Source organism: Enhydra lutris, unplaced genomic scaffold (genome assembly GCF_002288905.1).
Source record: "Enhydra lutris kenyoni isolate GAN:26980312 unplaced genomic scaffold, ASM228890v2 scaffoldscaffold26, whole genome shotgun sequence".
NCBI lineage: Eukaryota > Metazoa > Chordata > Mammalia > Carnivora > Mustelidae > Enhydra > Enhydra lutris.
This window is the reverse complement of record NW_019154110.1, coordinates 10,195,232-10,339,410: the sequence shown is the minus strand read 5'-3', so window position 1 is coordinate 10,339,410 and position 144,179 is coordinate 10,195,232. Positions and strand designations below refer to the sequence as shown.

Genomic DNA, 144,179 nt, shown 5'->3' with positions numbered 1-144,179 from the left:
CCTTGGGCAAGTTTCTTAATCCCTCATGTCTAACGTGTGGTTGATAATACCTACCTGTGACTTAGTGTGATGAAAAAGAAGTGGGATAACACACCTGGCACCTCCTTTCTTTTTTCCTTCCCATCAAACCTTTGATATTTTCATGCAACTCCAGGCAGGTATGAACAGCGTTCGATTTTCCATTACCACACAATTCATGCTATGCTAAAGTCTCACAGAGGGACAGTAAGACCTTAAGGACAAAGAGCAAATGTTAAAACAGGCAAATGTGCCTTTTTCAAGGACGTTTCTTTGGAATTCTCATCACTGTGCATCGTCACTGCCCTAGGGCTGAATTAAGGGCAGAAAACTTCAGACACAGATATTAAATGACCTAGTTATCATGGGTATGTTGTAATATTCCCTTATATAATGCCTACCTCAAGAAGCTTGAAGTCAGGTTACAAAACTGTACATGCACTATTGTAACTATATAAATAAAACTAAAAAATCATGTATAGAGAAAAGACCAGAAAGAAAAGTTGCTAACTGTTGTTTTGGTAAGGTTGTAAAATTATGGGTGATGCTTTCTCTCCTTTTTTTTGGTAATGTGGCATTTCCTTATTAATGGAAAAATAATATTTTATGAGAATGATGAAAACTAAAAAAAGAAGCTTGGAATATTCTACATGTAATACAATTAGTTAATCCTTATGATAGCCATATAAGGTGGTATCTTACATTTTACAAAATAACACAAGCCTTCAGCAAATTCTGTAGTAGATAAAATTGTGTGTGTGTGTGTGTGTTTAAAGATTCTATTTATTTGACAGAGAAAGAGCAAGAGAGCACAAGCAGGGGGAGCGGCAGAGGGAGAAGCAGTCTCCCCACAGAGCAGAAAGCCTGATGCAGAACTCGATCCCAGTACCCTGGGATCATGACCTGAACTGAAGGCAGACTCAAAACCGACTGAGCCACCCAGGTCCCCCCAAGAAAATGTGTGTTCTGGGTCATCCATCCTCTTAGTTCTTAATCTTAATCTTCTTAATCTTCTCCTTATTTATAGTGTTGTTTGTTTTTTTTTTTCCCCAGATACCTGGTGTCCACTGCTCTTCTCCAACATGTCAAAGGACAATAAAGATTTACTTCTTTAGGGGATTTGCATTTTTATAGTAATCAGTAGTATATACTCTGGAATTAGGAGCATTAGCAAGCAGGTGTTCGAAACATCTGTGAGCCTTGGGACCTGATGACATCCGGAAATCAGACTTCTGCAAACTTCTGTAGATCAGGGGAGCCTTGATCACAGCTGTTCCCCGGTGCTGACAGATACATGAAAGCTGTTGCCAATTTGTTAACCAGAGGCAATGATACGAATGGAAGATGCAACTGTTCTAAGGGACTCATAAAGGTCTGATTAGCCTAATCTAAGGTATTGCCCAGGCAATTAGGGAGAACATTTTTGGAAAAGCAGACTTCAGAAGCCAAGCAGAGTAGAAGTTTCTACCCTCTACTTACTGCATCTAATCAGATCAGCTCTCATTCTGCGCCCAAGCTCCACCGCTGTCAGGCACTGCTTATTCATTCAGATGTAGTTAGGATCAACCACCCCTTCGCTGGGCATAGACAAGTCCTACTTTTGTAGCAGATGGCCTCTAAGATGTATCTACATATAACATAGTTTTATAAAAATATCTGTGTACAGTCTAGTAATGTGCTGTCCAGTAAGGCAGTCACTAGCCTCATGTGGCTATTTAAATTTATTAAAATTAATTAAATAAAAAATCCAGTGTCTCAGATGCACTAGAGCCACATTTCAAGTGCTCAGACGCCACATGAGGCTAGTGGCTACTGTGTGGGACAGTGCAGATACAGAACATTTCTATCACCCCAAGTTCTACCGGACAGTCTAGAAGGTAACACTTTCAAATTGCATTTTTGTAGAGGCATAGGGTCAGCCTGCACTTAAAGGTGTAAAGCACATCTTGCCCACAGGCATATATGTAATCACTAAATGGTCTTACTGACTTTAGCACTTCTTTCTACTTTCCATCTCTAGATCTTTGCACATACATCACACTCAACACAAACTCTATTTTAGCCTGCCTTCCTCCCTCCTTTTCACTGATAAGGATAATGATTCTTAGGGTAGACTTAGTTCCTATAATGTGTGAAAATGCCCAACTCCTTGTTACTAACCAGAGCTATACTGGAAACCTGCCTTGTGTAACAAACAAGCTTGAATCCGAAGGGGAATGTATCTATTTGTGTTGCTGAGTCATTGAATTGACTGAAGGAAGGTCTGTGGGGGGAGAAACGAAGCTGCATACGATCGTTTCTATTAGAGATTTTGCTATTTCGGTGTTCACATGTCAAAATAAGTCACTAGACAAATTGATGGTGGAGCAATTTAGTGCTGGAGAAATGCCTTTCCCAGCAAGATTTGAACTAGTGTTTTTTCTTGAATCGGATTCTCTTTTGTTCCCTTGCTGAAAGATTAATTTTGCCGAATTTTAAAGCTTCAACTCTCCTCTTTAATGAAAGCAAAAATAAATCTCTCCAGTCCAGGCCTTTTTAGCTCCCATACGATTATCACTAAAATGCCTTCATGTTATATTTTTGTCTGGGAAACAGAACTTTTAGACATTCCTGCACCCACGGGATGACTCTGAATCCCGTCAGAGATCAGGAAGAGCATGAAAAAGCCTCGAAGCTTTTGGTTGAAGATACTGGGGAGATGTAAAGCCTTTCCACCCGCTCCCACCGCGTCCCACCCCCTCCCCCCAAACCTAGGACTACTGTTTAGACTGTTCAGCAGTTCGATGCCAACGATTTACAACGGTGAGGAGCGGGGAGCCGGGGCTGGTGAGTAAAGGGGCTGGGCGTGGTCAGGACTCCTAGGTGTCTGACTCATTGCAGAGGAAGTCCTGTATACCTCCCCTCACCTGCCAGGGCAGGTCGTGCTGAAAAATTCCGTTCGCATCTACTCATGTTACAGATGGGCAAACCTAAATTTGAAAAGCCCCTCACAGTGACACAGCAAATAAGCCCTCCACGAATCCATGGGTTCAGCCTGGGCTTCGGACACGCTGCAGCTCTACCTGGGAGGCACGGTTTGTGGATCCAGTGTTTTGAAAGTCCGAGGGCACCTGCGGGGTAGCGTGGTGGGTCGGCGGTCTCGGGGCCGGCAGAAGATGGCCATATCTGTAGCTACTTTGGAGTCTCAGACGAACTAGCCTCCCAGAGGTACTAGAAACTGCCTGTACTCTGCCCAAGCAAATTCACCCAACAGTTGCCATGAGGTTTTATTTTCCCTTTACTCTTTGGTCCCAACTCCTGGGCTCTCCCGTGCTGGATATAAGGTGGGGGTGGGGTGAGAGGCGGTGATTAGTCACTTACTGCAGTCTTCACACCTTTTATATTTGTACTGTCGCCTTGCCTTTAACCCTCTCGCGTCCAGAAAGTACCCCAGTACGTCACCCCTGCGCCTCAGCCCCAACGCTGAAGTGGCGACGAGAGGGGTCGTATATTGTGAAACACATGAGGAGACTCCAAGGGCGCCCGCCCGCGGGGCGCCCAGAAGAGTAGGGGGCGCGCCCGGCGGCTACGCTCGGCGGTGAACGGAGCAGTGCGCACGCGCTACGCCCGCCGCTCCGCGCGTCCCCCGCCAGCTACCCCCCACCCCCAGCGCTCCTCTTGCGCGGAAGCCCCTCCCCCGCCCCGAGCGGCCCGCCCCCCGCTCGGGAGAGGGCGGTGGGGCGCAGGGAGCGTGCGCGCGGCCCGCCCCGGGCGCGGGCGGGGGGAGAAGGAGGGGCACGCGCGGCGGGCAGCCCGCAGAAGCCGGGAGCAGCGCAGGAGGACGGAGTGCCTGCCGCCGCGGGGCCGAGCCGGTAGGGGGGCCGCGGGCCGCGGCGAGGACCTGGGTGGGGGGCGGAGCGGGCGGGACTTGGCTCTGACGCGACTCTGGGGGGGGGACCCTGGCGGGACCCGGAGGCCGGGGCCCCGCGCGACCCTCGTCTCTGGAAACTTTATGCCGGCCCCCACACCTGCTCTCGGGAGGTTCTCGCATCCTCTGGGCGGCCGGGAGGGGCGAGGCCCGGGGCACTCCGCCGCGCCCCCTCCTCGCCGCCCGACCCCCCGCCTCGCCGGCTGTGGGTGCGCGCCCCCGACTGCGCCCTGGTGCGACCGACGTTCCGGCCCCGCGTACCGGCCCTCGGGCTCCTTGGCCGGCGTCCTTTGGGCTCCCCTCCCCTCCCCTCCTCCTTCTTCCTGACCCTCTGCACTCCGGCCGCGCCACGGTCTCTCCACCTCCTCGCCGGCCGTCCTCATCCACTCGCTCCGAGCCTCTCGAGCTGTCGGCGGCCCTTTGCATCTTTCATAGATTTCTGGTGCATTGATAGAAGCAACTTGACTTTCAGCAATGCCAAGTATTCAACTTGAGTGTTTCTCTGCGGTGGTAGATTGGGGTGCACAGTGCTAACGTGTCTCTCTATTTCTCCTAAGTACCCTCGCTTCAAAGCGAGTTGAGTTGTGTGTGAGAGGAGTCGCCTGCTGGAGCTGCCTTAGTGGATTGTATAACTATATTTTATTTAGGTGGATGTTGCCATTGGTACCAGCCAGTGTTATGGTAACTGGGCGTCCCAGAGGCAAGGGAAGGAGGAGTGACTTACAGTTGCAGTTTTACTGTCTAGGGATTAAAAAAGAAACAAACAAACTACCTTGTACTTTTCATCCAGCAGGACCTCAAGGCATTTGGCAAGTGTTAACTAGCCGTTCTTTGTAGTTTTATAGGAGAGTTAGCCAGAGAGCATTGCCGTCCCGTTTTACAGATGTAAAAACAGGGGCAAAGAACCAGGTCCTGATTCCTTACATTTACAGAAGTAAAATGGAATGTTGGAACATCTTCCCTGAGGTGGTACAGATCAGATAAAAGTCAAAGAGGCTGGGGCCAGGTGTCAGCAGCCCTGTGCTTGAGACTGTCAGCTCTGTCACAAAGTTAAGTGATTCTGGACAAGTCACAGCTGCTCCCTCCATGTTTCCTGTTGTTTAAAATGAGGGGAACAAAGGTGCTGTCTTCTTTGCAAAGTTGTGTGTGTGTGTCTGGAAGCTCCACTCCCTTGAGCTGCATTTGGTGATTGTTAGTTGTTGTGGACCCATAAAGGCACCCATTCTTGGGCTCCCTTTAGAAATGCAGAGAATGAGGTGCCTCCGGAATGAATAACTGTCTCTTCTTTCCTAGGGACACCTGAGAATTCACGTCAGGGACAGGCTGAGGCAGGGACCCTGACCCTGGGTGGGGGAAGAGGGTTGTTGGGTGGAGGTAGGAAGGCGCCCTGCACAGGCGGCTTGACACATGGGCCCTATTCCTGCCTCCAGCTCTGACTCATCTTCTGACGCTTGGGGGAGGAGAAGGTAGTTGCTTGATATTTTTGGCTTTCCCCCATAAAACAGGAGACGGTTTCCTTCATTCCAAGTCGTTTTAACGTCAGTGTCAAACGTGTCTATGCTGAGTTCTCATCTGAAATCTTTCATATTGGTTGAATGCAGGTATGATTTCTGTAATATTCCCTAATAGAACAGCATAAATGTGTATTCATATAAAATATACTGGTCAGGTGTATAAATCCAGGAAGTCCCTTAAAACTTTAGCATGAAAACCTTAACTTTTTTTTTTTTTTTTTAAAACCTTAACATTTTAAAATGATGGTCTTTAGAGAGGAATGTGTGTTTGGGGAATTCCTTTGTATTTGGGATTTGGGTGGATTGAAAATGCTCATTAATAATTCTCTGTAAAACTTAGAACTTTACAGATAATGTTAAAGCCTTCCTTTTATTTTCTTTTCCAAAAGTAACTGCTGTGTGTATCTTTATCGATTCCTGTGTATCCTCTTAGACTTTTTTAAGCATTTTTATAATGTCTGCACAAAGTGATTTTTTAATTGAAATGAATTATAAAATTAACCAGTCCTGTTCGTAGAGATTTGGCTTCTGTCTAGAACAGGTAGCATGCGTTTTAAGTACAGCTGGTTGTAAAGGTTCATTACCTCTGTTGCAGAGTAGTATTTCTCAAGATGATGGGCAAATGACCCCTTCTTAAACAGCCTCAGAGCACTTCAATCATTAAGATCTAGGCGTTACTCTCGGTTAAAAAAACTTTTCCATTAAAAAAAATATCTAGGACTACTAGTGTCTTCATCTTATAAGGAAGCATAAGTGGGAGCAGAAGGCAGGGAGACTTGCTAAAGCAACAGCACCTGGGTATAAACTTACAGGGTGAGCATTTAAGGTAGTAGCTTTATTTATGAAAGCTGCTCTGAGAAACAGGGAAGTGTTAATGTGGGCGCAGTTCAAATCAGTACTTTTAGGAGACACGTGAGTTCAAACAGAATTCACATCAAGAGTTTATGTATTAGAGGACTTTTGCCATGCTGAAGGCCCAGTGTTGAATATTGGCGGGGAAGGCAGATAAGGTCCCTGAAAACTGATGAAACTGATAAGCTAATAGTGACATTTAGAGAGGAAGTGTTCTTTCCCCACATTGGCCAGAACTGTAATGGTTCTGAATTCCTGGACGTCAACATTTTACTTACTTAACTTCTTTATTGTGAATTGTAACACACAGGAAAGCGTATAAAACAAATGGATAAATTAATGATTTAAGAATGCACAGCTGTAATCTAGAAGGTCAAGAAGCACCTTCCTAACATACTTTCCCAAGGACAGCCTCTCCTCTCACCCCAGAAGTAACCTAGCTTCGTTTTTGTGGAAATCGCTTCTTTTCTTATCCCTGGTTTTCCCCCTAAATATTAATATCTAAACAAGTTTCATTTTGTCTGTTTTCACCTTTATGCACATGGAATCAAAGTAGGTATCCTTTTAAATACTTTTTTTGGGGGGGGGGTCAACAACGTATAAGTGTATGTGTATACATGTGTGTATATAGGAATGTATATACATACACACAGTTTTTTAAAATTCTTGCAGCACGGTATCTTTTAAAGATTCATTCATGTTGTTATCTGTGACTGTAATTAGTTCGTTCTTGTATGAACGTAGCACAAATTACCCATCATCTGCTGATGGATAGCTGGGTCGTTTCTGGTCTGGGGCAGTTAAGAACAGGGCCTACAGGTGTGTTTATCTACAGCTTTACTAGCTGATGCCTCATTTCCAGAGTGGTTGGTACCAATTTACATTCCTCCCATGGTGTCAGCCTTGAATTTATAATCCACTGTATTTGTTGTTGAACCACAGTATGTTTGGATATCACAGTATGTTTGGATAACCACAGTGTGAATGAATGAAGTGGTCTGATCCCTGGGCCTTTATGTACCAGTGTATTTATATATACTTACAGGTTTAATTGTATGGGTTGGACCAACATACTACCCAAAGGGCAGAGATGGTTTTCCACTCTATTGGGTTGACAAATACCCAAGAAAAATTCTTCCTTTTTTTTTTTTTTTTCAAACAGATGTGTAGTTATAGGAAAATTTAAATATGCAAAGTGAAGAATAAAAGTGTCTAGTTACTTAGAAATCTTATTTTTTTTAAAGGATTTTTTTGAGGGGGGAAAAAGAGGGTTTTTTTTTTCAAAGCTTTTTTTTTTTTTTTTCTCTTTTTTAGTAATCTTTACCCGCAGCGTCAGGCATGAACTCACGCCAGCATCAAGAGCTGCGCAGTCTTCCAGCCACAGGCCCCTACCTAAAGCCTCTTAAAGGTTTTGGGTGAATCCTACTTCTGGGGCCGCTCGATGCCTTGATGTGGTGATTTGTGTTGTGCTGGTGAATGCCTGCCGTGTGCCCAGCCCTGAATGTGTAGGCCGGCAGTGCAAGTTTGAGTGTGTGGTGTGTACAGGAACCCAGGCCAGTTCTTGTTAGAGGACCCTCGGAGGACCCTCCGAGAACACCTGTGTGCATGTGCGGGTCCTTGAGGAGGCGCTGAGCACAGACCAAGAAGGCTCCTCTTCCTCTGGCTTTTCCAAAGGAACCACAGCTTCTTCGCTATGGGAATAAAGTACTCTTTTACAATCTTTAAAACATACTTTCCCCCCAATTTTCCTTAGTGTACCATAGTAGAGGGAGTTAAAACTGGGTTTGAAACAGAATTTCTGCTTTTGAGGAGGCAGTTGCCAGGTTAACTTTAATTGCCTGTGTGTGGTGTTGTAGCTGGATTTAAAAGCTAGGTGTGTATGGAGTGTGTGCGGGGAGAGACAGGTGGGAGGAGGGGAGAGAGGGAAGGGAGATAGGAGAGGCAGAGGTGGCGAGGTTATGTCAGGACAGGTATTGGCTGAGTACCTACAGTGCCTGGTATTATTTGCTAACAGTTTGCTTCTATCCTTGTGGTAGAATGTTCTGCAGTTCTGTAGGTTTAGAAAATACCCTCAGGGCTATCCGTTTTCTTAGTTGGAGGGGTAAAGGAAGAATAATCCAAAGAATGTGAGATTTGTAGTTCTTTTTTAATTTCTTCTGTAAGGCATCCTAGAAAATGGTTATATGCTCTGTTTTCCGGCTTTCCATAAATCATGAGTACTTTCTCACTTATATATTAAAGTTTTCTTCAGATTCTCTAAAATAGTCATAACTTTAAAACCTACTTATATATAAATTAAAAGTTTAAAGAAAGGATCAAAAGGAGCATCAGAGCCTCTTAATCTGAGTGATTGCAGGGAGAAGTCGTATTTGTGTTCTCTGGTATCCCTTGTGGTGGGCAGTAGTAGTTGGTGGAAGAGCTCCGTATTCCACCTGTTACCAGGAAGGGGGCAAAGTGTGGGTGCTGAGGTTGTGGCCATACCGGCCACACAATGTCACATACGCCCACGGCCCTCCCACCTTGCCACTTGCTGTCCTCGCTCTTAGCACTGACCCAGTTTTAGCCACCTCTACTATGGCACTGACAGTTTGGCCAGCTTTTCCCCCTGTCTTCTCGGTCTCTGTGGACAAAGAGGCCCTTTTGAAATTCACATGCAACTGCTGGTCCTAACTTCTGTCTTTGTCCCAGAATAGTTTCAGTATCAAAAGCCTAGGGCAGCGGGTCTTCTTGACTCTTTAGTTCTTTGAGTGTGTGGGTAACACAGAGGACTCTCCAGGTTGAGCATGCTGCTTCTGTTGAACTGGTAAACATTTCTGTGGCAGATAAGAGCACGTGAAGCACCAGCCTTCCTCCACTGAAGAGAGACACCCATGAGGTGAGCTTGCTTGAAGTTTTGAGGAAGTACTACTGGTAAAAATAAAATCCAGGAGAGGACTGTCAGCATTGCAAGTTACACACAAATTTGAAATCAAAATTTATAATTAAGAATTTCACTCATTTAGCTCTTGTGCTGCTCTGGTGTCCTTGCCAAGTTCTCTTACCAAATCAGCTGTAAGTCTGGCTCCCATGCGAGGAGCAGGTGCAGGCCAGAGCCTGGAGGGGGCATTTGTGTTGACAGCCATTTGTTGTAGTTAATTTTCTTCTATTCCAAATAATTTTTGTTTTTAGAAATTTCAGTCATATACTGGGGCACTGCCTGGGTGATTTAGTCGGTTAAGTGTCCATCTCTTGATTTCGGCTCAGGTCATGATCACAGGGTTGTGATAGTGAGCCCCGTGCTGGGCTCCATGCTAGGCATGGAGCCTGCTTGAGATTCTCTCTCCCTCCCCCTCTTCCCCTGCTCGTGCTCTTTCTCCCTCCCTCTCTCTTTCTGTCTCTCAAAAATAATAATAAATGAATAAATAAATAAATTGCAGTCATATAGGAAATTATAAAGAACAGGGGCGCCTGGGTGGCTCAGTGGGTTAAGCCTCTGTCTTCGGCTCAGGTCATGATCCCAGGGTCCTGGGGTCGAGCCCTGCATCGGGCTCTCTGCTTGATAGAGAGCCTGCTTCTCCCTCTCCCTCTGCCTGTGCTCTCTCTGTCAAATAAATAAATAAAATCTTTAAGAAAAAGAAAGTTACAAAGAACAAATTTTTATCATTACCACCCCAAACTGGTCATACTTTCTCTCTTTTATTTAAAAAAAGCAGGGTGAGTATTATAAAGTTGAATCTTCCTTGGGCCCCTCCCCTTCCTTCCTTACTGAGACAACCATGCCTCATGAATTTGATAGGTTTCTCTCCAGCCCACTTGATTTATTTAAATATCTGTTTATTGTGCATTTTTGATGAATGTCAGGACACAAATCTTCAATAGCCTTTAATTTGCACTGTCATATAAATATGTTGTATTTAGGGGATGGAACTCTTCCAGGGTTAGAGGTCGTACATCATTTCACATGATTCTTGCTAAAAACAGAAGTATTTAATGTTTTACAGAGTTTCAACTACCTGGTTTAAACTTTCAGATAAAGATGATCCAAAATGTAAATTAAGTGAAACTTGTTTTCATATTGGATTATGTCTTTTTTTTTTTTTTTTTTAAGATTTTATTTATTTGACAGAGAGATCACAAGTAGGCAAAGGGGCAGGCAGAGAGGGGGAAGCAGGCTCCTCGCCAAGCAGAGAGCCCGATGCGGGGCTCAATCCCAGGACCCTGAGACCATGACCTGACCCAAACGCAGAGGCTTAACCCGCTGAGCCACCCAGGCATTCCTGGATTATGTCTTTTTGTTTGTTTGTTTGCTTTTTTTTTTTTTTTTTTTTTAAATGGAGCCCAGTATGGGGCTTGAACTCACAATCCTGAGATCAAGACTTAAGCTGAGATCAAGAGTCGGATGCCTAACTGACGAGCCATGCAGGTGCCCCAGTACTGGATTATGTCTTAAGTCTAAGAAACTACTGTATTATTTTGTTTAAAAATAATTTTTAAAAATGTACATTTGTGGAGTTTCTTATTTCACTTATTCTCCTACAAATTACAGTAAATAATATTTATCTTTTCCACAGTAGCTTAATCTTATTTTTTAAAGTAGGCCCCATGCCCAGCATGGGACTGGAACTCAGGACCCTGAGATCAAGACCTGAGCTGAAATCAGGAGTCGGACACTTAACTATCTTAGCTGTCCAGGTGCCCCTTAATATTATTTTAAATTCCTTTTGCAGAGATGCTTGCTAGAAATATAAATTCTTGGGCCTTTATCCCCGGAAATCCTGATTATTAGGTCCGAGGTGGGGCCTAGGAATGTGCATCTTAACCAGCAGCTCGTGTGATTCTCATGCAGCGGTTATTAGGTCCACACCTAGGTCCATTGAAAATATTCCTTTGCCATAGGATGATGGCTTTGGAACATAATTTCAACCATATGTTTTCTGTAAAGGGCCAGGTAGTAAATATTTTAGGCTCCGGGGCCAAACAGTTTCTGCGGCGACTACTTAACTCACCTTCACAGCAAGAAAGTAGCCATCGTTAATGTGTAACCAGTGAATGCAGCTGTGTGTTACAATAGAGCTTCGTTCAGGAACACTGTCATTTTAATTCCATACAGTTTTTATATGCCATGAAGTGTACTGTTCTTGTGATTTAATTTTTAGCCATTCCAAGCTCATGGGCTATATGAAAACACGTGGCGGGCTAGACATGTGTGCCTGCCGTGGTTTGCCAGCCCCTGATGTGTACCAGGGTAGAGTGAGGTTTGCTGGCCACGACCACATTTTCTCACAGCATGTGAGTAACAGTGATACAATCTGTATAAATTATGCTAATATAGTAACATAAAGAATTGTCATAAAGAATTATGTGTATTGTCTTATTGTATTAGACTATTTTTTCAGGAGACAGTGAAAGACAAGGGAATAACTTCAGGAATCTCTGCCTTTGCACTGCCATTTAGTTAAAAACTTGATTCCTCCCTTTGCTTTGGGGGGCCCAGGCACCCAGTTGGCCTCAGAGCGTGGTAGGGCTGCTGTCCCAGCAGGGAAAGGGCACGGAGCTTCGTCAGGGTCCCTCTTTCTAGTTAATTCAGGAGACTCACCTGGTTATCTTACTCTGCTCAGAAACTTTCATGGGTAATTAGATGTTTTTGATTTATAAAGACAAATGGGAAAATAATTTATCAATACTTTATAAATGAAGTTACTTTGCTATGAAATCACCAAAAATGTGGAATTGGGTCATGGGTATGATACAGAAATCCTTGTAGGAGAAGGTTGAGGCTCACTGGGGTTTATGGGTGTGGACGCGCGCAGTCAGACAGTAGAGTAAGTGATTGAAGGTTGTCAGCTAATCACTGTTGAGCTCTTAGTCCTCTGAACTTTATAAATTCCTTTTTGTCTTCCTTAAAGTCATAATGAACTTTTAAGAGATCTCATTTATTAAAAAAATCTGCATTTTCTGAGATTTCATAGTCTTGCCTCTCAGAGGGTGGTAGTGACTTTGGCAGTTTTGAGGCACATTTTTTATCTATTTTGGGTTTAATTGTTGTGTGTGGTTTTTAAAGTACTCCGCCTCTTGATGTTCTGACCTATATAAATCAAAGTTCACTGCTTAACCAAGAATCTATGATTCATATTTAATTTTTACCACTCCTTGAAGATTTTGAAGTATTTACATAGGCTCTGGCACAAATTGGCTTTTAGTTGTCACCAAACAAATTCAAATGTGATTGTGGGATTTTGCCAGCATTTTCTTGGTTTAGGCTTATCAGATTTTTCATTCCCTAAGACCATCTCATACCACATAGCAGTTTAGGAGTTTTTAGATTCCTATCCCCATTATAGATAAAGCACAATGAGATTGACCTTGTGTGCCTTAATTTCTTTTCTTTGCAATTTTTGTTTTCTTCCTCAATGAAATGGGGACATTTTGGTAGTTTTTCGATGAGTTGACCTGTCGTGGTCAGATTGTATGATTAATCAACAAATGCACAACTCATGGAAAAGGGGTTCTGGTTCCAGTGGGGTTCCTACTTTTTTTTCTATGTAGAGACTGGGAAGGCCTCTTCACCTCTGTTACCTCTGATTGCTCATCCTGGGACCATGACAGCAGAGCAGTACTGATCCACGCGAGGCTGAGTGTGCTCGTGGAGCTTCAGCAAAATAGGCACTTGAGTTTTTGTTTTTTTTTTTTTGTTTTTTTCTAGCAAGTCCAGTGGGACAGAACAAGGCTAATTGATAGCGATGCTTCTCCACTTTCCTGTGTATAAAGATCACCTGCAGTGTTGTTCACTGTGGAATCCTATTCCATAGGTCTGGGATGGGGCCCGAGATGATGCATTTCTTTCAAGCTCCGGGTTGATGCTGCTGCGTCTTGGATCACACTGGGAGTAGTGAGGGGTTATAGAAAACGGTTTGTGTTCTCTATTTGGAATCTGAAAGTCAGAAAGCTCTTGAATGTCAAGAATGACAGTATGTCTTTTTTTGTTTTTTTAAAGATTTTATTTATTTGACAGAGATCACAAGCAGGCAGAGAGGCAGACAGAGAGAGAGGATGGGAAGCAGGCTCCCTGCTGGGCAGAGAGCCCGATGCGGGGCTCCATCCCAGGACCCTGGGATCATGACCCGTGCCGAAGGCAGAGGCTTTAACCTACTGAGCAACCCAGGCGCCCTGACAGTATGACTTTTTAAAAAAAAAATTTTGGGGGGCGGGGGCGCCTGGGTGGCTCAGTAGGTTAAAGCCTCTGCCTTCAGCTCGGGTCATGATCCCAGGGTCCTGGGATCGAGCCCCGCATCGGGCTCTGCTCTGCAGGGAGCCTGCTTCCCATCCTCTCTCTCTGCCTGCCTCTCTGCCTGCTTGTGATCTCTGTCAAATAAATAAATAAAATATTTGAAAAAAAAATTTTAAAAAAAATTTTTTTTAAGATTTTATTTATTTGACACAGAGAGAGAGATCACAAGTAGGCAAAGAGGCATGCAGAGAGAGAGGGGAAAGCAGGCTCCCCACTGAGCTGAGAGCCTGATGCAGGGCTCAATCCCTGGATGCTGAGATCATGACTTGAGCTGAAGGGAGAGGCCTAACTCACTGAGCCACCAAGGTGCCCCATTTTTAAAAATTTTTTATTTATTTATTTTAAAAAAGATTTTATATATTTATTTATATTTATTTAATAGAGATCACAAGGAGGCAGAGAGTCAGGAAGAGAGAGAGAGAGAGAGGAGAGAGCAGGCTCCCTGCGGAGCAGAGAGCCCAGTGTGGGACTGCATCCCAGGACCCTGAGATCATGACCTGAGCCAAAGGCAGAGGCTTAACCCACTGAGCCACCCAGGTGCCCTTAAAATTTTTTAATAAAGATTTTATTTATTTGAGACATTTATTATTTAAAAATTTTTTAATAAAGATTTTATTTATTTATTTATTTATTTATTTGCAGAGGGGGCATGTCAGAGGAAGAGAGAGAAATAGACTCCCCGCAGGGAGCCCGACAAGGGGCTCAATCCCAGGACCCTGAGATCATGACCTGAGCTGAAGACAGACAGTTAATTGACTGAGCCTCCCATAAATGGCACCCATAAATGGCAGTATGTTTTAAATGGACTGGAGAAAAAGCATGATAGTATCATCTATGAGACTCCTCCCTGAGAAATAGACAGCTCTGTTTTTCAGCCCCATTGACTGTTTTACTTTGCTTCTAGCCTGTGCTTTCTCTGAATTGCTAAGGTACCCACTGTTTGCACCACTCATTTGAGTCACTTAATGTTAGTCGATCTCCCATTGTTATTTGTTATTCAGCTGTTGTATAGTGTATCTTGTTATCAATTTAGGGTGATAAAATGCTAACACAGGGTGATGGTTTATGTTCTACCTTTAGAGCCCTGTTCTAGCTATTACTGCATAGCACACCATTCCAAACTCAGTGGTGTAAAAATAACCATTTTTATTTTGCTCACAGATTCCTGTAGAGGTCAGGAATTTGGACCTAATGTAGGGGGGACAACTTGTCTTTGCTCCACAATGTCTGGGGCCAGTGGTGGGACAGTCAAAGACTGTAGGTGACTTGATGGCTGGGAGCTAGAATCATCTATTTGTCTTTACTCACATATTTTGTTGTTGATCCTGGCTACCCACTGGGGCCTCAGCTGGGCTGCTCTCTGGAGCACCTGCATCTGACCTCACCCCATGGTAACTCTGTTGAACTTCCTCACAGCATAGCAGCCGGGCTCTAAGAGCAAGTCCCAAGACAGCAAGGTAGAAGTGTGTGACATGTTTATAATCTAGCCTCAGAAGCATTATTTCTGCTGTACTCTTTGGTGGAGTTGGTCACATTGTAAGGTCAAGTGGGATGGGAGATATTGTGGTCATTTGTGGCGAAGACCTTTTCCCACAATCCCCACATCACTTAGAGTAGTGTTGAACACATGGCATGAACTCAGTGAAGACTGTTGTGTGAATGAGTGGCCAGTAGTTTTAGTACCTAGGTGGGTGAGGACCCAATTCAAAAATACAGTTCCAGATATGAACAGATTACCCCCTGATACCCAAATAAATATGTGCTTTCACCTTTTAGAGTTATTAACAGTCTCTTCTCAGTATTCTACTCATTCTATTTCCAACATGGGAATCTCTGAACTTATTATATGGAAGTAAACTTGTTGAAGTCTGTGCTTCTATATATGTCACCATAGGGCCGGCCATACTTTGTTCCTTGCTCTCATCAGGTGGACTGCCCGTGTCATTCTTTGGACTGTGAGGTGTTCTTCATCCCACAGCTCGTTAGTCTTAAAATGACTGTCTTTGTTAGGCTCAGCTTATGGGATGGTGATGCACATGAGGACACTGAGGACCAGTCCGGTCACAACTACACAGGCAGTTGCTGTACAGCATGTTGTGTGTCACCATGTGGAATATCTATGGCCAAACCAGAATGGTGACTCTGTCCTTAGCTTTATTTGTATTATGTGTGTTTATCCTCATCCCAGGACCTCTTCATATCAGTTCACTTATGTGGTGGGAAAAGCAACAACAACCCCTCCTACAGAAGTAAGATGTTGAGGTGTTTTAGCCAAATTTTAAAGCTTTCCAGAAAAGCAAGAACAATTTGCATCTTTTCATTTTAATACAAATATAACTCAACATTTGTTTGAATTTTTTTTTTTTAAGATTTTATTTGTTCAGAGAGAGAGGGCATAAGCAGGGGGAGCTGCAGGTAGAGGTAGAAGGTGAAGCAGACTCCCTGCTGAGCAAGGAGCCCTATATGGGACTCGATCCCAGGACCCTGGGATCCCAACCCGAGCTGAAGGCAGATGCCCAACTGACTGAGCCACCCAGGTGTCCCTATAAGTTTTACTTTTAAGAGTTTTAATTTTTTCCCCAATGGAACATATTTCTGATTTAATAATGAAAATTAATGAGAAAAGTATCATTTATTTATGGCAATGTAGGCTAACATGGTTCTATTTTAAAAAGGGTGACTTTATCTAGTTCTTTTTTTTTTTTTTAAGATTATTTATTTATTTATTTATTTGACAGAGAGAGATCACAAGTAGACAGAGAGGCAGGCAGAGAGAGAGAGAGAGAGAGGGAAGCAGGCTCCCTGCTGAGCAGAGAGCCCGATGCGGGACCCGATCCCAGGACCCTGAGATCATGACCTGAGCCGAAGGCAGCGGCTTAACCCACTGAGCCACCCAGGCGCCCGACTTTATCTAGTTCTTAAAAAAAAAACCTTATTTAATGGGAAGAGAAAATGTGATTATATAGGCTTTTCAGGTATTAAAAAAATAACAGTGTAGGCCTCAAGTATATACTGTGTCCTTCTGAAATTGCTACAGCTAAAAATAATTTAGGTCATTTTACACGGTCATGTCTAGCATCGTTATGGCCATTTTCTGCATATTCAGTGTGAGAAGAGAGAAAGCAGTAGGTAGAATTTCAGTTCTTTCTTTTTTTTTTTTTTTTAAGATTTTATTTATTTATTTGACAGAGATCACAAGTAGATGTAGAGGCAGGCAGAGAGAGGGAGGGAGAGAGAGGGAAGCAGGCTCCCTGCTGAGCAGAGAGCCCGACGTGGGACTCAATCCCAGGGACCTGAGATCATGACCTGAGCCGAAGGCAGCGGCTTAACCCACTGAGCCACCCAGGCGCCCTAGAATTTCAGTTTCTAACTGTCTATTCTAGTGGTCATTTGCTATGATTAAAAAAAAAAAGAGAAAACTAGCCTCCATGGCACTGGGATGGATGCTCTGAGTGCATCGTGACACCAGCTAGCAGTTCCAAGGCTGCTCCCGTACAGATGCCAGTGCTAACTCAAAGCCGGTGTCCACATCCCAGGGCTTCTGCAGTGCAGGGAGCAGTCATGTGTTACCAGCTTCTGCATCGAGATTACGGGCCACCTGGACGGACACTAATCCTGCATTTTTCCTTAGCACTTTCATCATCTGCAAGATGTTTCTTAGAACTTGGGGGAAAAAAGTACCTCTCTGGGGTTGGTTTAGGCCAGCTCCTCCTTTTTGTCTTGCAGCCCACCCCATCCCGTCTCCATTCTCCTGGCCAGGAAAGTGTTTTTCCCTCCAAGTAGTAAATGCAGCTGCCAGAGCAGCTTGGAAGGACTGAGTTGACCACCATGGACAGCGACATGAACTTTCCTTGGCGCTGCCTCTGGTCATCTCGGAGACACGTGTGCTGCCCTGGGAGTGGCAAGTTCACTCAGAGAGTACTTTGCTGTCTTGGAGCCCTCAAACATGCCTCAGTCTTTTACTCCGCTAATACAGTCCCCTCTTCTGTCCTCTAGTACACATTGACTAAGACGATTTTGATGTACCTGGGATGTCATACACATGTATTCTTTCCTTCTTTATGATCAGAATCTCCTGGTCCTGGCACTGGAGCACACTAGGGCTTCTTGTGCCTACCGTGGAACCACCCCTTGCTGAGGTCCCTCTGCTCTTAGGGGGGCCTGTTTCCTGGATGGTATACAGGTCTGTGGCAATATTTCCCTATTCTGGGCGACAGGAGAAACTGAGTAGCTGAGCCCATTTGGGCTTTTCTTTAAGCAGCATTCAGCCCCATGTTTCTTGGCAGATCGAAGAGCCCTTTCCCGCACTGAAGGTGCTGGCTGCTGGTGTCACAGTGCCGCAAGGCAGGCAGTGAGGACACAGCCAGTCCCCACAGTCATGCTGAAAGGCAGCGTGTGGGCTTGAGCTAGGAGCCCAGACACCTTGGGTCTTTTTCTGGTTCTGTCACAGATCTTCTCTGAGTGGAAATCATCTCACTCTTTCTGAACCTTATAGTTTCTGATCTGTAAAAAGGGTCAGGAGTGTTTGTCAGAGGAGCATCGCTAATATCTGTGCCCTCTGCGTGCTCTCTGGCAGACGCTGTAGTTCGAAGCTGCGGAGCCAGCTCCGACAATTTGCAGCAGGATTGTTGGCACGAGACTGACTAGCAGCAGCAGGGAGGGAGCATCATGTCTGTCTCACTTGGATTCTGCCCTGAGGACTCACAGTCTGTTTTCTCTGCAGTACCAAGTACCTTATCACTGCCCAACAGAGGAGAGTTAGCGGAGTAAGTTAGGCTTCCGGGCCATCCATTAGTCACCCCTGATGAAGACACTTCGGCTTCAAAGACCAGTGAGTCTGGGACCTTCACCTCAGGAGGGCAAGTGGCCTCCCAAACAGAACGATAGTTTGGGAGACCACAAGGCTGACTTACTATTAGTTAGACAGTGACTCAATAACCTGGTTGGAAATTTCTTTTTTTTTTTTTTTAAGATTTTATTTATTTGACAGAGATCACAAGTAGGCAGAGAGGCAGGCAGAGAGAGGGAGGGAAGCAGGCTCCCTGCTGAGCAGAGAGCCCGATGCGGGGCTCGATCCCAGGACCCTGAGATCATGACCTGAGCTAAAGGCAGAGGCTTTAACCCACTGAGCCACCCAGGCACCCCTATCAGTGACTTTGCTTTTAAAATCACTAGGATTGTGCCAGGGAAAGACTTGGAAGTGGCATGAGACACTGCTCTGCGGCAGGACGGGATGTTCTCCTCTATAAGTTCTGCCCATTTCCGCTTCCATCTAACACACACATCTGCACACATCTCCTTAGGTGACCACTTCCTCTTCCTCTTCCTGGTGTGATTTCACCTAGATACTGCGGTGTGCCGCTGTCCAGTGCAGGTCCCCAGAGAAGGCTCTAGCCTTGGGTGAGGCAGCACCCCTCAGACAAGGGCCGACTCTGGGGAGGACTCGTGACTTGTCAGGGCCAGCATTCTGAGTGCCTCAGTCTTGAAGCAGGGAACTGGTGGCTCACCCTAGCGTCGACCTCTACAGTGGTTCTCAAAGTGTGTCCTCTGGCAGCATCACCTCAGAAATGCCAGTTCTTGAGCCCTGCTCTGAAACTCTTAGGGTGTGGTTCAGAAATTTGTTTTAACAAGACTCTGATGCATGCTAAAGTTTGAGAACCACTGCATTATGAAGCTATTACTGTTTCATTTATTTTTTTATTGAGGTGTAGTTGATGTATAACATGTTTCAGGTATACAACATAATGATCTGATACTTACATTAACACGAAATGATCATCACAATAAGTCCAGTAATATTCATCACTATATAATTACCAATGTTTTTTGTAATGAGAACTTCTAATATATTTTCTTAGCAGCTTTCAGATATGCAGTACAGTAATATTAACTTGTACATTACATCCCTGTGATTTATTTTACGACTGTAAGTTTGTGTCTTTTAACCTCGTTCGCCCTTTTAGTGCCCGCTCCACCACCTCCGGCAACTGCCAGTTTGTTCTCTGTATTGGTGAGCTCATTTTCATTTTCTTTTTAGATTCCACACATAACTGATAGAATATTTTTGTCTTTTTCTCTCTGACTTATTTCACTTAGAAAAATGCCCTCAAGATCTGTTCATGTTATCTCTATGTAAGATTTTCTTTATGACTGAATAACATTCCATTGTGTTTATATGCACATTTTCTTATCTGTTCCATCTATCAGTGGCCCTTAGGTGTTTCCATGTTTTGGCAGTGAACATGGGGGTGCATTTTTTTTTTTCAAGTTAGTGTTTTTGTTTTCTTCAGATAAGTACAGGGCTGTGGATTGCTGGATCATATGGTGGTAGGGTTTTGTTTTGTTTTCAGTAATCTCTACCCTCAGTGTGGGACTTGAACTCATGACTCCAAGATCAAAAGTTACATGTACTACCAACTGAGCCAGCCAGGCACCCCTGGTAGTTCTATTTTTAATTCCTTGAGCAACCTCCATATTCTTTTCAGCAGCGGCTGCACCAGTTTCCATTGCTGCCAGCAGTGCAGGGGGGTTTCTTTTTCTCCACAGTCTTGCCAACAGTTGTTGTTATTTCTTGTCTTTTTGTAACAGTTGTTGTAACAGGTATACAGTGATATCTCACTGTGGTGTAATGCACTGATTTAAAGATGTTGAACTGGGGCGCCTGGGTGGCTCAGTGGTTAAAGCCTCTGCCTTCGGCTAGGGTCGTAATCTTGGGGTCCTGGGATCGAGTCCCGCATCGGGCTCTCTGCTCAGCTGGGAGCCTGCCTCCTCCTCCTCCTCTCTCTCTCTGCCTGCCTCTCTGCCTACTTGTGATCTGTCTGTCAAATAAATAAAAAAAAAATCTTTAAAAAAAAAAAAGAAAAAAAATTCTTTAAAGATGTTGAACCATTCTTGCATCCCTGGAACAAATCCCACTTGATTGTAATGTATGCATCTTTTGATGTATTGTCGAATTTGCTAATGTTTTGTTGAGGATTTTTGCATAATGTTCATCAGGGATACTGACCTGTAATTTTCTCGTGTCCTTGTCTGGTTTTAGTATCAACAGAATCCTGACCTTGTGAAATGAGTTTGGAAGTGTTCCCTCCTTTTTTATGTTCTTGAAGACTTTAGAAAGGTAGTATTAATTCTTCTTTAAATGTCTGGTAGAATTCACCAGTGAAGCTGAGTAGTCCTGGATTTTTGTTTGTTGGAAAGTTTTTGATTTCTGATGCAGTGTTCTTACTAGTTGTTGGTCTATTCTATTTCTTCATGATTCATTCTTGGCAGATTGTATGTTTCTAGGAATTTGTCCATTTCTTTTGTCACATTTGTTGGTATATAATTGTTTATAGTAGTCTCTTATCCTTGGTATTTCTTTGTGGTATTGGTCATGACTTCTCTTCTTGCATTTCTGCTTTTACTAATTTGAGTCCTTTTTTTTCCCTTGGTAAGCCTAGCCAAAGGTTGTCAATTTTATCTTCTCAGAGAACCAACTCCTAGTTTCATTGATCTTTCCTAGTGTGTTTTTAGTCTCTATTTTATTTATTTTTACTTTGACCTTTGTTATCTCCTTCCTTCTAACTTTGCTTCATTTGTTTGTCTTTTTCTATTTCCTTAAGGTTTAAAGTTAAATCCTTTGAGAGGCTTTTTTTTTTTTTTTTTTGTAAGATTTTATTTATTTATTTGACAGAGACACAGTGGGAGAGGGAACACAAGCAGGGGGAGTGGGAGAGGGAGAAGCAGGCTTCCCGCCAAGCAGGGAGCCCGATGTGGGGCTCGATCCCAGGACGCTGGAATCATGACCTGAGCCAAAGGCAGATGCTTAACGACTCAGCCACCCAGGCGCCCCTTGAGAGCTTTCTTGATTCTTGTTGTAGACATTTATGATTGTAGCTTTCCTTCTCAGAACCACTCTTGCTGCATCCCGTGAGTTTTGGTAACTCTATTTCCATTTTCCTTTGTCTCGAGGTAGTTTTTGATTTCTTCTCTGAGCCACTGGTTGTTCAGGAGCATATTGTTTAACCTCCACATACTTGTTAATTTTCCAGTTTTCTTCCTGTAATTGATTTCTGGTTTCATACCACTATGGTTGGAAAAGATGCTAGGTATCTAACTTCAGGTATCACCTCAGTCTTCTTAAATTTATTAAGACTTGTTTTGTGGCCTTATAATCTGTCCTGGAGAATGTTCCATGTACCCTTGAGAATATGTATTCTCTTGCTTCTAGATGGAATGTTTTGTATATGTTAAGTCCATCTGGTCTAAGGTGTTGTTTAAGACCAATGTTTCCTTATTGATTTTCTGACTTGGATGATCTATTGCTGGTGTTAAAGTCCCCTATTATTACTGTATCGCTATTTCTTCCTTTAGGTCTGTTAATATTGCTTTATATATTTAGGTGCCCTGATGCTGGGTGCATAATTTTTTTAAAAAGTTTTATTTGTTTATTAAAAGATTTTATTTACATATTTGACACAGAGTACAAGCAGGACGAGCGTCAGGGAGAGGGAGAAGCAGGCTCCCTGCTGGGTAAGGATCCCCCCCCCTCCCCTGCGATGCAGGGCTCCATCCCAAGACCCTGGGATCATGACCTGAGCCGAAGGCAGCAGCTTGACGTACTGATCCACCTAGGCGCCGTGTAAAAATATTTTTAAGTAATCTCTATACCAGCATGGGGCTTGAACTCACTACCCTGAGATCAAGAGTTATTCTGCCGACTGAGCCAGCCAGGCACCTGTTTGGCTCATAATTATTTGCAAATGTTATATCCTCTTGTTAAATTGAGCCATTTATCGTTATGTCATGCCTGCCTTGTCTCTTATTACAGTCTTCATTTTAAAGTCTTTTTTGTCTGATGTAAATATAGTTACTCCAGCTTTCTTCTGGTTTCCATTTACATGTAATATCTTTCTCTGTCCCGTCACTTTCGGTCTGCGTGTGTCCTTACATCTGAAGTGAGTCTCTTGTAGGCAACATATAGATGGGTCTTCTTTCATTCAGCCATTTTATTGTTAGTTTGAAGCATTTAGTCCATTTACATTTAAGGTAATTAGTGATAGGTACATACTTATTGCCATTTTTTCATTGTTTTCTGGCAGTTTTGTAATTCCTCTTGCTTCTCTTGCTCTGTGATTTGATTTTGTGGTACACTTAGATTCCTTTATCTTCTGTGTACCTACTGTAGGCTTTTGCTTTGTGGTTACCATGAGGTTTACATGTAACAAGTTATAAGAATCTATTTTAAGTTGATAACCTAAGTTTGAATATATTCTAAAGCTCTACAGTTTTACATACATCCCTGATTTTGTTTCTGATGTCCCATTTTTTTAAGATTTTATTTATTTGAGAGGGAGTAAGTAGAGTGGGGGCAGGGGAGGGAGGGCAGAAGGGGAGGGAGAATCAGGCTCCCCACTGAGCAGGGAACCAGATGCAGGGCTTGATCCCAGGACCCCAGGATCGTAACCTGAAGCAAAAGCAGACACTTAACTGAGCGAGCCATCCAGGCACCCTATTAAGTTACTTTTTAGAGAGTGCATGTGTGAGTGTGGTCAGGGGGAGAGGAGAAGCATACTCCCTAATGAGTGTGGAGTCCATCTCAGAGCTTGATCTCAAAACCTTGAGACCATGACCTGAGCTGAGACCAAGAGTCAGGTGCTTAATGGATTAAGCCACGCAGGCGCCCTTTTGATATCCTATTTTACATCTTTTTGTCTTGTATATCCCTTGACTAGTTATTGTAGTTATAGTTATTTTTATTACTTCTGCCTTTTAAGATTTTAGTTGTCAGGGGCACCTGGGTGGCTCAGTCATTAAACATCTGCCTTCTGCTCGGGTCATGATCCCACGATCCTGGGATTGAGCCCCACATCAGGCTCCGGGCTCAGCAGGGAGCCTGCCTCTCCCTCTCCTATTCCCCCTGTTTATGTTCCCTCTCTTGCTGTGTCTTTCTCTGTCAAATAAATAAAATCTTAAAAAAAAAAAAAAGATTTTATTTGTCAGAGCACGAGCAGGGGTAAGGGCAGGGGGAGAGGGAGAAGCAGACTCCCTGCTGAGCAAGGAGCCCAATGCAGGACTCTATCCCAGGACCCTGGGATCCTGACCTGAGCTGAAGACACCCCCTTAATTGAGCCACCAGGCATCCCTATAGTAGCTTTATAAGTGATTAATCTATCACCTTTTTATATTATTCTAAATTTTACTATATTTACTTTCACCAGTGAGATTATCCTTTTGTGTGTTTTCCTGTTACTAATTATCACCCTTTCTTTTCAGCTTCAAGAAATGCCTTTAACATTTTTTGCAAGGCCAGTTTAGTGCTGATGAACTCCTGTAGTTTAAAACTCTTTCTCCTTCATTTCTGTATGATGGCTTTGCTGGGTAGAGTTGTTCAAAGTGTTTTCTTTCACTGCCTTGAATATGTTGTGCCACTCCCTGTGGGCCTGCAGAGTCACTCCTCAAAAATCCGATAGTCTTATGGGGGGGAGGGAGGATTCCCTTGTATGTAACAAGTTATTTTTCTCTTGCTGCTTTCAAGAGTCTCTCTTTGTCTTTTAACATTTTAACAGTTTATGATGTGTTTTAGTGTGGGTCCCTTCAGGTTCATCTTATTTGGAACTCTCTGAGCTTCCCTGGGTGTCTGTTTCCTTTGCCAGCCAGGTTAGGGAAGCTTTCAGCCATTCTTTCTCCAAATAAGTTTTGTGCTCCTTTCTCTTCTCCTCCTGGGACCTCTTTAATGTGAATGTTGGTCCTTTTGATGTCCTGTAAGTACCTTAAGCTGTCTTCACTTTATTCTTTTGTTGTTCTGTTGTTCTTTTATTGTGTCAGGTAGTTCTGTTGAAACCCTCTAGTTGATTTTTCAGTTCAGTTAGTGTGTTCTTTAGCTCTCTGATTTCTTTGGTACTTTCTTATATTTTCTATCTGTTGAAGCTCTCACTGTATTCACCCTTCTCCCAAGTTCAGTGAGCATCTTTATGACCATTATTTTGAACTCCTCAGGTAAATCACTTATTTCCGTTTAAGAACTTCTGAGATTTTATCTTGCTCTTTCATTTGGAACACATTTTTCTGTTTCTTCATCTTCCTCTACTTGGTGTTGGTTTTTGTGCATTAGACAAAACAGCCACCTCTCCCAGTCTTGAAGGAGTGGCCTCAGGTAGAAGATGAACCTTATTTTTCAGTACTGCCTTTGTTTTGGTTTTCTCTAGAAACTTTGTGACTGTCCAAGCAGCCTATTTTTAATGGCTTCCAGTTGTTTCACATGTGACAAGGCCTGTCAGTGAGGATCTCACTTAGCAGCTTTTAACATATGCACATAAACAGTCCTGTGGGGCTGCAAGTGTGAGTCTCATTGGCCAGCAGAGCCTGGTCATCTAGAGGTGTCTCCTGGGCAGCAGTCGTAAAAATCAGGATACCAGATGGGTGCACAATTTCCTTTCCAGGAGATACTGGAGACTTGGAGTGGGACAGAGGGAAAGCACAAAGATGGTATCCCCTGGCTTTGGTCCCTGGAGTGAACCTAAGTGGGCCCCCAGACGTGTGCCAAGGCAGAAGCGTGCCCCTGACGCTAAAGCTCCAGGACAAGCAGTAGTCTTTTTCACAGAAAAGGTCTGTTTCAGTTGGCTGGCTGTGCAGTGCCCTTGGGGTGGTAGCCAGTGAGAACAGTCTCTTCATTCGTTAGTCTCATGTGCCCTGGGACACCAGCCTTGCTGACCCCCAGGGCTTGCAGTCAGTGGGTGGGCCCTGGGTGGCAGCCACCAAAACCAGGGCACAGACACATGGGGAAGCTCCACTCTGGGAAATACTGGCTTTCTGGAGAGGACTGCAGTGGATGCTTACATCCCTGTGTGTTTAGTTCGAAGCCTACCCCTCAGGCCCCATACTAGAACTATTTTTAAAGCTTTTAATAAATGTTAAATATGAACATGTCCTAGGATCCAGCCCTTCCACTCCTAGGTATTTAACCAAGAGAAAGGAAGGTGTGTGTCCACACAGATACTATACATGAATGCTTTCCGTCGTGTTATGCATCAGCTTTCCAGTAATGGCCTTAAACTACAAGCAGCCCGATTTCCATCAGGAAGTGAATAACCCGCGGTGGATGTGGGCCAGGGAGTAGTACTCAGCAACGAAAAGGAGCCGACTGGTGGCTGTGTGCAGCAGCACAGGGCAGTGTCGGAATAATTATGCTCAGTGAGAGCCGGGCCAAAACCAAGTTCCTATGTTAGGATTCCGATGTAGAAAGTCTAGGAAATGTAAAAATATGACAGAACATCAATGGTTGCTTGGCAGTGGGGCTAGAAGGTGAGGGAGGGATGAATTAAAGGAGCATGAAGAAATCCGGAGGTGGGGAGGGATAGATTTATCATGTCGAGTCACTGTGTGTCGAGCGCATGCGCAGAATTCACCACTCATCAAGACGGACGTCTGGTCAGGTGGTGTATGAGCTCCTACGTCAGTCACGTCTCACCAGGCCTGTAAAAAATCTGCGTGTTTGAGTGTGATGGTTACCCGGGAGAAGCGGAGGGGTGGGTAGGGGAGGAACACATTTTCGGAACGCTTACATAAACGAAAAGCTAAGAGATCCCGTGTGGAAGGAGGATGCACTCCCTGAGTGCCGTCCGCCGCCGCTCTGGTAGTTGGCGCCCGTGGAGCTCCCCCTGTGTCTGGCCGCTGAGCCTCCTGAGCCATCTGCCCTGCTGCACGGCCGTCCACCCTGCTGGGTGGACTGAGGGCACCTGGAAGACACTCTAGCTTGTTCTGCATCCTTCTCGGGCTCTGTGAGCAGTGTCTTACTGCATTTCCTTTGAAAAATGGGTCTTTCCTACGGCCAGAACTGTACTTAGAGTTGTTACACCATGAGTTAACACCAAGATGAGACTCAGGTTGATACTGCTTACTGGCACATTCTTTAGTTAGCCTGCTTTCCACTTGCTAGTTTTATTCCAGTCAAACGCAGTTCAGTAATAAAACCCAGGAGGAATGCTTTAGAATTTCCTGATTGGCCACATTGTTGCCTCCTTGTCTTTCTGCAGATCTGATTTGTAGCCACTGTGATCAGCACTCCCAATTAGGACTTTCCAGATCCTGACCCAGGACTGCGGAGTAACCAGATTCCTCACAAGTGAGTTGGCTCCAGCACCACCTTTGTCTGTGGCACTGAGGGTGTTCTTGTCCAACTGCAGTCATTTCGGGGGCCCCTACGGCACCCTGGGCGGGAAGGACCACATTGCCCAGCAGGCCCAGACTGTGCAACAGTGTGAGGAAGTGATTGGTCTAAAATCTCAGGAAACCAGTATTTTCTGTTTTGTTACTGGTGTCCTATATAGACATTATTAAAGATAGATCTTCAAATATTAAATTGAATTTTAATTCCAACATGCATCTGAAGCTAATGGAATTTGTCCTGAACTGAGAATTGCATGAGGAAGGTAATGGTTTCGTTTAACCACACCCAGGTTAACTAAAATGCACATGAACTTAGACTAATGTATTTTTAAAGATTTTATTATTTATTAATAAAGTAAATTAGATTTATTAGATTTTATTAGCGAGAGCATGTGTGTATGAGTGGAGGGAGGGGCAGAGGGAGAAGCAGGCTTCTTGCTAAACAGGAGACCCTGGGATCATGACTTGAACTGAAAGCAGATGCTTGACTGACTGCGCCACCCAGGTGCCCCGAGACTAATATATTTTTTAAAAAATTAATCTCTGGGGACGCCTGGGTGGCTCAGTTGGTTAAGCCTCTGCCTTCGGCTCAGGTCATGATCCCACAGTCCTGGGATCGAGTCCCGCATCGGGCTCCTTGCTCAGTGGGGAGCCTGCTTCTCTCTCTGCCTCTGCCTGCCGCTCTGCCTGTGTTCTCCCTCTCTCTCTGACAAATAAATAAAGTCTTTAAAAAAAATTAATCTCTGCAGCCATTGTGGGGTTCAAACTCACAACCCTGAGATCAAGACTCACATGCTCTACTGATTGAGCCAGCCAGGTGCCCAGTAGACTAATGTAAGATCATGACCTTCAAAGTACCTGGGATTATTGCCATGGAAATGCCACAGCACATTACTATTTATCAATTGACTGATTTATGAATGATGTATTGCAGGGCATGAGAGTATGGGGCCAGTGGAGGGGGCAGTGTGTAGAGGTAGAATCTTTTTTTTTTTAAGATTTTATTTATTTAAAAAAAAAAAGATTTTATTTATTTATTTGACAGAGATCACAAGTAGGCAGAGAGGCAGGCAGAGAGAGAGAGGAGGAAGCAGGCTCCCCACTGAGCGGAGAGCCCGATGTGGGGCTCGATCCCAGGACCCTGGGACCACGACCTGAGCCGAAGGCAGAGGCTTTAACCCACTGAGCCACCCAGGCGCCCCTAGAGGTAGAATCTTAAGCAGGCTCCACACCAAGCACAGAGCTTGAAGCAGAGCTCAGTCTTAGGATCCTGAGATCACAATCTGAGCCAAAACCAAGAGTCAGGTGCTCAACTGAGCCCTTTAGGCACCCCTTAGCTAATTTTTTTTTTTTAAATAATAAAGGGCTGGGCACCTGGGTGGCTCAGGACATGATCTCAGGGTCCTGGGATCAAGCCCCACATCGGGCTCCCTGCTCAGGAGGGAGTCTGCTTCCTCCTCTCTCTCTGCCTGCTTGTGATCTCTCTCAAATAAATAAAATCTTAAAAAAATAAAGGGCTAAGGTGACCATATTTCTTGGCTTTTCTGTAACTCATTCTGAATTCATTATCTTTTCAGTTTATAAAGGCAGCTCCTTGAATATGTTACCTAATCTGGTATCATTTTTATACCTTTGTAAGATCTCTATGTCTAGAATTAGGTTTAGGAAAACGTAGTGATCATAGCTATTGAAGTAGCCAACAGGTATATGAAAGAACATGGCTCTAGAAGCGATCAGCTTTTCTGATTTCTTCCTAAATACCAAGGAGCACCACTCCCCCTTCAATAAGAGCAAGGCCCTGCAACATTGTTGTTCAGGAACCAGTTGGGCATGTTTCTGAGTTTAGAATTATCTCTAAAATAGGATGACTATTTCCATTTACACCCCTGCTTTTTTTAATAGGGAACTAAGTTTTAACATTGATTTTATATGTTGAAGTCTCAGGTTACTCTTCTTGTTAATCAATAGAAAATGATTTCGTTTACATCCTTGAAAGAACTCTATTATAGAAATGAAGCATTTCTAATCCTTTTACTTTCCCCTTCCACAAAACTAGAGAGGGCCGTGATGAGTCCAGAATCGGGAGCATTAAAAGTACTGACAGATCCCTGTGTTTTTCAGGAAGGAGAAGGTGATTCGGATTCCTTGGTGGAGGAAAACTCAACCCTCTGGTCTTGCTTCCAACGATGCAAGTGTGATCGCTGGCATCTTCATGAGCTCCAGAGGTCACAGCACACTTCCACGGACTCTCATGGCCCCTCGGATGATTTCTGAGGGCGACGTAGGAGGCATCGCTCAAATTACCTCCTCTCTCTTCCTGGGCAGAGGCAGTGTGGCCTCCAACCGGCACCTCCTTCAGGCTCGTGGCATCACCTGCATCGTTAATGCTACCATCGAGATCCCCAACTTCAACTGGCCCCAGTTTGAGTATGTTAAAGTGCCTCTGGCCGACATGCCTCATGCCCCCATTGGACTGTACTTTGACACGGTGGCCGACAAGATCCACAGCGTGAGCAGGAAGCACGGGGCCACGCTGGTGCACTGTGCCGCAGGGGTGAGCCGCTCGGCCACTCTCTGCATTGCTTACCTGATGAAATGCCACAGTGTGTGCCTGCTGGAGGCCTACAACTGGGTGAAGGCCCGCAGGCCTGTCATCAGGCCCAACGTAGGTTTCTGGAGGCAGCTGATAGACTACGAGCGCCAGCTCTTTGGGAAGTCGACAGTTAAAATGGTACAGACGCCTTATGGCATAGTTCCAGACGTTTATGAGAAAGAGTCCCGACACCTGATGCCTTACTGGGGGCTATAATGCCACCAAAGCCTGCATCAGCAGCCCCTTGAGCAGTACCAGCATCTGCTACACACCATCTGTTCCCCTTTTCACCTTCTTTTCAAATGATTGACTTTTGGTTCTCCCTGAAGTGTTTTTTACACTGGGTGTTCGTTTATTTTAAAAGATAGGGCGGGAGGGGAGGAACATAAGGGGAATGCATACATTGCTAGTAACATTTTTAAAACCAACATTTTGGAATAGTGTTTATGAAAATCTTTAACTGGCTTTTAATCATTTTTAACAATTTGAACAGTTGAATAAACTGTTTGGTTCTGCTGTATTCAGAATCCCATGCCTTTAGGCATCATGGCAGGTGCGGGAGGAGCTCAGTGCAAAAATCACTTTGGGTCCTGATTAACCCTCTAGAGACCAGCTTTGCCCAAGGCTGCCGACCAAACAAATGCTTAGGGAGGATTGATACCAGCTTCAGTCTCTACTGGATTAGCCCTACTCTTTCCTTTCCTATTATTTAGTGACTCTGTTAAGTTAAAAAGCTAAACCTTTATTCTCTAGTTGTTAAGTAATTATAATGAAATCTGCTGCAAACACCCTCTTGGAATCATTGTGCCCCAGGACTATATTAGCATTATTTTTAATAAATATATCTGCATAACATATTAGAATTTTTACTAAGAATGTCAGGGTGTGTATGTGTATGTGTGTGTTGATGCTGGAAGAAAGTTGCTCTCCACTACGTGAAAATACGGTTCCTGTGACAACTATGAATGCTACTTAAACTAGATCTCCCAGCTGAACTGTGTCAATGTTTGACCTCCCTGCAGATTATTAATACCCTTCACAGTGCCAGAACAGTGGCAAAACAGCATAGAGTGTACACTCTGATAAAACGTACCATTTTCAGTTGTCTCTCGGTAACTGGAATGCACCAAAGCCATGAGTCCTCCATCAAAGACCTTGCTGAACAAAAGCTGTGCCTCTGCTGGGCTATTAACGAACACAAAATGCCCTAAGCCAAACCTCACGTGCTAAGCAAATAACAATGGCTTCCTTTGTTGTAATTTAAAAATGACACCCAGTTCACTGCTCCTAATAACTATGACAACATACCTCGTCAGGGACTTGGTGGCCCTTTACTTGGTTTGCCCCTATTCCACGCTCCTGACAAACTCCTGGGAGCCAGCCAGCTGCCCACGCTTGGTCACGATGCTGCTTTTACTTCAGTAGCCGGGTAGGTGGCAGCTTGCTTATTCGTGGAATAATTTTCTAGATTTTTGGCCGATTTTGGCAAGAAGCCATAAATGTAATGCCTGTGGTTACATGTTTACATATATATTCTGGATCTTACGTGGTCTGTGGCAATGGTTTCCATCCAAATTCTACCTTGTTTTATACCATTTACTTTTATAAACATGCACCATTGTCTAAGAAAATTCAAATGAAGTTAATAGTTCGATGGGAAAATCAGAGGAACCCAAAAATGCTACATCAGCACACGGTCAAACATCAGTCAAAAGAACAAAACAGTCCATGGCTGTGGAGGCCGTGGCTTCCCTAGCATGAAGGCAAACTGTAAGGCTTGTAGTCTGTGGACGAGAGTCCAAAAATAACCGCTGTACTAGAAGAAGGGAACACTTGGTGACAGATGTTCTTGGTAGGAAAATTTCCTGCAGAAATCTGGCCAACACCATGACTGGGACGTTAACTAAGCATTCTTAGTACTTAAGAAGCCTAACACCTTTGTAATCTGAATGTCAGAGCTTATTAGCTGCTCCCAAAGGGCGGCGTGTGACCTAGAGGGTGATGGGGGATTTCTGTAGCGATCCCCAGCGCCAAGCCAGCATTGCAAATTTCTCTATTGTAAAGGTCCTATAATCTTCCCAAAGCTTGAGATCACACGAGTCATCAAATAAGAGAAGGCATCCTTAACCAACAAAAATATGTACGTGCATACAAAACATTCAAATAATTTAAAAGATGAAGCCCATAGTGCTAACTAGGAGCCACAGAAAAAATAAAGCAGGGCCAGTAGCACACCCTGTGCCTCCACCTCCAGTGTGTCCAGACAAAAATTAAATTACACACAGCCCTAGAATGGTGAAAAGCAAAATACAATACCAAAGAGAAGAGCGCTGACTAATCGCCACTCAAGCGGTGGGGCTGGAGCCGCCTGCACCATTCGCACTGCGGAAGGAAGTAACCTTGGTTACTGTTTCCAAGGACACTGGACTCTTGGCTAATCAGAGGCGAGGTGAAGCGGAACGCAAGGTGGAGCCATGGGAATAAAGCTGTGCACACAGCGCCTACTATCCCACGCTCCCCACGTCCTTACTGGCGGCACGCGAGCGCGCGCCGGCCGCCGCTAAACCAGCTGCTCCGAGCCGGGACAGCTTCCACGGCCAAGGCTTCCTGGTGACGTCGGCTGTCTCCTCCTGCACCGCCCGTGGGGCGGCTACGCCCCTCATACTTGGTAAGGCCAGCAGCAATGACTCTGACATTATGGAATCTAGGAATGGAACCATTCTAGTCAGCAGGGGAACATACTTTTTAAAATGTCGTTGACACAGGCCACTGCGATGACAGTCCATATGGCATTCCCCCAAACTGTCTCAGCAATGCAAAGTCTAGGTGAGGCACTGCAAGCAGTCTGCCAGCCTGGCCTCTTACGGAGGGAAAGACAGGTTAGTGGCCTGCTTGAATCCTGGTGCCATGAGGAGACCGGGTGCTGCTCAGGCTGATGCGGAGCACAGAGGCCTCAGGGAAGCCTGAGGAAGCGGCCCCCTCCTGTGGTTACTGCCACTCTTCGAGCCCCGTGGAGGACAACGGCCTTGAGGGTAGTAACTTAGACAGCTGTGAGAGCTGGAGATGAATGTGGAGAAAAAGAGAAAAGCAGATCTACCTCCTCACTTGTCTGCACTCGGGCTCAGCAAGGGAAAGCAGAAGCATCAATAGGAGCTGTTCAACGAGGACATTCTGTACCTCTCTTGGAGGAGATGGAGGCTAAAAAGGGTAAGATGGAACAGAACAGAATCCCTTCTAAAGTTTTGTCCTGAGAAGGAAAAACAATCTAGTGATGTAAAGCAGCAATTTTGTAGACAAAACTAACTTGTCCAGTTTATAAATAAAATTAACTGAGGTCAGAGAGCCTACAATGTGAAATACAAAACTCAGAATCTCTTCATAAAGCACATATATCACGATTCAGAGGAAGATATGTCCTAGCTTGGCCTGTTCTTCCCAGGACTTCACAATCCTTAACGATTTGGCTTTTTTTCTCTCCCTGTTGATTTTATCCATTCAGTTTAAGTGGCAAAGAAAATTCCCCACACCAGATAGCGAGCATGAGCCTCTTCCTTCTAGAATTCCATCTATTTTAGAACCCTTTTCTTCCACTGCTTCTATGTCCTGTACCTCCGCTGTAAACAGCCATCTCACTGCCTGCTTCAGTAGGCCACGAGCTCCAGCTTCTAACCGAACTAATTTTCAGGTCCCTCACATAGATACTGCCAAGTCCCAGGCAGCAATGGTCCCTGTGCCATTGTTTCTGGAAATCTGGACAAAGGCCACTGCAAGGAGGTTTCATCCAGCTGCCTTTCCAAATCTCGTCTGAACAAAAGTACCATGTTCACAGTCTTTGAGGTAAACCAAAGTTTTCTGTGGAGGCTCTTAAGGGGAAGGCTATTCATCCGACAGACGAGAATTTGGGCCTCTGTCAAAACGAACATTCAGTCCACTGCAAAGTGCCCCGGCATGTTTGGAGGAAACGCCGTCTTGAAAGTTTAGAGTGTTCAAATGAACAAAAGCAGAAACTGGTTCGGTTGTGAGAGTAAAGTTGGTGAATCCACCCTCACCTACCTGCCCTTGTCCCATGGAGACGAGCAATTTTTCTATAAAAAGAACAGCTGCATCACAATTTCCCCTTTTTATTCATCTCAGTTATCAACAAACTAAATGTGGGTAAGTGCCTTCTACCACACAGGGCAACAGTGTTCTAGATGTAAGCAAGCACTGGCTCAACACATGCTCGCCAATTCTAGTCCTATAACTGACTTTTCTTCAAACATCAGTTCTTCACAGTTTCAATACTGCAGCAGCAAGTTATTCCTCAGAGAAAGAAAACTGTGGTCCGTGTCTTCAAACATCTTACCAGAACTAAAGGTAAGTTAGCAAACTTCTGGTACCACGTGCAGTCTGGGCAAGGTGATTTTACCTCAAACCCCCAAGACTGGCCGCGGGACCCCGGGGGACAAAGGTTGTCTGTAGGAAGGACTGGGAACCCGGCAGCTCCTCTGTCCCCGCTAGGGCTTGGGGAATCTTCGTACAGCTTCACGGAGGAGCACTGCACAGTACCTGCCTTCTGCTTCTGACTCCCCATCACCTCATGGAGTGTGATGGGAAAAAAAACAAAACCCAGTGGGTCCTTTGTTGAGGAACTTTTCAGAGAAGATCAGGCAGGATGAGGCCAGGAGGTTTTGGTTCAACACAGTTGATCCAGAAGTTGGCACAGCTGGCGTGATACTGGTGTCCTCCATATGCCAGCTTGAAACTGTCGGTTTCTGAGTTGAATGCCTGCCAAAAATAAGCAGAGATGTGGGGCGAGTCAGGCTGTGTCCCCATCTAAGTGCGGCTCAGCGACCTGCACGAACACCGCTCCAGGCCACAGGCTGAGGCCGCGTGGCACATACAGAGCCTGAGCAGGGAGCTACAGGAATTCAAGTGAGAAAGTTCTTTGCTGCTAATTAAAGGTCTAAAAAAATCTTTACCACTAAACCCAGTTTCAGCACAAGAAGGCCAAATCTTTCACAGACAAGGCAGACAAAGGCTGGAAGGGGGGAGGTGTTCATTATATGGGAACTAAAATAGCCAAGGCTGTGGCTGATTTTTATCCCTCACTGTGCCGAAGGAAGCCTTCCCCTAGGCTGGCCTTTAACTATACTTGCGATCCCCACGTTTCTGGGACTGATTACAGTCCTCTCATGGAAAAAACAAAAGACCGAAAACTCTCATGGACTAAGGCCACTGGGACCTGATAACTGAATCAACATAATTAAAAAGTCAACCAGGTACAGGGTTTGTAAAAAAGAGATATTAAAGCACATAAGAATTATTCCCAGACGACTAATGCTTACAGGTAAGTCCCACTCAGCCAGTCCTAACCTCGACTCCTTGGGGGTTTTTCTAAAGTGCTACAAATAAAACTCTGAATCCCTATTTGTTTTTGTCTGATTAACTGCCAAATCCTGCTGCTCTTTGATCTCATTCTCTGTGTCACAACTTCCAGTCTTCCAGAAACTGCTCAATCTGTTACCTTGTTCATCACAGGGAAAAATGCCTGCAACACCAGAAGCCAATTATGAGCTACAAGCGTGCAAACAAGACACAAGCAGACCCACACAGACGCACTAGTTGGTTAAATCAAACATTATGGGAACAGACATGACTCGGGAAAGGATTCACGATCAGAACAGTTCAGGATGACAGTGGAATCATCGGATTTGCTTTCCACACTCAAAATTGAGATGGAGATGCTAAGATAATGTGTGACTGGTTCATACTTTTTTAGGATGTTCTTCTGCAGGCTTCTCTTCTTTCTGAAATAATGTTGAAACCATAAGGTCAACAAAATTCCCAGAGCAGGGCCTCATGCCTCCAAACAAAGCCTTCTAGGTTTAACCTCCTCTCTTCCCCACCTGGCTGTGCTCGGGGCACCGCAGGCACAGCGCAGACAGCATTGCATTGCCGGGAAGGGAAGACCTCCCCCCCTTCACACAACCTCTCCCCCCACTGCCCTTTTGTAGAACCAATGTCCTTCTGTGGTCAGATTTCAGGGCTTCATCAAAATGCCCGCCTGGGGTCACAGCCCCGGCAGGGGAGGGGGCCAGATGGGAAGGGGTCCCCAGAGGTCATGTGAGGGAAACGCTTTGCCAGCTGTAGGGGAAGGCATGTCACTTACCCGGCTTCTGGAGTCCACGTTTAAAAGACACACCCCGCACGCAAGTTCCTGAGCATTTTTAATCCCAGGCCGTAGCATACAAGAGGAGAAATCCAATGAATTTTCATCGGGCTGTGAGGACAGGACAAACGAGTAAGGAAACAGCAATTCCAAATGCTGCTGGCTTCACTCCCAATCACTCATCCCCAACAGGTCTTGCATCAAATTAAGTCAATTTTGATACCAACAATACAATTATCCCATTTCCCGAACATTTACTGGGTACCTGCTCTGTTCTAGGTGTTAGGGATGCTAGCATGAGCGAAAAACAGTTCCTGTCCTCTGAGAACTCACAGTCTAGGGTGGGGGCCGGGTGGGTACCAGGCAACACAGTGCCACAATAGCCACACTAAGGCACATGGGCTGGGGGGTCACTTCCTCCAACCCAAGGGAAAAAGAGCCCGATGGCAGAGGATGCTTCCTAGCTCTCAGAAACACCCTGGCTGAGTTTCAAGAGGTATAGGCTAGGTGAAGGGGATGGGAGGGGGGAGGTAAGAGGGGCGACAGTATTTATTCAGTGTAGATAGAACAAGCAGCACAGGCAAAGGCCTCTAAGGAGGAGATTGGCTATGAGAAGAAATCTAGGGGGTGGGAGCCAAGCTTATGAAAGGAGGTGGGAGATCGAACTCCAGCATGAAGGCCTTGGAAGGAAGACAAGAGACTTTACCTTGGGAAGCCACTAAGGGGTCCAACTGGACCATGACAGGATCAGGTCTGTATCATGGACAGATCCCTCTGATTGCAGTGTTTTGTTTTGTTTTTTTTTTTTAAAGATTTTATTTATTTATTTGACAGAGGGAGAGAGAGATCACAAGCAGGCAGAGAAGCAGGCAGAGAGAGAGGGGGAAGCAGGCTCCCCGCCGAGCAGAGAACCCGACGCGGGGCCCGATCCCAGGACCCTGGGATCATGACCCGAGCCGAAGGCAGAGGCCTAACCCGCTGAGCCACCCAGGTGCCCCTGATTGCAGTGTTAAGCAATGCACTGTGGATGGCAATCCTCAAGGTATGGGCCTCAGTTATGCACTGTTTTAAGTGATCCAGGAGACAGCTAGTGAAGCAAGTTAGAACTGGGGAAGCGACAGTGGGGGACAGAGACATATGGTCACGTGAAAAAGCCTGGGTGATGTGTGAGATGTGCAAGAGGGGGACAGGCCCCAGGCAGCCAACAGGATTTACAATAAGGCACATGAGAGGAGACCCACATTTGGGGCTGGGGATAGGAGTTCAGTTTGGTGGGGCATCTGGCTGGCTTAGCTGGTTAAGCACCTGCCTTTGGCTCAGATCATGATCTCAGGGTCCTGGAATCAAGTCCCACAATGGGCTCCTTACTCAGCAGGGAGCCTGCTTCTCCCTCTCCCTCTGCCTGCCTCTCTCCCTGCTTGTGCTGTCAAATGAATACATAAAATCTTAAAAAAAACAAAAGTTCAGTTTTGCATATGCTGACTTAGAACTGCCTGTGCGGCAGCCAAGTTCTGATGTTACATAGGCAGTAAGACACACACATAGTTCTAGCACTCAAGACTGTGAGATTTAGAAGTTACCAGCTAGAGAGAGTAAATATAAAGACAGCTATTATCAGTCAAGCCCTTACTTGCTACATACCACACTAAGCTCTTCACATGCATTATCTAATTTCTTCCTTACAACAAATCTATGAAGTATGGTGTATAGCCCAATGCTTAATAGGGCAGGTCCCAACTTTGGAAAGCTATTAATTTTTCTCTTTCCTTCCTTCCTTCAAATATATATTTTTTTGTGGGCAGCAAAGTAAGATTTATTGAGGGACAGCAAAGTGATAGTACAAAGCTCCCGGGGAGGAAGGGGACCCAAAGGAGTTACCCCTTTTCTGTAAAAAATTTTATTTACTTAAGTAATATCTACACCCAACAGGGGGCTTGAACTCATAACCCCAAAATCAAGAGTCACATGCTCTACCTACTGAGCCAGCCAGGTGGTCCTGGAATGCTCTTCACTTTCCTTCCTTCCTCTCTTTCTCTCTCTCTCTTTCTATTTTTAAAGTAGGTTCCATGCTGCCCAGTGCGGGGCTCGAACTCACAACCCTCAGACAAAGATCTGAGTGGAAATCAAGAGTTGGTCACTTATCTGAATGAGCCACCCGGGCGCCCCAAAGTTCTTCATTTCTTAAAAGTTAAAATACATATCTAATATATGAACTTTTATGCAATCCCACTCCTTGATATTTATCCAAGAGAAATGAAAACATGTGAACCAAGTCTTGCACAAAAAGTGTTCACAGTAACTCTATTCACGTTAGCCAAACTGTAAATAGCATGTTTCTATAAGTAAAAAAATGGATTAAAAATCCATGGTATATCAACACAATGGAATAGTACTTGCTGATAAAAGGGATCAAATTGATAAACACAACAATGCAAATGAATTTTTAAAACATGCTAAGAAGCCAGACACAAGAACACATATATACTATGTAATTCTATATAAAGTTCTAGAACAGGCAACTCTATGGTGATAGAAGTCTTTGGAAAATAGATCAGTGGTTATTTCTGGAATCAGATCATGGCAAGAGAGAACTTTAAAAGGTGATGAAAACACTGCGTATATGGAGGGGGTGTGGGCTTACATGGCTAAATGCATTTGTCGAAACCAATTCGACTATGTATTTAAGATCTGTGCATTTCACTAAGTTATCCTTCAATTTAAAAAAAAATTGAATTATAAAACCAAAACAAAACAAGCAAAAAGAAAAAAAAAGTTTCGGAAGAGTTGTACTTTTTTTTTTTTTTTTAAAGATTTTATTTATTTATTTGACAGAGATCACAAGGAGGCAGAGAGGCAGACAGAGAGAGAGGAAGGGAAGCAGGCTCCCCACTGAGCAGAGAGCCCGATGCGGGGCTCGATCCTAGGACTCTGGGATCATGACCTGAGCTGAAGGCAGAGACTTTAACCCACTGAACCACCCAGGCGCCCTGAAAAGCTGTATTCTTAATGTGAAGAAGTTTTAGATATGCCTAAACCAATTTATTTTGATTTTCTGTGCCCCGGCAGAGATTTCTCAACTTGGCACTACTGACATTTTAAGCTGGATCATTCTTTATTGTGGGGCCTATCTTCTGCACTGGAGGGTGCTAAACAGGATCCCTGGCCAATTTGGGGGCAAAATTGCCCCCCTCTTCCACCATTAAGAATGGTGGATCTTATGCATGATCTTATTATATAAAGACTGTGAAGCACACAGTTTACCAAAAATATAGCAGACAATCATCTCTACTACAAATTCCAGAGTCACTTGATTCTCACAGTGCTTTCTCCGAAAGTGTTTGCCCACCTCTTGGGCCCACAGTGAGCCTATGCTTGTGCTCCCCAGAACACGGGCGCTGTGAGTGCTGGCTGGTGTTTCTCCGTGAAGGACTGAGACTGTGGTGGGACAGCAGACATGTCTCAAATGTCTCTCATATCTGTCAAATATGTGAAGGACTCTGCTGAATCGGGTAATGGTTCTCAAATACTGGAGAACACTGCCTCAGCTTCTCATCTGTTCACAACACAGCATCTGTGGACTCCCACGGTATAAATACTCCCACTGTGGCGGATTTCAGGGTACCGAGGTGATGTCACTGAATGTGCTGCTGGCAGGAGAGGCCTGCGACACCACCTTATAGCGCTTCTACATATGGATGTCACAGACCAGGGTGCCCAACCTCCTGTTCTACTTTCAGCTCTCAGGAAATCCCTCAGTCCTAAGTGAACTGGGGTCAGTGGCTGTCCAAGAGTGGACATAAAGAACCTCAAAAGCTAAGAACCAAGTGGGTGGGAGCAAACAGTGAGGCTGGGAGTTGATGACAACCCAGTAAAAGGATCAAACAACTGTCCCATCCTGAGAACCCAAAACAAGAACTGTGGAAGTGTGAGCAAGTTAGAGGGTTGTGAATTTGGGCTCAGAAAGAGGCCGAAATTTAAGATGGCGCAGGTACTACAGTTTGAGATGCTCATGTGAGGGGGTGGCCGAAGTACCATGGAGACAAGGGTCCCTGAGTCCAGTGGTCAAGGATCTGGGAGCCTGGCATGTTGGTTGGTCTAGCGGATACTGGGGTGACTCAGGATGATGGCAAAATAATAGTTACATATTTTGCCGTTAGTTTAAGCAGAACCACTGGGAAGTTAGTGTACTGTTTTTGTATCCGAAAAACTATTATTCTTCCCAAGGGGAAAAAGATGGCTTCTCCCTAGAAAAATGTATAGATTATATATGATGTTTCCTCATCTCTCCCACCTTTTTTAAAGATTTATTTATTTATTTGACACAGAGAGAGAGAGAGAGAGAGAGAGAGAGAGATAGAGATCACAGCAGGCAGAGAGGCAGGCAGAGAGAGAGAAGGGGAAGCAGGCTCCCCGCTGAACAGAGAGCCCAATGCGGGGCTCGATTCCAAGACCCTGAGATCATGACCTGAGCCAAAGGCAGTTGCTTAACCCACCGAGCCACCCAGGCGCCCATCCCTCCTGCTTTTAAAAAAGATTTTATTTATTTATTTGAGAGAGAGTGCGCATGCAGGAGCAGGGAGGAGGGGCAGAGGCAAAGGGAGAAGCAGACTCCCTGCTGAGCAGGGAGCCTGATGTCCCAGGACTCCGGGATTGTGACCTGAGCCGAAGGCAGATGCTCAACCAACTGAGCCACCCAGGCGGCCCTCTCATCCCTTTCTAATTTGAAATCATAAACTATGTATTAGCTTCACAAACCTTTCTCAAACTAACCTGAGCTGAATCCATTCCAATCACACCTAGGGCAAGAAGGATAGACAGTTCTCAAAGAAAAGGGGAGGCAGACATTTCACAGATGTGCATGAGGACTCTGACCTTGAAGTGAACCTACATGGCGTTAGCTAAGCTAGATAATAACTTTTTTTGTTGTTTATTTATTACACACACGGACAGCAAGAGTGCACAAGCAGGTGGAAAGGGAAAGGGAGAAGCAGGTTCCCTGCTGAGCAGGGAGCCCAATGCAGAACTTGATCCCAGGACCCTGGGATCAGGACCTGAGATGAAGGCAGACTGACTGAACCACCCAGGAGCCCCAGTAATTTCTTTTTTCTAGTGTAATCATGGCCAACTCTGGTCAAATCTAGAAGCAGGTTGTGGGTGCCTGGGTGGCTCAGTGCGTTAAGCTTCTGCCTTCAGCTCAGGTCATGATCCCAGGGTCCTGGGATTGAGTACCGCATCAGGCTCTCTGCTCAGTGGGGAGTCTGCTATTCCCCCATCTCTCTCTGCCTGCCTCTCTGCCTACCTGTGATCTCTCTCTGTCAAATAAATAAATAAAATAAAAAAAAATTCAGAAGCAGGTTGTACTATTATTTGTTTGCTGTCCAGTTCTGTCATCTATAAAGTGATTAATGATTTCACTTGTCCTACCTTCCTTTCTCAGTGGCTGCTGGGACCCTCAGAGATATATAAGAAGTTCTCTGAAGTGCTCTAAATGATTATTAAAATTATTTATTTTGACAAAATCTAACAAGCTTTTTTAAGAGGTTAAAAATACAGTAGCCCTTCTGTAATCCACATTATAGATACTTACCATGTTACTACACAAGGGCTATTTGAGAAATAATTAGAATCTGGGAAAACCCAATCTTGAAATCAATCCAATTAAGAAAAGCCCTTTAATATCTGCTTACCAAAGGCATAAAGAAAGCGAATGAAAAGGTCATATTGCAATCTCCTGTGAGAAATCATAAGGCTCTTCATAAATTACCCTGTGGTCAAATTAATCTTTCAAATGATAACATTAACCTTTATAAGTACACAACTATAAGCAGGGGGGTTGTTGTACTAGCAGCAGTGTGACACGGATCCGTGGCCGTAATTGTTTAAGAAGGTATGCCCTCTGCAGGCCATTTTTTTTTTTTTTTTTTAGATTTTTATTTATTTATTTGACAGAGACCACAAGTAGGCAGAGAGGCAGGCAGGGGGCGGGGGGAAGCAGGCTCCCCGCCGGGCAGAGAGCCCGATGCGGGGCTCGATCCCAGGACCCTGGGATCATGACCTGAGCTGAAGGCAGAGGCTTTAACCCACTGAGCCACCCAGGCGCCCCTGCAGGCCATTTTAAATTGAAACATCATCTACATTTGCTGGCAAGTGTTTCATGTATTTAGTAAAGATTTTAAAAAGTAGTTACAGTATAAATGACCTACATACAGTAAGTCCCAAAATGAGACTGTGATATATAATCCTGAGTCTTTAGTCAATAATAAACAGCTAAAATGGTGTCCAAGAAAATCATTATCAAAGGAGAATTTGGTAGTAATTAGTGTTCTTTCCAAATATCCTCATTATAATTCTTCTGGACAAATGGCAGGATGGGCATTTCCTAGTCCCTGAAATAATGCACAGCCATACAGCAAGCAGAGGGAACAGACTGTGATCGTAAGCCACACGTGTCACCTCTGGGAGGAAGTCTTTAAGACCGATATGCTGCTTGTCATGTTCCCTTGATCCCCTCACAGTAATCAGCTATGTGGTGGAGACTTTGTCACCCTAGGTCCCTGAACGAGAAGGACCTTCCACAAGGACCCCTCCAACTTGAGATGGACATGTGGCAGAAGCAACACAGCTCTGTGGTTTTACATGACTAAGACAGTGGGGGGAGCTGTTCCCATAGAATAAACCCGGCCTAGTTTGGCTAATATAAAAAAAAATGATCTAAACACAGTTCACAAGTAATTCTAGACTTTTGGCTTGGATTATAATGTAACCATTTTGATTCTCAGTTTCACTGTTTTGTCTAATTTTTCCTACTGCTGCCCTAATAAAGGAGCAAAAATTTAGTTGTTTAAAACCTAAGCTGGGATGCTGGGTGGCCCAGTTGGTTACACAACTGCCTTCGGCTTGGGTCATGATCCTGGGGTCCTGGGATCGAGTCCCACATCAGGCTCCATCTGCTCTGTGGGAAGCCTGCTTCTTCCTCTCCCTCCTACTCCCCCTACTTGTGCATGCGCACTCTCTGTCAAACAAATAAAAATCTTTAAAAAAGAAACAAAACAACATAAGTGTATTCTCTTATAGTTCCGGAGGTCAGAATTCTAAAGTAAGCCAGCAACACAGCATTCTTTCTGGAAATTCTAGGGGAGAATCTGTTCCTTTGTCTAGTTTCTAGAGACCACCTGTATATTCCTTGAATCATGGTCCCACCTTCTATCTTCAAAGCCAACAGCACAGAATCTGCTGATCTTTCTCTTTGGTTCAACTGTCATATTGGCTTTTCTCATGCTCACTCTACGCCTGATTAAATTCCCATTTAAAGACCCTTAATCACATCTGTCAAGTCCCTTCTACCACATAAGGTAATAAATTCACAGGTTCCGGGGATTAGGACATGGTCATCTTTGGGGCTGTGTGTGTGCCTTATTCCATCTACCCTCTCCCCTAACGTCAACTGAGGATAGCCATGCAGAAACATAATGAAGATTCGATCTCTAAAACAATGTGTGAAGGGGTGCTTGGGTGGCTCAGTGGGCTAAGCCTCTGCCTTCGGCTCAGGTCATGATCTCAGGATCCTGGGATCGAGCCCCACATTGGGCTCTTTGCTCAGCAGGGAGCCTGCTTCCTCCTCTCTCTCTGCCTGCCTCTCTGCCTACTTGTGATCTCTGTCAAATAAATAAATAAAATCTTTAAAAAACAACGTGTGTACCACCAAGATGACAAAATGCTACCACTATTAAAAATAATAGTTGCCATATAAAAAAATAATAGTTGGCAACTTCCGTTGCCACAGAAATGGGAAGTAAGAACTCGGAAATAAACTGCGTATGCCACACTGAAAGGAAGCCCACAAGAACCTGCTCTCTACCCAGGGTGACAGTGGAATCAAAGCCTGTGGGATTTTCAGCTGACTGGAGCTTAGCTGAATAACGGCCGGTCTCTTTCCGTAGATTTTATATGGCAACATGGATCCATTTTGATTTCCAGGGCTGAGTCTTTCTTTGTTCCAAACCTACTGCACTTCAACTTTAAGGTAACAATTCACTCAGCTCACTGGAAAGCAGGGATTTTTACCTCCTGTGAAACACCCAGCGCCTTCGGTTTGTGCTCGGAGACGCGCACGCTCCCACCACAAGAGGGAGCTCTAATCCGTGCACAACGAGCGCACCGAAGCTTGACGGGAGAACTTCAGCTTCAGTAAATGCCAGGGAGCCGCAGTGGTCGTGTGCTTTGCTTTCCTCAGCCCAAGCACCACTACTGTGATGGAGCCCTAACACGCTAGGCCCTTTTCCCTCAAGAAAGGTAGTGCAGCTGCTTCTTTATGGGAAGAGTTTCATGATGTCTTCGTGGAAGAAACAATTTTTTTTTTTTTTTTAAAGCATCCTGGAAGCCGGCATGGACACAGTAAGAAGAATGGACTTTTGACACTCATGATCTCAGGGTTGTGAGATCGAGCCCCGTGTGGGGGCTCCGCACTCAGGGCAGAGTCTGCTTCCTCCTCCTCCCTCTTCCTTTGCCCCACACCCTCCACTGGTGCTCTTTCTCTCAAATAAGTAAATATTTTTAAAAAAAACATTTACTTGAGAGAGAGAGAAAGAGAAAGCGCACACAAACAGTGGGGAGGAAGTAAGAGTCTCAAACAGACTGCACTGAGCACGGAGTCTGATGTGGGGCTTGATCTTATGACCCTGAGATCATGACCTGAGTCCAACCTAGAGTTGGATGCTTAACCCACTAAGATGCCCAGGCTCCCCCTGCAAATAAATCTTAAAAATAAAATAAAATAAAATAAAATAAAGCTAGGATGTTCATTCAAGTCCCTGATTTGTCAGTTTCAGGCAAGGTTCATCTCTGAGCCTTAATTTCTTCAGCTGCAAATGGGGATGATATTACTGACCTTACAGGACTGTACAAGGGTTAAATGAGAATGAATGTAAAGCATACAGCATGATGCCTGACAGGTTCTAGGTACAAAATAAACTATTATATTACTGGAATCAAATAGGACTATGGCAATTTGGTTCATTAAGGAACTTTAAATTCTACCTAAAATGAAGCAACTGTGAAGAGTTAAAAGCTTCCTATACAACCTCAGTCCTGCTTCTCTCTAGTAATGATCTCTCTGCGTTGTCTCCCAGCCAGAGTCCTGGGAGTTGGCAGAGTTTTGTTCCAACTAAACTATACAGATGTTGGTTTGGGTCATTTACATTCGCATATCTATTTTTAGAGTAAAAGTTCCTTTGCGACAAGTCCTAAGCTCATCCTTCCTCTGGAGAATGCATACTATTCTTTATGCAGTTTTACAGACCAAAGACCTACTAGTCACCAAAAGGAAATGACATGGTATAATCAGGAATAATAGCCAAGCAGAGGAGGACTGTTTTTCTCTCACACCTAACTTGGTGAAAAAGGCACAACTGGGAAAGCATGAGTAATTAGAGGAAATGAAGACTCAGTTGAGTTCATGTACAATCCGCATGCATTCCTGGGTTCTCTAGCTGCAGACTAATTAATCCCTATACAGTTAGCCCGTGTCTAAAAAAAAAGGTAACATTACTCACTAGACATGGATGGTGGATATGGAGGTTCCTCATGGGAGCTTGATGAAAGGACATGAATGACTGGCAACTCTTCCCATTACCTCACTTTTTGCCACACTGACGGATTTAGAATCATCACATGTGAACAGGGCAACATTTCCCAGGTTAGATGGGTAACCAGACCCAACAAGTGTTCTTTGAGATCACAACAGCAAATTCTATAGCTTTTTTTTTAAGTAATCTCTACACCCAACGTAAAGCTCCAATCTACAACCCCAAGATTAACAGTCACGTGCTCAGGGTGCCTGGGTGGTCCAGTGGGTTGGGCATCTGACTCTTAGTTTTGGCTCAGGTCTCAGGGTTCAGGGATCAAGCCCCACATTGGGCTCCATGCTCAGCAGGGAGTTTTTTTGAAGATTCTGTCCCTTTGTCCCTCCCCATGACTCACATGTGTACATGCTTTCTCAAATAAATAAATAAATCTTTAAAAAAAAGAAAAAATGAAAAAAAAAAAAAAAGAGAGAGAGAGAGAGAGACGCATACTCTACCAACTGAGCCAGCCAGGTGCCCCTCTATGGCTTCTCTAAAAAGGTCTGAACAAAATTAATCCTTGGTATAAAAAAAATCAGAATAGGGATTACAATCTCTGAATAGGATGATGACAAAGAATGAGCACAAGGAAACCTTTTAGAATGATGGGATATCCTGTATCTTTACAGGGGCATTAGTTATTTGGGACATGCACTTGTGTAAGTTCCTCAATGGTTTAAGTAACACAACTTATTGAATGCTATAACAGATTTTTGTATTTACTAGAGGAAGGCAGGCAGGAAAGCCTGAAGAAGCTGTCCAGAAGGCAAGCCTTTCTCACAAGCAGCAGCTGTAGCACTGGGGGAGTCTAGAAGTCTGAAAAGATGTACAAGGATGAAAGTGGCTTCCACCTCACCCAGTGACAGTGGCGACCTCAAGAAGTCACTACGTGATAGCAACCCACGCCAGGGTTTGCCTCGAATATCCCTGGCGCCAAACTGAAAGGATGAATATGTAAGGAGCTTGGTTAAGGCACTTGGTCTTCCGTGATAATTTTTCTGCAAAGAGCTCAGGACAAGGACAGATGCTTTGTATCACAGCCATCTTTTTCTACCAACTCCAGGAGAGAAGAGATGAGTAGCTGATTTGAAGTGTGTGCGTGTGTGTGGGGGAGGTTAATAAAGATTTTAAGGGAGAGAGAGGATCTTAAGCAAGCTCCATGCCCAGCACGAAGCCCGACGCAGGGCTTCATCTCATGACCCAGAGATCATGACCTGAGCAGAAACCAAGAGCCAGACTCTCAAATGACTGGGCCACCCAGGTGCCCCTGATTGGAGGGTTTGTATAGAAATCTAGTTTTCAAAACATTAAATGAGAAACTGACTGCCATCAAAACAAAGAATGTTATAATCTAAATGGAAAGGGTGAGGTTCTTTTTTTTTTTTTTTTTTTTTTTTAAAGATTTTATTTAAGAGGGAGAGTGAGAAAGAAAGAAAGAGAAAATGAGCAGGGAGAAGGGAGAGGAAGTTGACTCTCTGCTGAGCAGAGAGCCTGATGAGGGGCTCACTCCCAGGACCCTGGGATCATGACCTGAGCCAAAGGCAGTGGCTTAACTGAGCCACCCAGGTGTCCCACAAACTAGTCCTGGGCTACAAATGGGGGAAAATGTACAGGAAAGAACTTGACTTTTTCTATCAAGTTGCTGCTAGGACAGACGCCTGGTGTTTCACCTCATTAACTCAGATGCTAAGTAACAACCGTCTTTCCCCAGAAAGGCTTTTGCACATCTCTGGTTTTCCCCATCCAGTTTGCCCATTTCAAGGAGGCAACAGAGTATAGTGGCTGAAAAGCAGACTTTTGATTTTGAGACTGAAACCAGGTGATATCTTGGTGCCTCAGTTTTTCACCTGTGAAGGGGAGAGAATAACAGTATCTACCCTTGAAAGTTCTGTATTAAGTACATTAAAAAGTTAAGAGTTAAGAACAGGGTACAGTACATGGTCAGCGCTCAGTAAAAGTAGGCTGATGATGAAGAAGATATTCCTGCTTCATCTGGTTCACATAAGCATAATGTTAGGAAGCAAAAGATGGCGAATTAGGACAGACCCAAATGCATACTGATCTCTAGATTGTTAATGTTTGGTCTTAGACATCTTGTTGCTATAAAACATGCCATAAATGAGTTTTGATGTAAGACTTCTTTAAGACCGGTGAGAGAGGCTCAGATGAAGCAGAGGTAACATTACAATGAACTCCAGGATAAACAACCAGTAACATGTCCTTTCCTTCCCATAGCCAACCCTGAATATGTCATCAGCCAACTCACTTGGTTTGTAGCTGGTGCTTAGAAACATTAGAAAACCCAGGGTTTCATCACCCAAACACAAACCTCGTGCTGTTGTAGCTTATTTCCTTCCAGCCCTGGAGTGACAGTTCTGTGTTATTTCAAACTTGGGGCTCCTTTTTTATTTTTTATTTTTATTTAAAAAAAAATTTTTTAAAGATTTTATTTATTTATTTATTTGACAGAGATTACAAGTAGGCAGAGAGGCAGGCAGAGAGAGAGGAGGAAGCAGGCTCCCTGCTGAGCAGAGAGCCTGATGTGGGGCTCGATCCCAGGACTCTGAGATCATGACCTGAGCCAAAGGCAGAGGCTTTAACCCGTTGAGCCACCCAGGCGCCCCTGGGGCTCTTTTTTCAGAGCAGAGCATCATAATATGAAGATTCACACAATTGACTTGACAGATCCTCTAGACTTTTACAAAGAACAACTTGTGCATTTAACTCACTACTTCTTTTTTTTTTAGGATTTTATTTATTTATTTGACAGAGAAAGACACAGTGAGAGAGGGAACAGAACCGTTGCCTTGGGAAGTTTTCCTGTAAGTGAAACTGCTGAGCCAAACTACTCGGAATGTAAGTCCTTCCATTCACTTGCCTTTTACTGGGTGTTTATGCAGTGTCTGGCACCGTGCTTAGATAGAGAACAGAAAACAAACAAAATGTGGTCTTGGTCCTTGTCCTCAAGGAGTTCACAGACGGAGGGGAAAGTATATTGGTGATACCAATTTATAGTTCCTAATAAATTCCCTAAGGAAGAGTTCCCATTTTACCACACCGACCCCATTAAGATTCCAAGAGGCAAACCGAACAAAATCTGGGTTTATTAGTAGGTAGAAAATGAAATCTTGCTTGGGTCTGAATTAATGTTTTACTCATTAGCAGTGCCTCCCTTTCATGAATCACTTTATGGTGTTGCTCAGATTTTACCGGGATGCTGTTGTAGTTCACATCTACTCGCAGGTTTTCTTTACAGAGCAAAGACATGAGCCAACCATCCATGTGCCCTGCTGGGCTACTTCCCAGTTCCTGTTCAGTCTGTTTTCCCACACTCAGATTGACTTTCACTAACTTGTACTTGGAGCTACGCCATTTGGCCTATACTGAGAGATTTCAGAAGAAACGACTCAGTGAAACCTACTGCTTTATTTGCTGAAAGGTGGTTGAAAATAACATAGGTTATATTAGTTTCCTCTTTACAAAAGCCCACAAAAGAAATGTTTTCTGGTATCAGTACCAGAAAAATTATGCGTCTCCCAACAGTGGATTTATTTTTATATTATGACCACAGTGAATCACGGAACTCATCATGTCTTCTTTATGTCAATTCCTAGGGTAAAGTCAACTAACTACAGCTCACCACTAGCGAATGCAAACACTTTAAAAGCACACACTTTTGTATACTTAACTTCATTCCTGGCTTTATCTTATCTCCCTTTCTTTTTTCCCTGTTTCATTTTTCTTATCCACTTATTTAGAAAATTGAAACCAGTTATTAACATTATGAGGTATAAAAATGTGTATCTAGTTTGAAAAAAACTGGAAGGTTCAAAAGGGTATAAAACAGAAAGTACGAAGTCCCACCAAACACTGCATTAGAACACAAAGAAAGAAACAACACGGTCTGGCTTTTAAGGAGCAAACAACCTAGCCAGCAAAAACCAAGCAAACACACAATTATCAACAGGCGTGTTAAGTGCTCAGAAAGAGAGAATGTGCTGTGGACACATACAGGAAGGGCACCGAATTCAGACTGAAGGGCTCTGTGGGATACTTCTGGGAGAAGCGATACAGAGTCCAGAGGGAAAAGCAGTCTAACACAGAAAGAGGCAAAGGTAGCCCAAGGGATGGGAAAGGCGTTAAATACTGAGCTGAGGAGTTAACACTTGATCCTGAAGACTATGGAGAGCCCACTGCAGGATTTTAAATGGGATTTAAATGACATAACCAGACTTGAATTTCAGAAAGAACAGGCTTCAAGGGTGTGCAGAACAGATTGATTGGGGTAACAAATGAACCAGCAACTCTAGCTATGTGGTCAGAAGTGATAAGGGCTGGAGTGATTTAATACATTTAAAAAAATATGTAAGAATGCTACGATTTTTTTTTGCCAAACTCAATAGATTTAACCTCTTGAATTCAGATTTCTATAAGTATTTCATATCACCAAATAAACATAATTTATCTCTTCCTTTCAAATATTTATACTTTATTTCTTATTATACTGGCCAGAACTGTATTTTTTTAAAAAATAATTACTTAAACTGTATGATTTTAGGTTATAAATTGAAAAATAGTCCAAGGGAACAAAATAGAGATTTTGGAAATGATTTAAACTCTTTAAGAACTTAATATTACAAATCAGAAGCAAAATAACAATGGTGAGAAGATCTGCTGTTGAAGGCATGTTGTTGGGAGAGCTGGTATCCACCTGCCTATCAGCACAGCTTAGGAAGGACTGCTTCCTACCCCATGACTGCGGGCCCGCTCAGATGGGTCACACACTTACATGTGGCCGGGGGGGAGGGGGGAAGAAAAGAAGAAAATGGAATAGCATATTTATTCCAGCTGTGGAAGGAAGATAAATTTCTGACTATTGTGAAATAAAGGATATTATCAGAGACAAACTGAATAGGCATGAATATATAAAAATAAAATAGTTTTGCCCAATGAAATGGAAAATGAAGGGAAAATAGAAGATGACAAAAATAACAGATATAAACTTGCCAGTCTACATCTGTGTGTATATATAAATCTATTACAAATATGAAATATGTAAAGTCAATAACATATTTCACCGAATAGATGGTCAAATAGTCAAAACAGATATATGATCAATTTACACATAAAGAAAATAGAGTAAATTATCATTAGGAATACTGCACAGCCTCTACAAAATGAACGAAATATAAAAACACCTACGGGGGGGGGGCACCTGGCTGGCTCAGTCAGTAGAGTGTGACTCTTGATCTCAGGGTTTTGAGTTCAAGCCCCACAACGGGTGTAGAGATTACTTAAAAATAAAGTCTTTAAAAACAAAAAAGAACATCTTTAGGGACTCACTATGCACTTGCTAAATGAAGTAGCAGACAAACAAAGCTGGAACATAGTATAAAGAAAAGTATACTTCTATGTTGTTGGAAGCACTGCCCACTAGCCCAAACTCTCTAAAAAGCCATACAATAATATATATACGAACACAAGCGCGTGTGCAAACACAGATTCCGACCTTTTAAGTTCACTTGGAGGAACTATATCCCTGGAAGGGTAAATAATCATTTGCTTAATGATATTCAGAATGGAAACATTCATAACAGGAAGAAGTGGAAATAATCCAAGGGCCTACAAAAGTAAAAAGACTAAATGAACCACAGGACGGCAGCGAGATGTGTTGCCCAGCATTTTAAAAGCACACACATGGGGCCATAGGGAACTAGAGGAGCAAGGAGAGGAACACACAGCGACACTCTGCAAAATGAGGGTCTGTGTATGTGACAGGTGTGGATGGAGGGATGCTGGCAGGGCTCCCGGCTGGCTCCGGCAGGAGAGCGTGCGACTCTTGATCTCGGGGGTGTAAGTCTGAGCCCCATGTTGGGTGGAGAGGTTATTTATTAAATAAATAAAATTTGAAAAAAGGAAGCAGCCCCAGGATGTTGCCAGAGCGAATGTTTTCCTATGCTCTGGATTTATGTGGGCACTGCCAGCCCAGGGGCTGTCGAGGAGCCAAGCTGGGGCCTTCGGCTAACTGTACACGGATCTCCTTCCTTGAATGTCCCACAATCCAGGAGGCGCCTCACCTTCACCCTGCAGAAGGTGCCGCCACAGGGGCGTACACGTCACTTTACTGCTGAGGTTTCTGGCAAGGAAAGCAAGTGCTGAGCACCGAGCGGCCTTACCGTGAGCGTGGCCAGGGACATGAAGCCAATGAGGTTATTCCATACTTTATCGATGTCCTTCAGCAGCTGCTGGAGTTTCTCACTGCACACTGCGGTGGCCTTTATGCCCAGCTCCACGCGCTTGGTCACCCTGTACACCTCAACGACACCTGGAGGGTGAGAGCACAGGGTGAGAGCGGGGAGTGCAGAGATGATGGGGAGTGCAGAGATGATGGATAGCACAGGGTCGCACTACCACCTGCTGGTGTCTTTGTGGGAAATGCGGACTGTATCTGCACAGAAGTGAACGGACTACTCCTTGGGACCAGTCTACACAGTGTTGCAGTGTAACTTCCTGGTAAGAGCACGGACCACAGCTACAATACCTGGGTTCAAATCCCAGCTCTGCCACTTCCTAGCTGTGTCACTCTGGGCAAGTCACATAACCTCTCTGGACCTCACTTTCTTCATCTGTAAAATGGGGATAAAACCACTTCCCCAAGGAGGAATGCATGGGTTAATACTGTAAAAGGCTTAGAGCAGTGCCTGCAGAAAAAGAGACACGATGCAAGTATTAGCTCATTTTTCCTGGCTTCTTTATAAGTTCATCTGTTTAAGTTTGGGAAATTCCATTAAACTGGGATTAAACATTCAATGTTTCCCATTTAAAATGGGAACATCAAAAGCCTAAAAGAATCTGATTGTCAATATCATCACAAAGTAATTAAGAAATATCTCACTTCTCTGAATGCCCAATGATTTACAAACTCTGTGGCTTCATTCATCTTTTATATCTACTTAGCAGAACAGCGCATGCGCTTCTCCTGTGGTCTCTGAATTGTGGCTGAATTCTTCCAGCCAGGATGAAAGGTGCCAAGCATCTTCACTTTCTAAGGACAGCCACCAGACAGATCCCCAACTTTCCTCCGAGCCTCTGAAGAGAGGACTGGAGGAATTCCAGGTGGTCCTCAGATTAGGGCATCATCAGTGGGGGTACAGAGCTCTGCTTTTCCTCTTCCTTCCCCAGAAGAAGGGCAGGAAGGTGACAGGGTGGGGTGGGGGCACAGTTCTGAGAAAGGGAGGCCAGGGAAGACCTTACTCAGAAGGTGACACCTGAGCAGAGATCTGAAAACAACTAGGGTCCAAGACCAGTGGCTCTGGACACGGGCCAAGTGTAAACTTCAGGAGGAGAGCAATACTGAACTGGACAGAGGCTGGGGTCCCAAGCTGGACTGAGACATTTAATAGCTGAAGACAGGCAGAAAGGTAAGGAATCTGTGATGTCATTAACGGGGCAGAGAGGAAGAACTGCAGAGCATGGTCAAGGTAAGGCATTAATTGGGGGCCCAAGAATTTCACTGCGATCAAGAGTTGGATGCTTTACCGATGGAGCCCCTTAGGCACCCCCGCAAGGGTTTCAGGCTAATGCCTCATCTGGGTCAGATTCTTTGATAAACCAGTAACACAGACCCAATTTTACACTGGGATGTGTGTAAGGACTGAGAAACTTTGCCATAGGTACCTTAAATTGAACAGTTGTTTCTGTGACTCAAGCATCTTACCTAGAAAGTCATATGTAGCTTGAAAGATCTACATTAAAACACTTAACATAAGGGAAAACTGAAGTTCAAGATTCTGAATAAGTAAAACACAAAAGAACATACCTAATAAATACTCCATGCCTTGAGCTGACTGGATTACTTCTGTGCACACACAACTACTACTGATTCCATTTAAAGTATCATTTGCCTTCTTAATGACCTATAAGAAACAAAATCACACCACCTCATATAATGGAGAATAGTCACCACAAATCAATTTTCTGTTAGTAGAAAACCCAACAGAGAAGCCAGTGGGCTGAAAAAGCATGATGGGCTGATAGATGTATATGACTCCACAGACCCAAATCTGAGAACTTAATTTTAACCTTAAAGAAACAATTCTCCGTTTCTTTGGAAAAGAGAGAGGTTCTTAAGTTTAAATGCTATTTTAATTTAGGCAGCATTAATGATATCATTTTGCTATTTTTTTAAACACAGTGACAGGTGAGGGCACAAGTGACAAATGAGCCAGTGTTTGCTATCGTAAACGTGAAAGAAGCCTCCCCTAGGATGTGTGACTTTCCATAGAGCTTCCCTTTGCATAAGGCCATCGAGGGAGGGTTCTCCTCAGGTTTTCCTCTGTCCTTTCAAATGAACCACAGAAAGAAGGCAAAATGGCACAAGACAGCACTTACATGCATGTGAGCACCATAAAAATGACATACTCACATCTAGGGCACTCCCCAGACATCTCTGCCATTCATATGCGTATCTCTCATTCTCCTGTGAAATTTTAACAAGAACTGGTTAAACCGGGAAGCCTGGAATCCTCTGTGATTTCTGTCCATTTAAAGAGCACTGGAAGACTTTCCTTTTTATTAAAACCACTCTACTTCAAGCACAGTTTATCTTTTTTTTTTTTTTAAAGATTTTATTTATTTATTTGACAGAGATCACAAGTAGGCAGAAAGGCAGGCAGAGAGAGAGAGGAAGGGAAGCAGGCTCCCTGCTGAGCAGAGAGCCCGATGCGGGGCTCGATCCCAGGATCCTGGGATCATGACCCGAGCCGAAGGCAGCGGCTTTAACCCACTGAGCCACCCAGGCGCCCCCACAGTTTATCTTTTGAAACCACTAATGACTATTCAAAATTACTGATATGTGTAACTTCTGAGCCCCGGACTTGCGAATCTGAGAGGTATGTTTTGTAGCAGCTTCCCTCTATAAATGTTGCCTCATTTGTTCTAGTAATAGTGGAAACTGCTTCAAAGGTGCTAACCACACAGATGTTTTGTACAAGAGCAAACAGTAACCCACCGGCAGCCCCACCGCTAGACCGCTATGCACCGGGATGAACGACAAGGAGGGGAAGGGCGGAGAGTTAAGAGCATTGGCTATAGGAGAAAGACAGCGTGGGACTAAGAGGCAGCCAACAAAGATCCAGAAAGTTCCCCCCCTCCTCTATTTTGATGTTTTAACATTCGCTAAGTCCAAAATGATAAATTCCAAGTGCCCAAAGAAAAGTTCCTTCAAACACTTCCCTCCTTGTGAAGTCTCATGAATCATTTCAATTTTAGGGTCGCTGAAAACTTTCAGCAGATGTTGCACCTGCGAAGTATTTTTATCCAGGGCTAATGCTGCCATTCTCTCCCTCTAATTAAATATTTTATGTCTGGTTCCTTGTGACCTTCTGCCCTCACTTCCCCACAAGCATTTTTTCTTGAGGCCCTCAGTGCCTGGCTGGTCTTAGACTTGCCCCCTGGAGGAAACTCCCCGACTCACCTCCACCTCTCCTGTCAGATCTTTGTACTTGTCACGGATGACAGGCAGGGCCGGCTTCTCACTCAGAGTGTTGGAGCGGTCTCTGAAAGGCTGCTCCAGAGCCGGAGAGGGAGAAGAACGGCTTATTTCTTTATCGCCAAGGCTCAAACTCCTTTTGTGTGATCCTGGAAAAGTGGACAGCACAGTCAAAGGTTCTCAATACTCAGCTTAATTCAAGCCAAAGCTTTTCCTTGCTACGAGACCCTTTTCTTTAGATGCTTATGTCACAAAGCATTCAGAAACACAGTCCTTGTTCATTCTTCTCTGGCAAGCTATACAGGTGTATCTCGGAGACAGTGTGTGTTTGGCTCCAGACCATGTCAATAAAGCAAGTATTGCAATAAAGAGAGTCAAATGAATTTTTTTCGGTTTCCCAGTGCATGTAACAGTGATGTTTACCCTACATTGCCATCTGGTAAGTGTGTAATAAATAGCATTTTAAAGATTAGTGCATAAGAATTGGGTTCTTTTCCAGTCAATAGTCATGGGTTTGCACCGAGCTCCTCCCTACTCCCAATCCAACAGAAATCAATGATATCTTCAGTCAGGATGGGCTTAAGTAGAAGGGGCATGCTTAAATGCCTTCGGAGGGCAGGCAGGTCAAGTAAATGACTGAAGTAGGTCAGCCAGAGACAAGAGGTGGTGGGCCTGTGACACTGGGCCAGCACGTCCCCTCTGTCAGAGTGCTGCTCAGTGCTACTCAGCGCACCGGATCATCAGATGGGGAGATACAGGCCTAGTAGTGCCAGATATGACAACTTTTCAAGAAAAGCTAGAAATCCAGATTGTGAAATCTCACGATTCTTATCTACTGGCAACTGTTCCACCCATTAAAAAACATTCTGTGTGGACCAATCAAAACAGGTCTGCAGACCAGATGCAGATCCATGGCTACCACGTTGCAGTCTCTGCACTAAAAAATACAGTCCACAGCCAGGAAGTAAGAGCGGAGCTAACTTGCCCACTAGTGGATCAAATCCATTTCCCTGGCTTTTTTTTTTTTTTTTTTTTTTAAGATTTTTATTTATTTATTGGACAGACAGAGATCACAAGTAGGCAGAGAGAGAGGGAGAAGCAGACTCCCTGCCGAGCAGAGAGCCTGATGTGGGGCTCGATCCTAGGACCCTGGAATCATGACCTGAGCTGAAGGCAGAGGCCCAAGCGACTGAGTCACCCAGGTTCCCCTGCTCTGGCTCTTTGAACACAGCTCCCCTCTAGCCAACACACTAATGAACAAGAGACTCTGTGCTATGTTTGTTGTTAGCTCCAAAAGCAATTATCTGAGGGACACTGGCTTGACTTCAGTCTTGTTGCAAACCTTTTTTATAGCTATCTATAATCGACACTGACTTCAGAGGCTGCAAAATCTACTTTCTCCTAAACCAGAGACCAACTTTTTATTCGTATGAAAGAACATTTATCGCCTTAGTGTAAGAAAACACCACAGTACAATGATGGCCACTGAAAGCTACTCACCTTGAACTGAGAGGTCAAAGGTTGCCAGCTCACTTTTGATCATTTCTTCACTAGATTTCATTTTGCTCTGTGAATTGGCCACCAAAAAGTCAAATTTGCTGATTTTGGGCTTTTCACTTTGAAACTCTCCAAAGTCATCTGAACACTCTTTGGGGGTGTCGTGTGAAGTGCTGCTGGAAGCTGGGCTTGGGCAGGTGGCTTCTTGGCTCCGTTCCGCTGTTGGCAAGTCCTGTCTTGTGAAATCTTTATAGTCCCCGCTTTCATACTCCTTTTGGTCACTGGCCTGAGGAATGACATCTTTAAAACTGGCAAAAGCTGGGAAAGTGGTCTCTGGAAGAGCATCTTCACTTGCGAAGGTTGTTACTTTGGAAAGAGAGGTCATGGTGAGGTTTTCGGAACTGCCAAATGATGTCTCTTTCTTTTGAAGAACTGAGGCAGCTGAGGAGGACCCGCTTCCTGCTGAGAGGACAAATGGAGAGAGTTTTCTGCCCTGAGACGCATCATCCCTGTCTGACCAGTCATAGCTCGTAAGTGCGCTCACTGCAAAATTGCTACTGTAGGTTCCAAAAGCAGCATATTTTAAGTCCTCTATATCTGAAAGGGAAATAAGACCCCACAATTAGAGGCAAGCTCATGATTTAGGTAAAATCCCCTAAACTCTGCAGAAGTAAAATGTCTAGCATATTTGATTAGTTTTATGTTATGTTGGAGTTAACTAAATTTAGAGCTTGTACTAAAATTAAAGGAATTGGGCTGTAAGATCTGATCTTTAAAAACCCACATTAGCTTTGAGCTGGCATTTATATTTAGTTACAAAGAGGTTTTTTTTGTTTTGTTTTGTTTTGCATGTAAAGATTACTATAAAAAGACAGGAGTATCATCTACCAATGTATGACATGGTTCGGGTCACTTAATAAACTGTTCACTTATAAACTTTAAAATGTACTTACAATACTCCCTGCCTAAAACCGGGCCCTTTCATCTTGACTTGGTTGGGAAATGTTCCTTTAACACATGGACGTTATGAAATGTACATGACAAACTACTTGAAAACTGACAATTTCTCAAAAGTAAAGTAAGGCAAAAATAATGTTACCTAACTTTTAACCAGTTCCTAGGAGTCTCTGTCTCAGGCAAGATCAAAGGTAAGATTTTAATGAAGCAGTTACTTACCTAATTGTTATTGTCAATATGGACGGCACACTGCTGTGATGGAGTATGAGGGGGAAAAAATTAATCTAATCTACTTCAGCCTCTAAAAAAATAGAATCAAAGGTCTGGGTCCTGGGTGGGTGTCTATTTCTCCTTCAACTATGTATCAGCCCCTCATTAAAAAAAAAGAAGAAAAAAGAAACAAGGAAAAGAAAGAAATGCTGGGGCAGAAGACTCATTTTACAAGCATTCTTAATATACGTTTAAAAATAATTTAACATGTAGAGAGAGAATGTAAGGTTTTAAGTAGGCTCCATTGCCCAGTGTGGAGCCCAGTGTGGGGCTGGAGCTCACGACCTTGAGATCAAGACCTGTGCTGAGATCAGTTGCCCGACCCTTAACCGACCAAGGCACCCTGGTGGCCCAAGAATGTAGGTTTTTGATTTAGACAGATCGCGGTTCAACTCAATGGTGCCACCTACTGCTTGTGTGACACAACGCAAGTTACTTGACAGTTCTTACAACCTTGGTTTGCTTCTCTGTAAGCTGAGAAGGCCATGGCCTGGGAAGGGCTATGGTGTGGCGCTGGAGGTAACACGTGCAAAGGACCCGGCTCAGCGCCTGGTGAGCAACCCATGAGGGCCGGACTGGCACAGCATCGTTGCCGCCAGCCTCCATCGGACATTTAGTTGCTGCTTTAGGGCCTAAAATGGAATTATTTCGTAGTACAGATGAAATGTCAACTCCTCATTGTAATGGTCCTAACTAGGGGAAGTTTCTTGCTCGCTTTCAAAGACCAAAAGCCGCAGAGGCTGAAAACCGCTGGTGTGCGGAGCCCCCTAGCCAGCATGCCGGCCGTTCAGTCTGGCCAAGTGTCATCTTAGTCTCGGTGGCCCGGCCGCACAGCCAGGTGCAAGGCTTCCTCTCTCTCACAATGGTAGACATGGCTGACAAGGCAAACGCTCCACAGTTCTGGGACCCAGGTTTCCCTAAGTCGATAGGTGACCCACACTAGATCACTGTGTCTTTTGGTTAAGGGATTCCTGACATTTTCACAGCTCTTCGAAGGGTATACTCCAAACCTGTCTCGCTTTCTCCTTTAACTCTACTAGCAAAAGGGCACTAAATTAGTAACAGGAGTGGAAAATCCTGGATTACACAAAAGGCAAACCAGCAAAAAGTAGATAACTTCCACAGAAACATGTATGTTAAACCTCTGTGGTGTAAATGGTACTCTTCAAATTTGGCTTGTCAAACAGGAGGGGGCAAAATATTCAGATGAGAAATGTACAGTTTAGAATGATTAAAACAAGGCTTCAGGCAAAATGCTTTTTTGGTGTCTGGCTGCAGTGCTTTGTCCCTCCCAGCACCCCCCCCCAAAGAATGAAAGGGATCAGGAGGTGCCCTGACTCAGAGAGGGGAACTGCCCTGAGGCAGGTGCCGTTAGGACAGTCGTCTTCAAGGGGTACATGCAAAAAAAAGTCTCACAACATGGGTATTTGTTATTGTTAGATGCTACTAGAAAGCTTTTTTGGGGAAATTGTATTATGAACTACTCCAAGAATCTCATTTACTACAAGGATAGCAATTTTAGCAATCTTCCTAAAGACCAAAGGCAAATTTAATGAAAACTTAAGCTCTAGTTCAAAAACCACAACCCAGTTGTTATGGTAATAAAAAGACCCTTTTGTGCAATTCTGCAGTAAGAAAAAAAACAGGGGTTAAAAAAAAACCAAACCAACCAGAAATGATTGTATTATAATCAGGTAAAAAGCATTATAAGCAATAAGGGATGACCTTAGCTAAAAAGCTTTTAAATATTCTTATAATACTACAGATCTTCAACAAACCTTGTTTTTATTAAAAATGAGAGGCATAGCATTTTGCCTTTTGGAGTAACTCATGGAAATCACCAAATGAAAGATTAAACAAATTTATAATAAAAAAAAAAGATGAGGGGATGCCTGGGTGGCTCAGTGGGTTAGGCCTCTGCCTTCGGCTCTGGTCATGATCTCAGGGTCCTGGGATCGAGCCCCACATCGGGCTCTCTGCTCAGCCGGGAGCCTGCTTCCTCCTCTCTCTCTGCCTGCCTCTCTGCCTACTTGTGATCTCTGTCTGTCAAATAAATAAATAAAATCTTAAAAAAAAAATGAGTAAATATACAAGATAGGCCAAAATCCAGCCTCGAGGTTGATTTTAAAATTTTACGTTTGCTTATTCATTGGCTACTAGAGTATAAAAAAAATTTACTGAAGTGCAATGCATCTGAACACAAAAGGAAGTACTAACTGACTTAGGTAAGGAAGATGAGAACACTGTCTTTTTAAATCTTTGCATTTATAAGTAATATAAAAACTGAGTAGTATTTCCTGGAGTGGGGACTATTTAGTAAACCATTTTCTAAGAAAAACATGGTAAATCAGTTCACGGAGGGTAGGTTAAACCAAAAAAAGTTCTCATTTCCCATGTTAACAATTCTACATTTTCTAAGCAGTTAAATTACATGTATTACTGTATGATGGTTTTCAAAATATTAAAGATGCTGTGAGACCTGCAACATCAGTGATAGAAGCCCTGTCTGGAAAAAATGATGTGGAATAACCCACATTTTGTAATCACTGAAGTTTCTATAGATGGGTTTTCCATTCAATAGCTGAATTCTGACAATTGCGGGAGAAACAGGAAAAAGAAAACAGAGAATGGATGCAATAAAATGAAGAGAGAATCACTATTGCATTTCTAGTTCTCCCGAAGAGCTCTGTGGCTGTGCTAGGTTGAACAGCAATTGCACACAGATAATAGGCCAAATTGTGTGCTGTAATACAGGTGTTTGTTGGCAACCAGGAATGTCCTATTACAAAGGCCAGGGGAATGAACTAGGCAAGCTCCTTTCCATCATGGAGCTCAAATCAAGACATGGATTTCTTGCTTATGCTGGCAAGTAACCCTAGCAGTCTCTTCCATAACCTCTATTCAAATCCCCCTGGAACAGATGCTGAAGACAAAAACAAGGTATTTCTTGGAACAAAGAACGTGAGCTGCCATTACATGACGCGAAGGCAATACTGATTTCCACGGAAGTTTGCTAAAGCAGTAAGCATATGCCCAGGTGATTAAGTTCCTGGCTTCTGAGAAGGGAGCTTAGACAAAGAAGAAAAGGATACATGCTTAAAGTCTACCATTCTTCAGGGTTTTGTACAGCAATAAAAATGTTCAGGGGACTAAGGAAGAAATCTCTTTTAATTTCCAATACTGATTTAATCCAAACTTCACTTACCAAAGCAAACCACAAAATATTGATACATCTCAACTTCTTTCCACCCCTGACACTATTCGACCTTCACATGCTCTATTAACTATAGAACCTGGGCTGTTGCCTGGAAGTCTCAAACGCTTGGATAGTTGTTTAAGAAAAGAGAATGAAAGTGACCACACTGTGAGTCTGACAGGCTACAAAATGCTGCGGTCTAACTGCCTTCCAGTGTTCCCTAATCTGTCTAGAAACCTCCCATGCTTCCTTTGTCCTGACTCAGAGAAATCTATGGTTTAAATGATACCCACACTATCTGTAAGCACCCCCAGATTTCTGCGCCAGTACTTTAAAGTTCAACAGAGAAAATCAGCTATTCTGGAGATATATGAAGTCCGAAGAGGTTGGAAGGTCAAGGAATGGTGTCAGGCTTTACAGCTGACTCTTGAATGGTATGGGTTTGAATTGCACAGGTCCATTTATATATGGATTTAAAAAAACAAATAGAGTTTAGTACTGTAAATGTATTTTCTCTACCTTGTGATTTTCCTGGTAACATTTTCTTTTTGCTAGCTTACTTTATAATACATCTAACATCTAACATACAAAATGGGAGTTAACGGACTTTATTTTATCAGTAAGGCTTCTGTAGGCTTATTGTCAAAGTAAGTAGTAGGCTATTAGTCAAAAGCTGTATGTGGATTTTTGGACCGCACTAGGTCAATGTCCCTAACCCCCATGTTGTTCAAGGGTCAACCATACAGGGGGACTGCTCGTTGTCATCACGAAAAATCAAATCTCATTAAAAAACCCACCAGATGAGCTGTAGGTGGGGCCTTTTGGCCATGCAAGGGAGAGGGCAACACCTGGAAGACCCTCCTATGCCCGTGACCTTATAATGCTCTCAAAGTCATTGGGCCAATGCTTTCCAAAACAACATTATCAAAAGAATTCAACTGATGGAAAAACAAAGCTAGAAGAAGCTCTTTAAAATAATAATTTGATTTTGATATATTAGGATTTAGCCCAGCTTCACCGATACTGTCAGTGTCCCCTTCATGTTCATTTGCGACTTTTAAAAATCAGCAGAGATTTTCATGTGAACAACAGAGTGATTGCAGAATATGAATACACTTGCATAATTTCTCAGGCACTGACGTATGAAATCAAGCACTAACTCTATTATTTTACTTGGCATAGGAGTAAACAGAACACATAATTAAAACGTAATATATTTATCCAAACACAGTAGTTTGAATGGCAGACTCAGCTTTTCTTTGAATTAATCCAAACCCCAATATGCAACTTTTTTCCTTCTCAAATGGCCTATTTCAGATACTGTGAGTGATCTCTCTGGAATCCTATTCAAAATCCTCATCTTTAATGGTTTAACTTCCTGTCTATCTCAAAATTTTAAAGAACAAAGAACTAAAATCTCAAAATATAAGAAAAAAAATGTCAACCGTGGAAATAATCCTTTTTTCCCAAGATTTTTGTTGGTCTTGGGTTTGTAATCTAAAAAACAGTAATATTCCCAAGGGTTTTTTTTTGCTATTAATACATTCTAAAATGAAACAAATATTTTCCAAACTTAGCATTCTCTTATTGCTAATTTTTGTATGTCTTTCTAGGATTATTTTCTTAAAAAGGAAAGTGGCTTAAAGCTTACTTTGAGGACCTCCCCTAAAATTGTTTTAAGAACTTGCTTTATGGACTCTGAGTTAAAAAACCAAAACGAAACAAACAAACAAACAAACAAACAAAAAACCCAAAAGACTCAGGGTGGCTTCACGATACATTCTGAAGCTGGAAAGATAACGTGCTCTACAATTAGAGCCCGAGTGCCCATTTCAGACCCACAGTGAATTCAGTCCTGAAGACATTTTGGTATTAACAATGAACACTCAATTACAGAGCTTATCAATTTAAGCTCAGTTTGCATGCACTGTGCTCAGAAGTCCATCTCAATACTATTCCATGATTTAAGTTAAACTTACAGGTATCTAGTTATTAACAGATGTATCCCCTGTCCCCATCACTCAACTCTTCGATCTATTCCCTCAGCCGCTCCCTCTCTTCACACCGTAACTCCTAGTGGAGACAGGCTCTGTCATGTTTACTAAGTGGTAAGACCTACTCTGTTTTTTTCACTAGAAGAAAGGAGTAAACTTTTCCTATTACATAGTGTAAGGTTAAAATTACATCTTAATTCAGTGCCATGTTGAAAATTTCTATCAATGGAATTATAAGGGGGAAAGGCTAAGCCAGGAGAAAGGTATTTGAAGAAAACAACAAAAGGGAAAGGCCCTTTAATCACAGGAGATGCTACAGCTTTACACTTGATATGGACCAGATATTTCTCTGGTCTAACCCTTAAATAGTACAAATTACACACATCCCCACACTTTCAAAATATGCCAAAGAATTATTTATTAACATAAGACTTACAGATCACAAAAGAGAGTGGTACAGAAGAGCTGGAAAAGAAGTCATCAGAATAAGCATGCAGATCAGTATTTGCAGAGGAATATACCAAAGCAAGTTCGAAAAGGCACATTCACACAGAAAATGTCTAAATTGAAAAAAAAAAAAAGACATCAGAAAAGCAGCCAAAAAAAAAAAAATACTAATAATAAGGCGCTGATTAAAATACAACGATTTTCAATGTCAAAGAAGAGCTACTTTACAGGTAGGTAGGTAGCTAGCTACAGAAGTCTTGCTAACCCTTTGAGAGTGTCACAAATGAGGGTAAGCTCTTGCTGCCAACAAAACCAGATGATCGTAATGACTGCACATCAAGATGGTTCCGTGCCAGAGAGATTAAATTTGGTGGTGGGGACGAAAGCAGCCTAGTTGAAATTATATGCAGCAAGGGCTCAAAGGGTTAAATGTAATAGTATGCAGAGAAATCAGGCAATGTTATTAGTATTATCTACCTTCCATACAAAGAATTATAGCAAGAGTTAAAAGAGACAGTATCCCCTTCAGAGTTAAGTTGGGGTTTCTAAACAAGATTAAGGACCAGAGAGAGCAATCTACTAGTTTATTCTCTTTTCGGCTCACTTGTTATTTCTCCAACAAGAAGTACCTTTAACCCTCAAACTAAGAGAGCAAGAGATACTGTGGTCAACGTGAGGTTAAAGTCAAACCAAAGTGCACTGAAGAGGTCCCTGCCATTTACCTCCGACAGCACATGTAAGCAGCAGTTTTGCTCAACAACAATATAGCTCACGGGTCAGGCATCAACCCCTTTTACCAACCGCTCTAAAGGGATACTGCTCCTTTCCGACAGGCGGTTTACAGATCAAAAAGAGGAAACAATCTGCTTTTAAGAATATCCGCGAACTTAAGAGACTTGGCTTGAACATTACAGGTTCCAAGCTGGGAATGTTCCAAACATACATAAAAGAACATGAGCACAGAAGATTATTTTAACAGGTCAGTCAGAACAAGCTTGGTCACAAGATCTTCTGCCCCTCCCCAAATAAAATGAAACAATTTTAAAGGAAGGAAAAGAAAAAGATATCCTAAACCTGATTTAGAGTCATCTCATAAAGACATCTAGCTTGGCACTATGAAAGAATATAGATTCACTTTCAAAAAAATAGCTTCTAATTCATAACTTCAGAGTCCAAAAGGCTAGTATACATGTCATGAGATTTTTAAATAAAAATCAGATATTTTTCAAAAAACAGAGCACTTTGCGACCGACTACTGTGGCTCAAGCAGCTCAAAAAAAAAAGAGAAACAAAATCACTCTATCAAACAAACAGCAGCAAAAAAAAAAAATGGAAACCATCTGAGGAAAAAATACAAAAAAAGGAAGTAGATAGTCGGGCGCAAGGAGCTATGCAGGGTCTGCGACCCTCAGAAAATGCCCTAGCCAGCCAGCCGCCATGTGACATGTGTCTTGTCTCTGAGAACCTGCTCCTGATCCAGCAAGCACACTGTTAAAGAATATCTCTGACTACTCCAGCAGCCAAAGGATGGAGGAGGTTTTGTTGACTTCCCATTTTGATATATGCAAAAGCCATAATACTTTGACATTTCTGCCACAATCTGTAAACTTGGAAATGTCTTGTATGTCCCTCTCTAGTTAAAACACAACAAACCCTTCGAATGTATAATATGTTTTCTAGAATAATACAGTAATACTGAGATAGTTCTCATTATTAAAGGCCACAAAATGGGTTTATCTTTCTATATAACATATCAAATAACAAAACAAAATAAAAACGAGGACACTTGGGAATCTAGTTTTTATGACAGGAAGCTGGACTATAGAATAAACCGCTACAAGTAAATCCATACAGAATTTAGAGAGGGCTCCCTTATAAGATGTTTTCGAACATTTTATGAGAAAGTTAGTAGTTACCCTATTCTACCATCTACAGATCTGTTACAATTTAATACTTCCAGCAATAGAGTTCACACCAAACACTGTACCTGAATTCCACTACAACTCGTGCCCTCCTCCTTGCCAGACTCTGGCACACACGACATCCAGACAAGCTCTTTCCCTCCTCCCTTGTGGAGACATGGCAAACTGCAGTACAACCGGCTAGACATTTTTACTTTCTTGGCCTACCAAGAGTCAGTTTCTGTAAACCGAACAGAGTAATATATTGGCAGCTGCCAAAGAGACCCAAGAGAAGAGAGAAGGAGAGGGAAACACCGACCTCACTCACAGAAATAGAGGAACATTACTGACACTGCAGAAGTCTTTATAAAAAGTACTGGTGATGTAGGGTTCATTCAGCAGTGGATTTTTATGTGCCTCTAACACCAAGTTGGTGTTTGATTTCGAAAAGAAATTAATTGATCCAATCTAAGTTCCACGGTATTCAGGGGATCCATATATCCAAATATCTACAGAATCAACTTTAACACTGCTTTAATGGGATTGGCAATAAAGAGGTTATTAGAAATTCATAAAGGTTAAGAGCCAGAGCCTCACTCTACTGGAAATCGGCGCCCACCACACCATCTTTGAAATCTACATCACCATCACCAGAGTAATCTCACCAATTCCTCACCTGCAGCAGGAGGATGCTGGCCACTAACTGTTGGTAAATCCAAAGAGCTATCAGACATGACATGCTTAAGATCTCCTCCCACATCAGCCAGTTTCATGTCAAACTGAACAGAGAGTGCGTCTTCAGAGTCCTCCTTGCCAACACTGCTGCCACCAATGGAAGGGAGATCCAAGGACTTCACCGAAGCAGAGTCTTCTTTGGCATGTCTGAAAGCCACGGATTTCTCGCTCAGGGATTTGTCTGAGTTCATGGAAGAAAATTTACTGGAGTGGAAGTCAGCAAAATCATCGTCACCTTTTCCTGAAGGAGTGTTATCTTTCAGTTCTTCAACACCTAGTCCAGATCCTTCCAGAGAAAGTTGTTTGAAGACATCGTATTTGGTAGACGCGGCAGCTGAGCCTTGTCCCATCTTCACTGCACTGCTCGAGCTGCCGGGCAGACAAACAGGACTAGCTTCCTCTTTAAGGGCATCGTATTTGTCATCGGCCTTTTGCTCAGCTGAAACAGAGCTGTTACTGAAAGCCATAAAATCTGCAAAGTCATCCTGCTCCCCAACAGATGCTGGGCTAGAATATTCTCCAAAAAGGTTGAATTCTCCAAAATCATCAGCCAAACTAGACATCTTCGTGGCTGCCAACGCTGTCGTGGCTGTAGCGGGCACTGCTGGCTGTGGTCGTGTGGAAACGGCTTTGGATGCACTCAACGCAGCTGAAAAAGACAAGGGTTTCTCGCTGCTGCAGTTAACTGAGGAAAACATGTCTAGATCTGCTAAGTTCAGAGGGTTTTTCACTTGTGTTTGTTGTTTCTGTTGTATAGCTCCTGAGGGGAAGGCCGCTGGAAAAGTTTGGTCTTTTGTTGGTGGTTCTAGTGGTGATAGACTGTCGGCAGTTTTAAAATCTGTGAAGCCATCATCTGTGCCTGCAGATCTGAATTCTGCAAAGTTTTCCCCTGAAAGAACAAAAAAACACAACACAGCCAAATAAATAAGAATGCTGAGCTGAAAACCACATGGTGCACAGCATATTAAATTACAAGCATACTTTTAGAGACTTTTCCCTCACTGGCTTGACATTATTTAACCATGCTGTAAACCCTACCAAAACATCTCTTTGGAAACTACACATCTTGTTTCCACACTGAAGGCTAGTGATACCAAAAGAAATACGAATCAAACCGAGAGCACCTAACAGCCGCAGTTTTATTTGCTCATCTAAGTGTGCTGGGTCTCCTAGGGCCAGACCCTTCAGCTGGCCAAAGTGCAGCTCTCGGGGCTTCTGCTCACTACAGCTAGCCAGCCCAGCACACAAGGGAAGAAGAAAGAGGTGCTCGAGGTTCCTGAAGAGAGACACGTTGAAATAATGATCCCTTAAAGATAAAATGCTTTACATGGTGATCCATCAAGGCAAAAAATGTCACAGATACCAATGAAGTATTACGAAAAATCCTGCATCTAATATTCAGAATGTGAAACCCTTTGTTCATCTAGGCACTTTAAGCATATTCTTAGGTATCACTGGTATTCCTCCAGTATATGGAGGCATTAAGTGGAAGGGAACTTCGACGAAAATTTTTCAAAAGGTATCTACTTACTTGCAAAGCATTCTAGCTAAGGACACTTTTTTTTTTTAGATATATTTATTTAAAATAAAAGATTTATTTATTTGAGAGAGGGAGAGAGAAAGCAAGCGAGCGAGCAAGCCAGCGAGCATGTGTGCTCCTGTGAACGTAAGCAGGAGGGGCAGAGAAGCTCAAGCAGACTGCCCCGAGCAGGGAGCCCGATACAGGGCTGGATCTCACAACCCTGAGATCAGACCCCAGCCCAGGCCAAGAATTGGACACTCAACTGACTGCACCACCTTGGTATCCCCTGCTAAGGACACATTTTATTTTTTTTAAAGATTTTATTTATTTAAGGACACATTTTAAAGTGGTGGTTTTTCTACACCCTACAACAAATAAGCTGATCTCATGGAAAAAAAAAAATTCTGAGTACTTGGGCTGTTCTCGAAATCAGCCATCCCACTAAACCAATGAGTGCTTCTTCTTATTTATTAAAATTTAGAGGCATTTAAATAAGTACCAACTGCATTATTAAAAATTTCAAAGGATAGGATTTAAACCTTATATTGTGCTACTCTGAGGAAGGATTTATTGAAAACTTTTTTGTTATCATTTTTTAGAGAAAACAAGTACAATGAATTTTCAATAAAAAATTAAATAGACTCAATTAGGATGCTGATAAAAATCTAGGCCCATGATTCTATCTTTTTTTTTAAAGATTTTATTTACTTATTTGACAGAATGAGAGAGCAGGAGGGCACTAGCAGTGGAAGCAGCAGAGGAAGAGGGAGAAGAAGCAAGCCGCCTGATAAGCAGGGAGCTCAATGTGGGACTTACCCCAGGAGCCCAGGATCATTACCTGAGCCGAAGACAGTTGCTTAACCAACTGAGCCACCCAGGTGCCCCTAGACCCATGATTCTAAATAGAGTTCCTTTATTATTAGAGTAACATTATCACTCATAAGTATGAGGTTAGGAGGCAGAGGATCTTAATTTTTCTAGTGGTGTCTAAAGGTCTTCCATAAAATCCACTAGGTTTTACCAAATAATGAAAACCAAAAGATAAACCAAATATAAATATAGCTATACCAAGATCACTTATTTGAAAACGTGAGTGCTATTTCTGGAGAGTTATAAACTAAAATATAGGCTTTAATTTCTTTGTCCAGTTTTAAAATTCTGTTTGTCCCTAAAAATGAGATATAGAAACAAATGAACTATTAAAGTATACTTCAGGGGCGCCTGGGTGGCTCAGTGGGTTAAAGCCTCTGCCTTCAGCTCAGGTCATGATCCCGGGGTCCTGGGATTGAGCCCCGCTTTGGGCTCTCTGCTTGGCGGGGAGCCTGCTTCTCCCTCATCCCCTCCACCTGCCTCTCTGCCTACTTGTGATCTCTCTCTGTCAAATAAATAAAATCTTTAAAAAAAAAAAAAGTATATTTCAAACCAAAATCTAATTCTTAAAACTGTCATTAAAATAAAACAAGCTTTAAATATATTGTGTTTGTAACATGATATATGCTTTGATATATCATAAGAAAGCATGGAAAAACAATGGAAGCTGATTTAATCAATTCACTAGCATAATTCACCAACACAAAGAAATCTACTTAATATTATCAGGGAAATTTTAGAAAGAGAGGAACAGCATTCAAAATTTCTGTATTTTATGTTTTTAAGACATACGACTAATAAACTAAAGTCAATTTCACAAATTGACGGGAGAAGCATATGTAAAACTTTAAAAAAAAAATCACCCACAATTTTGGATAAGTATGTTACCGATAATATTTGTATCGTTTTTGTAAATGAAAATGTAACAAGCAGCCACTTTTGTCACAGTCTAAATTTTTGATGTGCTGCTTTGAAATATCTGTGAAATTGACAAGCTTTGCTTTGTTATTTTTAAAAAGAAATCACCACAGCAAACTAAACTTACTGATGAATTGTATATGTTTTCATTAGAAATGTAAGCTGGGTGAAAGGTTCAAAAAGAAAGAAAAACGGGTGGGTTTACAAGCTCAAAAACAAAGGGAACTTTGGGGCAAATAAATTAGTTGCAGTCATTGGAAACTTGCATATCAGAGGATACATTAATCCTCTGAATCCTCATAAATTCCTCTCTCTACTTGTCAATTTTTAGGCCCTGAAAACATTTCAAAAGAGGTCACTTGTTGCTAAAACTTCAATAAGAAGGGTCACTTCTCCATATAGAGTATTTTCCTCATCTCTTTAAATTTACAGTTTAAACTATAGGAGTAGGAAAAAAGGAAATAACATTAATCTCTGTCACTTAGTAACCTACAAAAACCACAGTTCTGAACACAATACTACATGATTTTTCATAAATTCTAAGACACTAACATACTTGATGCATTTAGGCCACTGTATGTATGTATGTATGTATGTATGTATTTATTTGACAGAAAGAGAGAAATTACAAGTAGGCAGAGAGACAGGCAGAGAGGGGGAAGCAGGCTCTCTGCTAAGCAGAGTGCCTGACATGGGGCTTGATCCCAGGACCTTGAGATCATGACCTGAGCCCAAGGCAGAGGCTTAACCCACTGAGCCACCCAGGCTCCCCTGGGCCAATGTATTTTTAATGAGAACAGAATAAAATATATTCTCCTAAAATGAACAGAGTTGGCAGCTCTAACTGGAACTCTTTAACTCTGAGTTAAAGTTAATACAGGAATGAAAGCAAGACAGCATACATGGCAGTAACGGTATGGGGTTCTGTTACTACAGTTCTCCAAGAGCAGCACAAAGGTACTGCTTCCATTCTGATGGCACCACTGTCTTTCCCAGGAATAGTACACCTATGATAAGATCTTTACTACCACCCTAAGCAAAGAACTCTGATATTAAACCATGCTCTTTACTCCAAACTCACCTTGGCCTGAGAGGTAGGTGAGGAAAGCACTTCTGGCAGTCAAACCCAACTAACAAGCCCAAGTGCCTCTAGGGTTTTGTGGATTTTTTTTTTTTTTTGCTTGTTTTTAAAGATTTATTATTTTAGAGAAAGAGAGCATGTGAGTGAGCAGGCAGGGAGGGAGACAGAATCCTGAAGTAGACTCCCGGCTGAGGGCAACCCCAGGACAGAGATTGTGACCTGAGCCAAAATCAAGAGTTGGCCCTCAACAGACTGAACCACCCAGGTGCCCCAAGTTTCCTCTAAGGTTTATCTTTGTACTCATAGTGCTTAACACAGGCACTGAGGAAAAAGTTATTACATCCTAAAGGCTTGAATGAAACAAGGAAACACTTCTGGAACCTAACAGCTATAAGAGAGAGAATATTTTTAGAATTGGTGGGTTTCTCTTTTTAGAGATACTTAAATAGTACACTTAAAAAAATTTTTTTTAAAGATTTATTTTTGCGGGCGCCTGGGTGGCTCAGGGGTTAGAGCCTTTGCCTTCAGCTCAGGTCATGATCCCAGGGTCCTGGGATCGAGCCCCGTATCGGGCTTTCTGCTCCAAGGGGAGCCTGCTTACTCCTCTCTCTCTCTGCCTACTTGTGATCTCTGTCTGTCAAATAAATAAAGAAAATCTTAAAAAAAAAAAAAAGATTTATTTTTACAACAGAGAGGGAGAGAGAGAGAGTGCACAAGTGAGGCAGGGGACAGTAGAGGGAGAGGGAGGAGCAGGCTCCCTGCAGAGTAAGGAACCTGATGCAGGGCTCCATCCCAGCACTCCGGGACCATGACCTGGGCAGAAGGCAGACACTTAAAAGACTGATCTACAGGCACCCTAAGCAGTACACTTATTCCTTGAACTTTCACACATATATTACCTTTCCTATTATCTCCTCTCACTTCTCCTGCCCACTCCCACCCTCTTGGACAGAAGGGTGAGAACAAATGATTGTCAAAGAATGTTCCAAATTTGAGCACTCAATACACAAAAGTAGAATATGGATGGCACTGTACTCAGGAAGAAATCCTCCTGAGAGTATACAGATATCATAGCATGTGCAGCTAAACTTGGAAGGACATAATTTGACCTATGGATTATCTAAACCCTACATATCAGGCTAGGATTTAACCACAAATATAACTTCCAGTCTTTATACATATGGCTCTCAAACTATCATTCTATATTCCCTTCTACTCTAAGCCCTTCTATAAATTCCTCTTATCTTATTAAATTATAGCCAATTCTGAAAATCTTAAAAAGACTGGTTGCTACCTTTTGCATAGTCCACAGACTGAAAACAGTTCAAGTTCTTGTTAAATATTAAAATAACGGAGACCAGTCAGAGTCCTCCATTTGATACAGAAGTCTAACTTGGCTTGAAGGCTTCCAGTGAAAGAGAACACACTAGATTCAAAAGAAATTGCCTGGGGGCGCCTGGGTGGCTCAGTGGGTTAAAGCCTCTGCCTGTGGCTCAGGTCATGATCCCAGGGTCAGGGGATTGAGCCCCAAATGGAGCTCCACATAGGGTCCTTGCTCAGTGGGGGGTCTGCCTCCTCCTCTCTCTCTCTGCCTGCCCCTCTGCCTACTTGTGATACTTGTGATCTCTGTCTGTCAAATAAATAAATAAAATATTGGAAAAAAAAAAAAAGAAAAAAGAAATTGTCTCAATTGGGGGTCTGCCCTTAATTTTAGAAAATAATTTCCAATAGCTGAACCACATTTTGCTTCCTTATAATTTCCAGAGGCACAAAGCCAAAAAATCCTCTTACACACAATATAACAAAGACATGTTCAGAAGTATCACTGAAAGAACCATGATTCACACACCTGTACCCCTGGGGCAAATAATACATTATATGTTAATAAAAATAATTTAAAAATATCTTTTATTAAAAAACAAGGGGTACCTGGCTGGCTTAGAGGAACATGCAACTCTTGATCTTGGGGCCATGAGTTCGAGCCCCATGTAGAGATTACTTGTAATCTGTGTAGAGATTACTTAAAATAAATAAATTTTTAAAAAACAGAAGTAATTTATCCATTTAAGGAATCAAAAACTTACCTGAAGATTTACTCTCTGCTGTCTGTTCGAGTTCTCTGAAAGCACTATATTTATCACCAGGCTCTGTGATGAAAAGACAGAAAGTCCATTAAGTTTAGGAATCTTAAAAAAAAAAAAAAAAAGTTTAGGAATCTTGATATTAAAACTCAAGGAAGTAAGTAAGGCAGATTGGATTAATCATACATACTTGACACGTGGTGTAAGCATTTTATACATTTCTCACAAAAGGTCACCACTAAAATGGTTTACATTCATAGGTTTATGAATTGACAATGTGTTTTTACCTCCAAATGGAATAGTATTTTCAGAGGACTTCTCAGCTGCAATTCCTTTAAACACAGCATATTTATCCATCGAAGCTGATGCTTTAGTTCCAGGAAGTGGCATCAACAAAGAAGGGGCACTATAAGGGAAAATGAAATGTTTCTAAATGACAAGAACACTGAATCCTTCCCTTATCATCAAGTAGAAGCTTGGAATTGAAATGGTAAATAGGTACTACCTGGTTAAAATTCATGGCTCCCTGCTTTAAAAGTTAGAAACTATTTATATTCACAGAAGGGAGAACACTTTTTTTTTTTTTAAACATCCTTTTTTCTTGGAAAAATATACTGACACACCACCCATGTGATAACGCTTTGCTTGATTATCAGAAGAGGGGTCAGACCTACACTGACCATCTAATCATCTCTGTAAGCCACAAAAACAGTTGGAATGGCACTGGGAATAGATTCTCATAGAATGATGACCTCCTAGAATTGTAACTTAAGGTCCGTAAAATGGCAAAAGTGAACTGTTCCAAATATGTACACCCAATATTTTAGAGTAAATTCTGTTAACCTTAATATAAATTATTCTTTGAAATGGGTTCAGACTGCAGAGGCAGAATAGTTAAGATAAACATCTGTTTATGAAATGCTGTTCAGGCCAAGATGTAAATTGTTCTTATTTGATCTTACTGCATTGCTTACTGGCAGAGGTTCACACATCTGATAAGCAGCAGTAGAGTTAATACAATTTACATTTTTACAAGGATCACAACAGTGTTTCCAGAAGCTATCTTTGTAGCAAAACAACAATCACTTCAAAATTAGATAAAGATACTTTTGCCTGTGGACATATTTCTCGCTGGATGGAAAAATAGTGTAATGAGTACTATCTGTGTGGGTAATTCTTGGATGGCTTAAACACACACTATAAAAGCACTGCCCCCCCTTTTTTCTTATCACACCCAGGCAGCTCCCTGGAAGAACAACTTTACATATGAATGGCTACTTTCCACCACTAGTTTGTGTCATTCAATACCACACACACAAGTTATATAAATGGATTTCTATTGAGTTCTTTGCCCTGAAGCAAAAATCTTCCACAGTCATTTAAATCGTCTTATCAGCGGCCTACAAGCAAGGTAAAAAACCCAGCTCCCGCCCGTGCATGCTAATGGAGGTCCACAGTGCTATAGGACTTAGTGCTATGAAATATTATAATTTCACACTACTACCAAACAGCTGCAATGTATTTGATCTTGACAAACAGGTCATCATCTATACATTATAGGTGGATTTTTTAAGCTCCATAAACAATTAAACTACAACTCATTGAGCAGAATGTTACATATAAATAAAAGTAATTAATGCTTGAGGGGGGAAAAAATCACAAAGTTGAACAACCTATTTGTTTTTCCTGAACTGCCAACTTCAGTTACAGCCTTGTAAATCCCACTGGTAAAATCTACTAAATATGACATATAATTGATTTTTATTAATTTTAAAATTATTTTCAGGATTGAAAAAAAATAGAGGACCTTCAAGGTAATGAAATACTGATTGAAGTTAACAAAATAAAATTCCACTCAAAAAAAAAAAAAAAAAAACCCTGCTGACTCAGATTGTAATTCTATGCATATTACAAATGAATAATTCATTTTAATTCTCTGAAATTCTTGGGAAAAAACAACAACAACAACAACTGTAATCACCATGACAGTGTTTAGGCCAGTTATGTAAAGTATTTATCTATTCCAAATATGAAAACTGTTATTTCTACTCTTTAATACTAGTGAAAGATACTCAGTGAGAGAGGTACAGTCTTTTAAAATTTAAGACCAGGCATTCTGTTGAAAGATAAGACTTAGAATTTGGCCACCAAAAAAAAAAAATATTTTGCTTTTTCTCAGTGTGTCCATTTGTTTTACACTCACTGCATGTGGCTGTCATAGATGATTTTACTGAGTTGCTTACCCTGTTAAATGCAAGCCTGCTAAACAGGCTTGAGTCATGGAAACTTAATCAAGGCAAAAGGGCCCACAGTGACCACCTGGCCGAGTAGAGACAAGCCCTCTGCTCAAAACATCCACAGGCCCTAACAGACCAATGGGCTATTTGGCAACATCACTAAACAGGAAAAATTCCATTTGTGGCTACACTACCCCATCTTCCCCCTTCAAAAACAGCTCCCATGGGGCGCCTGGGTGGCTCAGTGGTTTAAAGCCTCTGCCTTCCGCTCTGGTGGTGATCCCAGAGTCCTGGGATAGAGCCCCCACCCTTCCCCGCCGTCGAGTCAGGCTCTCTGCTCAGCGGGGAGCCTGTTCCTCCTCTCTCTCTGCCTGCCTCTCTGCCTACTTGTGATCTCTGTCAAATAAATAAATAAATAAAAATCTACTTAAAAATTAAAAATAAAAAAAAAAAACCATAAATAAAACAGCTCCCATCCATTGCCTGGTGGTCTCTCCTTTGCAGTCCAGCCTGCTGCTCCCTTGCAGTGTATTTAATAAACTTCTATTTCCTTTGTTCTGCCTGGGGGGAATCCTTTCACCGCCCGCACACTGGCCTCCACCTGATCATCACCTCACATTTGGGGACCCCTCATCCCCGATCTGATCGGACAGACACCACACTAAATACTGTCACTTAAAAAGTAAAATGAGGCTAACCAATTCAAAACCCCTCCACCTTAATCCTTTTTGAACTCTTTTATCCTCGGTACCCCTCATCTGTGGTGTTTCCTGTTCCAGGCTCCCCAGTGCTGGCTCACAGTTAAGTATTTTGGGAATGGATAAATGAATGACAAGGCTGACTTCCACATCCCCTTTCATGCTGACTCAAGTGCTATTTCTCCTCTCACACTCAGTTCGACACTGAGTCTGACCAATTTCTCAAATGCACACTTTTCAGTGCCTGACTCTATACCCAGAGTACTCTCATCATCTCATCACAGGATTACTATGGCAGCTGAATTTACCCCACACAGTAGCCGGGATCCCTTTCCTCAGGCCACTTATCTCTAAAATACTTTACAGATTATGTCACAAATCATAAGCCATCCCACATTGGTGCTGCCCTTAACTGAGATTTTTTTTTCACAGACTAACAGGAGTCTCCACCCCAGCCTACTTCTAACATCTTACTTGGCTTTTCATCTTCTCGGACAAATAATGCCCATTTTTTGCTTAAAAGTGCTGCTCAAGGGGTGTCTGGGTAGTTCAATCCTTTAAGAGTCCGAGTCTTGGTCTTAGCTCAGGTCTTGGTCTCAGGGTCCTGAGATCAAGTCCTGTGATGGGCTCCACACTGGGTATGGAGCCTGTTAAAAAAAAAAAAAATGCTCACCTAGTCTTAGCCATTTATATCATCATTTAACAAACAACCCTTTAAAATAAACTCATAATATGGAATATAAATCATAAACTAGGGAATTCATTATACAGGTACAAACACACACAAAAAGACTGAAGGACCAATTCTAAGAGAATTTTTATCAGATACGATAAATACCCAGATAAAACTAAGCTTCTTTATAGCAGGAACTGCATTTTCTGCTTTTATAGTTCTGGTGCCTACCCCAATGTCTGGCATATAGCAGATGGTAAGTAAATGTTTTTCAATGTGTAAATAAATAATGAGTGTGGATTCTTAGACATGAGCAAAATGTTTTCATGTAAGCATGGAAGTAATCAAGTCAGAATTGAAAAAAAAAAAAAAGCCTACAGAGTATGACTGTGTATGAAAGTAAACTATTATGTGGAGATAATGCCACACAAAATTGCTAATATCCCATGAATCTTGGATCAGGCCAACATCTTAAAGCTTTCTATGCCCAAACTTCAATTTCACCCACTAAGAGTTTTTTTCTTTCCCCGGAGGAGTAAACCACTAATTTGGTTTATAACCTGCATACTGCAACACGTTCATTCAATAATCCTTTATTAATTACATAATATTGCTAGGGACTACAAATATTGCCAGGAAAGACCTTCATCAAGTACAACAGCCTAGTAAGGGAAACAGATAAACCAGTCATCAGGGCCCAGACACCTTTGAGGCACCAGGACAGTAAAGAGGGAGGGCCCTCATCTTTGAGGTGCCAACTGATGCAGAGGGGTTAGCAAACACTTCCTATGTTAAACTGATTTTTTGTTTTTTAAAGATTTTATTTATTTATTTGACAGAGAGAGATCACAAGTAGGCAGAGAGGCAGGCAGAGAGAGGGAGGGAAGCAGGCTCCCTGCTGAGCAGAGAGCCCGATGTGGGGCTCGATCCCAGGACCCTGAGATCATGACCTGAGCCGAAGGCAGAGGCTTAAACCACTGAGCCACCCAGGCGCCCTGTTAAACTGATTTTTGAAGTAGAACTAGAATGAACTCTTGAGAGAATTTCAGATTGAAGAAGGGTAAAGGTCAGAAACCTGAAAAAGTACGATCAGTGCAGAGTTCTCATGGCACAGCTGGAGCATAAGCTGTGGGGGAAGAGCAACGGTCGAGAGGACAGGCAGGGGCAAGGGCACATCCAGCCTTTTTCCACGCCAAGCAGAGCTGACAGAGTTGGTGGTGGTAAAGGAGAGAGCACGGAACCAAAGATAAAGGACATGTTTCTGATTTGGTGACTGGATATGGTGACATGATTCACCAAGGAAGGGAACAGTGATTTAACACATTTTTATTCAGCTTTGAGTAGGAAAACACTGAATCTAATGTTATGCAGGTAACTGCAGATGCCCTGGGTCATTCAGATATGTTCTAGAGAGTAGAACATATATATTTTGTTTGAAGGAAGAGACCGGAGAAAGAAGTATTATTATGTATCTATTGGTTAACTGTGTGCCACTGTAGTGGGCTTGGAAATCACTATTATTTTATAGTCCCACCCTTCAAATGTTTCTCCTCCGTGGCACTTATGGTTACCTGACAAATTCTTAAAATCAGGATAATAATTCTTTTCCTAATCTGTTTTTTTAATTTTTTAAAAAGATATTATTTATTTATTTGACAGAGAGAGAGAGAGAGAGACAGCCAGAGGCGGAAACACAAGCAGGGGGAGTAGAAGAGGGAGAAGCAGGCTTCCCGTTGAGCAAGGAGCCTGATGTGGGGCTGAGCCACCTGGGCACCCCTCTTTTCTTAATTTGTAGTTACCTACAAAGCCTATCCCTTAGTTCTTGTTACAGTGTATATGCAGGAAGCATTAAGAGATAATCAACTGGGGCGCCTGGGTGGCTCAGTGGGTTAAGCCGCTGCCTTCAGCTCAGGTCATGATCTCAGGGTCCTGGGATCGAGTCCCGCATCGGGCTCTCTGCTCGGCAGGGAGCCTGCTTCCCTCTCTCTCTCTCTCTCTGCCTGCCTCTCTGTCTGACTCTCTGTCTACTAGTGATCTCTCTCTGTCAAATAAATAAATAAAATCTTTAAAAAAAAAAAGAGATAATCAATTGGTTAAAATGGAAAAGATGAATGATACTGCATAAACAGGAACGTAAGAGAAATGGTAAACGTATCCAAACAGAAACAAGTTCCAAAAATAACCAGAAAAATTCCTAACTGCTTGCTCAAAATCTGGTATGTTTCACTCTATGGAAGAAGTAGTATCTAAAAACTTATTTTTTTTAAGGTTTTATATATTTGAGAGAAAGAGAGAGAGAACAAGGAGGGCGAGAGGGAGAAGAAGCAGACATCCTGCTGAGCAGGGAGCTCAATGCCACCCAGGCACCCCTAAAAACTTTTTAAAAAGGTGCTGGCAAGATACTGAGTCAGTTACCATAACCTAAAAGTGAAGCTAGTACACAAGCATTACAGAAACAGTTATGTAACTATATATACAAAAAAATGAACAGAAATCTGAAGGCCTAAAAGTCACTGATATCAAAATAAAGGAGAAATGAATAAATAATCACATTTAGATTTCTGAATTATTATTTCTGTGGAAAATCAACAGCATGTTATACTGCAAAAATATCATATTATGTGCCCCTGTCTAAAAAACTTTTCAATAGCCAACGACTTGCTTCTGATAAGAGAACATGAAGTCATCACCATACAGGTACACTCGGCTATAATCAGGTTTATTTTTTTAATTAAATTTTACTTTTTTTAAAGATTTTATTTATTTATTTGAAAGACAGAGATCACAAGTAGGCAGAGAGGCGGGCAGAGAGAGAGAGGAGGAAGCAGGCTTCCCTCTGAGCAGAGAGCCCGATGTGATGCGGGGCTCAATCCCAGGACCCTGAGATCATGACCTGAGCTGAAGGCAGGCGCCCCTGTAATCAGGCTTATAGCACAGGCAAAGAAAAACTATTGGCAAGCGGTGTGTACTGGGAGGAAATGGTAGTGCTAAATTTTTGGGTGGACAATGGGGAGACAAGTTTCAAGGGTAAAACAATAATAAAGAGAATAATCAAGGAAAGCATGAGAGTAAGAAGTCTTAACTTTCTTATGTAGGCTTCTCACTATAGATGCCCCTTTCTCAATTATTAAACACAATGTTAACTATGTCCAACTGTTTTCTACCTGTTTCCATGCTGGGAATTACTTGTTTTTGAAGAAGCAGGCAACTCTTGGAAATCAGTGAATGAGTCATCAAGGGAGCCTGACTTAGAAGCATCTTGAAAATCCTGGAAGTCGTCTTCTTCTGGTTTTACGACCTAGGTTTATAGAGGGCATTTAAATAGAGAGATCGAATTGATACAAGAGTAAATAACAAATTTACAACTGTCAAACTCAAAAACTACCTTTTAAATCTCCCAGTTTAGGTACCTAAATTAGGTAAGCATGACTATCTAATTTTAGAAGAACACACTTTAGATATAACACCAACTCCACTATCCAAAGCAAGAATCTGACTTGTACTTTTTTATTGCGGGGGCAGGATGGGGTGGTGGGAGAGTCAAAGGGAGAGAGGGAGAGAGAGAATCTTAAGCAGACTTCACCCCCAGCGTGGAGCCTGACACATGGCTCAATCTCACCACCATGAAATCACGACCTGAGCCAAAATCGAGTCAGAAGCTTAATCGACTAAGCCACCCAGGTACCCCTGTCCTGTATTTTTAGATACAAGAACTATCTTTCTGGCAAAAGAACTAATCTACACAATTTTAAAACAGCTGAATCATATGTGCTATGAAGTGTGTAAACCTGGCGATTCAAAGACCTGTACCCCTAGGGCTAATAATACATTATATGTTAATAAAAAAATAAAAAATTATAAAACAGCTGAATCACATTTATTACTGAGAACCTGCCATCTTTAAAAAACATTTTATACATGATGTGAATTACAAAAGTGATACAAGCTTGTTATAATCCATTAATATATGCATAAAATCAACAATGAACACTGACTCCTAATCACATGCTCTGAAAGTTAAGAACTGTGAACAGTTCACTTGTTTTATAGAAAAATGAGCTTATACTACATTGTTCTGCACTTGAAAAAAAAGATGCAATTATAAAGTGGACATCTTTTGCATGTTGTACATGTAGTAGTTCATTCATTTTAATGATCAAATAGTTTACCACTATATGGATGAAGCCAAATTTATTTAACCTTCCTTCCTCTGAGGGACATTTAGCTATTTCTAACTTTTTACTCTAACAAACAATGCTATGAAAAATATCCTTGCATATTTTTGTTCATCTGAGTTACTATTTCTATGGGATAGATTCCTAATAGTGTGACTGCTAGGTCAGAAAATACAGACATTTATAATTTGGGTAGCTATTGCCAAACCTGCCTTCCAAGAAGGCTGTACCAGCAAACCATTTTCCTTACATTTTCCCTGACACTATTATGTTTTCTAAACTTTTTGCTAATCTGGGAAGTGAAAAATAAATGGAAACATTTAATTTCAGGTTTAGTAGCTCTTCTAAAAGACACAGTCTAGGAATTTAGTTAACCTCATTAAGCTTGATGTTTAAAATGAATATACTATAAAGAACTATATAAACTTAGCCAAAATTTAAATCCCTTAAGGTGCAAGAAATTTCTTCATTTTTTTAAAACAATGAGAAATTAAATTTTGTATTGTTTTACTATTGTTTAATTTTCACTTCCAGTGTCCATTATAATACAACAATCTTCTCTGCATCCTTGGAAAAAAAGCTGTCCAGATTCACCTTCAGGGATTATTTGGAATATACACAGCTTCTCCACTTACCTGATTTGCAGGGTAAGTTGACATGAAGCCACTAGAAGCCTGGGCTGCAGCTCCCCCAACTGGTCCAACAAGGTTAATGCCCATAACTGGCTGTCCGAGGTTGAGGGGTATGGAGCCTGCAGGGCCTGAAGACATCCCAGTTGGCTGACTCACCGCAGTAGGCAAAGTCATAGGAAAGCCACTTAAAGTTGGAATTGGAGCGGCTGGAAATTGACTTAAAGCATCAGGACTCATGGCAGGAACACCCCTCTATACAGAATAGAAGGAAAATGGGAACATTTTAGGGGACTGCAAACCACATACAATCTAAATTCAGCAAAGGGAGACCTAAATATACAAGTAGTCCTGATAGCTTTCCAACCAGGAGCTCCAAAACTCGTGAATTTGATACAAGAAAATAACTTACAAGGTTCATGTAAACCTAGTATCAGGCAAAGAAATGGTTAACACAGCTCAATGGTGACACTGTACTCTCTGACAAGTTCGGCTGATTCATTCTAATTGAATCATTTAAAATGGTTTTGTGTTATGAGAAAAACTGCTACCAGACCAAGAATACTTTATATTTAAGGAATTTTAAGCAAGGGCTTCAAAAACAGGAAGAGTAATTTCATCTATTACTGAAAAACTTTCAAGTTCAGAAAGGGTACAGTTAGATCAGAGAATGTTAATACACTAAACAGTCTTTAAACAAAGGAATATTCTGCTAGAATGTGCAGCATATAAAACTGTACATTTTTAAAGTACTGTATCCTAAAAATAATCTAAATTTTGACATACAAGAAGTTCTTCAACATTGTAGTCAATAGGATTTATATTGAAAAGTTATTTGCTCTAACTTAAGAAACAACGTCTACCTGTGTTACCGCTATCATGGCGAGAACAGTATAAAGCTCTTCCTTAGTCAGTCTGCCAGGCGTAGTTCGATTAGCTAAGGCCCATATCTGTCCAAGAGTTTCCCTGGGAAGTCCAGACGACATCAGAATGGGATAAAGTTTAGCAGTATCTATTCCAGTTGGAGTCATTGTGATTTCTAAAATTTTCTTATAGGCATCTATCAAGGGAAAGACCAGATTACAAATGTAAACATATTAAAGGTGACTGCTCTTGGTTGCCCTTGTTGCTGACACAAGAATAATCCTTAGTCAAACTGCTTTAACAGAACCGAAGCCATGTCAGGGTTTGAACTGCTGTAAAGATTATTCAAGCGGAAATATCCAACATAAAAAGAGAGTCTGCAGCTTAGAAGACAGGTTGGAACTTGGTCCCAAAGATGAAGATTTGGGGCTAACAGTCAGAGAAAGTCTTAGTGCTCAAGAGAAGACAGCAACGATACTAAGACAGAGGCAATATCAACAGAGCTGTAGAGTAATGGTGGCGGGAAGAGTCTGAAAATAGCAGTGGGGAGGCGAGAACTGTACCAGTACCACTTATCTCCTCCCCCAGTGGGTTAGAGGCTCTGAGCAAAAACAGCACTGGGTAAGGTGCTATGGGAATAGAGCCTTCAGAGAAAGCAACTTTCAGTCAAGTTGACAGAGCAGAATACATGTTTGAAAAAAGGGATGGGAGGGGCGCCTGGGTGGCTCAGTGGGTTGGGGCCTCTGCCTTTGGCTCGGGTCGTGGTCCGGAGGTCCTGGGATCCAGTCCAGCTTCAGCTCTCTGCTCAGCGGGGATCCTGCTTCTTCCTCTCTCTCTCTCTGCCTGCCTCTCTGCCTACTTGTGATATCTATCTGTCAAATAAATAAATAAATCTTTTTAAAAAAATAAATAAAAAAGAAAAAAGGGAAGGGATTGCTGAGGAATTTTTCCACAACAAATGGGGTTTCCAAAGGACAAAATGAGAAAGGTTCTTAGAGACGAGATTGCCATATAAAATAGAGGATGTTAATATCACTCGGGACATACTTTTATACTAAACAGATATTTAGTATTTATCTGAAATTCAAAATTGAATGGATGTTGTATATGATTATTTGCTAAATCTGGCAACCCTACTTAAGAGGCATTTTGGAGGATGACAGTGGGTAGGGCTAAGGCAGACAGAAAAAAAAAATGTTTAAAGCAAAAAATTTACATCCAGGACTTAAATATGGATTATAGGTTAGTAGGCTGGCTATAAAAACACATATTTTGGCTAGGAAATAATGTGTGCATGTATGTTTGGAAGGAGGGAGAAAGAAAGACAAGCTGGCAGAAAATGGAAGGAACTCAAAACATACTGGATCTGGGTTCTGTTTGTTTGGCTTGAAGACAGAGAGGAAGAAGATGCAAATTGTCTAATGGGCACTTGGAAGAAAACCTACTTTTATGTACAAATGAAGTCCCACAGGACTTGGGGAAATTAGCCTTTTAATTGGTGGGTATATGATTATGATGTAAAGTAGACATTACTGGCTTTTCCCCCAAAAGAAGTTCAGCTACAGTTTTCCAGGGATTGGCAAAACAGAGCAAATCATACATGTTACAATATATTAAGACCCATTAACACATGCTGCCATAATCGTCATTACTGTGGGCGCATCAGCCACAGCTCAATAGAGTTATTTCCTCGTAGCAACTGAATGCAATCACAACATATGCACCTAAGGGATTTTTTTTTTTTTGGCTCAGCAGTAAAAATATACCTAAAGTAAAAAGTAAACACCACCTTCCAATGTTGAAAAAGATGCCACTTGGTCTTTTAGTTCACATTTTTTAAAAAAGATTGTTTATTTATTTATTTGACACAGAGATGCAACAGCGAGAGAGGGAACACAAGCAGGGGGAGTGGGATGGGAGAGGAAGAAGTAGGCCCCCTGCTGAGCAGGGGAGCCTGATGTGGGGCTCTACCCCAGGACCCTGGGATCATGATCTGAGCCAAAGGCAGACGCTTAACAACTAAGCTACCCAGGCGCCCCTTCATATAATAAGTCATAAGACAAATATACTTTAAAATATAAAAATCACCATGAGTTCAGAAAATTACATTAAATGTATTAGTACTACTTTTTTTTTTTTTTTTAAGATTTTATATATTTATTTGAGAGACAAAGAGAGCACAAGCAGGGGGAGCAGCAGAAGAGAGGAAGCAGCAGCCTCCCCACTGAACACTGAGCCTGACGTGGGACTCAGTCCCAGGACCCTGGGATCATGACTTAAGCCGAAGGCAGACGCTTAACCAACTGGGCCACCCAGGTGCCTGTATCGGTACTATTCTTGAGAAGTTATTAATAATCTATGAAATAAAAATATCTTTTAAAGCATGATAAATCTAAGCAAAGCTTTTAGAAATAAAAGTCTATGATGGTCAATAAAACATTAAAGCAAAACATTTCTCCCACATTTATACAGCTATTTTACATATAAGGCTGTCTTAAACATCAGATCTTTTAAATTTTCTGTACTCTTTCAGAAAAAAATAAACAAGAAAAAAGTTAAAATTCCTTCTGCATATTTTGTAACCACAACAGTAAATATCCACAACTCTGTTTTCAACACTTAAAGTAAAATATCCAGATGGGAATGACGGACAAAGCAGCTTTTTTACCTGGAACCAAACTCTCATTGCAAATCCAAGGAGGCATTCTGGGCTGAACGGGATCCTGTGAGGGAAATACTCCCACACCTAGGAGATAAGAGACGTTATTTAACGTATGTAACAATCCATGCAGAAGATGGGGAAATTGCACTGAGTCACCCTTTTATATAAGAAGAGTGCTGGCCGAAGATACTAAAAAAAAGTCACCAATACGATTAAAAGATTTGGTTTCTAAACAACTCTTGTACGTTAACTACATCCTAAAGAGAAAGCGAAAAAAACTAAGATGTACCAAATCAATATTCTGAATCACAGGAGGCTTGCAACATTTCACATGTATTACAAATTAAAGGAGAAAACGTAACATCTGGTAGTTTAAAAATTACACACGTGAAAAAAATGTACTTGCTCAAGCTTTCCTTGCAGCTTTTAATAATATTTCTTCGCATAGTCTGATTTTTTTTTTTTTACCTGAATACGACACTGCTGCCTTAGATGTATAGGACTTTTAATTTTTATTTTGTTCAGAAAAATCCTCTAAAAGTTTGTCTCCTAGGCCATGCAAATTCTAATTCATTTCTGCAAGCTGAGTTTATAAAAACGTGGATATTTTTAGGCAGCAGTGTGCATGATTTATTTGAGAAACAAAACTATTTCTCATTGGTGACTTTTCCAGTTAAATTTTAACTTTCAACCTTTATGGAAGAACAGAAAGTGTAAGATGGGAAAAAGAGTTTTTATAAAATAAAAGGAAAAGAAATTTAAAATGAGGAAGGATTCTGATTTTAAAAAACTGGTTATCACAAAATTTTTAAAAGGAATAACGGTGCCGAAAGAATTCAGAGCAAAATCGTAGAGGTTAATTGGAGAAAGGAATGCATTAGAAGTATTTTAAGCAAAATACTGATTAGCAAAATCAAGCAGCATTCATTTGAAAATTAATGCTTAAGTTGTTAGCATTTGAGCGATATTTGGTTAAATCAACTTTTTGCTGAATATTTCATGAGCTCACCACTCTCTTCAATGGACAGGTTTTGGTCTGAAGTCTTTTCTGCCTCTGCAGTGGTGGTACCACTTACACGTCCATCTACAGCACCCCCGTTTTTGGTCGTTAAACTGGGATGGTTCTTACTGGAACCTGGGCCTAGGGCTTTGTGCCCAACTTCAGAGGTATTTAATTTAATTTGTTCCTGCCCAGACGTACTTATATCACAAGATACGAGGAGCTTCTCCTCCAAGGAAGGGCCTAAACAAACAGCATGAAGGGTTAATTTGTATATAATTGCAAATTTCTGTTTTCAACCATCCATTTCCATCCCCAGATTCTCAAGGGTAGACCCTGCCACACATAGTGTAAATTTTGAAATAATTCAATCACTACACACTTGTATAGGACCTGAAAGACTTTAGAGCTTTTTAGAGAACTTAAATATCATTACCTACTTCGGTTCTCAAGAATTCTATGGGCCGGCAGGTAGAATGGGAGAGTGGAAGGGGTGCTACTTCTGGAAACCTACACAAGATAGAGACACTTCTACTCACTACTGGGGGGCCCCTGGCCAGTCATGTCATCTCTGGGTGTGTTTCTACATCTGCCTATTGAGGAAGTTTGGACTAAGTGGATGTCAGCTAGGATCTATGTCTCAGAAATGAAGGTTTAACTGTCCCTACCTCCCCATCTTTTCACAAATGCTAAACTAAGGTACGGTTTAAAGATTTGTCCAAGGACACACTGACAATAAATAGGGAACCCAGGCTTCTGACCCCCAAGTGCTCTACCACTGAACCAGAGAGAGTACTTTCTAAAGTGAAAGTAACTTCACTTTCACTTTAGAAAGTGAAATATTCTAATATTGGCGATTTTCTCAAACAAGTATACTCTGTAGAAATCAGTTTGTTTTTAAAGTTCAAAGATGGTTTAATAGCTCCTTATTTAGGAGCAAGAGTTTTAAAACATTTTTCTAGAATGTGAGGCCCCCAGAATTAAAAAATCTAGATTCTTCTTTTAGTGAATTTGAGTAGTAGTCATACATTCAGGTACATGTTTCTTTACCAACAACAGTGTTTAATTTTACTTATATAAGAGAAATAAATTATTCAAGATTATCTTAAGAATGGTTTCATTAATATTCTAGGAGTTACCTGCTTTCTTTACATTGTATGAGGCTGCAGCAGTAGAGAAAGAAGGAATTTGCCCAGGGACACCATGTAAGGCGAAAGACACTGGAATCTGACCTGGAAGGAGAGGCTGTGCTCCAGCCTTCTGTGTATGCAACTGGCCAAGTGGGGTGGAGGGATGGAAAGACTGAAAAGGCTGGGAAGTGGAAGAAAGACCACATGTGGGCACTTCAACAGGCCCCTGCATAAAGTCACTGAATTCTTCTTCATCAAGAAAGGCAGATGATGGGGAGACAGTTTTAGTAGAATGAGATGATGTGGGATAATCTGCAAAATGGAAAATGGCAATGAAACACATGGAAATGAAAATCAATAAGGAAAAAAGAAATTAAGATGTAGTACAATTCCAAAAGAATATACTGAAACATGAATAGCAGAGGTGAACAAGAACTAACATGCAACAAGAGTCAAATGGAATTATTAAATGAATGAAAAACACTTCGATGTCTATTTACACACAATTTTTTTTTCAAAAAGCAATTTTATAGGTATTTTACATTTTGTTCAAAAACAAAAAAATTTAAACTCAAAATTCCCTTCCTTCTTTTATTAGGTTCATACCAGTTTTGTCCCCGAGACCACTAACAGTTTACATCAAAGTGGTGATGACTTTTGACACCCAAGTCAGTTGTTTGGATAATATCCTCTCACACCAGTATGTGCCACATTTTAGAAAACCTACCTCCTCCATGCTGCTGAATACATTCTGGACAGATACGTACCCTGATGATTAAATTTCATTATGCCAGTTAGAAACAATGCATAATACATTCTTGTCATCTTAAATATACCATGCCTAACCCATACACTTTGCATACATAGTTCACGTCAGTGAAGTTACCACTTGAGGAATGAAAATTACAAAAGAACATTGTAAACAAAACACTGAGGTGGTACTATAAAAAGCAACAAAATCAGGACACCATAAAGTGCTAAGTCAAACAACTCAAAGGTCAATTTAAGATAATAAACCCCCACTGAGGACTATGTTTAAAAGATCTTTGGCTCTAAAGTCTATACATCATTGCAGCTCTTTACTGTTAAATGTGAGGTTTACTTATGTAATAAGCCTTGCCTATAGGGACTTCATTTAATAATATTGTTTTTGCTTCTTCACATTCTTTTTTCAAAATCCAAAAAATTTATTTTAAATAAATCAACTTTTAAAAACTAGAGTCACACACAGATACACAGATGAAGGCAACATCAGCACTGACTATCTCTAGCTCTGCCCATCCATCATCCGCAGCCAGCTTCAAACTGAACCACGTGCCTCTCAACCTGCCTTTTTTGTTGTTGTTGAGGTATGGCTAATATATATTATATAGTTTATAACTGTATAGTTATAACTACATATATAACTACACAGTTAACATAGTTAACATATAACTACATAGTTATACATGTAGTTTTAACTATATAGTTACATAGTTTCAGGTGTACAACACAGTGATTCCATAATAGTATATACACTGTGAGATGATCACCACAATAAGTCCAATTACCATTTGTCACCAAAGTTACAAAAAAATTTTTTTCTCTTAATGAGAACTTTTTTTAAAAAAAGATTTTATTTTTCATTATTTATTTGACAGACAGTAGGCAGAGAGGCAGCCAGAGAGAGGGGAGGAAGCAGGCTCCCCGCTGAGCAGAGAGCCCGATGTGGGGCTCAATCCCGGGACCCTGGGATCATGACCTGAGCTGAAGGCAGAGGCTTTAACCCACTGAGCCACCCAGGCCCCTCTTAATGAGAACTTTAAGCCAACTTTCAAATATGCACTACATATTGACTATAGTCCTCACGCTGTACATTACAAGCTCATGACATTTACTTTATAACCAGAAGTTTGAACCTCTTGACCACCTTCACCAATTTCACGCACCTCTCACTTTCCTCTGTCAATTACCATTCTGCTTTCTCCTTCTTTCATTTTGTTTTTCAGGTTCCAGGTACAAGTGAAATCATATGGTATTTGTCTTTCTCTGACTTATTTCACTTAGCCTAATACCCTCAAGGTCCATCCATGTTGTTGTCAATGGCAAGATTCCATTCTTTATGGCAGAGTAGTAGTCTGTTGTATACATACACCATATCTTCTTTACCAATTCATCCATCAGTGCACACTTAGGTTGCTTCCATACCTTGGCTATTGTAAATAATGCTACAATGAACATGGGGTGTGTATATATTTTCTGAGTTAGTGTTCTTATTTTCTTTGGATAAACACCCAGTAGTGGAATTGCTGGATCATATGGTAGCTCTATTTTAAATTTTTTGAGGAATCTTCACAGTTTTCCACAGTGGCTGTACCAACCTACATTCCCACCAACAAGACATGAGGGTTCTCTTTTTCCCACATCCTTGCCAACATCATTGTTTCTTGTCTTTTTTATGATAGTCATTCTAACAGGTGTTAGGTGGCATCTCATTATAGTTTGCAATGTGATTTGCATTTCCCTAATGATTAGTGATGTTGAGCATCTTTTCATGTGCCTGTGGACCATTTTATATGTCTTCTTAGGCAAAATGTCTATTCAGACCCTCTGCCCATTTTTTCTCATCAGTTTTTTTTTTTTTTTTTTTTTTTTTTGCTATTGAGCTGTATGAGTTCTTTGTATATTTTGAATATCACCCCTTATGGATATATGATTTGCAAATATTTTCTCCCATTCAGTTGGTTGCCTTTTCATTTTGTTGATGGTTTCCTCTGCTATGCAGAAACTTTTTAGCTTTATGTTGTTACACTTGTTTATTTTTCTTTTGTTGCCTTTGATTTTGGAATCAGATCCAAAAAAATCACTGCCAAAACTAAAGTTGGAAGTTTACCACCTATGTTTTCTTCTAAGAGTCTTATGGTTTCAGGTCTTACATTCAAGTCTTCAATCCATTTTGAGTTAATTTTTGTGTATAGTATAAGACAGTAATCTAGTTTCATTCTTTTGCATGTGGCTGTTCAGTTTTCCCAACACCATTTATTGAACAGACTGTCTTTTTCCCACTGTGTACTCTTGCTTCCTTTGTCATAAATTAATTGACCATATATGTTTGGATTTATTTCTGGACTCTCCATTCTGTTCCACTGATCTATGTTTCTGTTTCTATGCCAGTATCATATTGTTTTGATTACTACAGCTTTGTGATATACTTTGAAAATCAGGGTATGACATACCTTTAGCTTTCTTCTTTCTTCCTTTTTTTAGATTTTTAAAAAAAAATTTATTTATTTGACAGAGAGAGAGAGATCACAAATAGGCAGAGAGGCAGGTGGTTGCGGAGGGAAGCAGCCTGCCTGCTGAGCAGAGAGCCCAATGCCGGGCTCGATCCCAGGACCCCGGGATCATGACCCAAGCCAAAGGCAGAGGCTTTAACCCACTGAGCCACCCAGGTGCCCCAGCTTTCTTCTTTCTTAAGACCACTTTGGCTATCTGAGGTCTTTTGTGGTTCTACACAAATTTTAGGATTGTTCTATTTCTGTGAAAAATGCCACTAGAATATTGGTAGGAATTGTCCTGAAATCTGTAGATTGCTTTGGGTAACATGGACATTTTACTCATTCTTCCAATCCATGAGCACAAAGTATCTTTCCTTTTTTGTGTGTGTCTTCTTCAATTACTTTCATCGATGTCTTCAAGTTTTCAGTATACAGATCTTTCAGCTCCTGGTTAAATTTATTCCTAGGTTTTTTATTCTACTTGATGCAAGTGTAAATGAAATCGTTTTCTTAATTTCTTTTTCTGATAGTTTGCTTAGTGTATAGAAGTGCAACAGATTTTTACATACTGATTTTATATTCTATAACTTCACTGAATTAATTTACTAGTTCTAACATTTTTTTTGGTGGTCTTTAGGGTTTTCTACATGTAAATCTTCTTCACATTTTTAACTACTTAAAATTGCTTTAATATTTACTAAAGTCTAATGCCACAGGAGCAGTCTTTTTTAAAAAAGGCTTTCATCTGAAAAATGGGGACACCACGTGCTTCTCTTCTGGACACTTCTCTTTTGGATTCATAAAATAGAATCTTCAATGCTTCCAGGTTTTATGAAAGATGCAAAATGAATATTCAAAACTGTTGTCTTATTTAATTTTGTTTAAAAAAACAAAAAGCTGGGGTGCCTGAGTGGCTCAGTGGGTTAAAGCCTCTGCCTTCAGCTTGGGTCATGATCCCAGGATCCTGGGATTGAGCCCTGCATCGGGCTCTCTGCTCAGCAGGGAGCCTGCTTCCTCCTCTGTCTCTCTGCCTGCCTCTCTGCCTACTTGTGATCTCTGTCTGTCCAATAAATAAAATCTTTAAAAAAAAAAAACCAAAAAAAAACCCCAAAAAGCCATGACCCAATGAACTCCAACCCCTCCTAAAAATGGTTACACAAGTATGGATTTAAGTTCTTAATTTGGGTTCTCAGACCAGCACTGATAGAAAATGGTAATAATGGAAAACCGAGAGCTACTCTGAGTATTTTTTTTTTTAATTAAAAAAAATTTTTTTTTTAAAGATTTTATTTATTCATTTGACAGACAGAGATCACAAGTAGGCAGAGAGGCAGGCAGAGAGAGAGGGAGAAGCAGGCTCCCCGCTGAGCAGAGAGCCCAATGCGGGGCTTGATCCCAGGACCTTGAGATCATGACCTAAGCCGAAGGCAGTGGCTTAACCCACTGAGTCACCCAGGCGCCCCAGCTCTGAGTATTTTTTAAATGGACCCTATTTACCAGTAGTAAGTCTGCAAATGTTAAACCAATGTTTCTTTGCATTTGACTGGAATTATGTTAATCTATGTGTCATATATATTTTGGCTTATAAACAAACTCTCAACAGTGATATATATGATTAAGAAGAAGTATAAAATTATGTGATTGTATATTCCATATCTTTTTTTTTTTTAAAGCTTTTATTTATTTATTTGACAGAAATCACAAGTAGGCAGAGAGGCAGGCAGAGAGAGAGAGGAAGGGAAGCAGGCTCCCTGCTGAGCAGAGAGCCCAATGTGGGGCTCAATCCCAGGACTCTGGGATCATGACCTGAGCCGAAGGCAGTGGCGTATATTCCATATCTTAAGGTAAACAGTCAGTGGGGGCAGGGGTATTAATAGATGTCTTTGGTGGGTAAAAGGTTGAAAACTTTTTTAATGTACTTTATGTTAAGGCCCTAACTGGAGCAGCTCTGGAAACTTCTTGAGCTTGCTTCAAAAATCTTTTTTTAGATAAGCACAGAGCAGTTAACTAGAAACAGCTAACTGCAAGCATGTTGACTCAACTCCTGAGACCTCTTAAACGCCAAAACAATTTATTATTTAACAATGAGGTTGTCAAACTACACCTAGTTGTCGAAAGAGGGTGTTCTATATGGACAGAAAAGTGTTTGCCCTAACAATGACCATTCATCTCCGCTGCCTCCTTCTTCTAAGTTCCACACAGGTTCCAGTTTTAAGCATTCCAATATTTATTTTTCAATTACTTCCTAAGTAATTATTTAGCTTATAATTTTCATTTTTATTTACGTTTTTCCTTTCTGAACTCATTCTGACTGCTATATCCATTCTCTTTTCAAGCTTGCTATGTATCTTACTTTGGGGCACATCTGGAATGAGAATCTGAGTATATAATCTATCAAGTGAATTTAATAAGACAGAGTTAAAGCTGTCCCAGAAAGAACCTGTAACTGTGCCAATATTATATTATTCCCTACTGATATCACCTATAAAAGGTACTACAATACAAAGGTCTAAGGAAAATTTATCAATGTAATATATGCCAGCAGAAAAGGGCACTTGGTTGGCTGAATGATTCAACAACTCTTCATCTATTAATGATATGCTATTCTTAACACCCTATACATTTTAAAACATCCAAATCTTTATTCAGCTTGAAGGATGAGATGAGCACTGACTCTCCACACACACATAATGGTCAATTAAACACACAGGAAATCACCTTCCAATAAAAGGAAAATTTTAAATTAAAATTACCTGGTTTCTTAGGGTGTGATGCCGGAGTAGGGTGCATCTTAGCATCTCTGGAAAATCCATCCAAGTTTCCTTTTATGGCTTCCAAAGCATCATCTCTACTCTTCTCTCCTGTCTAAGAGACAACAGATATATGCATATATCTTCACTTATGGTTCACTTCATCCTAGATCCTCCCAAACTGAAAGTACAGATATTTATCTGTTTTCAATATTTTTACCACAGACTTCTGATAGGGAATTCTCCAAGTCAGAAAAACACTGACAAGTGTGTAAATATATGAAATGCATAAAATGACAATCTATAAAACACAAAAATATTAAAGGGTTCATTTATAAATACTTCAGGACACAAATAATATTAAGTATCCTATATTAATATTAAAATCAATTATTAATCTTCCCAAGAAAAGATCACGAACATTCCAGTGGTAGTAAAAAAGACCTGAGATGATGATGGTTGATATCCCATTCCGTTCAATAATAGTGTCTTACAGGAAAAGAAGAATTCTTCACTTTTAGACCCAAATGAATCAACCACAGCCTGAGCTTGGGCTGGTGCCCAGGCGACAGAATCCCCTGAATGAGTGAGAGGCACACACAGGGTGGATGCGGGCTGGTGGTGGAATATATTACCTTCGGTTTCACACTACTTAGAAGTCTGAGCTTCTGCTTCTGCTCTTCAAACTGGCGTCTTTTCCTTTCTTCTTCTAAGAGCTTCTGTTGCTGTTCAAATCGTTTTCTGAAGGAAAAACAATCTAGTAAAGAACTAGCTTCAGAGATTATCAACTGTGTTATAGTCATACTTCTAATAGTTTCAGCAATATCACTTTATACTTCTATAATGAAAACCCTCACTGCTAATTATATCTGATTTTTTTAAGACAATGCTATTTCCCCATTAATTTTGAAATATACAAAATGAGTCCCCAAAATGATTTACCTAAGTTATAGATATGAATTTATTCTTGTATAATTTGCAAAAGAAAGGGACAATCTTTTGCATTCAAAAATAATCTCAAAAAACAGTCAGGGAGGTAGACAAAAAAGAAACTCTGACTTGGGAAGGCAGTGTTGTACAGGAGAAAGAGGAATGGTTGGGGCATCAGGAGGCCTACATTCGGGTCCAGGCTTTGCTAGTAACTATGTGATGGAGGCTGACAAGAAACTGCATCCTCTGAACTGCATTTTCCCTAAATGTAAAATTATAGGGTTGAATTAGAGGATCCATAAGGTCTGTTCTTGCTTAAAACTTATATATAAAAATGTATTGCAAGTATCTTAAATGTGACACGACTGTACTGGTTTCAAATCTGCATTAAAGAACTGTTCTTCAAATAGCAGCTATCATGCGTCTTTATGCTTGATTCCTGAAATCTCTTACTGTTGCTCTTCAGCAAACTGCTTCTGCATGTCTGGAGTGTACTGTGGGCCCGGAGGACGCATTCCTAGGAAAGGCGTTTGTCCCAGGTAAGGCATCCCTGCTGCCGGCACTGGGCCCATTGGTATTCCTGCCTGAAAGAAACAAAGGCTTGAAAAACACAATTCCTCCTTTTAATTATTACACAGAAAAACAATGACCTCCATAAACTCTTACTTAGTGTTTTTATTAATGAACCATATGATTTTCTTTTAAATAATAGTCGAAATACACAGGCTAAAAATGGAAAGCTCCCCTTACTATCTCATCCCTTTCATTTCCTTGTCTCAGAGGCGCCCACTGCTAACAGTCTAAGGGCGTGTGTGCTTGGAAGCACACGGGTATATTCTGGTCAGTTCACTAACCCATATTCTTTGAGAAGAGGTATCATATCTTACATGTCTTCGTATTTCCAGCAACAGATTAGAGCTTGCCATACGGTAGTTATTCCAAAGATGAGATTAAACATGCTTTCCCAGTAAGTATGATGGGATAATAAATAATCTGATGTTTACTATCACAGGCCTGATAGTCAAGCTTCCACAGAAAACAAAATATATTCAATCAGCAATAAGTGATGTAGCAATACCACAGTAGAAAGTTTATTCAAGCATCCGGTAGTAGGAAGAGTATTACACGATAGCTAATCACAACATCTAATGTTAACAATGATGATGGCACTGATAATGATGACAACGGCTTATTTTACACTGAGCGGAAATTCTACTTCTCAGCCTTCTCCCTGACAGGCTTCCCTTCTCTTCCCTAATGAAAACCTAGCTATCCCTGGAAGCACTCATTTGGAGACTGCTGCTTCTCTTCCACATTTCCTGTAAATAAGGGAAGTATTCCTCCTTGCTTCTTCTAACCCTTTTATCCTCTCTTCCTTCAAAAACCAAAATACATGCATCTAGCTACTTTAGTCACCCAAATTGCCCAGTCCGTTAATTTCAGGATGGCTACTTTCAGTTATAGTGGATGAAGGATGTGTTTGTAATAACGGTTAACTCCCCTACTTACACAAACTTGGTTAATGTAAACTACCAAAATTTAAATTACTTTAAGGTTAAGATTATTTTCACACTATGGGAATTAATATAGTCAGATTTTTATCACTTCATTTTTTTAAAAAGATTCTTTACTTTTTTTTTTTTTAAGATTTTATTTATTTATTTGACAGAAAGAGATACAGTGAGAGTAGGAACATGAGCAGAGGAACTGGGAGAGGTAGAAGCAGGCTTCTTGCCAAACAGGGAGTCCAATGCAGGGCTCCAGCCCAGGACCTTGGGATCATGACCTGAGCCAAAGGCAGACACTTAATGACTGAGCCACCCAGGCGCCCCAAAGAGTCTTTACTTTTAAGTAATCTCTACACCCAAGAGGCTAGAACTCAACCCCAAGATCAAAAGTCACATGCTCCGCTGACTCAGCCAGCTGGGTGCCCCATTTTTAATGTTTTTTTTCTTAAAAGATTTTATTTATTTATTTGAGAGAGAATGAGAGAAGAGAGAGATAATGAGAGGGGAGAGGGTCAGAGGGAGATGCAGACTCCCCACCAAGCAGGGAGCCCGATGGGCGACTCGATCCTGGGACTCCAGGATCATGACCTGAGCCAAAGGCAGTTGCTTTACCAACTGAGCCACCTGGGTTTTTGTTTTTTTTTTTAAACAACACTAAGATCTTGATTTTAGATCAAGATTTAAGATCTTGATCTTTTTGTTGAAGAAATCATGTTAGTGTTTTCCTCAAAGTACTCCTTTTAGAAATTATCAAAAATATCCCCTCATTCTGAACTTTGAAAAAAGTGCATCTCATTGAAACAGTAGGGGATTGTTTTAAGGCCTAGAAATAATATAATGTGGGTAAAGCACCTAGAACACTGTGTAGCATATATGAGTAAATAGCCGTTATTATAATTATTAAAAACTATACTGACGAAGTATAATTATACTGATGAAGTAATACACTCTCAAAAACAATGATGACCCCATTTTTTTTCTGGAACAAAGTAGGATTCTGCAGGCAAATACAAAGTCAAAGCAACCAAATAAGAAAAATGAACACTTCACAGTTACATATATTCTAACTATGAAGTGTTCATTTTTCTTATTTAGTGTGTTCATGCCATATGCCAGCTATAGAAGTAGGCACTTACATACACTATTCTCAATATATGTAAGATCCTTAGAGATATTTCTGATAACAATCAACAAGGATACCTTAATATTAACACTTATAAAGCTCCTCATATGTCCCAGGGACTTTTCTAAGGGCTTTACATATATTAATACACTTAATTCTTGTAACAAAACGAGGTGGTAGGTGCTACTATTATTCTCATTTTATAGATGAGGAAATTGAAGTACAAAATTGTTAACTACCTTATTTACTGTGGGTAAGTGGCAGAGCCAGTATTAGAACGAGGAAGTGTCTGGTTCCAAAGTCCATGTTCTCCACCATTAGGCCATGCTGCCTCTCCAACTACCAGCTACCATAGATTTAGACTTAAAAACAATTTTAATGTGTTCTGTTGTGTGTTTATTCATATGATCAGTCATATACTTGCTCAATGAAGAGTAGCAGCTTGGAAGGCTTATGAATGGTTTTAGGACCTTACAATGGGAGTTACAAATAATTCATATTGAAATTACTAACACTGTCTATTCTAAATCTTGGGTGGGGGTGGCAATGTATACTTACTTTTAGTCATGGTGTGGTTCTCTTGCTGCTAAAAATTAGCACTGTAGTCCTAGGATTACATTTATTTTTTTTCCAGATCTACTTAAGTATAATAACTAAATCAATTCCCTATTTTTTCCAGCTTTACTGAGATGTCGCTGACGTAACACTGTGTAATTATAAGGTATGCAACCTGTTGATGTGATACACTTACACACTGCAAAATAATTACCACTGCAGTATTAACACTTCCATCATGTCACATAACCACCATTTTTCTTTTTTTTTTTTTAAGATTTTATTTATTTATTTGACAGACAGAGATCACAAGTAGGCAGAGAGGCAGGCAGAGAGAGAGTGGGGGCGGGCAGCAGGCTCCCTGCCGAGCAGAGAGCCTGATGCGGGGCTTGATCCCAGGACCCTGAGATCATGACCTGAGCTGAAGATAGAGGCTTAACTCAATGAGCCACGCAGGCACCCCTCATCATTTCTTTCTTGCGATGAGGAATTAAGTTCCTTTTTAAATTGACTTAGTTTGGGGTGCCTGGGTGGCTCAGTGGCTAAAGCCTCTGCCTTCGGCTCAGGTCATGATCCCAGGGTCCTGGGATCGAGCCCTGCATCAGGCTCTCTGCTCAGCTGGGAGCCTGCTTCCCTCCCTCTCCCTGCCTCTCTGCCTATTTCTGTCTGTCAAATAAATAAATAAAAATCTTAAAAAGAAATGGATTTAGTTTACTCAAGGCACATAAAAAGCAACCCCGCCCCGCAAAAACCCCACTCAACTCATATAGGCCAAAAGACCAGATATTCCACAAAAATAATAAAGAATGAAAGAAGGCATTTTCTTGCACATTGCCTTCCTATTTACAAAATTCTGTTCTTCAAGAAGATTCAAGCTTGCTAAATGATATTTTGTCTTTCTCCTAGTACTGAAAAGTTACTTTATACATTTATACAGTTTCTTAATTCATTCTTTTGAAATCTAGATATACCAAAAGGTTAAAAAATACTAAACTTTAGTTATATACTGGGTGGATCACATGACAAAAGAAATAACTCAGAAATCTGAGATATATCCAAAAAACTGCTAAAAACACTAAAGATAAAGTTGTTCACTCATAGATGTAGAATACTGAAGGCTACTGAAGACTTGAGTAACTGGAGAGACAGGACAGACTAAAAAAGTAAAAATATCAATTTCAATCAAAATCCCAACAGATTTTATGTGGAATTTCATAAGATTATCTTAAAAATTCATACTTAAGAGAAAAGAAATATGAATAGCTAAAATTCTTTAAAAGAAGATCCACACAAGCAGTTATTAAGGCTTGGGCTAGAAAAATTAGGAGACTAAGTTACTGACGCAGGGATAGACAGAGATAGCAATGGGATAAACAGAAGAGCTCAGAAACTAACCCAAAGCATATAAAGAAATTGGATAGTATAGGAGTAATCTTAGAAATCAATGAGTAAAGAATGGGCTATTGATAAGTGATTTGAAGACAACTGTCTACTCAAACGGAAAATAATAAAATTAGAACTTTAGACTCACACTGATACCAAAGATCAACTCCAGATAGGTTTAATAAGAAAATACAGGAGAATAATATTATGATCTCAGAGTAGGACTATATCTAATGAGACATAAAACTCAAAACCATAAAAGAAATGATTTATCCATCTGTCTTAACTTTTACAACACAGGACACTACCACCAAAATTAAAAGACAAACCAAAGTATAGGAGCAGATAGTAGCAACACAAATAACCACAAAGGCAAGAATCCAGAATATACAATGAACTCTTAGAAATCAATAAAACTAGAACAAACAGCAAAAAATTGGAAGCAACTTAAATGTCCAATAACCGAAGTATATATACTCATGCACTGGAATACTACACAGCAGCTATATGAACAAACTTGGCTTCACTCTGTAACAGGGATAAATCTAGGGGAGAAACAATGTCCAATTAAAAAAATCAAATGCAGAAGGGCACAAAGCCTAGAAAATATATAATGTCCATGAATATTCAAACATGTAAAATAGTAGAAGTATAAGAATACATACGAAAACAATAAGCATTGAAATTTTTTTTTAAGGTTTTTTTATTTGACAGACAGAAACCACAACTAGGCAGAGAGGCAGGCAGAGAGAGAGGAAGGGAAGCAGGCTCCCCGCTGAGCAGAGAGCCCAATGCGGGGCCCGATCCCAGCACCCAGGGATCCTGACCTGAGCCGAAGGCAGAGGCCCCAACCCACTGAGCCACCCAGGCGCCCCAAGCATTGAATTTTTGATAGTGATAACCATCTCTAGGGAAGTAGAAGAATGGAATTATAACTGTTTTGTTCAATTCTTTAAAAAAATATAAGGCAAATATGGTATGTTAAAATTTGATAAAAGGATATGACTATCTTCATAGAAAACCCTGAGGAATCTACAAAAAAATTCCTCTAATTTTTACAAAACGAACATACCCAAATCAATAATTTCTATATATTAGCCTTGAATAGGACACTGAAATAAAAACACAATGCCATTTATAATTACTCAAAAGAATGAAATGCCTACATGTAAATCTAACAAAACATTTAAAGAATTTATATGGTGAAAACTATACAATGCTGATGACAGAAATCAAAGACCTGAATAAAGACAATATACTGCTCATATAATGCAAGAATCCACATATTAAAGATGTCAATCTCTTGACGCTCCCTGGTGGTCTAGTGGTTAGGATTCATAAAGATGTCAATCTCCCCCAAATTGATAAAAAAGGTTTACCATAATTCCTATCAAAACTCCAAGAAGACTTTTCATAGATACAGACAACATTATCCTAAAACATGAATGGAAAGATAGAAGAACTAGAATAGCTAAAATAATTTTGAGAAGGCTTATCATATAGCCACAGAGATTTAATGAGTAATCAAAATCACCCAACCAGAAAAGTCCTGGATCTGATGGCTTTGCTGGTAAATTCTAACAAACATTAAAAAGTAATAATAATAAACAACTTGACTCCATGAAAACCTTAAATCAAGAAACACTATTCACAGAGAAAAAGGAGCCCACAGAATGGAAGACAATATTTGCAAATCACACATCTGATAAGGGATTAATATCTAAAATATATAGAGAAGTCTTACAATTCAACAACAAAAAATTCAAAAATTGACAACAGACCTCAATAAACATTTCTCTAAAAAAGATATATAAATGGCCAATAACCACATGAGAAGATACTCAACATCATATTTTGAAGATATGTAAATCAAAACTACAATGAGACACTACCTCACACCCACTGAAACAGCTACTACCAAAAAAACAGAGGGCACCTGGCTAATTGGTAGAGCTAGAGCATGCAACTCTTGATCTCAGGTCATGAGTTCAAGCTCCATGTTGGGTGTACACCCTACTTAAGAGAACAAAAGCAAAAACAAAAAACAGAATGAGGGTAGTCTGGGGAAGATGGCAGAATAGGAGGATCCTGAGCTCATCTCCTCCCATGGACACATTGAGAAAGGAATTACATCTATGTGACTAACTCTGAAAACAACCTGAAGACTGGCAGAATAGACCTTCCACAGCTAATTACAGAGAAAAGCCCACATCAGAAAGTGTGGGAGGGGAGCTAAATGAAATGGAGATAAGCAATATGCCTGATAAAGAGTTCAGGCATGGTCAGTAATGGTCACAAAGATACTCACTGGACTTGAGAAAACAGTGGAGGATCTCAGTGAGACCATCAACAAAGAGAAAATATTAAAAAGAACCAGTCAAGGCTAAAGAATTAAATAACTAAAATTTAAAAATACACTAGGTGTAATCAACAACAGATTAGAGGAAGCAGAAGAATGGATCAGCAATCTGGAAGCCAGCTTAATGAAATGCAACCAACCTGAACAGCAACAACAACAAAAAGAATAATAATAAATGAGAACAGGTTAAGATAACTCTGCAATAGCATCAAGCATAACAATATTCATTTTATAGGGATCCCAGAAGAAGACAGAGAGAAGGGAGCAGAAAACTTATTTGAAGAAATAATAGCTGAAAACTTCCTAATCTGGGGAAGGAAACAGACATCCAGATCCAAGAATCAGAGAGCCCCCAACAAGATAAACCCAAGGAAGTCCATATCAAGACATACAATAAATAAGAAGTAGTGATAAAGAGAGAATTTTAAAAGCAGCAAGAAAAAAGAAAAGTCAGCTGATAGCTTTATGGGATTTCCCTTGTACAAGGGACAGCTGATACAAGGTATCAGCTGACTTTTCAGGAGAGACTGCAGGCCAGAAGGCAGTGGCATGATATATTCAAAGTGCTAAAAGTAAAAATCCTGCAAACAAGAATACTCTACCCTGTAAGGTTATCATTCATAATAGGAGAGATAAAGAATTTCCCAAATGTACAAAAGTTAAAGGAGTTCATCACTAAACCAGCCTTATAAGAAATGTTAAAGGGAATTCTTTGGCAAGAAAAGGCCACAATCAGGAATAAGAAAATGATGAAAGGAAAAAATCTCACAGGTAAAATGCAAACATATATTAAAAGTAGTTGATTAGTCACTTATAAAACCAGCATGGAGGTTAAAGCACAAGAGCAGTAAAACCAATTATATCTATAAAAATTAGCCAAGGGATTTGCAAAATAGAAGGATGTAAAGTATGACATCATATACATAAAATATGGGAGCAGGAAGTAAAAATTTAGTGCTATTAGAATGAGTTCAAACTTAAGTAACTATCAACTTAATAGACTGCTACAGGCATAAGATGTTATATATGAACCTAATGGTAACTACAAATAAAAAACCTGTAATAGATACAAAAAAATAAAGAGAGAGGAATTCAAACATAATACTAAAGGAAGCCATCAAACCACAAGGAAAGAAAGCAAGACAAGAAGGAACAAAAAATAATGACAAAAACAACCATAAAGAAGTAACAAAATGGCACTAAGAACACGATTATCAGGGCACCTGCGTGGCTCAGTGGGTTAAAGCCTCTGCCATCGGCTCAGGTCGTGGTCCCAGGGTCCTGGGATCAAGCCCTGCATCAGGCTCTCTGCTCAGCGGGGAGCCTGCTTCCCTTCCTCTTTGCCTGCCTCTCTGCCTAATTGTGATCTCTGTCTGTCAAATAAATAAAATCTTAGAAAAAAGAACACGATTATCAATAATTACTTTATTTAAGAGATTTATTTTCTTTTACTTTTTTTAAAGTAAGCTCTATGCCCAAAGTGGGGCTCGAACTCATGACCCGGCGATCAAGAGTCACATGCTTTAAGGACTGAGCCAGCCAGGTGTCCCTTCATAATTACTTTAAATGTAGATAGACTAAATGTTCAAATCAGAAGACATAGGGTGACTGAATGGATTAAAAACAAGACCCACAACCTATATGCGGCCTACAAAAGACTCTCTTTGGAGCTGAAGACACATGCAGATTGAAAGTAATAAGGGAGGGGTGCCTGGGTGGCTCAGAGGGTTAAGCCACTGCCTTCAGCTCAGGTCGTGATCTCAGGGTCCTGGGACTGAGCCCCGTATCCGGCTCTCTGCTCAGCGGGGAGCCTGCTTCCCCCTCTCTGTCTGCTTGTGATCTTTCTCTCTCTGTCAAATAAATAAATAAAATCTTAAAAAAAAAAAAAAGGTAGTAAGGGATATAAAAACATTTACCATGCAAATGGAAGTGAAAAGAAAGCCAGGGTAGCAATACTTATATCAGACAAAATAGACATTAAAACAGACTCTAACAAGAGACAAAAGGACAAGAGGATACAAAAATTATCAGTATCTATACACCCAACATAGGATACATACATAAAACAAACATTAATAGACATAAAGAGAAAAACTGACAGTAATACAATAATAGTAAGATTTTAACACTCCACTTACATCAATGGAGAGATATTTGAATGACACTTAGACCAGATGGACCCAACAGATATATTCAGACCATTCCATCCCAAAACCGTCGACTACACATTCTTTTCAAGTGCACATGCAACATTCTCCAGGATGGATGACATCTTAGTCCACAAGTCTCAACAAATTAAAGAAAACTGAAATCGTATTATGCATTTTTTTCAACCACAACAGTATGAAACTAGAAATCAGCCATAAGAAAATATCTGGAAAGAACACAAATAACATGATACTAAACAATGAATGGGTCAACCAAGAAATCAAAGAGGAAATCTCAAAATACATGGAGCCAAATGAAAATGAAAACACAATGTCCAAAATCTTTGAGATGCAGCAAAAGTTGTTCTAAGAGGGAAGATTACAGCAATACAGTCCTATCTCAGAAAAATCTCAAATAAAGAACCTAATCTTACACCTGAAGGAACTTGGGGGGAAAAAAAAGCCCAATGACACCAGGAGTTGGTTCTTTGTAAAGAAAAACAAAATTGATAAACCTTTAGCCAGACTCGTCAAGAAAAAAAGGACTCAAATAAATAAAACCAGAAATGAATAAGGAGAAATAACAACAAATACCATAGAAATACAAATGATTCTAAGAGAATACAATGAAAAATTATATACCAACAAATTGGACAACCTAGAAAAAATGGATAAATTCCAGGAATATGTAACATTCTAAAACTGAATGAAGAAGAAACAGAAAATTTATACACACTGATTACTAGCAATGAAATTGAATCAATAATCAAAAAAATTCCCCAAAAACAAAAGTCCAGGACCAGATGCTTTCACAGGTGAATTGTACCAAACATTTAAGGAAAAGTTAATGCCTAGTCTTCTCAAACTAGTCCAAAAAACAGAACAGGAATGAAAGCTTCCAAATTCATTCCACAAGGCCATCATACCCTGATACCAAAACCAGACAGACACTACAAAAAAATAAAACTATAGGCCAAAATCTCCAAGATACATAGATGTAAAAATCCTCAACAAAATATTAGCAAATCAAATCCAACTATACATTAAAAAAATCATTCACCATGGTCAAGTGGGATTTATTTCAGGGATGCAAGAGTGGGTGGCTCAATATTTGCAATCAGCATTGATAAATCACATTAACAAGAGAAAGGACAAAAACTGTGTAATAATTTCAGTAGATGTAGACAAATCATTTGACAAAATACAATATCCATTCATGATTAAAAACTCAACAAAATGGGTTTAGAGGGAACATACCTCAATACAGTAAAATCCATATATTAAAAACCCACAACTAACACACTCAATAGTGAAAAACCGAGAGCTTTTTCTCTAACACTAGGAACAAGACAAGGACATCCATTCTCACCACTTTTTTTCAACATTTCAACATTCCATGTACTGTAAGTCTCAGCCACAGCCATCAGACAAGAAAAAGAAATAAAAGGCATCCTAAATGATAAGGAAGAAGTAAAACTGTCTGTATTTGCAGATGACATACTATAAATAGGAAACCCTAAAGATTCTACCAAAAGACTGTCAGAATTGACAAATGAATCAGTAAAGTTTCAGGATACAAAATTAATATACAGAACCCTGTTGCATTTCTCTACACTAGTAATGGAAGTAGCAGAAACAGAGATTAAGAAAAAAATCCCATTTACAATTACACCAAAAGTCATAGAATACCTAGGAATAAACTGAATGATGGAGTCAGAAGACCTATACTCTGAAAACTATAAGATATTGATGAAGGGGACTGAAGATGACACAAACAAATGGAAAGACAGCTCACAGACTGGAAAAATATTGTTAAAATACTCATACTACCCAAAGCAACCTACATATTCAATGCAATCCCTATCAAAATACTAACAACATTTTTCACAGAACTAGAACAAATAATACCAAAATTTGTATGGAACCACAAAAGAGCTTCAATAGCCAAAGCAACCTTCAGAAAGCTGGTGGTATACAACCCCAGATTTCAAGATATACTACAAAGCTGTAGTAATCAAAACAATATGGTACTGGGGCATCTGGGTGGCTCAGTTGGTTGAGTGTTTGCCTTCTGCTCAGGTCATGATCTCAGGGTCCTGGGATTGAGCCTGGCATTGGGCTCCCAGATCAGTGGGGAGTCTGCTTCTTCCTCTTCCTCAGCCCCTCCCCCTACTCATGCTCTCTTTCTCTCTAATAAATAAATAAAAATCTAAAACAACAACAGCAGCAACAATAATAATAATATGGTACTGGCACAAAACCAGATCAATGGAACAGGACAGAGAGCCTAGAAATAAATCCATGCAAATATGGTCAATTAACCTACAATAAAAAGGCAAGAACATACAATGGGGGAGAAGACAGCCTCTTTAACTAACGGAGCTAGGATAACTGGACAACTACATGCAAAATAATGAAACTGGGCCACTTTCTTACACCATACACGAAAATAAACTCAAAATGGATTAAAGACCTAAATGTGAGACCTGAAATTATAAAACTCCCAGAAGAAAACAAACAGGCTGTAATTTGACACTGGCCATAGAAATATTTTTCTAGATATGTTGCCTCAGACAAGGGAAGCAAAAGCAAAATTAAACTATTGGGACTACACCAAAATAAAAAGCTCGTGCACAGCAAAGGAAATCATCAACAAAATGAAAAGGCAACCTACTGAATGGGAGAAGGTATTTGCAAATAATATCTGACAAGGGGTTAATATCCAAAATAATTCAGTATCTATTCAGTATATATAATGTAACACCAAAACACAAACAAGGCGATTAAAAATGGGACCTGAATAGACATTTTTTTCAAGGAAGGCATCAGATGGCCAATGACACATGAAAAGATGCTCAACATCACTCATCATCAGGGAAATGGAAATCAATATTACAATGTTATCACCTCACACTGGTCAGAATGGCTAAAATAAAAAACTCAAGAAATAACAAGTGTGGGTGAGGATGTAGAGAAAAAGGAACCCTCATGCATCTTTGGTGGAATTAAAATTGCTACAGTTACTGTGGAAAACAGTATAGAGGTTCCTCAAAAAATTAAAAATAGAATTCCATTATGATTCAGTAATTCCACTACTGGGTATTTATCCGAAGAAGATGAAAACATGGGGCACCTGGGTGGTTCAGCCAGTTAAGTGTCTGCCTTTGGCTCAGGTCAGCATCCTGGGGTCCTGAGATCAAGATCCACATCAGGCCCCCTGCTCAGCAGGGAGTCTGCTTCTCCCTCTCCCTCTGCCCCCAACTTGTGCCCATGCTGTCTCTCTCGCGGTGACCCTCAAATAAACAAATAAAATCTTTAACAACAAAAAAAGGAAAATGAAAACACTATGCACCCCTATGTTTATTGCTGCATTATTTATAATAGCCAAGATATGGCAGCAAACCAAGTGTCTACCCAAAGATGAATGTACTCCATATATATATATATATATATATATACACACATACATACATAATGGACTATGATTCAGCCATAAAAAAGAATGAGATCTTGCTATCTGCCATGACACAGATGGACCCTAGAGAGTATAATGTATAAGTGTATAATGTATAAGTACATATAATACTCATTATACTTATAATAATACTTATTAATATATATATAATGTATAAGTACAATTCTAAGTGAAATAAGTCACTCAGAGAAAGACAAATACTGTATGATTTCACCCATATGAGGAATTTAAGAAACGAAATAAGGGAACAACTGAAAAGAAAAAAAAAAAGAAAGAGAGAGAGAGAGAAACCAAAAAACAGACTCCTAAGAGATCTAGCATGTGCAGATGGAGGTGGATAAAAAAAAGGGGACCTAGAGTATACTTATCAGGGCAATTGGGTGGCTCAGTCATCAAGCTCAGGTCATGATCCCTGCGTTCTGGGATCCAGCCCGCACAGGGCTCCCTGCTCAGCAGGGAGCCTGCTTCCTCCCTCTCCCTCTGCCTGCTGCTCTCTCTCCCTACCTGCGTGTGCTCTCTCTCTCAAATAATAAAATCTTAAAAAAAAAAAAAAAAGGAAAGAGTACACTTATCTTGGTAAGGACTGGGTAATGTATACAATTGGTTAAACACTATATTGCACACCTAAAACTAATATAACACTGTGTGTTAACTATACTTCAATAAACAACAACACTGCATTCTATGGTAGATTCTTTCCAGCTATTTGCTGTCTTTACTCTAAGATATACATCCCTAGTATATTCTTCCTGGTATATTCTTCCCCTGCTGTTTGTTTTGGACACATTACTTAGGTGAATAGAAGTAACCGATAAATGCCACTTCTGAGAGGATGCTCTAAACATTGTAACAGGGTCTGGCCATCTCTCTTCCCTATGTCAAGGGTCTGGGATATCCTAGGATCTCAGGGTCTCAGGATAAAGAGAACATGGATTGGAGTCACAGCCAAACCACAAAGGACACCCATCACAAATGAAAAATAAACTGTTTTTCTTAAGGCAGAGATTTTGGGATTGCTGTTATGTAACATAACCTAGCAAAAGCTGAGTAACATGGATTTAAAACCTACAAAAGCTCAATTTAGTCCCAAATCTTTTACTGGAGATGAATGAAGAATGATTCCAGAAGTTCTCTCCAATTTTTACATATAGAACAGAAGCTTTATTTGCTTATATGACTTCAACACGACAATAGTTTCAACTTAAGTTCTGATCATAAATGCTGAATATTACTTATTTATAAATTATATGCATTTTTGCAAATACAATGTGTTACTGTACTAATATACTGTATACATAAATATAGTCATAGAAAATTTAAATAATTGGCAAAAACAAAATATATGCCATTATAATATTTATTAACAGTAAGCAAACTTTTTTGGTTCTGGCTTATTTGTGAAGGAACACATTTATTTTAAGGATTTATTCATTTATTCTAAAGAGCCAGCGTTGGGGGAGAGGCAGAGGGGGAGAGAGAGTCTTAAGCACACTCCATGTTGAGCATGGAGCTCAATACAGGGCTTGATTCCACGACTCTGAGATCACAACCTGAGCAGAAACTGTGTTGGACACTTAACCAACTGTGACACCAAGATGCCCCCAATATGTTTATTTAAAAAAAAAAAAATACTGTAGCACTTTGGATTCAGCCAAAGACCTGACTCCTGGATTCAGTTTATTTGGCTACTTGGTTTAAATGGATATCGTAGCTAGAGAAGATAATTTACAAAGAGAGATCCAAAATGGAAGAAGCCCATCTTATCTTAGTGCTTACTAAATCCTGATATTATCAATTTGATTCACCAATTCTAAAATTAAAATGTAACATTATTTGCTTTAATCAGTCAACATCTCACCTGCTCTCACTCATCAGCCCTCTAATGATTCTCCTTCTATCTACTTTTGCCCTCCTCTCTCCCTCCAATCCTTCTCTAGTCCGTAGTCAGGATGACCTTTCTGAAATACAAATCTGATTGTATTATTCCACTGCTTTAAACTATTCAACTGAGAGAGAATTCAATGTAGAATTTGTATAAAACAGACTTACTCAAGACTTAGGTTCAAATTCTGGCTTCCGATGCTCTGTGAGCATCTTCACAAACCTATAGATTCCTTCTCAGAAAAATGAAGACACCACCTCTTTAAAAAATTATGAGGATTACATAATATATAAAGAAGGCTCTAAGCCTTCCAAACAATGACACTGCTCCTTTTCATGAGAACAATGTTATTTCTAACAATGCTTCTTCATGGCATCAGATGTCATTCTAAAATTCTAAAATGTCATTCTAAAATTCTTCTAAGCCAGTAATCAAATAAAGTAGGCACCAGATTTTCCTTACATGACTTATCTTGGTTTTTTCCCCCAACTCCTATGAACATATCTTTATTTTATTTTGAAGGAAGCCACCTGAGATGCAGCCATTTATTTCCAAATATAACATTAAGTTCCTAGCATGTAGTTAGTACGTAACACATAACAACAAATAATAACTTTGTAAACAATTGGTTAAAGAGGCAAGTACCTGCATGGCAATTGGTCCTTGGGACATTTGAGAACTATAATTCATTCCTATCATGCCTTGCATATTAGGCTGCATGACAGAGACCATAGGGAATCCTTGCTGCTGCATCGGCATCAGTCCTGCTGAAAAACAAAGGTGTCATTAAAGTCAATGTATTTATTTTTTACTTAAAAACCTTTTTTTTTTTTTTTTTTTTGAGAAAGAGTGTGCGCATGCACACTTGGCTCTTGGCAGGGGCAGAGGGAGAGAGAGAATCCCAAGCGGGCTCCACACACAGTGCAAAGCCCAACACGGAGCTTGATCAGATGAGCCCAAGATCACGACCTGAGCTGTAATCAAGAATCAGATGCTTAACCAACTGAGCCACCCAGGTGCCAGTAAAGTTAATGTATCTTAAAGTTTATTTTCTTAAAACCGTAGGTACATGAAGGACTTGTTACTTGGGAGGTAGCACAGTTTAGTGGAAAAAGCATAGGCTGTGGCGTGAGACAGACTTGAGTACAAATTCCAGTTCCATCACTTACTTAGCTATGCAATCTTGGGCAAGTTGTAAAACTTCATCTGTAAAGTGAAGATAATAATCTTTTTACAGAATTTTTGTGCATACTTAAAAAATGGACAGGGTGGCCTAATTGTGGTATTTGGCCTTCAAGAAGGACCCCAGCAATTTCTGCCTTTTGGTACTCATTCCCTTGTCATTCCTCCCATACTGAATAGGGCTGACCAGTACAACCAACAGGATATGGTTAAATGAGCATTTGTAACTTCCAAGGCTGGTTTCTTTTTTCTTTTTTCTTTAAGATTTTATTTATTTATTTGACAGAGAGAGAGTGAGAGAGAGAGAGATATCACAGGTAGGCAGAGAGGCAAGCAGAGAAAGAGGAGGAAGAAGGCTCCCCCCTGAGCAGAGAGCCTGATGAGGGGCTCAATCCCAGGACCCTGAGACCATGACCAGAGCCGAAGGCAGAGGCTTAACCCACTGAGCCACCCAGGCACTCCCCAAGGCTGGTTCTTAAAAGCCACTGCAGCTTCCTCCTTGCTCTCTTCCATCACTTGCTCTGGGGAAAGCTACTGCCACATCATAAGAATACTCAAGCAGTCCTATAAAGAATCCATGTGGCATGGAACTGAAACCTCTTGCCAAAAGGCAGCACAAACTTGTCATCTATATGAGCGAGCCATCTTGGAGATCACCCAGCCCTAACAAACTTTAAGATGCTTGCAGACATGGTTGACATCTTCACTGCACTCTCTCTGGTCTGGAGCCAAAACCACCCAGTGAAGCCATTCCCAGATACCTGATAAATGGATACAATGTGAAATAATAAAATTTGTATTTTTAAAGTTTTGGGGTATTTTTTTATGCAGCAGCATATAACTATAAAATAACATATATACTAATAGCACGAATTGTGGATGCCAATGAGAAATGTCACTTAGTACCTTTGGGACATGCTTAACTTCATGCCTCAGTTTCCTATCTGGAAAGCTGTTTAACACCTAACATTCTTAAAGAAATGATATTCCTCTTCTCTTTCCTTACATGAATAGTTAATATAACATTTACCACAAAATAACCATCAGGATGGAAAGTATATAATTTAATAAGTAATACTGAATGTTAAACTGAATGCTATACTAAAATATAGTATATTTTAGGCACAATTCTAGAGAGTTGGTATACAAATGTGAACAAAACAAAATCCCTACATGGCCCGAATACAAATTTCAATCTAATTTTGCACTTTGTTACATTTATGTTGGTTCTACTACAAGGAGCTTTAAATCAAATTTTGATTTTAAAAAATTAAAAGTCCGGTAAAGTATACTGCATTTACCTTGTGAGTTCTGGGAACCTTAAAGGTTATTTAAACACAGTTTAATCTCATAAGCATGAACATCCATATTTACAAGTACATTAGAAGTAGCATTCACTTATTCATTCAATCATTTATTCAAAGATTTGAGGGCCGAATCCTCATCAGCACCATTCTAGGACAAACCAGGTCCTTACCCTCATGGAACTTACATGTTTTCCCTCTTGCCCCTTTGCACCTAAAGCTTTGTTCATCTGGATTAGTTTTATTTAATTTTTCAATGGGTAACTCAGGTATCTGGTACAACATTTAAAGGCATGAAAGTATGCACAGTGAAAACTCTTGTCTCTCTCTTGTCTCCTGTTCACCTACTACTCATGATCTTGTGGCTAATCTTGCTGTCAGCTTCTTGTATATGCTTTCAGAGTTAATCCATGCATAATTTAAAGGCTTCTAATGATCAAAAAGTCCACGCTAACATACTTTGTAAAAAGAAAAAAATCTCAAAAGCAATTCCAAATTCCAGAGGAAAAAATATTAGGCAAGCTTTTGGGCTCTCTTCTTGCTCCATATGAAGATTTTTACTTGAAAGTTTTATAAAAATGCAAAATCTTGAGCCACAATAATGAATAACTCTGTAACACCCTCCTAAAGAACAAAAGCTCTCAAACCACTCACTCTAAATCTGGGACACATCTAATTACAGATAGCTTAAATAATGCATAAATGTCAGCACAATGAAAATAATACAACTGACCCTTGGAAAAATTTACCTGAAACTCAACCTCCATCATTGATTCCGAATGGAGACAAAGTCAGTATGAGCCACTGACCACCTGCTACTGAGCCGCTCTTTATCTTTCATCTCTATTGGTGTGACCTGGGAGTCTCTGTTTCTCTAGCAATTCTACCGTAAGCAATCAACACTGGCTTTGTGAGATGGGACGGTTGTTAGAAGCAGACTGGTATGTGTCGGGGGTACAATGAAGAGAGTGTGAGCAGAAAGAAGAGAAAGGCAGACATATTCTTTCTTCAGTGCTGTATCCCAATGGCACAGCTGCATGAATCAAGATTGTATCCCTTCACTACAGTTGCCCTAAAGATACAGCTAGAATTGATACTGGTAGGCCCTTGTCTGAAACAGAGAGAAGGGATATACCCAGTAAAGAAATTGAAAAGAATAAAACTGAGACTTAAGAAATAATTTATACTGGGACACCTGGGTAGCTCAGTGGGTTAAAGCCTCTGCCTTCGGCTCAGGTCATGGTCTGAGGGTCCTGGGATCGAGCCCCGCATCGGGCTGGCTGCTCAGCAGGGAGACTGCTTCCTCCTCTCTCTCTGCCTGCCTCTCTGCCTACTTGTGATCTCTCGCTCTGTCAAATAAACAAATAATATCTTAAAAAAAAAGAAAGAATTTATACTGCACCAGAACATATGATTTCTTACAAACATAAGACCAAATTCATATAGAGAAAACACGGTAATATAAAATAATTAAAGGGGTTCATTTAGTTATTCAACAAACACCCACAGAAACCCTATAATCTTCTATCAGTATGTTGGGAGCTGCAGATACTGATGAGCATAAGGCAGACAAAGCTTCTGCCCTATGGAGCTAACAATCTAGAATTACATAATTTTTTTTTTTTTAAGATTTTATTTATTTGACAGACAGAGATGACAAGTGGGCAGAGAGGCAGGCAGAGAGAGAGGAGGAAGCAGGTTCCCTGCTGAGCAGAGAGCCCAATATGGGGCTCGATCCCAGGATCCTAGGATCATGAGCTGAGGCAAAGGCAGAGGCTTTAACCCACTGAGCCACCCAGGTGCCCCTAGAATTACACAATTTTTGAGAATTTTTTTTTTTGTATTTTGGGGTAATTTTTGAGAAATTTTAAGAATAGCAAATACACACACACACACACACACACACACACACACACACACATATATGTATTTTTCAGAACTGTAGGAAAATTTTACTCTATTTGGCAGCCACAAGACTTTTTTATCCACTTTATTCCCAAGTTCAGAAACATGACAGTGCAAAGTTTAAAACTTCAGCTTTCACATACCTTGAGGGGGTCTCATTCCACCTGCAACAGGAAACATGAAGCTGAAAACAGAAGAAAAATATCAGGATTTTAATATGTACAGGGATTTCAAATAAAACGTAATTTTTTAAATAAACAAAAGAAATGTAAACAGGGTCCTGCCATTTGTTCTATAGAAGATAGTGAGTATCAACACAGAATGAACATCTGTAAGACACATGCATGCACAGGGAGAACATTTTTGAACTAGAAAACAGAAGACCTTGAAACTGGTCCCAGTCCTGTCATTGTGTGGCTTCTCTAGATTCCAATTTCTGCATCCATAATATGAGAAGGCTAGATTAGATTCAATTCAGCGAACATTTATTGAGTACCTCCTACATGGAGGAATTGAATCAGCTTACGGTCTTGTTGAAGACATGCTTGTAGGCGACTAACTCTAATGTCAGAGAGAACATGCTAAGTGCTGGGAGAAGTCCAAAATACTAACAGAGATGAAAAGAAAAATATTAATTTGATAACCAAATTAATCTTTTTCCTTCCAGAAGGAAGGTAATAGCTCAGGGAGTTTTGTGAAGGCATCTTTTAAGCTGAACCTCAAAGTCACACTGCAGTTTGAGCAAAAGCTGAGGACAGAGCTGTCTGTCTAGAGAAATGATTTAAGGTTGACTATAAGATATAGAATTAGAGAAGCAGACTATGCAGGACCTTTTATTTTCCTTTGAATACTCTATGAAGGCAGAGATTATTAACTGTGGAAAAATACACATCCCCAAATTTTACCACTTTAACTTTTAAGTGTACAGTTTGTAGCATTAAGTTCACTCACAATGTTGTACAACTATCACCATTATCCATTTCCAAAACTTTTTTTTATCATCCCTAATAAAGACTCTATACCCATTAAAGAATAAGTCCCCATCACTCCCTCCCTCAACCCTTGGTGGTCACTACTTTTTATCTTGAATTTGCCTATTTTTAGCTACCTCAGATTAAGTAGAATCATAGGGTACTTGTCCATTTCTTTTTTTTTTTTTCCAGAATTTTACTTGTTTATTGGATAGAGAGGGAGAGAGAGACAGTGAGAGAGGGAACACAAATGGGGAGTGGGAGAGGGAGAAGCAGGTTCCCTGGCTGAGCAGGGAGCCACATGTGAGGCTCCAACCCAGGACCCTGGGATCATGACCTGAGCCAAAGGCAGAAGCTTGATGACTGAGCCTCCCAGGTGCCCCAATACGCCTGTCCTATTTTTTTTTTTTTTTTAAGATTTTATTTATTTATTTGTCAGAGAGAGAGCAGAAGCACAGAGAGCTGCGGGCAGAACAGGCAGAGCAGGCAGAGGGAGAAGCAGGCTCCCGGCTGAGCAAGGAGCCCAATGTAGGACTCGATTCCAGGACCCCGGGATAATGACCCGAGCTGAAGGCAGATGCCCAACCAACTGAGCCACCCAGGCGTCCCATACCTGTCCTTTCTGTATATGGCTTATTTCACTTAACATGTTTTCAAGGTTCATCCAAGTTGTAGCAGGTGTCAGCATTTCTTTCCTTTTTATGGCTGAATAATAAATACTCCATTGTATGTACATACCACATCTTGTTTATCCACTCATCTGTTGATGGACACTGGGATTGTTTCTACTTTTTGGCTATTGTGAATAATGCTGCTATGAACATTGGTTTACAAGTATCTGTTTGAGCCCCCCTCTCAATTCTTTTGGGGATACACACATACATATACACACACACACTCACACCCCTAGGGGTGGAATTGCTGGGTCATACAGTAATTGTGTTTTTATTTTCTGAGAAACTGCCAAACTGTTTTCCACACCTGGGGCACCATTTTACATTCTCATGGGCAATGCATGGGGCTCCAAATTCTCCACATATTCACCAACACTTGTTATTTTGTGGGATTTTTTTTTAAAACAATAGTTATGCTAAGGAGTATGAAGTATTAGCTCACCGTCATTTGATCTGCATTTCCCTGATGTCAGAGGTTCCAAGTAGGGATCATTTCTAAGTGAAATCATCAGAAATGTGGTTTAGGTTTTTCAAGGAACCAGGGTAAAGCAGAGAAGATTTGAAGCAAAAAGAATCAGTTAAGAAACTACCACAATAAACTTAGTAAGAGGAAAACGGCCATAACCAGAGTGATGGGATTAGAAAAGAAGTGGCGAATGAAAGCTATTTGAAAGGAAGAAACAAGAGGACTTGGCAATTGCCAGGATGGAGAAAAGAAGAGAAGAAGCAGACAGAGCTGAAGATGATGCTGAGAATTTGGAGCCTGAGCAATGGCAAGGATGGTGATATTGTTTCCTAAAAGAAGGAACTGTTGAGTAGGTTTGGCGAGAAAGGAGGCAGGCGTGAGTGCCTCTTTGAGGAGCAATGTAGCAGGCAATCAAAAAAGTAACTCAAGCTCAGGAGAAGGGTTTAGATCAATCTAGCCAAGATTTTATTTTTTTAAAGGTTTTATTTATTGTAAGAGAGAGTACAAGCAGGAGGAACGGCAGGCAGAAGAAGAGACAGAAGCAGGCTCCCCGCTGAGCAGGGAGCCCGATGTGGTGCTCAACCCAGGATCCCTGTGATGATGACCGAAGCCAAAGGCAGACACTTAACCGACTGAGCCACCCAGGTGCCCCTAGCTAGGTTCTTCTAAACAAAGGTAAAAAAAAAAATAATAATAAAATTATGCCCTGGTTGTGAATGAAATAGCTAAGGGAATTTGCATATTTAGGGAGAAGACACCAAAAGGCAACTTGGAGAATTCTTAGGATGCAAACTGAGTAAGGAATGGCCACTGAAAACCAAGGGAGTTAGTAATAATTGACTGATAACTAAGAAAGGACCACATTTCAGAAAGAAGTAAGTAGTTACCAGTATCTAATGCTTTAGAAAAGGTGATCAGAATGAGGATTAACAAAAAAGCTGTTTCCCGGAAATGCTGATCTTTGAGTAAACAATGTCAAGAGGAAGAGAAGCTCTTGGACTCTGCAGCGAGAAAGGTTTAGGATAAAAAAAGATATACTTAGTGGGGCGCCTGGGTGGCTCAGGGGGTTAAAGCCTCTGCCTTCGGCTCAGGTCATGATCCCAGGGTCCTGGGATCGAGCCCCACATCAGGCTCTCTGCTCAGCGGGGAGCCTGCTTCCCCCTCTCTCTCTGCCTGCTTCTCTGCCTACTTGTGATCTCTGTCAAATAAATAAATAAAATCTTAAAAAAAAAAGATATACTTAGTAATTGATAAAACAAAGTTTTTGAGGGAATGAGATTAACAAAGGAAGGAAGCAAAAAGGATCTGCGTTGAAAAGGAAGAGGGACTTCTTTCTATGAGCCTGGAGGGAAAGAAAATGGGACAATTCAAGGAAGAAAAAGTCTGAGTGGGAAAAACTCAACATGGGAGTTAAGTATCTGAAGGGGGTTTCGGATAATCTTTAAAGAATCTAGTGAAATCCAGGAATTATATGCCAAACTTATGTGCTGTTGCATTTTTCTATTGCCTAATATCCCCTTCCCAGGAAAAAGGCTAAAAACCAAACTTTAGAGTCTTTTAGCTCTGAAATATTTTTAATTAAAAAACAAAACAAAACAAAACTGTGTAAGGTGGTTTACAAAGTTCTAGTTGGATATCTATCTAGTTATATGTGATTTATAGCTCTGTAGAGGATTTGAACTATTAGCAATTCTACTGCTGACAAGGAGGCCCATGCCCAAAGAGAGGCTTCAATAATGAACAGCTTTTCTGAACTGCACACAAGATGTATTAGCTAAGCCGTGTTACCTGGATAAGATGTTTAAACTGCAAGTTGAAATTTGGTAGTATCAATTTTTTAAAAAGCCAGTCACACGCAATGTATCAACTTGTCAAGACTTCTCCAAATAGTCTTAAAGATTACAATTACCAATATGGCTTGGTGACTAAATAAAAACTAGAAACTCATATTTTCTCTTTTTCCAGTTCAGCCATAAGTTAAGTGTAAAGTTCTATGCAAACCCCTTCACTACCCTGTCCTATTTTCCCCTCTGTCAAATGACACAGAACTGCAAGTTTGCCAAGGTCCCAACTAAGATAACCAAATAGACAAGAATAAATGTATAGGATGTATAAAGGCTACCTTGAAAACCAATAAAAACTAAATTAAGGGGACGCCTGGGTAGCTCAGTTGGTTAAGCAGCTGCCTTCGGCTCAGGTCATGATCCCAGCGTCCTGGGATCAAGTCCCGCATCGGGCTCCTTGCTCGGCAGGGAGCCTGCTTCTCCCTCTGCCTCTGCCTGCCACTCTGTCTGCCTGTGCTTGCTCTCTCTCTCTCTCTCTCTCTGACAAATAAATAAACAAAATCTTTAAAAAAAAAAAAAAAAACTAAATTAAGAACACTGCTGACAAACATGATTTATTCCAGCAAGCAACCCAAACTAGTGATCTATGCACCATTCATATGATTCTCCAGAATGTTTAGACAACTAACATCAACAATCAGCTAAGACACTGCTAAGACAGCAAAAGTTTGGCAAAAAACAAAACAAAAAAACCCCCAAACCCAAACACTGGACAGCAAGACGACCAATACTTTAATTTCAAAGGTTAAACCACTATTTATTACCAATATGCGAGCATAAAAGCAGAACCGGGAGGTCTACTTGTCACGTCTATCTGGTTCATCCTTCCCTTTCAGTTACCTTTGCTGACACTTCCCTTCGCAGGCATGGACTCCAACAAAATCTAAAGCATCTTCCTCCTCCAGACTATCAAACTCCTAATATAGCTTATTAGAGCACAGGTGAGGTGGTCTTCCTAAAGGACCATTTGTCTTTTTTTTTTTTAAAGATTTATTTATTTATTAATTTGACAGAGATCACAAGTAGGCGCGGAGGGTCTGTGGGTGGGGAGTAGGCCCCCTGCTGAGTAGAGAGCCTGATAAGGGGCTCAATCCCAGGACCCTGAGACCATGACCTGAGCCGAAGGCAGAGGATTAACCCACTGAGCCACCCAGGCACCCCTAAAGGTCCATTTGATAAGGCACTCCTGGCATTAAAACTATTTAGTGATTTCCCCTTAAGTTGAATTGCCTTACTTTATATCCAAAGCCCCCTCCAGTTTTAGCACAACTTTCTCAGTTTAGGCTCACAAAACTCATCTCCCACTTAGTGCCATGATCCATCTGGCCTTACCTACTGTTCCCTTAATGTTCAGTAGGCCTTCACATTTTTTATGACAGTCCCTTCACCCCTTCCTCTTCTCAGCTGAGACCCAGCTGAAATACCTCCTTTGCTTTCGATGTAGCTTAAAGCCACAAATATTTATAGAATGTTTTCTATGTTACAATGTACTAGAAGCAGTGGGAGAGGCAAAAATGAGGAAGTCCTCAGGAGCTTAGAAAAGAGAAGGAAAAACATAGACAAGCTCAAAAATGAGAATATCCCAGAAGGATAGAGACTAATCAAGATCTTCCAATTCTTTCTTCTCTGCAGTACTTGTCTCAAAAAAAAATTATACTTCTCATCTCTTGGGTAAATTTTGTTCTTTATATAACTCTATCATTTATTCGAAAGTAGCCCAACCAGGATATCAATCAAAAGTAGGCTAATGTTAATGAAACTGGAAAAAGCCATTGCTTTTTGTTTAGTCTCTTAGAACAGGAACAGTATCTAAGAAATATGGTACCTTATAGTTCCTGGATTTTCTCCATTAAACACTGAGAAAGGATGCCTGGCTTTCTTTCTCTTCCCTTAAAATATACCCAGGCTATCATAATGTTAACTTCCTTATAAAATAACCTTGGCCCTCACCACTGCTCTCTAAAAACTGTAATATTCTTTCTGTATTGAGTATACAGCTTTTCAGCCTCAGAAAGTTTCCAATATATATAACATTTACCATACATTTTGCAAGGTAAGGAACATTTAAACCACTCTTCTCTCCCATATATCCTCTAGAGTTTTATTTATTTATTTTTTAAAGATTTTACTTATTTGTCAAAGCACAAGCGAGCAAGCACACAAGCAGGGGGAGCGACAGGCAGAGGGAGAAGTAGGCTCCTGCAGAGAGGGTAGCCCAATGCAGGACTGGATCCCAGGACCCCAGGATCATGACCAAAGACCAAGACAGCTACCAACCTACTGAACCACCCAGGTGTCCCTATCCTCTAGAGTTTGAGAATTCGATGTTACTCCAACCAACTTTTATAGATGAAAGAAATTTTAAAATCAATCATTCTAACTTCTATCACAATTCAGGCCACACTTATTTAAAAAGAAATGAATGTTCATGGACTGGTGACATTAAAACACTATAAACTAAGGGGAATGATCCACTCAACCTTCTGCACATGAGGTCCTCCCCACGCACAAAAAACAGAAACCAAACCAAACCACCGAAAGAAAATCCACAGGCCTAAAATACCAAATTTATATTTTTTCAGAACTTAGTGCCATAATTAACCATATACTTCATCAAATTAATGCCACTCAAGAACATTTTAGAAACTGTCATCACATAGAGAAAAGAGATTACATATTTGTCTTCTGCAGCCAGAAATTGACTTATATCAAGTATTCGTGAAAGACTCTAATGAGACAGTGTAGATTAGAAAACAAAAGTTTTAAATCTAAAGTAAAAGATGTGTCAAGGAAATGGGAAATGGGGCAGCACACAGGTGGTTCATTCAACAGCCACAGCCCTTTTTTTCCTAGCATATATATAAGCACTTGCAGGAGGTGGTAACTTTAAAGACTTTACACTTCTTAGTGTTCCTGACTCCAAAATTAAAACACTGCCTATGGAAACACCATCACTTTGCTTTCCAAAAATAATTTAGGATGCTTAAGATGAAAAGCTAATTTTATCTTCAAATGTGTATGTACTATGTGTTGGTTAACAAAACAAACGCAGACTAGGTCATTACAGGAGTGGGGTGAAAACTTCCCTGACTAAAGGATTTCCTTAAATGATGAACTTGCCAAGTTGCAGACGTTCTTCTTTATCATTCTGGATATGAGAACAACGGGCAATTTTCATATGACAGAGGACAGATTCATTTAAGGACTAAGTAAAAGTCCGGAAGCTTTGTTCTAATAACTGCGTAATTGTTGTTTAATAGTGATTTGATTTTAATAAGGTGACAAGTCTTAAGAGTTACGTCTACAAGAACTTTATTAATTCAAAGGTCTCTAGCTTTTCCTGCTGTTTCTTTTGTGTTGCTGAGGTGATAAAAAGGACAGGACATTCTAAACGGGGGAAGACAAATAGTGCACACACACAAACACACACACCTTGCAAACGGCTGTTCAGTTTTGTGGCCAGATTTTTCAGAGCCTTCACTACCCTAACCCTGGTCAAGCCCGGAAAGCCCTGGGAAAGGGAAGTCTGGTCGCTCGGGCTAGAAGCGAGAGGTCGCTTTCCCCAGCCCCGGCCGGGTGCCAGCCCAGCCAAGCGGACCCTCTCCTCCCCGCACTGGGACGCTCTCGCTTGCTGCTCGGCCCCCGCACCAGTGCCCCTGAGCCTGGGAGACAGGAGTCGGGCGCCGGGTTTCCCCCACCCCCTCGGCCTAGGTCCCCGGAGGACCCCCTTCTCCTGTAACCCAGTACCAAACGAAAAGGGGTCGAAGCGGGCGAAAACCGCCATAACCGCCACACAACCCTCGGCCCCGCGGGGCCTGCCCTGGGGCCCGGCCCGGCTCTTGATACTCACCTGCCTCCCCCGGCGGCCCCAGCCCCGGCTCCCGAGGCCCCACCGCCGCCAGCTCCCGCTCCCGGCCGCAGCGCCATCTTGCTCCGAGCCAGCCGCCGCCACCTTACAAGCAGCTGTCAGCTGAAGACAGCCACTTCCGGGGCGAATGCCAGCCCCTCCACGCCGCGGACTGGGCGACGGGGCGGAGCCGTGCGCCCACGTGACTCTCCGCGCCCCGGGGAGGGGTAAAGTGGCGCGCCCTCGTCACGTGGCCCGACCGCCGCCGAGGGTACTGTGTGGGCGATTCTAGTTCTGGGGTTGCCCGGGCGGCCCAGGAGAGCTGATTCATTCTCTGGCAAGGGTCTCGGAGGGACCGGCTGGGGGCCGAACGGCAAAGCGATGTCCTTCGGTTTGAAAAACCGTCATGTTGGCTGGTGGAAAGAGGAGATCGAATCCTGCTTTTTAAACTGGAATGATGGTGTACGGGTATTCTTTTATTCTTTATACACGTAAAGAATAGGTGGATCCTGGACCCTCCTTTGATAGCTTCACAGAGCTGATCCGTGATCACCTTTTTCCCGAGAACTCGGCAGCTTCCTCTCGGCACCCACCCCAGAAGATGAAGGTGTTTAAAATTCGGTAAAGCAGCCTAGCTCAAGTAAACCTATAGCCCGTATACAAAACCTTCAACGTGCACCGTTCATGTGTTTGGTTCTGCCACCACGCTACCCAGTAATCCCTGCTTTTCCTATATTTGCAAGCAGGGGCAAAATGGTGTTTGGAAAACAGTTCATTACTCTGAACTTATCTCGATATATATTATCTCAATATATTATGTCACATATAATATATATAAAATCTGCGCATTTTACTTTTTTCCCTTACTCGAACTACTGTAAGTAAAATACAAAAGTCCAAGGTTAACCTTTTCAAGCCTTCAAGCAGTTTGCTTATTAGCGAGTAGTGGATTAATTATAATTAGTTTTATCTTTCACTCTTGCCCCAAGGCTTTTTACACGGAAACCATTTGTAATAATAGTTATCTTTTATTGGGCACAAATCACTAGTCAGGAGCCATACCGAATTTTTTCAAATCTTCAGTGTCCCTAAGAGTGAGTATTGGCATTTTGCGGATGAGAAAACCAAGGTTAAAAGAAGTTGTAATTTATGGGGCGCCTGGGTGGCTCAGTGGGTTAAAGCCTCTGCCTTCGGCTCAGGTCATGATCTCAGGGTCCTGGGATCGAGCCCCGCGTCGGGCTCTCTGCTCAGCAGGGAGCCTGCTTCCTCCTATCTCTCCTATCTCTCTCTCTGCCTGCCTCTCTGCCTACTTGTGATCTCTCTCTCTGTCAAATAAATAAAATATTAAAAAAAAAAAAAAAAAAAAGAAGAAGTTGTAATTTGCCCCGGTCATAGAGTTGCAAAGCAGCAGCACCAGGATTCAAACCCAGGTGTTTCACAAAAAAGTCCTTACTCATTTCACTAGTGCAGCTGCTAGTGAATAATTCAATTATTATGTATTCTCTTTTCACAACGGTCTACTAATTTCATTTCTTTTCTTTAGGTGAAACAAATTTCTGTAGCATATAGTCCCAACTGATATAAAAGTGCTAAATTCAGTATTAATCCATTGACAAGGCAAGTTAATACTGGTGTATATAGCCACTGTTATTTAAGGATGGGTAGTGACACAGGAGAAAATACTCAAAAGAAATAAAGTCAAATGAAGGGAATATTTTATCAGGATCACAGAAGATGCAATCTCGTTTCTGTCATGATACTTTGTTCTCCTTTGCTTGTGGATTCCTACATCTGCTAGACTCAGCACAGGAGGTCAGCCTTCCATGGTGTTAGGTGCCGTCTGATGCTTCAACATCTTGGCATTATGTCTAACACAGCATTTGCCTGCCACACTTTGTTCCTTTACTCTATACCCACCACTACGCTCTAAGGGCACAGATTATGTTATTAAGCCTTGTATTCCTAACCAAATACATCATGTTTGTTTAAGGAATATTTGGCATTAATTTATAACATGGCAGGCACAGAGCTAGGCACGTCTGATACTGGGACATAGTTGGTATTACTCCCAATCTCACACATGAAAAAACAGAAGCTTTGAGAAATTAAAGAACCTATTCAAAGTCATACAGCTTGCAAGAGGTGGCACCATCACAACTACCTCCAGGATATACAGAGTCAAGGATCTGTTTGCAAGAACAAAAAAAAAAATCACATGCTTGTATTTGTTTTTTTGCACCATGTAGCAAACGGTCTCCTTTTACATAAATTCTGAAGATGAACAATGTGTCTCATTTAAAATATTCAAGTTGGAGTCTATCTGCCCTGACATTAGAACAAAAGGATGAGAATAAAGGAAATTAATATGTTTTAATTCAAATGCTACTAAGATTACTTATATCCCATTATTGTAATAGTATTGATAATAACTACCATTCATGTCAGGTGCCATTCTAAATACCTTACATGTATGAAGTAAACATTTTTTTTAAGGCAGGCTTCTTTTTTTTTTAAAAGATTTTACTTATTTGTCAGAGAGAGAGAGAGCGAGTACAGGCAGGCAGAGTGGCAGGCAGAGTCAGAGGGAGAAGGTTCCCCACTGAGCAAGGAGACCGATATGGGACTCAGTCCCAGGATGCTGGGATCATGACCTGAGCTGAAGGCAGCCACTTAACTGACTGAGCCACCCCGGTGTCCCTCAAGTCAATTTTTTATTCCAACTGTATAAAAACTAGCAACTAAGAACAATCTGCTAACAGTTAATAGTCTCCATCACTGTGTAAGCGTAACTCTTTACCTTTGGCAGAGACCTGTTTACTAAATGGATGCAGGGCCATAAAGCCTCAGGAAAGACAAGCTGTAAGAGAATGCAGCTTCAGGTGTATCAATAACAGGAACATTCTTTCTTATCAGGATAAAGTGTTTATCGGTTTTTGAGCAAAGTCATCTTGAATGGAAAGAGACAGGAAAGAGCATGATTAAATGATGGAAAATGGAAGTAAGAAAGGGAAAGGCTGACCATAATCTTGTAGCTGCAACATTAGGACAGGTAGGGTATGAGATGAGCTCTTTTACCGATGAGGTATAAGGATATTTAATAGACCAAAGAATTTAAAATCCTAGGGAATTTGAGTAACCAGCCACAGAAGAGGCTTTGTTGTGACTCATACCACAAAAGGCCATCAACAAATTGAGAAATAGTAAAATAAAGAGAGCAATAGGTATCTTCTTGGTAGACAGGCTGTGCTGCTTCTTGTCCATTCAAAAAAAAAAAAAAAAAAAAAGTGAGGGTGGTGGTGAAAAGGGGCATTTAATCTCAAGGCTTTATTTTAAAATTTGGTTCCAGATGCCTCCCCACAGCATATATCACACCTTCCTTCACACTGAAGGGAAAAATCCTTCAGAGCTCACCACATTTGGCTGTTAATTTTAGCATAAGCTTTTGTTCTTCTATAAGAAGTATCTCTCCGCATTCACACCACAGAAATGTGAATGAATGTTATTTCCATTGTGTCATCATTTAAAAGTCACCTATAAATTGAAATTTGACATGATGCATTGATAGTTTAGGATCATTTTTCATCAGTCCCACTTTCTTGTAGTTGATTTCAAATGTTACAGGTGATTACAGGATTTCAAGTATTTCATGAAAACAACATTCATGCTGGGGTCATGAAGTTCCATTTCTGATATAGTCTTTTAAAAAGTCTGCTTTTAACTTTTGTCTTCAAGAGCTACTTTCTTCTTGCTGTTCTGACCAGGGACCTTTTTCCTGTGACAAGAAAATTAAAGAAAGTTGAACCCAAAATTCTAGATATATGTACTTTCTAAAGCTCTACCAGTTTAAAAAACATTTCCTGAAACCTGTCTAATCAAGTATATGAGGCACTAGGAACATGAGGATGCATTAGACATGGTTTCTGCCCTTTAGGAAACCACAATTACCTAAATGAGACAGAAACATCACCGTAAACTCACTACAACCTGGTATAAAAGATGGAGTCTGACTCTGACATTACTAATAGTAAGAGCGCACATTGATTAAGTGCTAGATACCGTTATAAGTGCTTCGTATGTATCAGCTCAGATAATCTTCCCAACTTAGGGAGAAGATTCTAACATTACCCTTATTTGACAGATGAGGAAAATGAGGCAGAGCAGTTGAATAACTTGCTGATCATCACACACTGATAATAAATGTGAGATATGAACCCTAACGGTATGATTTTAGAGTTTAGTGAATGCCATTAATTAAGTTAACGGAGGAAAAGGAATAATGTTGGGAGAAAATAATGTTTGCATTCTACAATTTAGTAAGGCAAAGTTCCTGGATGTATACTAACTTATTTAACCCTCAACCAACCTTGAGGTAGCAGAGTTGGCATGATTTATGTACTTATTTCTATTACACACAAGGGGAAATGACCTGTCCAAAGTCACACAGGAAAAGGTGGTATGAGAGCCAATCCTTCTGACTTCAAATCCAATATTTCCCTCCATTCTACCAAGCTGAGTTTGAAGTGACTGATGTGAGGTCCCCCAGGCAACAGGATTCAGGTTTATATGGAAAGCTGGGCCTGGACATATGGACATCAGAGTTCTCAGCAAGGTATGGGTAGGACCATTAAAGGACCATCTAGAGTTAAAAGGTAAGCTGGAGTTGGATCAAGTGTTGTTTACGTGCTCTATAGAGAAGGCTGGCTTTTTTTTAATTTGACAGACAGAGATCACAGGCAGGCAGAGAGGGAGGAGGAAGCAGGCCCCCTGCTGAGCAGAGGCCAATGTGGGGCTCAATTCCAGGACCCTGGGATCACGACCTGAGCTGAGGGCAGGGCCTTAACCCACTGAGCCACCCACGTGCCCTGAGAAGGCTGGCTTTTAAATGTGAAACAATGGAGATGACCACAGCATTTTAAGTGGGGGGCTGAAGTCACAAGATTTATATCAAGTGTCTTCAAAGTGCAGCTAAGTTTTAACACCTCAAGTGTAAATACTACAAACTTATAAAAATCAACATCCAAAGTATAATTCTTTAAAATATTGTTGTTTCTTATTAAAATTCAACATAGCCCCATCTTAATACTATAGAAGATTTCTGATTTTTTGTTAAAACTTTCATCAGCTGCTGGTCAGTGCCTGAGGAGATACTTCCAATTCTAGCTTTAAGATCACACACATAATAAGGTTCTGATGAATACACAACAGTTCTGATACAGCCGCAAGAAAAAGTCTAATGAGAAAGATCAGGTGTCCAAGCAGGGTGACCATCTCTTAACAATCTACTGATTTAAGTGTCAGCCAGAAACCGTTGCCACACAAAAAAATTCAAATAAAGAATGTTCTTAATATTAAGAACTAACAAAAATGAGTATGTATAGACACAATTAAAATTAAGCTTTCAAATGATATTTTTTAAGCCTGTTGCATTTATTCTTCCCAAGTTATTAAAGCTTAAAACTGCACTAAAACTTTGGGACACTGTGTACACTCTATATCCTTAAACTAAATGTTACTTCTCATAGTCAATACAAAATGTCAAATAAGACTCTTGTTCCACTTAGAAGGAAAGTGCATGCCAGTTTTCATGACTTTCTTCACTGTGTCCCCTCCATATGCCTAAATTTACCTGTACTTAAAGATCGTTCTAGCTCCTTGAAGCTTTTTGTAACTATACCAATTCAGAATATTTGTCCTCTCCAAACTTATATTTTATTTAAAAATTATTCTCTAATGTTTTTTAATGTATACTAATCTCCTTTCCCTGACTTTAAAGGGGTCTCATTTTAGATTCATTCACATACCAAAGCACCTGGCAGGAGAAAAGGTACTTGGTAAATGCCTACATTTTATATATATTATATACAAACTGGTACTGGTAGAATTTGAAGAGTGTTATTTTCCTTTAATAGTGTAAAAGAGCAGTACAGGTTAGCATGGTCTTGATTACCTCTATTAAAAGATAGTCCTGTGTGTATGCTAAAAAGAAAAAAAGAAATCAATGCTTTAACATTCTCCTAAAACTCAGCTAAACAACTACAAATTTACTCAAGTCATACTTTCTAGAGGTATTACAATGTGCTTCAGGATAAGCCCAAGACTACACTGAAATCCTGCCTAGAATGGGGAGCTTCAGGGAAGATTCCATCAATGTGAGTTAAGAGCCCTCACCATCTCAGCAGTATGTCCTGATGTAGGCTGTGTAGAGGTGGTGGGGAGTGCAATATTAATTCAAAGTGAACTGAAATCATTCTTTCAAAGATGGAAAAAAACAGATCATTACAAGATCCCAAATCACAAGCAACCTAAAATATATTAATTTTATTATATTCTATAACTGACTGAACCTATCAATTCTACCTCAAAAAATTCATCCCAAGGAGAAATAAAGCCTACTATAATCATATGACAGAGTCAACAGTCACTTTTCTCGTATATACCTACCGTTTATTCTTAGCCTTTTCTAAGAAATATTTTGGAGTTGTACTAATGCTCTCCCTTTCCAATGGCTTCTTAATCATCTTTTTCTTTTGTTTGCTGAAAGTTATAAAAAGAGAAAAGAATGAAATTCAGTAGAACTTACCTGAAAAGATTGTAAGCTAAAACTAGTTTTGAGTGTTGATCACAAAATTAGGTGACACTACAACCACTTTAAAATGCTGATTACCCAATAGCATTTAGAGATAACCCCAGGGGACTATAAATTTGATCAATTTTTTAAAAATGTATTAATTATGATTAAAATATGTCCTGTATCACCCTTATCTCCTGTGCCAACAAGCATTAAGGTTTGATTTGGGGCAGTTAGCGGCTTTTTATCAGTTTTATGAACTAAAATAAATTCTAAGCTTATTTCACTTATATTGAGTAATTTTTTAAAAAATCTGAATACTAAACATTTCAAGAATGAAAAAACTGACAAGGAAGACATATTCACAGGTATTTAAAAAGGAAAATTTTTATCTTAGAATTTCTAAAAGTAGTGGTATTGCTAGAACTGTAATTTTAAGAGTGTGAAAGCAAGAAAACATATGTGGGGGGAAAGGGAGAGAAAGAGAGGGGGAGATCTAAATAAATTAAAGATTATACCTTAGTAGTTTCTGGAAACCTTTTATGTATTCTGGCACAGGACATCCGGTCTGCTGTATAACATTGGCAACACTGGAAAAGGAACCCATAAACATCAATTTGTATCTGATCAAATTGATGTTTACACACTTAAACCCTCTGTAAAATTCGAGAGGAATGAAAACTACACATATGAGAAAGTAATCCAGTACAGTGTTCTGCTATAAATGATCACCAGATGTAAGAACACTGGATTGCTGAGAGGACTGTCTGCCAGACTGAAATTGATGTGCCTGCTGATGAGTAATTTTACCTAGTAGCTATTTCTGCTCAACATTTACCAAGCCCTGAAAAGCTAACCCAATCTTGGATGAGGACACTGACCAGAAATTATTAGATGATAGTGCTTACTATGCACCTGGCACTGTCTTAGGCTTTTTATGTGTAGTGACTTACTCGATCCACTCAAAAACCCTTCACTAATGAAATACTATCCTTATCCCCCTTGCCTGGATGGAAAAACCATGAGAGTAATGGTTATGTTGACATGGAGGTTATCATATTCACATGCTTGGAGTTACTGAGGAGATGGAAGTGAATCTAGGCTTTTGGAATAGACTCCCCTACACATGAACATGTAAAAGTCTGCTGAAAGGATACCCAAGGCTGATGACAAAGCCAAGGTTCAGAAGGCACAAATCAAAGTCTTTGCCAAAACTGATAAACACATCAAACAGCCTTTGACCATAACTCAATTTCATTTGTTAGAAATGCAAAGTACTATAAATTATCACCAGTTTAAAATTACCGTAGGCAGCCAAAATGTAGGAAACTCAGCTTTTATTTTAAGATCTATGATGCTGGGCTAAATTAAGACCCAAGATTCTAAAAGTGCATGTGTTACCCAGGCTTCAAAGAGCTACAACTGAATAATATGGGGAGTGTGTTACTGAAACAGATTTCCTAGGACTAAATATAAAACTCCATCTGCCCAGAAGAGTAAAGAGAATGATGCACCACGGTGAGGGGTTATTTTGACTGGGCTGAAGAGACTCGGGTTAACTTTATTCACCAATCCAAAAACTTCACTATTACACTGCGAGTAATATTAACCAATGGCTATTGGGAGAATCCTGTGAGTCTGAAATTTAATAATGAACATTCCATTATGAATACTTCCAAATTCTAGTAATGAAAGGGCAAAAACAAAGCCCTCTGATTTTTCCTTTCGTCACAGCTAAAATCTGGTTGACTAATGCTGTAACAGTATTTGGGACTTGTCCATTTTAACTGTGTGTGCATACAAGAACATGAAGTGGTCTTGCCATCTTAATACTAAGTTATTTTTCCTAATTTACCTTTTTTTTTTTTAAAGATTTTATTTATTAGAGAGAGAGAGAGAAAGAGAGACAGCGAGAGAGGAACACAAGCCAGGGGTGTGAAAGAGGAAGCAGGCATCCTGCTGAGCAGGAAGCCTGTGTGGGGGGCTCGATCCCAGGAACCTGGGATCATGACCTGAGCCACCCAGGTGCCCCCTAATTTACCTTCTTAATAATGGTTTATCATCCTCAGTGAAAAATGTAACAGCTTTTCCTTTATGCCCTGCTCTTCCAGTTCGACCTAAAAAAAACCCAGACCATAAAAAACACTTTTCTGGGGAAAGGGAACGTCAAGATTCACATAAAAAAGTCACTGGCTTTTCACTAAAATGAGCACTACAAAATGAGCATGTATGGAGGGAAGGAATAAGTGCAAGACAGACGAGTAGTGCCGGGGTGTCAGCGGGCAGAGGGGTAAGCAGCAGGAGAGACATCTCACCTATCCTGTGGATGTATTCCACTGAGCTGGTTGGAAAATCATAGTTGATCACCAAGTTCACACCTTTAAAATCAATCCCGCGGGCCAGCAAGGCTGTACAAATAAGAACCCAGATTTTTCCAGCTCGGAAGCTATGGACTGTGTTATCTCTCTGGTTAATAAAACACATGTTAAATATTTTAGTACTACTCTGGGAACAGAAAACAAGTACTTCATAAATCCCATGCCAATATTTTAAAGTTTAATAGTTCTTTATCACTTTGAAAATATACACTTGACTTTACCTGTTGCTGTGTTCTGTCTGCATGAATAACATCTACATTAATACCTTCATATATGAGCTCATGAAAAAGTTCTTTAGCCCTTTCGATGGACTGAACAAAAACAAGAACAGGTGGATTGAAACCCTACAAGAAAGAAGGCAAAAATCAGCACATATAACCCATAATCAAGAATATAATCACAGTATTTCATATGATTTTAGTTCATAAAAGAACCCAATTCAATTTAGTGTACCTTTTATTGCCAAATTTCTCAGTGGTCTACATCTGCCTCCATCTTCTTCACCATCCATTCTCTACACAACTTGACTCTAATTTCCACCTTGCTAATTCCAACAACCATGTCTAATTAATCCCCTTTACCTTTCTATAATGACAGATGCTCAGTCCCTAGAACAATCATCTCTTGGCTTCTGTGCCTCAGAGATTTTTACATTCCGCTAAAATGCAGTAACTTTTATTAATTCACTGTTTATCCTAACTGTGGATATTCCACCAAAGCTTAGTCTTTGGTTCTCCGTTCTCTCAATATAGTCATTATCTTAATATTTTAAATATAATCTCAGTTATCAACTACCCTCTCCAAGCAGATGATTTTTACATTTCTATCATCAAACCCCACCTTTTCCTCAAACGGGCTTTCTCTATTTTCAACTGCTCTATTAGGGTTTAACCTTTTTTAATCTTGGTTCACAAGCTCCCCTTTTGAAATCTAATAAAGCTGTGAAGCTTCCTAATAGGCAACCATTCATTCACACAAAATCTAACACACAACTTCAGAGGGTTCACAGACCTCCTAAAGCTAGATAGAAATCCCTGATGTATAATCTCCATGTGAGTATCCATGTGAAAAGCCTTAAAATTTGCTAGTGCCAAATGACACCTTTAAGAATATTAATGAAACAGGGGCGCCTGGGTGGCTCAGTGGGTTAAAGCCTCTGGCCTTGGCTCAGGTTATGATCCCAGGGTCCTGGGATCCAGCCCCGCATCGGGCTCTCTGCTCAGCAGGGAGCCTGCTTCCTCCTCTCTCTCTCTGCCTGCTTCTCTGCCTGCTTCTCTGCCTACTTGTCATCTCTGTCTGTCAAGTAAATAAGTAAAATCTTAAAAAAAAAAAAGACTATTAATGAAACAAATGTACATGACATTGTGTGCCAAGCGCTATTCTAAGTACTATGTCTGTATTAATCATTAATACTAAAACAATTCTATGAGAGAGATATTATTTCCATTTTACAGATGAGGAAGCTGTGAGGTTAATTTGCCTGAAGCTAGAATTCCAACACACGTTGTCTGGCTCCAAAGTTCAAGCTCTTAACCACTTCTGTAGTCACCAGGTACTTGCAAACACCTTTTCCTTTCATCCTCCAAATATTCTTAACATTCCACCATTGAGGCTGTCACCCTCATTTCTTTTATTTCCTCTTCATCTCTAACCAGCCTAATTTAACAACCTACTGGTTTCTTTACTTTCAGTCTCTTGCCATTACATTTTATGTATCACTATTTATGTATCACTATTTATATCCTTAAAATTCTTCGAATGTCCAGTGGTTTCTCTTAACGTGACCCCAACTTTCCTGTCCAACCTGATCTTCTTTAACTCACCATAAACTCTTTGCCTTAGATAGGTAACCTCTTCATGAGTCTCTAAACCCACTGTGTTTCCCTCTACTGCCTGGAATATTCCAGCTGCTCCTCCAACCATCAACTTCCCACAGATTCTTCCAAGGCCCAGATTAGTAGCATCTCCTCCGGAAGGCTTTCCCCAACTGATTAACTTACGCTACGTGGGTGCTTAAGAGAAATACTCTATAGCCTCTTATGACACTTCACTGAAAACTATGTTAACACAAGTCTATTTCTTTTATCCCCTAAAAAAGACTAAATTCTAGGGGCAGGGCTTAAGATTTCTATTTGTTTTATTTTCCCCTGCCCTAACCCCTCACAGTTAACTTTTTTGATTATGGCTTCTACTCAGTATTTACCTAAGGGATAAAAAAACAGAAAATCACACTCAGTGTCCTAATTACTCTACAATGCTCCTAGAGTTCTAGAAGAAACCAGCAGAGGGATTGGGGGAGATGAAGGGAACCAATACAGATGGAGATGTGGAAAAAGGAGGCTTTTAGGGCATCAGGTAGGTTTTTTCCTAGCCTACTCTGAGCTGGAACAGAAAACTTACCATAATCTAAGTGGTGAGTCTCTCCACTTGGGACAACAGATGACTCAATGTTTTCAAGAATTTACCTCTAGATTACTACATATGCTATAGGAATAGTGCTCAGCCTCCTACCAGTCACATAAGATTTAATGAACTTCATCAAAATTCAAGAAGATAGCCCAAATATACCTTTTTAACAAGTTCTCTCATGGCCAGAAGTTTCCCAGTCTCAGACCCAACAAAGAGAAGCTCTTGTTCTACAGTTTCTACTGCAGAATTCCTGAAAAGAAAACATACTTTGCAGATTGCAAGGGCCAATTTTTGCTTTTCCTCCCCAATTCTAAATAAATGAAAAAATTTACACAAAACCCCAACAGAATCAAGTTTTCCACTGTCATTATAAGCATTTAATCATTTATACTTCAATATGAAGACAAAGTTACTTCTTTATTTTAAAGTTGAATTTATTTAAGTAATCTCTACACCCAACATGGGGCTTGAACGCATCACCTTGAGATGAAGAGTCGCATATTCTGACTGAGCCAGGCTGACACCCCAAAGTTATTTTTATTTTTTATTTGTTTTTAAAAAGATTTGTCTGAGAGAGAACGTGCATGCATACGCAAGGGGAGGAACAAAGGGAAAGGGACAAGCAGACTGACTCAGGGCTTGACCCCACAACCCTGAGACCACGACCCAACCTGAAACCAAGAATCAGATGCCCAACTGACTAAGCCACCCAAGTGCCCCCCAAAGTTATTTTTAAATGTTTTATTCTAATTATAAAAACGCTATCTAAAGAAAATTTGAAAAATATGGAAAAATGTAAATAGTAAAACAAGTTGTCCATAATTCTACCATTTTAGAATAAATTGTGATGTTTTGTTGTAGTCTAAGTCATACGTTTTCCTGTATCTAATTATTTACTTAAAAGTTTCTAAAAATAAAATTACTGGATAAAAAAATGAGAATATTTTTAAGGTTATTACAGGTCTGAGTTTTTCTCAATGATTAATAAGAGGTTTTTTTTTAATAGACAGTTGGGGGTGAGCCTTAAGAGCTTTTATAAACACTAATAAGATGCTGTAGTACAGGGGTGCCTGGGTGGCTCAGTCAATTAAGCATCTGTCTTCAGCTCAGGTCATGATATCAGGGTCCTGAGCTTGAGCCCCATGTCAGGCTCCCTGCTCAGCAGGGCATCTGCTTCTCCCTCTCCCTTTTCCCTCTCCCTCTGATCCTCCTCCCCGTTTGTGCTTTCTGTCTCAAATAAACAAACCCCGATTGTGCTGTCTGAAATAAACAAAATCCTTAAAAAAAAAAAGTTGTTATAGTACATTACGCTGTACCATAAATATTTTTTCCCTTCTGTCTTCATATTTATGGTGTATTTGTTCTTTCCGTTTAGAAACAGGAGTTTTAAGTTTAAAGAGTTTAAAGTATTTTTTATTGTTCCATTTGGCTTCTTTTTAAATTTAATATGGTATTTCTAGCACTTTTTAAAAAGAAATTATTTATTTGAGAGAGACAGGAAAAGAGCGAGAGGGAGCACAGAGGGAGAGGGAGAAGCAGGCTCCCTGCTGAGTAGGGAGCTCAATTCTAGGACCCTGGGATCATGACCTGAGACAAAGGAAGACACTTAACTGACTGAGCCACTCAGGTGCCCACAAGCACTTTTTCATATAGCTATAGTCGTCATATTTATCATTTCATGGGTCTCATATTATTCTGTCATGTGGCTATATTATACTTTCCTAACACACTATTCTACTAGTGCACATTATTTAGTATAAAATGCTTCCCCCAAAATTTTTAAAAAGGATTATAAATCAACTGGCTCAGTAACATAAGCTTCTTCCTCTATGGTCCTACTTAATTAAGCCATCAAAGAAACTAAATCTTCTGGGTGGCTATAGAGTTCACGTCACTTTGTGGATAGATGGGAAAAATCAGGTGAAAACATAATGACAGAAATACTAACATGACAATTTGAGAAATCTCCCTTTGGATTATTCTAAAATAGAAAATCCTTAGGGTGCCTGGGTGGCTCAGTTAAGTGTCCAACGCTTAATTTCAGCTCAAGTGATGATCTCAAGGTTGTAAGATCGAGCCCCAGGTCAGGCTCTGCTGTGGGCATGGAGCCTACTTAAGATTCACCCTCTCCCTCTGCCCTTCCCCCTCACCTTTCTCTCTCTCTCCCTCTCTAAAAAAAATAAATAAAATGGAAAATCCTTACTCAATCTTGACTTTAAAGAATACATGTCTTTCAGTAAAACTTTCCCTGTTATTAATCTAAGGCCAAAACAACCTATCTCCTTAAGTGTTTAAAAAAAAAAAAAAGACTTGTATTAAAAAAAATCGGGGATAACAGAGAAGAACAATTACCTTGCTCCAATGGATACCGTAATGACATTGTCCAGGTTGAGTTTGCACCACTGCTCAACATCATATGCAAAAGTTGCACTGAACATAGCTCTTCTGACCTTATGGGATGTGCAGGCCAAGAAAATGGAAGCCAGCTGGTCTCTGAACCCAGTTTTGCCATCTTCAAACAGTTTGTCTGATTCATCTACTACCAGCCACTCTACACTGAGAAATAACATAACAACTTGTGGGTACTGAACTGGAAGACCCAAGACACTTCACTGAACTGTGGGGACACATGAAGTAGTAGTCAAACCATTATGCTACTTCTGAGATCTACACATTATACCAGAAAAAGGTAAAAGAAAAATCAGCAGGAAAAGGTAAAAACAAGATAAGCATAAGGCAATGTTCTATTCCTTTAGCCTCAAAGAGATGAGGTTCCATTAGCAACAACAGAGTTTCACATAAACCTTATAAACTCCATCACCATTGTTGAAAGAAGTGAAAACATCTAGGGGAATTCTGTACTAACTGCTTATCAGAATCTGTAACTTTTTTCCAGACCAGATGGTAACATTCCTATGAATTTGATGAAAACCATTATTCTTAGCACCAACACTGACTGAAAGCTGGCAGATAGCAAGCTCCAACGGGCCATAATACAAGCAGTCAAGGACAAAACAGAATCAAGTAAATGAAAATACACAAAGAAGAGATTAAAATATTATCTGTACCTTGTTAAATCTATTCCTGGAGGATCTTGCTTTAATAAATAGATTAGTCGATTCGGAGTAGTCACAAGAATATCTATAGGAAAAACAAATGGTACACGTTGCAAAAGCAAGGTTCATCTCTCTTAAACAAGGGAATTAAGGTTCCTGAATGTCAGTGAAGAACCTGAAGAGGGGAGAGGAGGGGCAGGTCATATACTTGCTATTTTACTAGACCAACCCCACAAAAGTTCTTTCTTATTCGTAAGCTAATATATGTACATATTTTTTAATCTATCATAGCACAAACTACTATATGCTTACTCTCTTTTTATTATGTTTGATCTGCCTTCTCAACTTCTAAGAGGCAAGAAGACTATAATACAACAGTGTTACTTTCAAGTATTTAGTTTTGGGGAGGGGGAAATACTTTCTTTAAATGAAATTTTACTCAGAAACTCAAAATGAAAGGTAAAAGCTGATTTCCTAACTGATATAAGGGTAGGGATGTAAGCCATTCTTATCTGCGGAGTATTTCCATGGCAGATTAAAAATCAACAGTATAAAGCAGGGTTTCTCAGCCTTAGCAGTACCGCCATTTTGGTCTAGGTAACATTTTGCTGTAGCAAACTGTCTTGCGCATTGTGGGATGCTGTTACCTTTTCCTACCACAGGTTAGTAGCATCCCAGTTTTGCTAACTTCAAGTATCTCCAGATATTGCTAAATGTCCCTGGGGTGGTAAGTGAGGTGGGGGCAAAACTGCCTCTGGATGAGAATCACTGGTATATATTTAAATAAGTATCGAGTGGGAGTGGAGAGATCTCTTTCAGTTTCTCTAAAAACCAAATTAGTTGTGTGTATGACTACACTTTTAACAACTCCTAGGTGGCAGTTAAGGATATTTGTAATTTGCAAATCCCTTACATTCTCTGTATGTCAAGCATGAATCCCTTACCAAACTTCTTAGATGATTTAGGTCCAAATTTCTTGGCTGCCACTGCTGCTTTGTGGATCATGTGTATCCTGAATCCTGTTCCCTCTGAGATTTTTACTAACTCTCTGTGAATCTAAAATGGCAAATGATAAAAATATTAGCTGCTAAGATACTTAGAAAAGATGCATAATCTTGTTTACGTTATTAAAATAAACCTATTACCAACCCATGAATAACTGAAATTAAACCTATAATACCATGTGCACTAACCTGGAATCTCAGCATTTTGCAATCTGTTACATTCTGTTTTTGGAATACAGTGCTATTAGAAAACCGTCTCAGGCTTGGCATGTATTTTCTATTAAGCACGTTGGAAGTGTGGAGTAAGTCACTGTGTTAGTTCTTCTTTCTCAAAAACTGAGATAAGGTTATGCTTTAGAGAGGGACTATATATTCCGGGAGCCTCAGTAGCCTCAACTTAAAAGATCTTAGAGCATTTGCCAAAGAAACATCGTTAATGTTTAAATCATTGTTTTGGAAACTATAAAATGATTCAAAAAACTTGCCCACGTGCAGTAAGTTACAGAACAGAGTAAGATACAGTACAGAATATTTGCCTAGGCCATACATGGGCCTTACTCTTTTTGAGACACTTTTACTATCCTCAAATAAGAAATGACTAAAGCAAACATCAAATACTTCCTTTTTCGAAGCTACATGTCATACCTGGTTGGCAAGTTCTCGTGTTGGTGATATAATCAGAGCTCTAAAGCCTTTATTTGTGGGTTGTTTTAGTTGCATCAAAATGGGAATGCTAAAAGCCAAAGTCTTTCCAGATCCGGTAGGAGCAGAAGCCAGAAGTTCTCGACCCTAAAAACAAGGTATGTTAAGTATAAGGTAAGTACCTAAACTTTTCAGAGCCTGGTCAAGTAATGCAACAAGCCACAGAAATAACAAAATAATCATAATGAATGTAACCTTTCATATTCTCATTGCTTGTCTAACTTTTCCCATATTTGCTTTTCTAATATCATCTACCCCTGCCACCAGTGCCTCAAAGGAGTTTCTTTTCTTTTTCTTTTTTTAAAGATTTTCTTTATTTATTTGATAGAGATCACAAGTAGGCAGAGAGGCAGGCAGAGAGAGAGGGGGAGGCAGGCTCCCTGCTGAGCAGAGAGCCTGATGCTGGGCTCGATCCCAAGACCCTGAGATCATGACCTGAGACAAAGGCAGAGGCCCAACCCACTGAGCCACCCAGGCGCCCCTCAAAGGAGTTTCTGACTGCTGCCACCAAACATCATTTGACCTGGGTAAAGAATATGGGTAACTAAAATCCAAAGATAATTCAAAACCTCAACTATTTTCATTATTCTCTCCCACCAAACTCCCTTATCAAAGCAAAATTATAAAACCAACTTTTCCCCCTGATATCTGTACTGCTCAATCCCTAGGGATGGTTTTAATAAGTAATAGAATGGCTAAAGATAATAAAAAGTGGCAATAACTTGAGTGACAATTTACAGGTGACAGTCTTTCAAAACATCACTACGATTTTAGAGTTTTAAGCTGAAGTTGTAACAGAAACAATCTTAGATGAAAATTAAAAGCAAATTTACTATAATGTGAGGCAACAACATCATTCAAAGGTATTCTTACAGGACACCTGTGTGGCTCAGTGGGTTAATAAGCTTCTGCCTTCAGCTCAGGTCGTGATCTCAGGGTCCTGGGATCAAGCCCTGCACTGGGCTCTCTGCCCACTGGGGAGCCTGCTTCCCCACTTCTCTCTGCGTACCTCTCAGCCTATGTGATCTCTCTCTCTGTGTCAAATAAATAAATAAAATCTTAAAAAAAAAAAAAAAGATATTCTTACTTCAGTTCCCAAAGAAAACAAAAAGAACTAGTATGGACGAAGAGGTAACTCCTATCCTTTGGCTACATGGGACAAAAAATCAGCTCTCATTAGGACAAGAAAAACCGCAGAAAGATTAAATTTTCAAAACTCTAAGTTTTTTTGGTTTTTTTTAAAAGATTTTATTTATTTATTTGACAGACAGAGATCACAAGTAGGCAGAGAGGCAGGCAGAGAGAGAGAGGGAAGCAGGCTTCCTGCCGAGCAGAGAGCCTGATGCGGGGCTCGATCCCAGGACCCTGGGATCATGACCTGAGCCGAAGGCAGAGGCCTTAACCCACTGAGCCACCCAGGAGCCCCTAAAAACTCTAAGTTAACCCATGCCTCTACCAACAGTAAACTCTGGTATTTTCAAACAAGAGAATATTACTCACTGACAAACTACTATAAATGTACAAATCTCAAAAAAAATACACAGTGTGAGAGAAACCACAAATTAAAAAATAAATAATGGATGATGCCACTTACATGACATTCTATAGAAAGGCAAAACTAATGTATGGCAATAGAAATCAGACCAGCAGTTTCCTCTGGACAGGGGTGAGGTAAGGACTGAATGGAAAGGGCACAACAGAATTCTGGGGTGACAGAAATGTAACATGTCTCCTTTGGCGGGATGGTTATACAGGGTATGCACTGTTGGAATTCACTGAACTGTGAACTTACATTCTATGCATTTCACTGTATATAAGGCATACTTCAATTACAAACAGTACTGGGAGGGGGAAGTCAGGCTACGTGCAAAAATTCTGTATTTCTGAAATAGTTCCTAGGAATAATAAGCTAAATCACGGATGAATAAACAGAACATAGTCCCTATCCTCAGAGGGTTTACACGCTAGTAAAATTTAAAAGGTAAACACAACTAGTCTAACTACACAGTAGTACAAAGTGTTAGATAAATGTTGCAAACAAAAAAAAGAACACACTAAATACCTTGGAGAACTGGTAGTAGAGAAAAGAATATTAGTAAAAGAAAAAGATCACATCTAATTGTAGTGATACGGGGCCCCAGGCATTTGAGATGGACCTTAAAAGCAAAGGAAGGTTTCAATAGGGAGAGATAAGGTAAAATAGAAGACTTCATAAACAGGGAAGAGAATGAGCTAAGGAAGGAACTTCCTCCACAGAGGAAGGAACGTTAGAGGCATTCTAGACCTTCATACTCACATGCAGCATAACTGGAATGGCTTGCATTTGGATTGGTGTAGGCATCTGGAAGCCTGCATCCAGAATGTTCTGAAGCAGTCGAGAACTGATTTTATATTCTTGGTCAAGTTGCTGAAACGTAGCAATTGGGTCAGGAAGATCAGTTCCTTGGACGTGAATTTTATGTTTATTCCGGAAGAAGTTTATCTGAAAAGTGAGATTAAGAGGTCCCCATAAATATGGTCACATACATTGTCAGATGTTATAAGGTAAAAGTAGCAGTTTCTAGGATAAGCTTTAATAACATGAAACTTTCTGGTTAAATTCCAAGCCCTAAAAGGTACAGATATTAGATACACTTCATGCCCTTTCATAGAAAGAAGACCTTCATAACAATAAAACCTATCTATCCACTTTCTTGTATTAATGTGTCAATGACACGAGTAATGGTTATTTATATTAATGCGCCACGATGATAATCATAACTTAGAATTTTATATAAGTTTCTACAAGGCAGACGTTGAATCCATCTGGTTTTTTTCTTTATATGACACTTAGCACACAAGTGCCAAAACTCTTTGATGATTTACTCTACACTCTGTTTATTAAAATTGAGGGCCGAAAGCAGAGTCAAGTGCTGCTGATATGGTTTGTTTTCCCATTCTGTGTGAATGACAGCCAAATTCTGGATTCAGGGTTACTGAAGTGAGCTTAACAATACTTTCCATCTGCAACACAGCAGGTGTGCAGCAGACATGACAATGATGTGTTTGTTATTTCTTCTGTATTCTACTCCCCCAAGGTATAACATAGATTTCTTAAGAATTGTAAGTCTTGGGGCACCTGGGTGGCTCAGTCTATTAAGCATCTGCCTTTGGCTTAGGTCATGATCTCTGGGTCCTGGGATGGAGCCCAGAGTCAGGCTCCTTGATCAACAGGGAGTCTGTTTCTCCCTTTCCCCCTCTACCTGGCTTCTGCTCCTGCTCTCTCAAATAAATAAATAAAATCTTTAAAGAAAAAAAAAAAAAAAGAATTCTAACTCTCAAATCCCTGTCAGAGGAAATCTTTCTAAACCAATAAGCAACCTGCTCAGCAGGGAGCCTGCTTCTCCTTCTCTCTGTGCTGCTGCTCCCACTGCCTGTGCTCTCTCTCTGTCAAATAAATAAAATTGTTTAAAAAAATAAATAAATGAACGAGTGAGCTTAACAAAGAGGAGAAAAGGGGCAAATTTTATGTTTATCAAAGAGGATATGATTATTTTAAAAATTTCATTCCAAGTAAATCATCAATCTTGGAATTTGGACAGGTCAAAAATTCACAATATATAGTATATGAGAATTGTGTGCATATACACACACACATCTCTTTTGGCCTGTTCAAGTTTTAAGATACTTCCAAGAACTTTAAACTTTAGGGGTGCCTCAGTTGGTTAAGCATCTGCCTTCGGCTCAGGTCATGATCCTGGTCCTAGGATTGAGCCCCACATTGGGCTCCCTGCTAAGCAAGGGAGTCTGCTTCTCCCTCTCTCTCTGCCCCTACTCCTGTGCTCTCTCTCTCACTCACTCTCTCAAATAAATAAATAATCTTTAAGAAAAAATTTTTTAAACTTAAAAATTTTTAGCTACAGCACAAATACCTAATTTTTCATTAAAGTGGTATCTAAACTAATATAATTAATCTTCTATCTTCACAAAACTATATTCACTTTTACCAAAAGAACAGCCGAAGGACAAGGAAAAATTCAGTAGGTCAGAAAAGCAACTGGGGCTAAGACATTTTTCTAACCTTTTCTTTTCTAAGATTCTCCAACTTTCCTGAAGTTAGCTTCTTTTCTCTTTTAATTTTTTTATCTTCAATCTTTGCTTCCACAGATGATATCCACTGTATAGTAGAACCTTCTTCTTGAGAAGTAGTTTCTAAAATATATATTAAAAAATTAAAAGATTTTTAAGTGCAACATTCTTGAGAGTAGCAAACAGGCCATAGCATCACACTAAACAAAAGTAAAGTACTAACTAATACAACACAGAAAAGAAAATAATAGGAGGAATAACAATTGGAAAAGGAGAGGCAAGTTCACTGTTGGTAAAATCAAAGCTCTGAAGCTCATTCTCTTCTTTTCGTCTGTTATTTCAGCTGTGTGATATGTAGATAGATGACTGTGTACTTGAAAACAGTAACAGATTAAATTGAAAATACTTAATAGATTTCAGTAAGACAGTTGGCTTTTCTATACTCAACCCGTTATAAAATAAATATGATGAAAGAATATATATCACTTATAACAGTGATAAACATAGCACAGTACTTAAGGACTAGTCACTAATATAAAGATAGCAATTTTCACTAAGCTATAAAATTAGTTCAGTGAAAAGTCATGGCAGGATTGTTTTGGAAACCAGACTAGCTGACTTGAAAAGTACACATGGAGTGGGTGCCTGGGTGGCTCAGTCGGTTGAGCATCCAACTCTTGGTCTTAGCTCAGATCATGATATCACGGTTGTGGGACTGAAACCCAAGTTAGGCTCTGCACTCAGTATGGAGTCTGCTTCAGGTTCTTTCTCCCTCTCCCTTTGCCCCTCCCCACTCACACTTTTCTCTCTTTTTTCCTCTCCCTCTAAAATGGGTAAAATAAAATTAAAAAAAAAAAAAAGTTCAAGCGGCAAAGTAAATATGTAAGAATAACCTTAAAAATTCTAAGAAGAGCAATAAGCAAGACCACTTCTGGTATTTCTTTAAATTTTCTTTCACTTCACTGAGGTACCCCTGATATACAATATATTGCATTTATTTAAAGCATACAGCTTGAAGAATTTTGATGTATGTATACATCTATTATATCATCACTACATTCAAGTTTATTTTCATCACCACCCAAAATCTCCTTGTGGCCCGTTGTAATGCACTTCTCCATCCCTAAGCAACCACCTATCTGCTTTTTGTCACTGTAGATCAATTTGCTTTTTCTGGAATTTTATATAAATGGAATCATGTGGTATGTACTAAATTAAGTTTGGCTTCTTTCACTCAGAATAACTATTTTGAGATTCATCCATGTTGGACCATGTATCAATAGTTAACTTTTAATTTAAAGGTAGTATTCTACTGTATGGATATATACATTGTTTACCCTTCACCTACTGAAGGACATTTGGGTCATTTCCAGTTTTTGCTACTGAGAATAAAGCTGCTATGAACACCTGTGTAGAAGTCTTTGTGAGGACACAGGTTTTCCTTTCTCTTAGGTACATTCTTATGGAATACATGGGTTTTATGGTAGGTGTATGTCTTAACTTAAAAAAAAAAATCCTGGGGCGCCTGGGTGGCTCAGTGGGTTAAGCTGCTGCCTTCGGCTCAGGTCATGATCTCAGGTCCTGGGATCGAGCCCCGCATCGGGCTCTCTGCTCAGCAGGGAGCCTGCTTCCTCCTCTCTCTCTGCCTGCCTCTCTGCCTGCTTGTGATCTCTCTCTGTCAAATAAATAAGTAAAATCTTTAAAAAAAAAAAATCCTTTGTCAATTTCTACTCTGAAAGCCTCTGGAATTTTAACTGAGTTTGATTTGCACTGATTCTATAGATCACGTCAGAGAGAAAAGTTGACCAATCAAAACATGGTATGCCACATTACTCTGTTCTATGCCACATATGTGTTACATTATAGTACATATCTGTGTTTCTGGTTGCCCAACAGTTGAATCCTTTTCCCGAGTTTGTGGCAGGTTTTTGTTTTGTTTTGTTTTGTTTTTCCTAATCTTGGTGGAAGGCTTTATCAAAGTCAGGGAAGTAAAATGTGAAACACTGTAACAGCAAAAGTGTGGAACTGAAGTCAATGTCCATAACACATGGACTTGTCAAGTCAATTACAGAACATTCCTATAATGTGTAATGGTATACTACACTATGATTCAATGAAAAAAGCACTGGACTTCCTACTGATACAATGTTCCTGATGGACAGTTCTAAAATACCTAAACTTAAAATAAACTTATTGGTTAACTCTGAAATTCCATTTCTAAGAATTTATCAGGTATACCCCTCATACACACAAAGATAAATGGAATGGCATTTACTGCAACACTGTAACAGCAAAAGTGAGGAAACAAACTAAATGTCCATCACAAAGGAACTTGTTAAATCCATTATGGAATGTATAATGGGATATATTTTGCGTTAAGATGAAGAAGGCAGGGCACTGCCTACTGATTCCAAACAATCTCCAAGGTATATGTATGTGTATGTGTATGTGTGTGTGTGTGTGTGTGTGTGTGTGTGTGTGTGTGTGTAGTGGAGGAGGAGGGAAGGTTCAGAATAGAACAACACATACAGTATGCTATCGTTCAGGTTTTTTAAGGGAGGTACAAATACAGTGAATAGGTATCTTTCTAAAAATATTTAAGAAAATGATTAACAGCAGTAGCCTCTGGAGAAAAAAGGGACTAGAAGTAGTAGGAAGAAAACTTGCTTTTCACCACTTTATAACTTAAAAACCAGGTGTAAGGGGCGCCTGGGTGGCTCAGTGGGTTAAGCCCCTGCCTTCGGCTCAGGTCATGATCCCAGGTCCTGGGTTCAAGCCCCACATCGGGCTTTCTGCTCGGCAGGGAGCCTGCTTCCTCCTCTCTCTCTGCCTGCCTCTCTGCCTACTTGTGATTTCTCCCTGTCAAATAAATAAATAAAATCTTTAAAAAAAAAAAAAAAATTAAAAAAAAAAAAAAACCAACCAGGTGTAAGTATTTACTTTACTGAAAATGGTAAATGGAAACTTAATAGATAAAACAAAGTAAAAGATCAATATCCCTAAAGTACAGAAAAAAAACCCTGTGAAAAATAGGTAAAGAGTAAGAATAGACAATTCACAAATGCTGAGATGTAAATATCCACTAAAGCATATGAAAACATGCTCAACCTCACCAGTTATCAAGAAAATATAAACAAAAATTAGTTTCATTCATTAGGTTGACGAAGAATTTAAGACCAGTACTATCCAGCATTGACAGGCGTGGGAAGTCATTTTTCATTATCTGTTCAAAGACAGAAGTGTGCATACCCTTTCGCCCAGTGATTCCACTTTGGGGATGCTAATTACAGAAATAAGAGGACCTGTACAAAAGGATATATACACAAATATCTTTATTGTAGCTATATTTGTAATGGCAAATATCTAGAAACAATCTGAATACCATTAACTAATGAATGACAGAATACTGTCTGATTTGTAACCTTAAGCCTGTATTATTTTTGCAATTGAAAAAGAAATAAAAAGGAAAAAAAAAAAACCAAGAACAAACCTGATAACATCATTTTCCTCTTTTTCTTGTTCTGTTCCCTCTTCTTTTCAGTTAGACTCTCTTCTTTTTTCTCTTCATCTTGAAGCTCCTGATGAGTTCTTGATAATCCACACTCACCTGGGACAGACTTCTTGTTTCCAAAGAAGTCCAGTCCCTGCAGAATCTCTGAAGAATCAAAATCATGTTTCCTTTTTCCTACCTAAAACCCAAAAAATTTAAAATGCAATCTACTGACAGACTGACATTGCTTTTACCCAAGCAGTACTGGCAGTAAGGGCATGGATCTAATAACTCCCCACCTTTTTTTTAACCCTTTCACCAAGTATTTGTTGAGCTGCCAAGTGTGTTTGAGTAACAGAAATACAAGACGACAACTTTTCTGACCCTTTCAAAGTAGTAATAATCATGAAAGCAATTACCATCTATATGCTTATTAGCGTAACACCTACATGCTGTCAGGCAGACTTCTAAGCTTGCTTATATATACTAAATTACTTCGTCCTTCAACAGTGGTAAGGGGTAAATAGCGATATTACACGGAGGACATTGGGAGAAGGAGAGAAGTGAGTTAGGGGAAATCAGAGGGGGAGAGGAACCATGAGAGGCTGTGTACTCTGAGAAACAAACTGAGGATTTTGGGCGGGGGGGTTGGGTGAGCCTGGTGGTGGGTTAGCATTGCATGGGGCACTGGGTGTGGTATATAAACAATGAAACTTGGAACACTGAAAAAAAATTTCAAAAAAAAAAGTAAAAAAAAAAAAGGGGATATTACAGATGAAAAAAATCAAGGCATTAGAAGGTCAAATAACTTGTCTAAGGTCTCCAAAGTTGTAAATGACAGACCCAG

The 144,179-nt window shown here is 40.7% G+C and overlaps 3 protein-coding genes across 11 annotated transcripts in view; 1 reads left to right on the top strand and 2 right to left on the bottom strand.

Annotated features, from left to right (window-relative positions):
* The first annotated feature begins 3,812 nt into the window (after positions 1 to 3,812).
* Positions 3,813 to 30,078, top strand: LOC111151831 (dual specificity phosphatase 14). 2 transcript variants are annotated; one of them, XM_022510054.1, is made up of 3 exons: positions 3,813 to 3,869; positions 26,572 to 26,660; positions 28,826 to 29,629. In XM_022510054.1, the coding sequence occupies exon 3, from the start codon at positions 28,917 to 28,919 to the stop codon at positions 29,511 to 29,513; it is 597 nt and encodes a 198-aa protein (XP_022365762.1). In that variant the 5' UTR covers positions 3,813 to 3,869; positions 26,572 to 26,660; positions 28,826 to 28,916; the 3' UTR covers positions 29,514 to 29,629. The 2 variants fall into 2 exon arrangements, with proteins under 2 accessions (XP_022365762.1, XP_022365764.1); XM_022510056.1 differs by lacking the exon at positions 3,813 to 3,869 and adding an exon at positions 5,437 to 5,526 and having other exon boundaries at positions 28,826 to 30,078.
* Positions 30,079 to 33,921: 3,843 nt separating this feature from the next.
* LOC111151829 (synergin gamma) lies at positions 33,922 to 119,679 on the bottom strand. 8 transcript variants are annotated; one of them, XM_022510046.1, is made up of 23 exons: positions 119,661 to 119,679; positions 111,999 to 112,039; positions 108,110 to 108,231; positions 93,486 to 93,616; positions 92,738 to 92,843; positions 92,106 to 92,217; positions 86,105 to 86,407; positions 84,975 to 85,208; positions 83,972 to 84,049; positions 81,303 to 81,499; positions 80,446 to 80,694; positions 78,800 to 78,933; positions 72,315 to 72,433; positions 72,031 to 72,093; positions 65,497 to 66,444; positions 56,059 to 56,652; positions 54,544 to 54,707; positions 53,494 to 53,547; positions 52,888 to 52,984; positions 51,245 to 51,393; positions 35,449 to 35,559; positions 35,051 to 35,086; positions 33,922 to 34,064 (listed from the first exon to the last, which is right to left on the bottom strand). In XM_022510046.1, the coding sequence occupies exons 2-23, from the start codon at positions 112,033 to 112,035 to the stop codon at positions 33,933 to 33,935; spliced, it is 4,170 nt and encodes a 1,389-aa protein (XP_022365754.1). In that variant the 5' UTR covers positions 112,036 to 112,039; positions 119,661 to 119,679; the 3' UTR covers positions 33,922 to 33,932. The 8 variants fall into 8 exon arrangements, with proteins under 8 accessions (XP_022365754.1, XP_022365755.1, XP_022365756.1 ...); XM_022510047.1 differs by having other exon boundaries at positions 86,198 to 86,407; positions 108,110 to 108,228; XM_022510048.1 differs by lacking the exon at positions 86,105 to 86,407.
* Positions 119,680 to 122,909: 3,230 nt separating this feature from the next.
* Positions 122,910 to 144,179, bottom strand: part of LOC111151736 (DExD-box helicase 52) — a 22,030-nt gene continuing 760 nt past the window's right edge. Inside the window, exons 2-15 of the mRNA XM_022509905.1 lie at positions 143,333 to 143,531; positions 139,835 to 139,965; positions 138,071 to 138,256; positions 135,718 to 135,861; positions 135,013 to 135,124; positions 134,081 to 134,153; positions 133,365 to 133,568; positions 131,172 to 131,262; positions 128,825 to 128,947; positions 128,541 to 128,691; positions 128,267 to 128,342; positions 126,744 to 126,815; positions 126,099 to 126,191; positions 122,910 to 123,429 (exon numbers count right to left, since the gene is read on the bottom strand). Coding sequence (XP_022365613.1) covers positions 123,372 to 123,429; positions 126,099 to 126,191; positions 126,744 to 126,815; positions 128,267 to 128,342; positions 128,541 to 128,691; positions 128,825 to 128,947; positions 131,172 to 131,262; positions 133,365 to 133,568; positions 134,081 to 134,153; positions 135,013 to 135,124; positions 135,718 to 135,861; positions 138,071 to 138,256; positions 139,835 to 139,965; positions 143,333 to 143,531 — 1,713 coding nt within the window. The 3' untranslated portion in view covers positions 122,910 to 123,371. The remainder of the gene's footprint in view (positions 123,430 to 126,098; positions 126,192 to 126,743; positions 126,816 to 128,266; positions 128,343 to 128,540; positions 128,692 to 128,824; positions 128,948 to 131,171; positions 131,263 to 133,364; positions 133,569 to 134,080; positions 134,154 to 135,012; positions 135,125 to 135,717; positions 135,862 to 138,070; positions 138,257 to 139,834; positions 139,966 to 143,332; positions 143,532 to 144,179) is intronic.

Coding starts and splice junctions, on each gene's coding strand:
- LOC111151831 (XM_022510056.1), top strand. CDS start 28,917: ATGAGCTCCAGAGGTCACAGCACACTTCCACGGACTCTCATGGCCCCT.
- LOC111151829 (XM_022510046.1), bottom strand. CDS start 112,035: ATGTTTCCTGTTGCAGGTGGAATGAGACCCCCTCAAG. Junction 72,094..72,314: donor AAATACTATTCCATTTGGAG/GTAAAAACACAT, acceptor TTTTCATCACAG/AGCCTGGTGATAAATATAGT. Junction 35,087..35,448: donor ACGTGGACTCCAGAAGCCGG/GTAAGTGACATG, acceptor ACATTATTTCAG/AAAGAAGAGAAGCCTGCAGA.